The 111,405-nt window shown below is 42.6% G+C and overlaps 3 protein-coding genes across 3 annotated transcripts; 1 reads left to right on the plus strand and 2 right to left on the minus strand.

Moving 5' to 3' along the window:
- Window positions 1-317: 317 nt before the first annotated feature.
- On the minus strand, window positions 318-19,779 carry LOC133345761 (melanoregulin-like). Its single transcript, XM_061556727.1, has 5 exons — window positions 19,584-19,779; window positions 11,362-11,542; window positions 8,781-8,871; window positions 5,647-5,810; window positions 318-1,270 (listed from the first exon to the last, which is right to left on the minus strand). Exons 1-5 carry the CDS (start codon window positions 19,670-19,672, stop codon window positions 1,130-1,132), a joined length of 666 nt encoding a protein of 221 aa, XP_061412711.1. The 5' UTR covers window positions 19,673-19,779; the 3' UTR covers window positions 318-1,129.
- A 1,432-nt stretch (window positions 19,780-21,211) lies between these two features.
- Window positions 21,212-39,985, minus strand: SUOX (sulfite oxidase). Its single transcript, XM_061556971.1, is given in 9 exon segments — window positions 21,212-24,905; window positions 24,907-25,080; window positions 26,561-26,887; window positions 27,971-28,765; window positions 30,530-30,710; window positions 33,257-33,307; window positions 34,364-34,432; window positions 35,265-35,318; window positions 39,902-39,985. Coding segments are annotated over 7 exon segments (1,824 nt in total). The 5' UTR covers window positions 34,426-34,432; window positions 35,265-35,318; window positions 39,902-39,985; the 3' UTR covers window positions 21,212-24,671.
- A 4,444-nt stretch (window positions 39,986-44,429) lies between these two features.
- Window positions 44,430-69,024, plus strand: LOC133345890 (receptor activity-modifying protein 1-like). The gene is made up of 3 exons (XM_061556972.1): window positions 44,430-45,206; window positions 48,220-48,358; window positions 63,330-69,024. Exons 1-3 carry the CDS (start codon window positions 45,155-45,157, stop codon window positions 63,583-63,585), a joined length of 447 nt encoding a protein of 148 aa, XP_061412956.1. The 5' UTR covers window positions 44,430-45,154; the 3' UTR covers window positions 63,586-69,024.
- Window positions 69,025-111,405: the final 42,381 nt, after the last annotated feature.

The following is a 111,405-nucleotide window of genomic DNA, read 5'->3' on the forward strand; positions in this document are numbered from 1 at the left end:
TTTTTGATCGTTATATAAATGTTCTAGATTTGTTCTAGACTTGTTTTAGATTTTAAGCTTGGCTTTGAATTGTTCGTTTGTGATATATGCAATTAGAGGCGTTTTAGCACTGTGCATTGTAAAGGGATGACGCACTGTAATTAGTTATTGTCATTGTAATTCTCTAACTCTAATACTGTTTAGTCTATAGCCATGCCCATGTACCCAGAGTATGACTACTTGCAATGCTATTGAGCATAGAACACATGTAAAGTAGTAAGCTGTACAATGGTGATATACAGTATGTATACTGTACACATACAGTACATATAATGGGTGTAAGATACCGATAGAAGTGGATGGTATAGATAGACATACAGCTTAGGATTAAAGTAATATTCGAATAGTGATGTGCAAATGTGATTGTCAAAGACAAAGATGGTTTATCAGCAGTAGAATTGGGTTTAAGAGAAAGGGTTAATGAATAACCGCACGTGTAAACCAGCCACATGGTTAATGGCGTCTCGGAAGATTTGCTGCGTGTAACACGCGCTGTTGCATTTTACAGAGTGACGGTGCTGTTCTTCCCAAGATTCATATGAACCACAATAAATAAATGTGCTTGCCCTCGATTTGGAGCACCTGCCCACGTCCTTCATCTCGAGTGTGCAACAGAATACCAATAATACATTTACTGTATTACTAAATTCTGTTGGGAGGTGGTCATTTAAGACTTTGTGGTATCATTCAGAAACGCTGCTTAATGATAACCAACGATGCCACATTTGTAAAATTACCCAGTGGAATAAAAAAAAAACCCTACATGCTCCCACTCGCGGTCCCCACCTTGCTGGGGCAGTGACCCCGAATTTCTCCTTCCCTCTAAACCCAGGGCCATAGAGTTTGGAGTTTCTGTGCCTCTTCCCCACGTCACGGTTGTTCTCTGTGCCAGGTTCATGTTTAAATACGATCAAAACAAATACAAAAATACCAACTGCTTGGAATGGACATTGCTCATAATGTGTAAAAAGTTGTACAAATGTTGCAGAAATGCATTCAGTTTCTATGAAGACACGCTACAGCGAAAATGATGTACGGTTTTGTCCAGAGCTTTGACGGACAAGTGGGCTTCAGTTTTCAAAGTGGTGAACTAAGATGGCCGTGCTCCTACCGTCGACCGAGGAGAGCACGACAGGCTCATGTTATGGAGATCCCCCCACTCTTCCACAGGATACAGACGCTCTGCCTCGGCCACAAACTCTTCCGCGACATCCAACAACAGCAGGCGATCCTACGGGCAGGTGTCCCAGACGGGTGACAGATGTAAACCCAGAGCAAGTGTCAGACTTTATGAATGTTGTATTCAGTGCCATTTTAAAGAATGTATTCTATGGTTTGTTCAAGCTTCCCCAATGCCCTGCTTCCTTTATACATTCCGATTTCAGCAAGAATAGGCCAAAGACACTTTGCAAATTGTCTTCCCTATTGCTTAAATGTTCTCCTATGAAGTGATACAAAGTCTTTAGAAAATATTATGCCAAATTCCCAGGATATACTGTCTAACTTAACTCTATCCAAATATAAAACGTCAGGATCTAGCCACAATTTACATTTCTCCCATAAACTAAAAACTAAATATCTTAATGTCTCATTAATATTTATATCAGGCACATGTCATCGAAGTGAATGACAACTACTGCTCAACGGGCAAACAATTGTAGGTCTTGGACACGTGCATAAGTCAATTAAAATTAATAAATGAAGTAAAAACTCCACACGTGATACATTTCATTGTGATAGTTCCAAGAAGAGGCATTCAGCTTCTGTTTGAGGCCAAGGTTATTGCGATATGCATTCTGGTTGCTACAGCCTATTGAGATACAGAAATATATCTGCTTATGAATATAGAAATGTTTCCCTGTGGGAGACATATCCACTCTCACATACAAACACATAACACACTTATCAAAAACCCAAAAATCCCGTGTAGCCTAAACATACTTTTGGGGCATACGCTGTTACCGGCATGGCACACGAGGGGCTGAGTGGCCATCACCACGCCCGGCCACCTTTGTCTCCCTAGTGGCTATGTTTACACATTATATCATGTACTCATTTGGGCTGAGTCGACCTAGGGGAGGCCCAGGACCGGTTCAGTTAATCGTCACTGGTGGTGGTCCATGAGCGGGAATCGAACTCGGGTGGCCGGGTTCGTAGCACAACGGGCTAGCCGCTATATTACCGCTCCCCACACATATACATACAAACAAACCGCACATAACACGTATCTATCCTAATATACTGTAAACACACATCCACTCTCAAGCAAATGCACACATGTATCATGCATGTAGAGGGTGAACTCTCCACCCAGCACCCTCTGCTGGCACTACGTATTTTAAATGCTGGCACGAGATTGAATCCGTTTAAGAATGACTACTATAATGAGCCAATAATGTCTGTTTGTGTATAACGCGGGTGACGTCACTCCACGTCGACCGGCCCCCTCATTAATAATCATGAACAGGTGACGACCTCCTCCACAAGAGGTTTTTGGGTTAGATCGCTTAAATTTGTAATGTGTTGTTAAAACCCGCCACCACCCGACACAGCCAACTAGTAAGGGTTGTCACGTAAACAGAACATGCCAATTCGTCACTAGTACAGCACACCGATGTGTTGGAGAGCCAAGCCACAACATTTACAATCTGAGTACAACGTTTCGCCAGTAATTACAACTAGCTTAATCAGGCGACAGCCAGATTTGTGGAGAAGTCTTACTGTTTCGTTCCTAATATATGAGGCAACGTACATTATGCATGTGCATTATGTGAGCCCTTTGAACTTGTCCTTCCTGTCTATTGTGTTTATTAAAAAAGCCCTACCAACGGTAATCCCTTGTCTAAAGAACACTTACTTCTTGTGCCAAGGTGACTTCTATGAACACAAGGAAGGAGCAGCAATGGGCTCTCCTTTGTCTCCTGTGATAGCGAATTTGTACATGGAAGATTTTGAAACAAAAGCAATAGCTTCAAGCACACAAACCATCTGCTTGGTTTAGATATGTCGATGACACATTGGTGGTCTGGCCACACGGCAAAGATACACTGAACGCATTTCTAAATAATTTCAATTCGCAAAACCCATCCATCCAGTTCACCATGGAAGTGGAAGCTCACAGATGTCTACCATTTATGGATATTCTGCTCGGATAGGGTGGAAATGTAAAAAAAAATTAACCCGTAAAAACAAAGTTTTTCACTATAAATCTTTTATATGCGTGGCATCGGTTTTATTTCATTATTCATTTCTGTTTTTCTTGAGTAAGAGTTTCATTTTTATCACATTGGTATTTTAAATAAATATGAAAAAAAAATTTCCTAAAAAGTGGAAAATTTTGGAAAAAGAATTTTCACGAAAATAAATTGTCACGCACAACGAGTCTGTGTGCAAAATGTCAGCTCGATTGGATCACGGGAAGTTGATTAAAACACGACCGAAAGATTTGCACGGTCGTAAGCGCGCAAGCAAGCAAGTGAACTTAATATAAAGGATTTAATAACACGCAGTCTTTACCAAAAGAAAACGCATACTGACGCCTATCTGAATGCAGTCACACTGTCACCCCACACAGAAATTTGCTCTTATCAAGACGCTCATTCATCGAGCAAAGAAAGTGTCAGATGGTGTGAGTCTGAGAAGTGAAATTCAACATGTTAAAGAAGCGCTACAAATGAACGTTTACAACAATGCACAAATCAACAGAGCATTGAATATCAAAACCAAATCAAATAACAAGAGCATTGAAACTGCCCAAGTAATTAAAACGATCAAAATACCGTACATTGCGGGAGTAACTGATAAACTAGCCAGATGTTTGGAAAAACAAAACATCCGAGTCAGATTTGGCACAGGTACATAAAATACAGAAATTAATGTCTGGTACAAAAGATGTATTACCGAAGCTATCAACCGAAGGTGTGTACAGGATTAACTGCACGTGTGGTAAATGTTATGTTGGGCAAACAGGACGAATGATCAGCACGAGACTAAAAGAACATCAGATAAACATTAAATTATCCCAAATACAACTGTCAGCAGTAGCAGAACACGCGTGCCAACAAGGGCACTCATTTGATTTTGATGTTGAATTGTTGTGCAAAACTATCTACTAACTAGATTTGAAGCTTTCGTGACTGCAAGAATCCATACTCCTGTTTGGTTCTTTCGGTAAAGTCACGTAAGTATAAAATAAAATAAATCACGACGTTTCGGGCGCAACACAAGCGTCCGTCATCAGGTGGGAAAGCATGATCTGCTGCTGAGGCAGACTATTAAAAGGTTTAAAATGGGGGTAGCCCAAGAGTCATAAATAAGTGGGCGGGGCTAGTGATGTTAATGTGAGAAATTAGCATGTAAGATCAGAGAACGGCCTCCTCGACGAGGGCATGGAAGTGGCTATGTTAATGTGAGAGATTACCATGTTCATGTGAAATCGAAGAGTGGTGCAACCCAAAGGGTGCAATCCAAAGGGCATGTGAGCATGAGAGTGCAATCCAAAGGACATGTGAGCATGAGAGTGCAATCCAAAGGCATGCGAGCGCAATGCAAAGGACATGTGAGCATGAGAGATCTAAGAGAGAGGCATAGAGAGACAGAGAGTCGGAAATAACAGCTGACATAGGTAGGTAGGACGGAAACATCACTTAACTGACTGTGCATAATGTACATTGCCTCAGTAATGCCCCCCCCCCCACCCCAAATTGTGCAAGAGCGCAGAAAGGTGGTCAACACATATACGCCTCTATATAAGGAACGAAACAGTAAGACTTCTCTACAAATCTGGCTGTCGCCTGATGAAGCTAGTTGTAATTACTGGCGAAACGTGGTCCTCAGATTGTAAATGTTGTGGATTGGCTCTCCAACACACCGTTGTGCTGTACTAGTGATGAATTGGCATGTTCTGTTTACGTGACAACCCTTACTAGTTGGCTGTGTAGGGTGGTGGCAGGTTTTAACGACACATTTATATATTTACGCGATCTAACCCAAAAACCTCTATTATGGATATTGGTCGCGAAAGCCTACGTGTTAAGGTGACGTCCTCCACATGCCCCCCCCCCCCATTAATAATCATGAGCAGGTGACGTCCTCCAAATGGACCCCCCCTCATTAATAATCATGAGCGGGTGACGTCACTCCACATGGGGGGGGCGAGGCGCCTCCTCCCCCGTCCTCGGCGTCAACTTACAACCCTCACTACAAAGGCAGAACCCTCACGTTACGCGATCTCCATAACGCTATTGAGACATCAAAGTAAAAAGGACGTCATGATGAACAAGGGAATATAACCTTAAAATGAAATAGTCTGTGTCACCGTGACCTTACAAATTTCAAACAAATGGATGCAATGAATATGACGTTGCGCTCTGCTTTTCGCTTGAATGTTTCAGATTTACGCTTGGACGGGCTATAGGCTAGTAATTATATATTCATGCATTCACTTTCCCTCTAACTTGATGACTTGGCAGCCCTGTTAAAAAAAACTGTAGCATTAAAAAAAACAGTTCTGCTAGAGTACAAACCAGACAGCACTATCAACATTTTGGTGGTGAGTGTAAGTGTTTTGCTTTTGTTATTAAAATATAGATTGGATTCAATACACACCAGCACTACAAGGTAGCGCTCTGGGGGCACATCGAGCGGGTGGAAAATAGCCGTGCGCACAGACAGATGGGTCAACATGTCCAGGGCCCTCTCTGCATTTGGTCCATCGCTCATGCTTCCTCGCGGCGTCACCGTGAGCAGCACGGTCGTCTCGCCCTCAAACCCTGCAGCACGGAGCACAATCCCACACCGGACCGGGAAGAAAACTCACGGCAATCCAGTGACGTCGCTCGTTGCAGAGGTTCACGGTTAGTTTTTAAGCGGCTGCCCAAATAAATGCTGCGGGTGTATTTACCGTAAAAAAAAACTTACTACGCGCCATAATAAAGGTTGTTTTTGGTTAGATCTGGTAAATATAAATGTGTTGTTATCCCACAACCATACGACAGAGCCAACCAGCAAGGTTCATCACGTAAACAAAACGCGCCAATTAGTTGCTAATTCAACACACCAGTGTGTTTGAAAGTAAATCACAACATTTACAATTTGAGTATGACGTTCCACTGGTGATTATAACCAGCTTGATCAGGCGATTTGCCAGAATTGTGGAGAAGTCCTCCTGCTTCGCGGTGGACTTGAACAGATCCTGTGACGTCGTTTGGGGTATGGTCAAAATTTTACAAATTTGATATATGACCTGCAAAATACTCAATTGGAATCTACACAGCATTTGGAATCATTACCCCATACCGCAACAACCTCCTGAAAAAAATATTGAGACTGAGTGAGGCTTTTCTGGGTAAAGAAGCGTGATAATAAGTATGAACATTTAACAAAAAATAGCATGGCCAAGGCTTAGCTTCTGAAAGTGGAAGTTCGTGAGCCTTCTTGGCACCGTCTTCTCGACTGAGCCGTTTCACATTACTGTTATAAGCATTGCAAGCCACTAGCGTAACCCGCGTTGGGCAGGGGGTGCCTTGCCCCGCGCCCCCCTGCTGACCAAAGCTACGAGTTGGGGCCCCCTTGACAACCACCATGAGATATACTTTCAACGGTGTAAAAGGACAAAAACTGATTTAAAACGCGGTTTAAATGTAATTTTACGCAAATTATTTCATTTACGTTCCACGACGTTTTGTGTTAATTTAATTAGAGCAGTAACTTCATACCGCAAAGAGGTACTATACGGAGATGCTGCGGTAGCTGCATTGTCCAGGCACGACAGCTCGAGGCCATGCGCGTAATGATGGGATTAGGCCAAGAGGAGCTGCGATCTATACCCGAGATGCGACCGCGCGAGACAAATCAAATACCGGTGGTGACCCACCTCACCGATTGCCGCACCCCCTGAGCTGATTATAATAAGTAGCAAACACCGTAGCCATTTGAATATACAGCTATCCTGGTGCTTTTCTGGCAATGTAATGAGAAATGCATGCAAAACACATGCGGTATCGCATGTCCGCAACGCTGCGCCTTCGGAGGCAGGGTTGGTGCTTGGTGGATCGCGCAGTTTTCCTCGCGAGCTGAGAATCCACCCTAAGTTGGCCACGCGGTGGCCATGAGATGGCAGTGCAGCAAATGTAATGAACACACCTATGTGTGTTAACTTGTTATTCAGTGGTATACCCTCCACACATGTGCGATTTCTCTTTGTTACTGTACTGCAGTTTCTTGCTCCACGCAGACCACTCCTTAATAAGGGGATGGCCAAACATCGAAAAGTAGGACGCTTCTGAAATTGGCTTCAGGTATTCCTGGATAAAGATGAGATTGCATTGTCACTACTGCGGTAATGTGATTATTATTTTACTATTCCGTACTTTCCGTTCGTTCATATGCGATTAAATTAAGGCACTAAGAGAAGTTATCATACATCAGTGAACCCACATTGATGGAAAATAATCACATTGTGCTGGGGAAATGACCGTGTAAGAAAACCAAAGAACTACTCACCAAAGTATATGGCATAACTTCTGCTGTGCAGGTGAGTACTTGCCAATCTACCATTGCTTTAAGAAGCCCTCAACACCTTGGCAAGATCAAGTTGGCCAAATCCATTCTTCTTATTTTGTGTGTAATTAACTGAAAGTTATTGGCGCTACCTTATATACTGCAGCCACGATACAATTCTGTAATCAGTAGTAACGTATGTTATCACTGGATATTCGATGTTTTGTTTGATCAAGCATACCATTTGTGGAAGTACGTGCTTTTAAAACCACGACTTCAGGTGCTAAAATGATGGATTTGAACATCTGATTAAACCATTGTATTACGATAGTAATGTCTCTCTACAGAGTGGTCCAGATGGCTTGTGACCCACAATGAATTGTCCCCGAACATTTTTTTTTCCATTTGCTTATTCATTTGAATACATTTGCTCAAGTGGACCCGGCAACGTTGTCAAATTTATCATAGGACATGGCATCGAATCATCCTGTGCAAATAAAATGCCGGCTCTCATACAAACTTACTGGACCCTTAATAAGGACATTGCTAACATTTAGAAATGTAGGGGGGCACGGGGCGGGCTAAGCCCCCCCCCAAAAAAAACAACTGGGCACCTTTATTAATTTATTTTCAGTAGTTTACAAATAAAGATAATAAATAAATAAATACATTAATTGCGTGCACCCACGATTCCTACCTAATGTGAGGGTCAACCGAACCCCTGCCGCCCCCCACCCCCAAATATAGAAGTCAAACTGCGCCTATGTATTAACAACAATTATGATATTTAATACGGTTATTACACGTTTAAAAAAATATTACACTGCATAACAGAACCGTTGGTATACAAACATATAAAGATTTTAAAAAATGTAATGGGGGTCACAAGACATCTGGCACTGGTCTTTTTATAGGACAGCCACATAGTGGCGCTGATTTACAATAAACAAGGTGGTCCAGATGTCTTGGGACTCCTATTTAATTCTATAAAACGTAATATTAAAAACGGTTTATTTTAAACATAAATTATTACGCAAACGAAAAACATTTTAGGGGTCAATCAATTTGGGGTCACAAGACATCTGGCCCACCCTATACATTGCATCAACGGTATTTTGCCAATGATATTGCAAAGCTTCAGCCTGCCAAACTAGTACCACCGGTACAACACGAATGCAATAATGAATCTATTATAAAGAAGCAATATCATTCTGAGGTTGTGACAATTAAAGGGCAATAACCTAATTTGGACAGAATCATCTTCCATCGCCACTGAACTTCTTTGTGAGTCTCGTCGTCTGGCTCTTTTCCATATTGAAGCATCTGCCACGCCTGCAATACACAAAGCAAAGCGCGTGACGAGTCCGCAAAGCTGCAGTGAAAGACGACGCATCAATTTACTTATGTTTTATGATTGACTGGTATATTTCATTGTCCCTGTGCCTTTAATCTTTATGCATTTTTTTAATGAATCAGTTAGACTAGCATTGAACATTCAAATTAAATCCTGAAAAAAAGAAAATGCTGAATCATACATCACCCCTGCAAGGTGATACAAAAGGTGAAAAATCACAATTTGATTTTCCTAAAGGACGGACTAAGCTGCCATAAAAATGTGGAGTGTCCACAAATGGCTGCGTCAGTTTAACACGTCGGCTTTCGCGACTGTGTGAATGATGGATATGAGCACTGCCCCAATGCCGATGGATTAAATTTGCATGATCGAATGTTGGGTCATGTCTGCATAGACCAAATTATTTTGACACAATCTTTAAGCAGCAGGTGTGTAATAAAAGGACTCAGACACTTCTCTCTGACTCCGTGTCCTTTATTTGGGGTTCGCGTTCTCCTTCCCACACGGCACTCCTCCTGAGACTCTCCCCCTGGCAGCCCCACATCTGCCTTCGCTCCCGTAGCCTTCCACGCTCCTGCAGCTCCGCTGCAGGCTCTTGGTGCAGCCCTCCGGCTGCCCCCACAGCAGCTCCATCGCTGCTCCCTGTTCCTCCGTGCGTGGCGATCTCGCCACCTCCCAACGTCAGCCCTTCGTGGCCTCTATGGCTATCTCGCCATTTCCTACCTCAGCCCTTCGTGGCCTCTGTGGCTATCTCGCCACTTCCTACCTCAGCCCTTCGTGGCCTCTGTGGCTATCCCGCCACTTCCTACCTCAGCCCTTCGTGGCCTCTGTGGCTATCTCGCCATCTCCAACCTCAATCCTCCACTCTCTCTTCCACCCCGCTGGCTGGCGCCGTCATGAGCCCCTCAGCCACCAGGCTGAGGCACAGCGACCACCCAACGTGTTCACCACCCTTCACTCCCCCGACTGACCCAGATAGCTTCCTGTCTCCCCGCTATAACTTCTCCCCCACGTCACCCTGACTCCTCCCTCTCGGATCGTCATATCCGCCCCGCCCATTTACGCCCGCATTACAGGTGTATGAAAGTGTGTTGTTCGGAAAAATGGAAGGAACCGGAAATACACGAAGACCCAATCGAGAAAAGCTTGACGACATAAGAGATTGATGCTTAAAAGACGTGGCACTACTTGGGGGCCGTCCATAAATGACGTCACACGATTTTGGACAATTTTTAACTCCCCCTCCTCCCCTCGTCACACGGCGTCACAAAAAGTCAGACCCCCCCTCAAATATGAGGTCACAAAGCTCTGCCCCCCCCCCCCCAAATAAAACATGCTTCAAATCGCTTTAAACTATTGTCATTGTAGTGCGTATGTAATGTGCTGCTGCACTCTGATGTTGTAGGAAAAAACATTTATCAAAAAGTCTATTTAATTACATAGAACGTGTTGTCTATATTTAAAGTTGCGCATTTTGATGTGACGTCATATTTCTCAAACCCCCCCTCCGCCCCTCGTCACACATCGTCACAAATGTCTAACCCCCCCCCCCCCCAGGTGCGTGACGTCATTTATGGACGGCCCCTTGAGAATATTGGCACAAGACAGAGGAAAGTGGAAACAAATTACGAGATGTACAGTGGACACCTTGGGGGTTACCTGCCCATAGATCGTGATGATCACGGTCCTCTGGTGGTACACGGTGGTGATGTTCCAGGGGGTTACGTGAAGTGATTTATAAACTTGTGAATTCATGTGATACGTGAGAAGCATTGGTGAATAATCATACATGAATCTGCCGATGCAAATGATGTCATGCATGCTCATGCATGCACAGAGCGTTCGTTGAAAAATGTTATACGCTTGCAGTTACTAGCGAGTTAGGATACCTTACACAATGGACAATTGGTTAAAATATTGCTATTAATTTATTCATACATTTAATTCTCAGAACCATGTTGGGTCAGGTAAGGCGGATAACTCTGTTGAAACAAATTTTTTACGAGAGGGGTAGCAGTAGCCAAAACAGGTTGAGAACCACTGGTGATGATGATGAATGAAATAAAATTGATCATCGATTATCCGGGGTCCAACATTATCCGGCGATCGTCAAACACGTGGTTGTGATTAAACAAGTGCGTCGTACTACGTACATCAACCCATGCTGCGTCTTCGAGATTAGTGGTAAGAACGGTATAGTAAATTCTGTAACTTTTTACAGTATGATATGTTTGCCTTTGTACGTTTATTCATGGAAATTTCATATTGCAAGCACGTTTAAAAGAGAGAAAAAAAACAACACCTAAACCATAATGTTAAGCAATAATGTGCAAAAAATCTATTTCAAATTATGTGATTGATAATTATCCGGCGTTTTTTAAAATCGGGCGCCTCTTCCCCTCCCGAAGCCCGAAGCCGCCGGATTAATCGATGATCGACTGTGACCACGAGGAGGCGCGTGTACATACAAGCTCGAGGTTCGTGTTCTCGAGGAGCGCTCCGTCCGAATCCGCCGTCTCGTCGTCCCCTCTGTCGCCGAGCAGAGGCAGCGTCTCCGAGCCAGACGCGGCGCTCGAGCAACTGCTCAGATTCTCCGTCTGCTCAAATGATGTGTCCATCGCACGGTCGTAGTATACGCCCGCCTGGGACCTGCATGCATGGGGAAGGGGCAGCAACAAGGAGGACCATTTTTTTTCGAGAGCCGCAATGCGATGTGAATACGAGACGGTGGTCAAATAACATCACGAAACAGCCCGAAATGAGCCGCATGCACATGGTGAACTGGACTTCCATGGTGAACTGGACTTCCATAGTAAATTGGACTTCCATGGTGAACTGCACTTCCATAGTAAACTGGACTTTCATGGTGAACTGGACTTCCATAGTAAACTGGACTTCCATGGTGAACTGGACTTCCATGGTGAACTGGACTTCCTTGGTAAACTGGACTTCCATGGTGAACTGGACTTCCATGGTGAACTGGACTTCCACAGTAAACTGGACTTCCATGGTGAACTGGACTTCCATAGCAAACTGGACTTCCATGGTGAACTGCACTTCCATAGTAAACTGGACTTTCATGGTGAACTGCACTTCCATAGTAAACTGGACTTCCATGGTGAACTGGACTTCCATGGTGAACTGGACTTCCACAGTAAACTGGACTTCCATGGTGAACTGGACTTCCATGATGAACTGGACTTCCATGGTAAACTGGACTTCCATGGTAAACTGGACTTCCATGGTCAGGGGTTGGCAACCAAAATAACAAGAAGAGCCATTTTCGAATTTCCAAGAGGCGCATGCGGCTCCGGAGCTGCAGGTTGACGACCCCTGGGCAAGGGCAAGATGAGTAAATTCAAAGTTAAACCGTTTCGTTTGAGTCCCATGCTGCTACAAGAGAACAAGTATTCAGTTAAAGCATTGGACTATAAAATAGCGTATTAACTAGAGCTGGTTGTGTATGTAGAACTTCTTTCGCACCATACATAGCCAAATTCCCTATTGGAGGTGCGGGGAAAGGACAACGAACTAAACACAAAAATTAGTTCGAAAGCAATGACTGTTCAATCGAGATTTACAAGAGCATAGCTCCAGTAGCTTCCTAATAAGTATCGGAATGCAGACCGTTCCAGATGGCCACACGATCGCATCCGAAAGCGCGCGATGCGGTATTAATTGTAACTCGAGCTGGTTGTGTGTAGTATTTATGTTTGTCAGGACTACGAGGCGGGTGTCCTTTACCCCACCACATGCTGCTAATCGACTGTGCGTGTACCGTGCTCTAGAGACAGGAGTATTTAAAAAAAATTCCCCATTTTTTTCCAATTAACCTCCCCAGGAGATGGAGTGGAACCGGTGACCTCTGGCTTAAAAGTGCTGCGTGAGAACCATTACACTACGGCAGTTGAATATTTGTGCCTCATGGAATAAAATTCTCATTGTTGTCATTTATTTCTTTTCAAGTTGTCTTTCATTGTCAATGTAAAGTTAACATTTGCTAAGTGTGTACAGTCGATTCTGAGCAGGGTGATAGCTCTAGACGTTTAACGGAAGGCAGATAAAGAAACCCCGATACTGTACATAATGGCACTACTGCAGTCAACCTGCGAACACCACTCTCATAAAACGGTTAAATCCATGCAATAAACACAATTGTTAAGTGAACCTGTGTCACCTCAACTATGAGGTCTTCAGCCTGGATGTTGAAAATACCTTTCGTGTTTGCCATGATGTTAAATGTATTCGCTCGTCAAAGTGTTCCATTACATGGAGTATCCACGTTCTTAATGGTCAATGGTTTTCTTAGTCAAAATGTGCACGGCACTTTGGTGAAGTTCAATCTGGATTCGATATGACATGGCACAACAAAAATTGCCTCTGGGGTGTTACAGTTTTTGTTTGCGTCTCACGCGGCTACAGACAAGAAAGCACTATTCGGTCAGAGCATTGGGCTCTAAACGTATTCAGGAACAAACTCGGCATTCAATAAATCCATCCGAGGACATTTCATTAGGTCTAGATTTAATACACAAGCAGAAAGTTATCCTCGGGCTCAAGTTTCTTGACAAACCAGTGATGTTGGTAAATACAAAATTAAGCTTGCGGCATAATAACACCGTACAAGTAGTAGAATTATGCTAACACACATGGACCAAGTGTTAATGTGTGTTGCGCTATAATATATACCCAGTTTCAGCAGAATTGTAGTTACAAAATACGTGGTATTGTGTGAACAATAGACATGTAACAATTCACCAAAGCAATTATTAAATTGTCGTGAATTGCCATGACTCGTCACAACTCGACTAACTAATATATTACTTTAGCCTAATGTTTCGAGTCGTACTCACTTTCATGTTTTAAACTGTTTAATACATGATGTTTTATACAGTTTGGCTTTCACACCATTCGCCTTCATGTAACATCATGCCGCTTGCGTCTATAATCAATCGTCACACACACAAAATTATATTTGACTATTTCTATCGTGAGCTCGGGTAAATGTCAAACACGAGTGGGTCATGCTTTACAATCCACGGGACCCTGCCTCGCTCTGCACGGGGGTTGCGTTCTGAGCGAATCCGTGCAGAGTAAATCGAGGTGTACAGAGTACAAGGGGCACTGTGTTCCAGACCCCTTCGGCTGCCCCAGACACAGTATTCTCACTCCTACCTTCTCACTAACGCACATACAAAACTCAAAAACAAGGAATGAAATACAGTACTGTATAACGATGCAATATAAAACTGTGCATGAGTACTCTCACCAATACAGGCTGCTAGTTCGTCAGAAACACCAAAGTGACGGTGTCGGGTAAGTGCGGTTTACGGCATCCGCACACTTAATCCTAGGATGTTACTGAATTGCACTGCGATACCCACAGTACGGAGTGCAAGTTCAGCAGAGGAGCAGACGGGGAAATAATGCCACGTGCTCCCTAAATCAATGATGGACCACGAAGGGCTGCCTCGCTTCTCTTTCGTGTATCCCTAAAAGTTTTTAGTTTACCTTTTGCTTGCGTCGATCTCACTTAAATATAAAAAATAGACAATGTACGTCGAACTTCTTTCGCACCGTACGTAGCCAATCGTGCTAATCGGAGGTACTCGGGAAAGGACAACAAACTAAACACAAAAAGCGGTTCTAAAGAAATTCGTTTTCAATGGCTAGGGCAGACAATGGAGACTTCAAATCTTGTTCGGGCATCGTTTTTTCGTAAACCGAAACGTTACTGAGATGAACGAGGGAGAAGCGAGGCAGCCAGCTCTTCCGCGGCCCTTTGTTGCGTACGTGGGGGAGGGAGCAAGGTGGCATTGTTTCCCGAACTCGACGGCTCCTCGACCACAGCCGTTCAACCCGCGGTTGTGCAGAATCCCACGTGCAGCGAGATGGAGCCGTGGGGGGGGGGGGGGGGGATCCAGACGCGCGGAGTCTGGGAACAGCCCCGGTGCGTGCGCGCCCTGCCCACCACCACGCCACCTTCCTCGCAACCTCCACTCCGAGATCCGTGCAGATTTCTAAGCGCACCCCGTGGTGCTTTCTGAATGTTTTTGAAGTGGAAAATAAAACACCGCGCAATCTGCGAATGCGTGCAGTAAGAACCCATTCGGAGTTAGGCAGGGCGGTTTCTTCATTAGGGCGAATGGGCGACGCACCCCCAATCTCATTCAACCACAGAGTTACGCGAGCCGTTACTGTGCCTCTGGATATAGTCCAATCAGCGTCATGTCACGTTCTGTGGAGTACCGCCTCTTTTTGGGCGATTTCACTCCGGCTGAGAATCGCCCCGAGTGGTCCCATAGACTTACACTCAAAGATGATTTTTTTCGAACGGCGGGCGCTGAAATGCATTCTCTATGGCTTCCGGGAGGGCTCGCACTAACGTGCTTACGTCATCATACGTAAGCACGTTTCAGTCAACAATATTATTTGTCGCCACCTAGTGGAATCTTTAATAAAAGAAACTGAGTGGGTTGTAATAATAGTGAGTATAGAAACAAACAAGATGTATTGTAAGAGTCACTTTATTTTTCATTAATATTAAAGAAGTGAAGTTGCCTTTACATGCTTAAGCTGTTAATTTATCCATTGCATGGGTGGACCTTATCCTTATCAATCATCCAGACATTTGCCCCCCCTGAGAGATTTTGCAGTAGCCGCCACTGGAGTTAAGGTCCAGGTCTATTAAAAAGCAAAATGTGGTCTCAGATGTGCAGCGACACGGAGAAAAGGGGAACAGTTGTCCTCGCAACTATTGCACGTGTAAAGGGCGAGCAATAATATGTGCACCCCCCCCCCCCAAATAAAACATTATTGACAGCCCCCTTAGCTATGTATGTTGAACTTTCTTCGCACCGTACGTAGCCAACCCCGCTAATCGGAGGTGCAGGAGGACAACAATCTAAACACGGCCACTTGACATGGACCCCTATGGAGATTTCCCTAATTATTCCCAAGCACCTAATAAACACCGATGTGTGTTTGTGGAGACCTGGATTATACATTTGCGGGTACCAAACCTGGGAATATATATTTTATTTTATTCTTTCCCTTCTATGTGACTTTACTGAAAGAACCAAGAATATGAATCCCTGCAGTCACGAAAGCTTTAAATCAAAATGTAAACCTGGGAATGTGAAAAAGATTGCGATATGTTACGTACGCAAACTGCCTAACTGTCGTAACTCTTGCAATTTCAAAGCAAAACATAACAAATACACTTGTGAAAGGAATCTTAAAGGCATCGTTGTTTTCGTGTTGATATTTTAAGAATGCATATGCCCGAGGGTTGGATGAGCTATATGTGAACTCTCTGGAGGCATGGCATGCACTTTAACGTGCCACACAATTGGGGAGATTATAATTATACGAGCTTGTTTGCCCGTCCAAGGACGGGTGTATATTGCAGTAAATCTGAAATATTCAAGAGAAAAATTGTTCAGCTCATTATTATTAATGAGGGTGGGCCCCATGTGGAGTGACGGCACCCGCTAATGGTTATTGGGGAGGGGTGCGGCATATAAAGTGACGTCACCCCCTCGTGGTTATTGTGGAGGGGTGCAGCATGTGAAGTGCGCGACCTTGTGCTTTAGTGTAAATTTCCACGCGGGCATGAATATTAATGAGAGGAGGGTGGGCCTCATGTGGAGTGACGTCACGCGATCGGTGGGCCTCATGTGGAGTGACGTCACGCGCGGGACGGACAGACATTTCTGATGATTATAGTAGGTAATGTCACAAGTGCACTGCATGTGACTTTTAAATCCGCTTGCTGAATACTGTATGCTGATAATGAACAACTGATAAGCATGTGCTTGCACTGTTACTACTATTATACTGTTGCTTAGGTGACCAAGAGCACTGAGTTTCATGCCCTTTTATCAGATAACTGTCAAAAATGTGTTCTATATGCGAGGTTGATGTAGATTATTAAAAAATGTTTTTTTTTTATAATCGGTGACAAGGTTTATAAAAGATCATTGTAATTGCACCTCTTTGGAATCTGATCTATGCTGGGATTTATAGATCCTCGTGTCTCAGTGGCACTGACTGAGCACAGCGCTGAGCTGCATGAGCCACCGAGAGTGGAAGAACCACTCGGCCTCTTGCATGGCTTCTGGTTGCTTTGCTCACATGCTTATTTCAAACTAAGCAGATCTAATGAACGCTACAACCAGGCAGAGAAAGCCAGTTTTACAGATTCCAAAGAACACAGGATGAGATGTTACTATCCTTTGTGCAAGCACTTCCAAGAGTTCATGAACAGTGAGCCTGGTGAAATTTGGGGAGCGCATCGTCAGTAGTGACCCTTTGGTTCCTAGGGTGTTTCGGCCTTTCATACTATACACCCTCCCCAAAGGCGGCCAGCGACAGGGTGATCAATCCTACGCTTGCGTCCCATTCCCAATTAGTCATAGGAGTTGCCTTGTTGTTGGTAGCCAACATCCCATGGGACTATGCATGGCAGGGGCGTCCTCCTCCCTGAGTCAAGCATTGTTGACTGCATACCTCCTGGCCCTCTCACTTTGGGGCCCAGCTGGGGTCTTTCCTCTTCATCCAGAGCCACTGACTGCTGCCTTCTGCCGCCTCCGATACAGCTTTAATTGCCGAACGCTGGCTCTGGCCCTTAATTCCCAGGTCTCTAAGCAGTCTGGTTGTAGATGTTGCCACAAAACCTCTGCAGCCCACCTCCACTGGTCGGACTTCTGTGTTCCAGCCATGATGCCGTGCTTCGGCAGCTAGATCGGCATAGCGCAGATGTTTTCGCTCATAAGCCTCATCTACTGAGTCCTCCCAGGGTACTGTGAGCTCAATGATGAAGACCTTCTTGAGCGAACGGGACCAGAGCACCACGTCAGGTCTTAGGGTGGTGGTTGCGATCTCCGGAGGAAACACAAGTTGCCGGCCAATGTCAGCTAACATTTTCCAGTCGCGGGCCAAGCGCAGCTGGTCTCGCTCTATTGGTGTAGAGCCGCTCTTCGGTGGTTTAGCCCCTTCGCGGACAAAGGTCGTCCGTAAGGGGTGTGATGCTGCTGGGGGTGGAAGAACCACTCGGCCTCTTGCATGGCTTCTGGTTGCTTTGCTCACATGCTTATTTCAAACTAAGCGGATCTAATGAACGCTACAACCAGGCAGAGAAAGCCAGTTTTACAGAAGCTCAGTGCTACTGTACAATGGCAAGTGCAATCTATCAGAGCCATGCCTCTCCTCCACCATTTCTCATTAAAAGCCATATAATTACGGTCACATACGTTGCATTTTTAGATTAAAAAAGCTTCTCGCAAAGCACAAAGCTCTCCCTTGTTTTTTACAAGAGCCTCCGCGAGCACTAGCGCAGAAACTGGTTGGCGGAATGCAGACTGTGTCAAAAGTAGAGCATCAAAAATGTGAGTCAGGCTGCGCAGAAAATGCGTGACTGGGTCACATGAAAACACTTAAAAGCCTTCATATGCCTCACCACTCTCATGAGCTGCCATCTATAAACCACAACCCAACAAAACGAAGTATCATAATTCACGGCAATAATTAAGTAACCCACAATAGCAGCGACAAGCTGGCTACATAAACGTAATTCGTAGAGGTATGCAATGCAAATTCAAAGCTGAAAATGTGTTCCGAATTAATATAAGTAGAAACCAACTAAATAAAATTAAGTGAACAAATGTGTAGAATTACAGTTTTCCCCATACATTTGTTGTCTGATGGAAATATTTGGAGCAGTGTTTCCCAATCAAAAAGCCATCGACAACGATTACCCTACTTTTTCTATGGCTGTGCTTCTTATACAGCAAAGAGTTGTCCAATGACCAGTGAAAAATTAGTATTTGCAACAGTTCCTAAGATCACTTCCCACAGTATTGGACAGAACCACATGTAGGGAACCACAGGTAGATAGCCGATTGAAGGGTCGCGCTCATTGCAACAGGTATTCATCTGACATCTCGATTCGGAGAGGTTTTCATATTTGTCATACACTAAATGCATCTGCATGTAATTCGTTATAACCGCGAACAGTTACAGTATATTTATCATCCGTCAAAAAACACTCGTCAAAACTTTTCATAACTGTTACATTCTATGTACTCGATTACTTTTATGAAATGACAGTAAAATTATACTTTTTATTTTACTGCCGAATCAGGAAAGACATGTGATAGGCGTCGTTTACAACTTTCACGATTGAGAAGTGAATTGTAATTGTTCCACAAGCTAAAATAAAGCTGACAATAGCTATGCAAGCACACGGAGTATAATGTATGTCTACAATGTGCAGAGTAAAATCTATAGTATGTGTGCACACGTGTACACACGGGTTCTCTCCGCACGTTGCACAACACGGCTGTTAACATTCAACACGATATCCAAGCAATGCCGTACATTCATTAGAACATGCCCTCTCATTTAAGCACAACCACGGGTTAACAATACAAATCCGGCAAAAAGCAGAAATTGTTCACCGAATGAGCGACTTCTTCTCGCTGGTCTCCAGGTCTCCTAAACGTGCAGAGCTCGGAAAGCAGCAGGGACAGCAAATGGAGCCCACCCAGGCCATCATCGTTCATTCTGTCCTCTCCCTTGCCTCACAACACTCCAAACCAGCCGCTTAATCTGTCTGTAATCTCTATGCAAACCTCATTAACCCCCCCCCCCCCCCCCTGAGCTGATGGTTATTTCTGAAGTCTCTTACCACATGATGGGTTCCCTTTCATCTCGGTCGTTGTGCATTTTGGGACAGAAGCAGAAGGCACGCCAGATCGAGTGCGGCTGCTCCTGCATGGTTCTCGAGGCCCAAAATAGGGGCCAGCACTGAGCAGCGATTTGTTAGAAACTAAAAAACAACCCATTGTATGTAATTATGCACGGTGTTATCCAATGAAGTTACACTATATGGCTTGCATGCATCCACACAGCATCTACAATCGCAAGCCCCAACCATCCAAGGGCTTTAATTGTTGCAAATACGTCACTATATATCATATTCACAACCCATACAACTAACAAAAATACATGCAAGTACAAGCTAAAACAACCGAATATAACAAGCCAATACTAAAAAATACAGGGAGCTTGTAGCGCTAGTGTTCTTTTTAAATTAACATGTCAATTATAAGGTCAATGACGTCGCAATTTTATAACTTAAAATATCCGAAGACCCTATCGAGTAGCATGCAGCAGATTCAGTAATTGCTTTCATAGCTTTTAAGACATCCATCTTCATAGAGTATGCTTCCGCGCGATTATATTAGTGTTTATGTAGTGGTGATACGTGCTGGCAGGGAGGATCATGAGACAGCGCGGGGTGGGTGGCTACATCACGGTCCGCAGGCGGGTGCCCACATCGCGGTCCGCATAGGCCCCGCCCCCTGGAGCGGAGGGCTATGTAAGGCGATGCGCGGAGGCACTCGGGGAGTTGGTAACCGGCAAAGACAGAAGATGGAGGAAGAGATAGGCCCTGGGACCCCTAGCCCCGCTGCCCTTGTAAGGGCTGGGGCTCTGTGAGGCTCAGAGGCGAGGCCTTGGGATTCACGGCCCGACGCCCTTGTAAGGGCCGGGCTGTGTAACTCAGTGGCCGAGACCCGTGGCCTGGCAAGGCGGGTCTGATAGCTTCCCGTGGGGAGAGCGTAGCCGAGAGCCTGCGTGCAAGGCAGAGTTAGGCACGCGTACCCTACGGGCGAGAGTAAGTGCGTGGCCGAGTTAGGCGCGCGTAGGGGTCTGATAGCTTCCCGTGGGGAGAGCGTAGCCGGAGAGCCTGAGTGCAAGACAGAGTTAGGCACGCGTACCCTACGGGAGAGACTGTGTGCGTGGCCGAGCCAGGCACGCGTAGCATTGGCGTTATCTCGGTTGTGCCTGTCATTGTGCAACCATTGTGAATAAATAAGTGCTGCCCCGTCAACTCGTCTCCCGCCATTATTGAAGATATTACATTTACATCAAATTATAATTGAACCATTCACTCCCGAATGAGTTATAGTATAAGATGCCCAACTAAGCATTTTACAGAGCAGTGCATAATACTACGATCAATACAATAGTGTGCTCTGCATCGTTTTAAAGTAAAATGTAGGCTCTGGAAATTCAAATCATTTTATATATCATATATTTGATATAAAATTGGATTCCAACACACTGAACTCATTGTTATATGTGTATATCGATTTAAAGTGACAGAAATAAACCGTAGAACAAAAAAATATAGTTTTGATTGTACAAAATGCGTGCAGATTTCTGTTTGCACGGGGGGGGGGGGGGGGTATCTGAATGCATTCAACATCCACACTCAACACAAAGATAACAAGTCATTATTAAAACAAGCCCTAGATTTCTTTCCATTTTATTTCCAAAATAAGCGTGTGAAAGGCATATCATGGAGCTTAATCAATAATTCATTTTTTCAACAAAATTTTAATTTATAATCTGTACGCTGTGCTTTATACGCAAAACATGTTACGTTGCTTCATTGTGCAGGTTTGCTGTGAAGTAAATGTTTTGTTTGCAGAGTTAAATTAAATATAATATACCTCAATAGTCTACGATGTGGCAAGCTGGACAGTAATTACCGAGCCACAGCAATTCAATAGCTTTTCTTCTACAACACTGGCCTGGTGTTCATATTATTGGTGGCACTAAATTATAACAAAAATGTATACACACACTGATGACAATGAAATGTCAATAAACCGATGTACCGCTTCTAATATAGTTGCAAAATATAATTCCGTAAAATCAACAGGTATTAGAATCGGTTAGCGTTCGCCAAGAGTTGTAATAAGTATATTAGTTTGTGCACATTAAACATTTGAAAACAAAGATCCCCCATACAGCCTTAACGTCTATAGCTTACACATTAACATACCCTTTAGGTTACACTGAAATTCCTTATGCATAAAGAACGAGTGTGCTGCTTACAGAAAAAACACCTTGTGGACAAGATGATTTCTCATCCTGTTATCTGAGAAAATAAATCATTTTATCCACAAAAAGTAAATAGCAAATATAAGTATTTAGCATGTGTGATCGGGCCGAGTCAGACAGCAGCAGCAGCATTAATCATCTGCAATATGACATTTCACCCTCAGACCGTCGCAGAACAGATGAACCTGCCACAGGAGGCCTCTTTATTGATAATTTTCCGAGAATAGGAAGAGTTTCTCACTTGCTGGCAGGTAATTCCAGGTACTTCCTCTTAGCACAATAAAACAATAGGAAGATGCGGAAGAGGTGTGGTGTATGTGTTATGTGCTGCACCTTGCTGCTGTGACGGCATCGGCGGAAATGTGCCAAAAGTAGTAGCTAAACATCATACTTATCACCTCCATGTTATCATTATCATATGCTATTCGTTGTGCACGATTGCACTTTATTTTGCGCGCGGTTGCAATTAACTTTGCTCAGTCAATGTTAGCCGCTGCGGTCACGACGGGTTTCTTTTTTTTCATTCCTGCTGCTCTATGCCCCCGTACCGTTCCCGTTCCGCTGTAATGTGCACTGATGCCAACTTTACTGAAGGGCGATATTGGCACATAAAATTAAGATTGATTGATATGCATTATTATTCATCTCTTCATAATCATGATTGAAAAAATGAATAGGCTTCAGCCTTTCCAGTAAATGTTTCGTCATCTTCATCATCATTAGCCACTCTCTATCCATTGCTATATAAAGACCCCCACATGCAATCCCCATCTCTCGTGATCCGGGGATAATCAATTTGAGTATTTAACATTAGTTGATCTAAACTGATTAAATGTTCAATATACTATATCACACGTATTCGAAAGTCTGGCAAAGGACTAAAGAAATGTGTCCATATCGGCATTATCCGTAAAAATATTAAGTGTATTAAACACGCCCTTAAATGCACATTCACTATGTCAGACTACACAGCAGACAACACAAACTACATACCAGAAAAAAAACACTGCGAATAATTACTTCCGCGAGTCACATTTCATCATTCGCTGCAGATTTAGCTACAACGCTTTGCTATATTAGCACACGTACTGTATTAAGACAGGTTGATGACGTATCTGTTGTCCCTTTATTTTGCATGGATCTTCTCACACTCTGGTTTCCTCCAACGCAAATACAACACTCAATACACCTGCTCTGCCACGATTCCCGAGGAAGGAACATTCCTAAGATCCCCGGAATAAAATAGTATCAAAGAGTTAAGAGATGTACACGGAGAAATGGGGGAGAGGTGTCGAGGATTAGGAGGGGGTTTATATGAAAGATCGCGTTTGAGTCAAATTATCAAGGCATTCAAGGTTGGAATTTGACATTCATCAACACTGACAGAGGTTGGCAAACCTCAATTGGCATTCTTTGCCATGCCCTCCTCCAACATGGACAATGACACTTGACTACCTACAACACGCACCGAACGTACAACCTAAAAACACTTTCGTGGGTAGAATGTCTCATTGTTATCACTGATGCAACATTAATTGCATGGCTGTGAAAATTCAATGCTCATTACATTCTTGTGATAAGGCTGCTCATGAAGTTCCTGCCGTCATGTTTGTAGACGTTCAATATCTTTGCACGTGTGGGTCAATGTATGCCAGGTCAATTGAACCAAATTTGATCATCTTAAAATGTAGGCAGTATCTATTTATAAGAACGCTCAAATCAATATTTAAGCTGTGGTACATTAATGGACTACGTCTTGACTGCTTACACTGCGCCAAAGTGTTTACCAAGCTGCAATACACAGTCAGGCACGTAACTGCAATGCTATTAGCAGGTCTGCTTCTTTGAATGAATATATTTTATTTATAGACAGTAGATAGGCCACAAGAGGTGAAAAGATAACCACACTTTACTCTATAACAATTAACGAGTTTTTAAGAAAATGGAAATTGGGTTAAATGGAAATAACAAGAGGCCAATGTGTATTTGATCAGAAGTATACACCTTAAGATTGCCAATGGAATGCCAGAATTGTAGGTTGTGAAAAAAGAATACATGTATAATACATCAATATTTTTAACACGTTGGCTTTCGCGACCAATATCCTTAAGAGATTTTTTTTGGGTTAGATCGCGTAAATATATGTTACATTTACATTACATTATTTTTGTGATAATTATTTTCTATTGCACCTTATGAATCAAATGTATTTAAATGCTTACAGCATCCTGAAATGTGTGTCGCGATGTGGCTGAATTTGGATGCTATATAAATCCTAGTTGTAATTTAAGAGCGATCCTAGCACATCCATTGAGGTGTTCTTTGCTATTTACTTAAATCAGTAGATAATTGACTAAACATGATTAGCTTGTTTGGTGTAAACACTTAAATACCAATCATTCACACTATATATAATCGTTCACACTAAAGTGTAACAAAAAACAATTATGCGTGGTTTATCATTTGCACAAATTTAAAGAACCAGGCTCTGCACTGTGCGTTGCAACTGATTTTAGGAATTTCAAGCATAGCTTAATGAGCTTATTCATCTGCACCTTATTAAAGGGGAACAAAAGCCAATATCCCTAACAAAGCTATAGCTCTATGAGTAACTCATTCATACTTTCCTTTTGTCACACACACCTTGTTTGCAGCTTGCAATGAGCATCACTATATGGAAATCAACAGTGACTATCCTATGGAGGAAATGACCCCTACCATAAGAATATGGAATTTCCACCACTGCCTCACAAGGACTGCCAGTGGAGACAAGCCCGTCCCCCTACTCGCATGAGCAAGGAAGAAAACGTTGACTTTTTATTGAATGAAAGCCAAGCGCAGATACCCTTGTCTGGGGGGTACCTCATTTCTTCTCGTTACTCGGCACCTTGACATTAACCCTGTGCCAAGCGGTGGCCAGCACGCCACGCAGGTTCCAGATGGGTGCAAATGAGTCGGGCTGCACATTGTAAGTGCTGTCCACCGCCTTGCAGACGATCTCCAGGTTGCGCTGCCCGTTCGGGATGGGTGCCGTCAGGCTCCACAGCTTCCAGGCCCACGCGCGACCCTCGTCCTGCGGTCCCGAGTCGTTGGAGGGCGGCAGCAGCCTCCGCCGTCTGCCACGTGCGTCCGCCGTCCAGCGACACGTCCACACGCACCACGCTGCGCCCGCCGCCGCTCCATGCATATCCGCGCACCGTCACCTCATCCGCATTCTCCGTCAGCTCCGTGCCATCCACAGGCTCCGTGATGGCCGACTGCACCGGGAGCTCCTGGACCGGCGAGGATCGGCGGTGGGGTTGTGTGGGGGGTATTAAAGGATCGAGTGAGCAGGCAAACGGGTGCAGAGGCAAATTCCTCATCTGTCCCTTTCAGCAAGTGAGAAACAGTCATGATTTGAATCTTTTGTGACTGCAGGAAATCCATACTCTTTGGTTCTTTCAGTAAAGTCACGTAGGTATAAAATAAAATAAATCACGACGTTTCGGGCGCAACACAAGCATCCGTTATCGAATTATGGAATGTGCTCATGTGATGACGGACACTTCTGTTGCGCCCGAAACGTCGTAAATTATTTTATATTATACCTACGTGATTTTACCGAAAGAACCAAAGAGTAAGTGAAAAACAGCATTCATAGATATGTATTTATTCAGTTAAGGTCCACTGAACTAAAAAGCTCTTTTTCAGAAGCGACATTGCCCATACATGATAGCACATGCACACTCCAAATATATAGGCGTCATGGTCGGGATCGAACCCGCGACCTCCTGCATACCAGGTAATGTCGTTAACATCTCACCACCCTGGTGCCCCATAGGGAGGAAGTGCGTCAAGAGCGGTTGTCCGCCGCAGAGATCGAATTATGGAATCTGCTCACGTGTAAGTGCGAGGTGGATTGTTGCATGTGGAATTGTGAGAGATGGCGACAGCTTTGGCAGGCCTTCATCCAACGCTAGATTTATGATGGTTGATGATGACGATGAAATGTTATGCAAGGGAGATATGGGCGTGAGGTTTAGAGAACATCTCAAAATGAGCCAACGCCAAAATAAATCAAACCATCTTTGTCAATCACAATGCCTCATAACTAATAAATGTCCTGATAGTACATCAGATTTAGGCAATAGTCCTTCTAAGATACAGAAAGAAGACTGTCCAAACTGATTGAAAGAGACCAGATTTTACAGTGTGGTACCTTGACAATGCTGGGAGATCTGAAGCTAGTTGACATATAATAATTGTATTATCAGATGTTGGGTAGAAAGCAAATGCCTTTTGAAAGTGATTGCTTAAATGTCACCATCTCCAAGACTCTCCTTGCTACTCAATCAAAGTTTCCTGGATTAACAAATTACATCATGACATCAATTGGCCACCCGCTCCTATTCTACTCATACATATTTCTGGCTTAATATTAAAAACAATTCCAATATATATTTTTAAAAATACTATTTCACTCTAACGTAGGCAGCAGAGGGCAGTGCGAAAAAATAAATTGTCATTCTGTACTTTTATACTCCAATGTCTGTGCCCCTTGCCTTCAGTAAACCCGCATTTATCAGCATGAAGTGTGGTCAAATAACCCCCCCCGTAACCCACACAGTGTGAGGATACCCTTATCCAGCAGTGGACAGACGCGACGACCGATGATTTAAAGGTCAGTGGAACATCAAGCAACTCAGCTGGCTGCAGATGAAAGTTGTGAAGCTGTGATGCACGACAGGCTGGATTCGGGTATAATGATGGCACCTGTATGGCTGGGGCAGTTTTGTAGTCAACGGTGTCCCAGTCGACGGAAGGTGAGAAGCCCTTGTAGTCGTTCTGCTGCCAGTGGCTGAGGCTCTCATCATGACTGAGCAGCACGCGGCCCAGCCATTTGACGTTGCGGGCGCCCACGATGCCGGGCACGATGGCGCGCAGCGGGAAGCCGTGATCGCGGGGAAGCTCCTCGCCGTTCATCTCGTAGGCAAGCAGAACGTCGGCACGGCGGTCCAGGGCCTTGTGCAGCGGCACAGACGCCCCGTACGCACTGCCAGTCACGTCCTTGTCCAGGCCCTCAAATTGCACATGCCCGTTCTGACACACGCACAAAGCAATGCAGTCAAGAATGGTTGGCTACAATGTATATACGTATATACGTACAAATGTCTCCCAGCTCAAGCGAGTATTTGTGGGAGAGAAAGTGTCTGTGTTAGTGGGGGGGGGGGGGGTAATTCCACATTTTTCTGGAAAGGGTCAGTCTAAAAATCTAACTCCTACTTATTTAATAAAGCCTAGAGAGATGATGGGTTGAGTAACCTGCTGATGGAGATTCGAACTCGCAACATTGCAAATGAGAGTCAAATTCTCATACTTGGCTAAATTACAACTGCAGTGAAAACGTAAATACAAAGTTCTGTCAGTTGGACATGTTTTGAGAAGGAGAAAGTATGGCAGATGGTTTAAAATGCATTAAGATAATCTTTACCATTTTGTGATTCATATGTTTATTACTTAGTTACATTTAAATTATAGAAGACTACTACCAAACCACTAATTGGAACACATTAAGGATACATGTCAATATTTTTACGTAATGTAATTCAATAAAATTTATTTACAAAATGAATTAATTAAAGTTGGCCAATGCTTACAAAAATTACATATATTTATTGCCATAACATTTTGTGCGGTGCTTGGTCATCTGCCTAATGGCACATTAACTTTGCTACATTTGCCAACCCACTTTCATCACAGGTAGATTTGCATAATAAAACCCCAGCACTCCCAACAAGAACGTTAACCCTTTGCCGTTCCGAGATGTCTACAAGTACCGTTCACCTCAATCTCAGAACGCGCAAGCGGCGCAAAGTTAAATTTATTTAAAGAGGCATAGCGCCGCTGTTATTTAGACATTGTACTCACCGCATATAACTGTAGCATAAGAACGCACCCAATGATAGCTGCGCCAAACTGTGCCACACACCCTCCCGCATGGCTTTGTGGGAGCCTCGGTACCGACAAAGTTATTTTATTTTTTCTTTCGCTTTCATTTTGATGATATACAGGTACGTCATCAGAATGGAATCAGAATACAAACTGATGACGTACACGAACGTCATCGGAACGGGAAAAAGTTAAGATGCCTTCACAACCAACTTAGCACCGCCGCATTGTCACCTGTGGAAGCTGATCTTCTTTCACACCGGCATAGAGCAGCACATCGCGCAGAAGCACCCCACCCCAGCGAGCCGTCCCGATGGCCGCTATGCCCCACTCCAGGCCCTTCACTTGCCGCACGCGGTTCATCTCCGTACGGCGGTTTCCCGCGCACTGAAGCGTGGCGACCACCTCGTGCTTCTTGAATTTGCTCTTCAGGTCGTGCAGCGAGAGGCTGATGGGCTTCTTCATGCCAAGCCCTTGAATCTCGAGGCGATACGTCTCTGGGTCGATTACGGGCACCGGCAGGTGGTTGCGCTTGAAGAAGATCGCGTTCGGGGTGAGGTACGTGTCCGCCAGCAGCTGCGACGGCGGCTCGGCGTTGAAGGGCTTGAGGCTGTTGATTCGGAGAATCGGTAGTCGCGCAGGATCAGTTGAGTACGGGTCAGAGAGGTCCAAAGACGCCACCGTAACGGAGCTCTGGTCCAAGCGGCCGATGCGGTACTCCTCCAGGATCTCCAGCACGTGTTCGTTGTTGTGAACGGCGTACATGGCCCAGAACGGCTCCAAGGCCCCGCCGGCCGCCAGCAGAATCTTGTCCCCGCCCGGGTGCAGCTCCACGAAGGCGGTGATGTCATACACACCACCCTTGTACGACACCCAGATCTTGTCCGCGGGAGTGCGGTGCTTGGCCACCTCCGCCTCTGTGTAGATCGGCAGCTCTGTCACTGCGACCGATTCGATGGCTTTCACAGGCATCTCTGCATCTGAGCGGCTGGGCATCAGGGCTGCCTTTTCCTTGGCTTGAGACACCTGCTTGTATGACAATCAAACAACCGACACGATGACGGTCGCTGAATGTTCATTTTCACTGAAGTATTTGTTCCCTACATCTGTAAAAACACCTCTCTAGTACCACTAAAAGTACTGCCCCATCTCTTATTAAAGCAGAAAAACATTCCTACTAGGCTCCAGCTTGGTATCATAAGACCTACTCACGTAATTAAGATCATATTGAGAATGTGAACCCTAATTGAGCTGATCCGATCCAAGATTCTATAAATCATAGCTGGATCGATAGGTGTTGGATGTGAATTCTTGTCCAATAATTTATTTCATAATATTAGCAGGAAATACTAAGAAAAGAAACGTGGTTTAAAGCTTTCGTGACTGCAGGGAATCATATTATTGGTTCATTCAGTAAAGTCACGTAGAAGGGAAATAATAAAATAATAAAACATAATTCAAATTCTCACGACTTTCGGCCACAACACAAGCAGCCGTCCTCAGGTGAAGAAACAGAGCTGTCGGAAAGACAGCGTCCTAATTAGGACTTTACTGAAAGAACCAAGAATATAAAAAGAAACGTACATTAGCTATATTATTGTATATATTTACATTATAAAATGACGTATTTATCAAGAATATTCTGCTTCGGGATGTTTAGCGAATTTCATTCATGAATGTTTTTCAGGTGCGAGGAAAGTAGATCACCAGACTAAAACTGAAACATGATGTAGTTTAACGCTCAAAGGTCCATGCAGACAGGTTTATGAATCCCTGTGCCCTAGTGATATCCGCTTCCCACTTCGCAGCCCAGCAAGTTTCGGAATCGCAGACAGAAATCTACCTGATCCATCAACCCATGCCTCCAAAGTGTTGGATTATAAGCATTGACCACCATTTCACAATGAAGGGGAAACAATTCCTAAAATGTATCGCAGCCTCTGTGCCATCATAGATCCCACGTGATCCACAAAAAGAAGCACATACATTGAATACACCTTTGCTGCAATGGCTAAAAATGAAGCTTAATTATTTTAACCCTACCTACTTAACGTTGAGTTCTGCTGCACGCACTATTGTAACATTGATAAATAGGACCACAAACATCTAACAGATGATGCTTTATAAACATTTGTTTTTGGCTTAGATCATTGCTGCTGGTCAGTAGGAACACTGTGTCAACTCATCTCAAAACCCCTGTGTTCATGTTCAAGCATCAGATGCCAATCATAGGCTCTGAGAAACCTCAGTTAAAATAAATGAAGCTTACTGTTGCCTGTGTTACACAACCAGCTTTCACACTTTGGTTATTGAGTTTCAAGAGCAGTGTTTACAGAACGTCTGCCCTAGATCAAATTTTCAGTTTGATCTCAGATATAACAAATGCTCCTACTGGTCATCACATCTTTCCTGGGCTCAGCTATTGCACCATCACCTACAAGTCCAGTGTATGTTTAGTGTGGTGGCTAACCTGACCTGTCAGTCCTCTTAGAGAAATAGATGTGTATTATTACATTAATATATCCCATTCGCTGTGGTTATTACAAACTGTGAGTTGTCAGTATGAAGCCAATGTGCAGTTTGGAATTAAGATTTTCAGGTATTTAAAATACGTAACACTGTAAGGTCAAAGTTTACCTGTCGACAAGCGGTGTTTAGAGATGAATACATACTTGCCTTTGTCAAAATATCACCAGTTTTTAAGTTTTGCATTGGAAATGCATTTGTATATTGATGTGATGCTACGCATATATTATTGACAAGTAAAACATTGAGACGTATTAATGCACTCACATGTAAGTTCTGATACAGTCCCAGGGCCATAACTGTACCCACACCAAGGGCAGTCCCCAGCAGGATGACGTGACGCCGAAGGCCTGTCCCATGCTCCGACTCGGCGCTGCCTGTGCTGTAGTGAGCTGCCGAAGCCTGCATGCCAGCAGTCACCCGTGCAGAGGCGGCCGAAGCCAGGCACCTGCAATCACAGTCGTGCTGCAGTGAAGAACGATTCTTTGTCGGTATAAAATAATTGGTACAGTACACACAATTCAAAAACTAGTATCTTGTACTAATGACGAATTACCTAAATTATCAACAGAAGGTGTATATCGGATCAATTGTTTATGTGGCAGATGCTATATTGGACAGACGGGACGTAACATCAGCGTAAGACTAAAAGAACACCAAAGAAATATTAAATTATCTCAAACACAACTGTCGACAGTAGCAGAACATGCTTGCCAACAAGGCCACTCAATTGATTTTGATAACGTTCAAGTGTTGTGTAAAACGAATTATTATTGGCTAGAACTAATTAGAGAATCCATTGAAATTTAGAGAAATACAAATAACTCTAATCGCTCTGACAGCTCCAGGCTTAGTGCGGCCTGGAAGCGTATTATTAAATAATACATATTACAATTCCTTATAGGGGAAACACATACTAATTGACTGATTACTAACGTAGTATATAATAATTACAATAACCCCCCCCCTCCGCCACCTCTGATTTCTACACCTGATTGGGTATAGTGATTGGGTTCAGTTATTAAATAATACACATTACAACTAATTACTAATTACGAATCATAACAATTAACTGATTACTAATCTATATCATTACAATACCCCCCTCCACCTCTGATCTCTGCACCTGATTGGGTTAAATGATGATGTCACCCTGCTGCTCTATTTAAGACCGGGAGCAAGTGGAGGGCTTCACCATTCTGGCAAATTGCCCGATGATGCTGAATGTAATTACCAGCGAAACGTCGTACTCAATAACTGAAAATGTTATGGATTCACTCTTCAACACACCGGTGGGCTAAAGTAGTGAACTATTTGTCTTTTTTCAATGTGACACATTTTTTACTGATTGACCGTGTCGGGTGGTGGAGGTTTGCGACACATTTATAAATAACGCGATCTAACCCAAAAACCTTATTATGAATAAAATAATAACTTACACGAGAGTACAGCGTACACACAATCTGTGCGTGCAGTAGGGCGCTGACATTGGCCTACCAACGCGAACAGCCTAGGGTCAAACTTGTGCGTACAGTTTGACAGGTTTCAATATTTAAGGTCAGGGTACATTTCTTGAGTAAAACACTTTGTCATCATGTATTTAGAATGTGCCTGGGGTTTTATGATGTATTATTTTTAACTACTGTGAGTTGAGACTAGTCGAGTACACATTGTGCTAGGCCACCCTTTACTGAAATTTTAAGATGATGGCTGCCAACTGTTCTTCTATTACAATGTAGGGCCCTAACTGCAAATCCACTCACAACAATGTAAAACTATGTAGAGAACAAGCAGAGTTCTCAATATTTAAAGAACGGTGTGATATGTACGATTGGCCATTCGTTCCTTGAGAGTTAATTGAACAATTGGCAACAAAGGGGAGTGAAAAAATGACAATTTAACCAGCCACCAGCTGGCTGGGGTGGAGTGGGTACTGTTAACAAGTTCGCTGACCACTATAGAGTTGTTTTAAAATGTTTTATACTCAGGGACCCCCCCACCTGTTAACTTGGTAAATCTATTCATATACATGCATAGGCAATTACATGTTTGGTCTTCCTCAGTGCACTGCTGCCTCTAATATTTGACATGATTAATAATCATCCTCGTTCAGATGAGTTAATTTCATCCCATCATAGCCAGTCACGCTTTGGTCTTTGGTGGGTAGTTGTGGTCATCGTCATGCTTGATGATTTTTGTACACTCAGTCACCGGAAACTAAAATAAATAAATAACTGCATGCTAAGTTTACAGGAATTTTTATGACTAATTTCATTTACAAAATGAACACTGCCGAATACAGATTGCCAAGCTTCTGAAACGCATGAGACACTATGCGGGCACATGAAAAAAGCTGAATGTGCAAGTCTCACACCAAACACATGGCATGTATCATGTTATTTTGAAAAGGAGATAAGTGTTGTGCAGTACTCGTAATATTAGTATTCTTTATGTGGTTTTAATACCTCCACTTTTGTGCAGAGATCAACACCACAACCAGTCATGAAACATCGTATAATCTTGAGAGCATTATGTCACATTGTGTCAATCAGAAAACATATCACAGAATTGGTATGGAGAGTAGAATTAATACGTGCATGTAAATTATATTTAGTTAATACAATCACTGAAAAGTTATTTAATATTTGAAGCCACAATGGTAAAATTAGCTGGCCCTCATATTTTTAAGTTAACTTCACGCAAACTTTAGTTGATCACTCACTGCTGCAAAAAGATGTTTAAGAGTAAACCTCAACTTTTACAATTTAAAATATGACTATTATCTTTAAATCTTTTTATTTGCAAATTACGTCAAAGCAGTGTTAAGTGACAAAATATGCAATACGTCACTATTGGATGAAACAAAACTATATGTCCAAAATATCTGATGCGGTTTGAAATATTGACCATTGGTATAATCTGTTAATGGGCAAAAACAAATAACAGAACATTTTCAATATTCCTGACAACTTACAGTATATACACTTACTGTACCTTCTAAGCATGAACATGGTTCCTGATTTATCCTCCACTGTCATGTGAAACCTGTAAAACAAATATTCAGGTTTAGTCGCTGTGGTCTTAGAAATCAGAGAGAACTGAGTAAGGCCCCCATGACTGGTGCACTGTTACAATAACCCATTTCAAATATGTTCAGAAGAAGTCATATTACTAGTTCTCATCCTAAAGTAAAACTCAACAACATTTGCCAATAACATTGCCTCGAACAGAAAAACGTGTAATAGGCGACATTTTGGGCAAAAGCTCTATTTCCTAGCACGTGAATGATTAATGTGTTGAGTTTGTGTTATCTTTGCTTGTGCACCACTGCCAATGCAGTATAAACAAATAATGTGTTCACCTAAAAAAAATGTCCCTGGTCAGGTCCATGAGCCACATCAAAATTGATATTCACTGAAAAACCCTTCAGCCATAAAACTTTCATGATGGGTAAAATCAAGCCTGCTTTATCTAAATGTCACTTAAAACATGTAGATGGTTCAAATATAGGAAAAGTGGCCAGACACTACTACGTCTCAATAATATATCAAAAGAACAAGCAAAAAAATGCTCTGACCAGCTCAGTCAATTCCACTTGTACCAATAAAGGATAAAACAATACTTTGCTACCTCCCATTTTTTGTTCTGTTTATTATGCTTCAAAGCTTTTATTCCATAGCCTTCCACAGTTGAATATAATTAAACTTACACTCTCCAAATGGACGAACAATATGTTGAGCATTGCCGCATTGGTAAGTAAAATGCTCTGGAATATAACCTGGTCACCTGGCCACCCATAGCAGTGGTGTGTGATATTTGAACTGATCTTGGGCGTTCCCCTTTATCAACCTACATTGACCAGTGTGGTGAAATATGGTCAAAACAAAACCCACGGCCGACATGGTATGGGGAGGTCTTAATCATACGGTGGATTAAAGGGATGTCAATTATTATTCGTTTTGTATAAATGACAGACTGTAAAGTGCAGCCCTCCCCCTTTCCTCCATCTTTCACAATGCCTCCACCCACTCTTTACCAAGACACATGTAAGAATTAAATGTAATGCAATACGATAATGAGGATAACTTCGGAGTTCCATACCTAATTGATGGTGCACAGACTTGTCCACTTACAAGGCGTGCATGCTTCAATATTTGCAGCATGGCTGTGCTAAAATATGTAAAAGATACAAAAGGTTATTTTCGAAATTTACTTTAAATGCAATCTTCTACTGAACTGCCTGAAATTTGTAATTGAAATAGGAGATGCAACCATGGCTAGATACCAGAGCAATTCCAACACTGTCTGAAGATAAAGCCCTCAATGCTTTCGTGAATGTTATTCCAACACTCTTTCAGTTTGGCAATATTTCAGATAAGCCTCCATGCGTATTATGCAGAATACAATATAGTGACCGCGCAGGACTATTTCTCTTTAACACCACAGTATAAATACATGAAGGTGCAATCTAAAATGAAGTATTTTATTATTGTCAACGTGTCTCCCCATACAAATGAGCAGTGAGGGATGCTCTGATTCATTGGTGGCTCTGAACAGACACTGCAATTTCATATTTCCCCCAGTCAACCACTTCCCAAAAGGGGGTACTCATTTGTCGACCCCATAAAACCAATGGGTTGAGTTGTACCCTGGTCAGGATTTTAATTTTACTGCTTCTGATAGGTAGTTAAGCAATGCACAAAGAGAAAAATGTGGCTAAGTTTGAAAATACTTATAGGATACATTCAACCTTTATCTGTTGTACATGTGAAACTCTATATGTAACGCTCTATATGTCATGTGCACTTATTTTAGAAGGCATGCTAGCTACACCAGTTTAGCGCTTGTCAGAACAGGCCAAAACTGGACAGCGTCAACCAACATTGTTCACAACAGGTATACACTGCACACAACCATTGAAAAATAGAAACAAAAGCAAGATTCCAAAATTACTGCAAGAGCAAGGGCAAATATGCCATATTTACACAAAAGAATACCTTACCTGTTTAAGATTTGTACGAGCAGGTTACGGAGGTCTCTGTGGTGGCCGCACTGACTGGAACAGGAAAAACACACAGGAATGCACTGCCAGTGTGAGCCATGCAGGAATTGTCTTTCACAGCCGAACTTTGCGCAGCAAAATAAAAAAAAGCTTCCGTGTTATCCCACCAAGACCTGTGGAAACAACGTGGACTATTGCACAACGTTATGTAATTAAATGCATGTATTTGCAGTGCGCAAACTCTTAAAGATTTACACACCTTTTTGTGAGGAGCTGTCTGGAGTATAATAATATAATGAAAGAGAAGATGTAAACGATGGGATTGGGAGCATTGGGCAATTAATTAAATTGAAGTGTCAGAGGATGTAATGCAGAGTGATCTGAGCATGGAGAGAAGACATTTTTGATGACAACTTCCATACCTCTGTCCACCTATGTAGTACCTATGTCGTACAAATGGGTACACCAGTCAATTCATTGGTAGGTTGCAAGTGTTGGGGTTAAGTGTTAATACTCCCACCTATTCGAAGATGTCTGACCAGCGTGCAAGAGTAGGAGCTCTCTATATGAACGTATTGGTGGTACATCAGTGTGCAGGATAAAAAAGCAAATTTTCCGCAATAATTATTTATTTTCCCGTGATTTGCAAACCCGATCAGAAAATCTTGCGGGGTGTGTCAAAATCAGTTCTCGTGATGTTAAAGCAATCGGAAGACGCGTGGTATGAGCAGCTGAACACGAAGCTTTACATTCTGTTGCCGTATAGCTATTGCCAAGTCTGATGACGATTGGCCCCATATTCAACAGGCAAATATGACTCGTGCCTTAGGCTTGATCGGACGGTTCCTCATTCAACGGACCCAAATCAACGGTCAATATTGACCTTTTTTTTATCAAGTCTCGGTAGACTGAATAAACTTACGAATCCCGTCAAACTTTGCGACAGGGTCAATTAAAGACTGATAAGGAGATTTGCTATTCAAATTTAGATTTTTAGACTGTTTTAGGAAGACAGGTGTTTTATGCTGCGCCAGTGTACCGCCAATATGTCCATGTCCCTCTATTGGAGGCCCTTCTGCTAGTAGTGGCATGAGCAAGACATTTCAAGGGTGCCCCTTTATCTTTTATAATATAATCAGTATGATCACACAAGTTGTAAATAAGATTGATACGACTCGATTTGTATTTTATCCAACTAAAGTAAAATCTAAGGTTTGTTAATGTCATGTATTTAACCTGGGTTCACAAACCTGAATGAGAATTCATTTAAAAACATTACTAAAACAAGCAAATCGGGGGTTTTCTAACACTAATCGCAGTCAAATGCGTGATCCCAAATGTCAACATAAAGGTGTCTATGTTGTTTCACTGTTATACAGTTCTAGAGATACAAGGATGGCACTTGTGAGCTTAACATCACTCACAATGCATCCTCAGAATGGCCCTGAAGTCTGAACTTAAACACTTCGGGCTCATGGATAAGGGCGGGTACTCAATTGGGGACTTAAACCAACTTCGAGGCTCTTCACCTCTCTCCAAAGTACACAACATGCAGCCAGTGGTTCCGCTTGAGCAACGCGCAGAAAGGAAGCACCTACATTCCCAAGCCATTTCATCGTGTCGTATACTCACTTCATTACAACGCCTCCCATGTTTAAACAGTCTCAAGTTAATTTTGTAGTCCATGCATTTTGACCAAATGCTCGTGCGCATGCACACATTGTACAAAGCGGCAAACAATAACTCTGTGGTATTAATGCGGAGAAAATACTTCAGTGGTGTACAGGCTTTATGCTGAGTAGGGCAGTATCCTGTTATTGTCAATAAACATTAATCTGCCAGGTTACAGAGTCCAGTTTCACTCAAAATTACGTGGTTATCTAGGGGGTACAGTACGATACTGGGTTCTGTCAGTGTAGACTGGAAAGGTACAAGGCTGTATTATATAGTCACAATGTTTGTGTGTAAAAATAAGCAATGCTTTATACTGGTAGGAACCTCCTGGTTACACCAGCCCACAGGGGATTATTGTGTCCGTCCGTCGTGCAGGGAGGGGCTGGGTGGAGAGGGAGGGGTGGGGCTGGGTGGGGAGGGCTGGTCACCCCGTGGTGCCCTTATAAAACTCAACGTTTAACCAACTCACGCCGGCTTGTGCCCGCCCTCATAGTCGGGCATATTTGCGGAATACACCACGCCGCCGTTGACCCTGGCCATTGACCGACCAACCCAACGTTCCTACCAGCTCCCTCCGCAGCAGGAATGTGTTCTGGCACATGTACAGCCTCTGCGCACCGTGGGAGTTATATGATCATACTTCACCACGCTGGTCAGTACGAACTGATGAAGGTGGGGAGCATAAGAGAGGTAGGGGCATATAAGTATAGTACAGTACAACAGTGGATTTTGCTGAAATGCCCTCTGCTGCACAGAATAATGTGTGGCGTACAGACTGTGAAGGAACCAGGACACGTGGCATCCGTGAGTGGAATGCAGAAATGTGTAACATTGGAATTCATGACTAGAGAATGAAACCCGTCCCATGTCTACTAAGTCTACGTGGCAGACTGCACAGTAAAGTAGTATACAAAGTGGTACTTTATAACCTACACCCAGACATAACACGTAACGTCACTTCACAAGTTGCAGTCACATCAAGAAGCATATGACGTAAGGTTTGCAGTTAAAGCAAACATATTGTACACAACTTGGGTGACATATGAAGTAGTGGTATCTGAAGTAGAGTGATATCTGGATCAGTGGTATCTGGATCAGTGGTATCTGAATTACTGTGATATCTAAATCAGTGGTATCTGAAGCTGGGTGGTAACTGATCCAGAGTGATACCCGAAGCAGAGTTGGTATCTGTACCACAGTAATAGCTGAAGCGTGCACACTTCCACCTATCCACGCACTTCAGTCTGAACAGCAGCAGCGTGCAACATCGCACCGCAATGTGCCGGCTGTGTGCTCCATCGCTACGTGCACAGCACACACACAGTACACGTACGCGCACGTGGGCACACAGTGCACACAGTACGCGCACGTGGGCACACAGTGCACACAGTACGCGCACGTGGGCACACAGTGCACACAGTACGCGCACGTGGGCACACAGTGCACACAGTACGCGCACGTGGGCACACAGTGCACACAGTACGCGCACGTGGGCACACAGTGCACACAGTACGCGCACGTGGGCACACAGTGCACACAGTACGCGCACGTGGGCACACAGTACGCGCACGTGGGCACACAGTGCACACCGTACGCGCACGTGGGCACACAGTGCACACAGTACGCGCACGTGGGCACACAGTGCACACAGTACGCGCACGTGGGCACACAGTGCACACCGTACGCGCACGTGGGCACACAGTGCACACCGTACGCGCACGTGGGCACACAGTGCACACCGTACGCGCACGTGGGCACACAGTACGCGCACGTGGGCACACAGTGCACACAGTACGCGCACGTGGGCACACAGTGCACACAGTACGCGCACGTGGGCACACAGTGCACACAGTACGCGCACGTGGGCACACAGTGCACACCGTACGCGCACGTGGGCACACAGTGCACACCGTACGCGCACGTGGGCACACAGTGCACACAGTACGCGCACGTGGGCACACAGTGCACACAGTACGCGCACGTGGGCACACAGTGCACACCGTACGCGCACGTGGGCACACAGTACGCGCACGTGGGCACACAGTGCACACAGTACGCGCACGTGGGCACACAGTGCACACAGTACGCGCACGTGGGCAAACAGTACGCGCACGTGGACACACAGTGCACACAGTACGCGCACGTGGGCACACCGTACGCGCACGTGGGCACACAGTACACGCACGTGGGCGCTTGCTTCAACAATGCTATTACAGGTACTATATATATACCTCCGCAGGTGTAACCCTGGCAGCGTTGAAGGATACATTGCCAACACACACAACAACAACGGCCGCCATTGGCGAATGATGTCACCACTTCGCTTGTGCCAGGCTAGGTGCACCTTGAGGCTCGCTGCTGGCAGGTCACGGAACAGACCCAAGTGTTGTGGGTTTGAATGACTGAGATGACTGTCAGACATTCAACCCATAACACCAACTTGCTGCGCTTTAGCCGCCCGCCGCTCCACCCGTTGCCGTGAGCGTCGGACCTCGGCCCTCCGTTGTTGTTGGAGGGCGACTGCCTACAACTCCCCAGTGCCTCAATGTGCACCTAGCCTGGCACTGCCCCCCTCAGCGTCCTTCACGAGCCTTCTCCACAGAGGCCGATCTTGTCACCGCTGATCCCGGTCATAGTCAAGTCCACTCAGCTCCACATCCTTCTTGTACCACATGAGCCCTCGTGTCTCCTCTAGCCCGTGCAATGCGCGTATGGCCCCCTCTACCCGGCCAACCAAGAAGTTGACACAACGACAGACTGTTGAGGCAAGTACTGTGAGCGGCACACAGACACAAGACCCGCTGAAAGTATTCTTGCGCTTCCTCCTGTATTCTACGAACGCAGCCCAACAGCAGCAGCAACAACAACAACAACCAAACCCAACAACAACAACAGCCGACACGTACCGGCAGTCTCGTGCGCAATGCAAATCACGTAATAAGTGCGACAAAGAGGGTACTCACAAGGGCCCTGGGTCACCCTATCACACTACTGGTACTGTGTGGTCAGTCCCTGGCAGTATACAACAGCCCCCACCCGAATCGTGGTTGCGCTCACTGCCACCTAGCGGTGGCTGCCGCGTGTTGTGATTGGTCAATTCAGGCTGCGGCCCCCCTCTCAGCCAGATTGGGAAATACCATTGGCTGGGGTAGACGGGGGGGGGGGGGGCTGCCTTTGGCTCATGACCTTTAGTTGAAAGGCCCAAACGCAGATGCCTGGGTTTGATCTTCCACGAAGTTCATGGGTCAAGCCTAAATCGCATCCACTGCACAAACATGAAGCTAGTTTAGTTTTACCAGGTAAGACCCACTGAGCTATATAGCTTCTTTTTTCAGAATCGACCTGACCACAAATAATAGCTCAACGAAGTGGCTTATCATCATGTGGAAATGTACAGCAGCCAAATAGTCTAAACGCATTTTTCTAAATGAGGAGGGAAAAACCGGAGGACCCGGAGAAAAATCCACATGACCACAGGGAGAACATGCAAACTCCAAATATGTGGGCGTTGCGGTCAGGATCAAACCCACTGTTTCCTGTATACCAGGCGAGGGAGTTAACATCTCGCCCTGATGCACAAATGGGAACAAAAAATATTTCCAGGTAGTGTGCTACTGCGGTTATCCAGAACAGACAGTACAACATATAACGACGCAATGCCCGATCCACAAATATGAAGGAGACATCAAAGCAATACAGCTCAGCTGCTCCTGACGCGATTAGCTGGCGTTACCACCTTAAATGTGAAATTTAAGTTGTTCCTCTGCATCTACATCAGCCATACGAAAGACGAAGATGACCTTATTCTGTTTAGGAGATGATTGTTCGTTTTCCGTGGTTAATCTTTGATCTCGAGAGCTCGCAGTTATTGTTTTATAAAGTGTTAGTGTGGGTGGAAGTGGCACTGCATTTAGACAGGGCATTTGTCGTTATTGAATTAACTTTTTCACTGTGCTCGTACACTATTGTGCAACATTTTTTCATTGCCCGCCACTGTTGTTTGCCCTTTTAAGAAATTCAATTCCACTTTTTTTACCAGGTATTTTGTACTGCAGCGCAGTCATATACTGCAGTACGTTTTGCAGGCTTTGCAGCGCTAATTTATAGTACAGTAAAGCCTGTACCTCCGATTGACACGGTAGGCTACGTACGGTGCGAAAGAAGTTCAGCATACATACGTATACGATCCTGCAATAATAGGATGTGAGAGAGACCCATTGTACCCGGAGAAATCCCATGCATACGAGGATATAACTCTCAAAGCTCGCACAGACGTGATCACTAAGGGAATTGTTGTACTACACCACAGCGCGTGGATTTGTAGCGTTTATTTTCATTTGTTTGCTGGTGACTGTGTATTTCATATCGAAATCGCCTCCAGTGCTTTTGCTGCTGGCAGCAATAAAAATTGTTTAAAAGTCAAAAGTCTATGCACTTTGGCCCCCATGAGACCGTGATCTCTTTTAGCTGCCTTTACTCATTACTTTCTCAGTTTAGTAGATTATTGATGCGTTCTGATGGTCATTTACAGTTTGGTCTGTTAAAAAAAGTACGAGTGGCAGCATACTGCATATAGAACTCTGAATTTAAACAACAATAAACAGTCCAAGCATTGCCATAGACTACATTTTTTCACGCAACAATGTGTCAACATTCATCCACCAATCCTTGCCTTCTCCACGTCAAACAACTACGGTCAGCTGAAGCAATGTTAGTAAAATAAGTGAATTCATATATCGCTTTCATTGAATATGCAATACAATGTCTACAGGATGCCGATTGTACATTCGAACAATGTTGTTGCCACAACCTAAGTCAAACAGTTGCCTCAATTGAATTGTACTTTGAGCTTTGGGCACACTGCCAACGCACATTATAATGCGTTGGCAGTGTGTGCATTATCACCAAACAATATAATTAAATGTGGAAGAGATGCCATTAGTGCTGCTAACCACAAGGTGGCACTTAGTGAGCCAGGCAAATAGTACAATTGTCACTGGCAGATAAGAGTAGCAACACCCCATGATCTGCTTATGACTATAGACGCATCGATCGCCCTTTAAAAATAAGCTCTGGGAATGTATAGTGATAGTGCCTTAGCGCATTCAGCAATAAAAATTGTAATACCCAATGCAAAAAAACCCATCTTTCCATTATTCCAAAGTACAAATTATCACGCTCTTCGAAATGTGTCCATACAATGCGCGTTTAAAGGCCGAAACACGTGAGCGATTCCGGGAAACATAAAAAAGCCTGTACAGTTTCGAATACAAATGTCAGAGGAGATAGGAATAGACACGCGCATAGAGATTCCTCGGGACTCCTCGGTGCCTTGAGTCTGCCCGGAGAGGGCGACTCGGCTCATCGGCTGCGCTATTCCCGGAGAAACCTTACCCTTTGCGCTCCACGCGTCACCTCGTGCTGAAAGGAGCATTGGGGGCTCTCCTGATTTGGAATGTGTGGCCCATTACTCTTGCGTTTCGCGTGAGAATAAACTCCAAACGCGCCGAGGAAGAAACCGACGCATTCTCTGGCGTAAAATCCAACGTCGTATGAGCCATGATCTATCCACTGCTGGATGAAGGCCTCCCCAACTCGTCTCCGTCTCTGACGGTCTCGCGATTCAGCGAAGTATCCAGCAAGTGCACACGAGCGAATCTAGTCGCTCCATCTCCGCGTTGCACGCGCCCTGGTGCGTGTTTCCACATCGTCGTTTGTCTAGGCTATCAACAGTCATCGCTTCTGTAGACGTATCCTGCCCAAGCCCACTTACTTGTATTGCCAAGCGGTATCTCTCCCCCTTGTGTATGTTCGCCCATCCGTGTGTTGCCCTTTCGGTTTCATGTGTAATCCCAAACATGCACATTCCCACGATTTTTTACGCACTTTTCAGCCTTTGTCCCAATTTCCATGTCAATAATGTCCATGTCTCCAAACCACGTCTCATAGCAGTGCTGCTGTATTTTTGAACTAACAGCTTTAGCCAGGTACATTGGCACTTTACGTCGTACGTAAAGTGTGGCTGTTCAAATTGGAGATTTTAAGTGATGTAATCCATTATCATCAATTTACCCCGTGTACAAAAAGACTCCACAAAACCCATTGCAGGGATAATAAACCACTCTCTGTTCTCCGCGTGACTGGGACCAGACTTCTAGCTCGCACCCATATAACACCACCACATCACTGCGATCTTTATATTCCTCTGCTGGCTCCCAATGCAATCCCGAATCTACGACAAGATTCCGTCCACATAGACTCGCCCAGCGTCTACCTCTCTTCCACCATCCCCTCTCATCTCGCTCTTCCTTTCACTCCACGCACTCTCTGCTCCAACAAACGGAAACCTTCCGCAGAAACCCTCAGTGAACCTCCACCTGGAACTTCCTCCCACTGGTCGTCTGCTCGACCATCTACCTGGCCTCGTTCAAATCCAGACTCTATGACTTTCCTTCTCGTCTCTGTCTGTGATTGACTGCCCTGCTTGTAGGAAATGTCTCTTATAGTATCTGCCTTCAACGCAGTTGTTCCGTTCTCTGCCACGTAGGCTCCGACCCCTTCACGCCTCCTTTCTTGAGTAACCCCTTTCTTAAATGCTCCAATTTTCCAAGTCATGTGCACGCCCACTTTTCTTTTAGAGGTTGCTGAGATTCTTTCGCACGTAAGGCGCTGTATAAATCCAAAGATGTATCGCATTGTGTAAATCAGCTCGTGTGCAGGTGCTGGATGGATTACAGCGACGACTTGGGGAGGTCATCATCCAGCAGTGGATTGACCATGGCTGACGGAGATTGCATTGTATGCACAGATTAAGAAGCTGGTCTCCGAGTTAACAAGCTGCCTGCCGTTGGTGATATGGAATGGTTGTGAGCACCGTTGGGAAACATTGTTTATCAAGCTTAAAATCTGACCTCCACGCAGCGTGACCGTATGTGTGCTGCTCATAGCAGGTGTTACATGCTACGGAGATTTTAATCTAACGCGGTAGATACATGGACACCTGACGTTCCCCTTGACATTTCTATTTACCTCGCTGAATAATATATACGGGGTTGAGTACACAAAGTCCAAAGTGAGTTACACAGCTCTGTCGATCACAAACTATTTATGTACTGAATTCGGATATCCTGATTAACGGAACCCGCGGACAATATATGCCCTCTACTATATACGCACACATACGAAGCAATATATTGACGAGATTCACGAGTCCACTTGATTGTACATACAGTACTCTACAAAACGCATGACATGCACGCACGAACCTTAAAATAGGGATCTGTAAAGAGAGCGCAGCGCAATTAAAAATTTAAGTCCATCGATTCAAAACCCCGGATCAAGTGGATAGGGGGCCTGCCTTGGCTGCCCTTGCTTCTCTTGGCCACACAGAAGAAGCGCCCCGGTGGCTCGCCCTTTGGAGAAGAGTGTGGGTGGTGGTGGGGGGGTGTTCTGCACAGGCAAACGAATGCATTAATGCGAGGAGGCACCGCTCATATATTTGCATGGCTGTCAGCTCTTCGCACTCTGGGCGTCCGTCACCGCGCCTCTGCTCGCGTAAATTGACTCGGGAACCCGTCTCTGGTTTTGCTTTTACAGGCGCCGAGTTTGTGCAAGAGGTGCGCACACATCCTCGCGCACTCTCATGCACTCTCACCCCCCCTCCCCGGTCCTGTGTGAGATGCACACAGGACCCCTCCTACCGGGAGAACGCCGCCCTTATTAGAGTGAGCAACGCCACGTGTCTGCCAACGAGGAGCCTGAACTGCGCCAAACGAGGACCCCCGTGTGTGTCACCACCCCCCCCCCCCCAGTCCGTCCGTGGGAGAGCTAGCGGCTGCCTCGGTTCAGCGACGCCCGCCTCTGCTCCTGGGAATCTCACAGTCCGTTTGCCCTGCAACACGCAACGATGTGCGCGTGTGGATCGACCACAGGCGCGTTTTAACTTCGGGACGACTTCCTCTTCCTCGTCGCCTGAACGTGCACCCAAGCAAGTTTATTCTCGCAACAAAAAACCTCACGCAAGAGGCGTTACGAAACACCGGCGCTTAAATATTACACAGTGTTCCTGCATAGTGGCAGATAGCAGACCTTTTCTTAATTCCTGGTTCGTGCGCTTAGCCTGTGGATTTTTGTTCTTTAATTTGTGAGATGGGCTTGGAGATTTTGGCCGATTCATCCGGACCGTTTTCACCTGGCGGATAGAGATCGCAGCTCTCATGGCTCAAGGCTCACCTGCGCTCAGGACTCTGGCGGCTCTAGCCTTGCTGGGTAAGTGTGTTCTGCCGTGTACTGCAATTGTACCACGAGGACGTGCTCATATATGGTTCTGTGACTGTCGTAGACTGCCAGTTGGCCACTCTTTGCAACTCTCTGTGCTTATATTCACGTCTCTCTCGTACAGGGGCGTTCAAATAAACTTATTTTAGTATTTGATAGAATGTTTGGGGAAAGTGCTGAGTAAACATAGTAAAGAGTATCCCCGTTGATTAGGCGCACTTCCCTATGAATATGTCCACTTGAGTTCTATTCCTGGCCACGGCTAACATCTGTAGCAACTGCTATGCGGACCGATCCATAACAGTGCTCTTTATAACAGCCGTGGTACAGTTCGGTCAAACAGCCACGAAGGCCGACACGGCGTGGGGAAGTCTCCATCCAGCAGTGGATTGGCAAAGGTCTACACTCTACAGAGTATCACAATAGAGTATATGTTGTGAGGCCGCGTGGCTTATAGCGGTATGAACGAGATAGACGGATGGATACCCGTGGTACGGTAGGCAATTTATTTTGGGAATGACCACAATGTTTAATATATTCCAAGGTAGACGTTATACGTATTTATGAACGGTTGAAGGTAACATAATGTGCATTTTAATTATATTTTGCAAAACTATCAATTGTAATGTTTATTTGAGGGTCCCTTGAGAACAGCCAATTAGGTAAAACTATACAAATGTATTACACATGTAAGTAGATTACTGTGTACATATAAGATATATGTGTGTGCATGCACGTGAAGACCATGCTTAAAACAACGAACTTGAATCATTGGCATTGCTAATGTAGCTTGTTGCCTAGCAGATGTGTACCCACAGCTAAACTGGATAATAATGACACAATCCGTTGGATGCACAATGAAATAACAAAAAACGAGTCCTGGATATTTACGTTATTCTGTTTCTCCATTGTGCATGGTAAATATTAGCCTTTTAGCGTAAAGTAGTAGGATTAAATATATGAAATACATCTGAAGTTAACCTTCGATTGATCATTTTTTAGCTCTGTATAGTCTGGCCAGCTGCTTATTCACAAGTCTTTAAAAAAGTAGGTTACCACTCAATTATATTTGGGTTAGTGGTGGCCTAGTTCTGGAGCATTTTCCATAACCTTAACACATTTGGGAACGAGTCTGGATAAATGAAGACATTTAGAAAAAAAGAGCGACCTCCAACCTGCTTTGTTCTTGACCCTCTATGTTTCATTTTCTTTCCCACTAATTAAAAGATGCGGCTGATAAATATGATGGGAATTCACACATAATTGGATACCTAGACTTTAAAGTAAAGGTACTGATGTGGAGGGGGTTAAGCGACAGTGGCGTAGAGAGCATTAGGTCATAGTTTGTTTGAGGCTCTTGTAATTGTTATACTAACCAAGTAGAAATGAACGTCAAGCATAACATTGGAAAGGAGGTCATCACCAGATATAAGCTGACTTCTGATCCATTAATAGAAACCTAATAAACGGTTAAATAATGCTTTCGTAATTCTCATAAACATCATGAGCCATCATCTATCCTCTGATGGATGAAGCCCTCCCCAAGTCACTTCAATCTCTCACTGCCTTACAATGAGATAATTCATGTAGCTCCTCTCAAGTGTGTTTCCCTCCTGTAGCTATTGTCCTTACATTTTTTTTATTCTAAGACAAAGAGTACAGGTACGGTGTTATCATGCATTACTGGTGTAAAAAAAAAGACACACACTTATAGATAACCATCTTTGACCGTGACGTAGGTACGAATGCAGTGTAAAACGCGTTTACATTTCTGGGGCCCTTTTAAAATTGCACCCCCAAGCGGCTGTGATGGCAATCTGCAAATGCTCTGGCAGTTGCGATGTCCATTGAGAATTTCCGTCCTGGATCTGTGTGCATCTCTTTAGCGACTGTATTGCCTTAAAGGCATTGTCGATATGTAACCCTTTTGTCGGGTCTGCATGGCACGTTCACTCTAATCCTGACAACGTCGACAGCTCTACCAACTGCCATCTATGCTCATGCAAATGTACTTCTTTTTTTGTTTATCATACGTCTTACTCAAGCTAATGTTGAAAGGGTTGTCAAAGGGGTCGTCCATAAATGACGTCACGCGATTTTTGACCCCTCGTCACACGGCGTCACAAAAAGTCAGACACCCCTCAAATATGACGTCACAAAGCTCTGCCCCCCCCCCCCCCCAAATAAAACATGCTTCAAATCGATTTAAATTATTGTCATTGCAGTGCGTATTTCATGTGGCGCTGCACTCTGATGTTGTAGGAGAAAGTTTTATTAAAAAGTATATTTAATTAAGTAGAACGTGTATGTCTATATTTATTTAAAGTTGCGCATTTTGATGTGACGTCACATTTCTCAAACTCCCCCCCCCTCGTCACACATCGTCACAAATGTCTGACCCCCTCCCCCCTAGGTGCGTGACGTCATTTATGGACGGACCCAAATTTAAATGCATACGTGCATGCATGTACCGTATGCACGTATGTTTTGACATGCTACTGGATTTTTGTATAGTAAATAGATTAATCAAATGCACTGCGTTCAATGCAAGCCTTTGTTTATTTTGTAACCTGGCACAATGGTCAGCATACTGCACTATGAACCCGGTGACCTGAGTTTGTTTCCGAGCCATTGCTGAAATCAGTGGTTAGATAAGTCTAAAATGGTCCTGGTTGGCCCCCACACCCCTATTCCTTTAACATCCACCACTGATCAGCATGGTGAACTATGGTCAAACAACCTCTATATCCTGCACGGTGTCCAGAGGCCTTAATCCTGCAGTGGATTGACAAACGTCTATACATGATGAATGCCGTGTCAAGAGGAATAACTTTGCATATACCAATGCAGTATCACAGTACATTATTACGGAACACATTATTTTTAAGGTCGGTACATATTTTAAATGAGGCCAGTTTGAAAATGACACAATACATTCGTTTTTAACAAGGACACCGATAACAGGGAAAGTGCAATGCTAAATGCCATTCCTTCATTTGTGCAGGGTGGCCTTTCGCCCCGGTCCATATGTGCAATGAGCTGGAGCTGAAGAACAACCTCGACACGCAGTGCCTGATCATGTTCAAGAGCCACATGGAGGAGCTGGGATCAGACTACTGGTGCGACTGGCTCATTATCAGCAGGTGCTCACTACACCCTCTCTTTTTCATTCAGCCAGTTGCGGTAGCCCATCTCTTTCGGAGGTAGCACTCAGTACTTATTCATCATTTGCGATGCACACTCGCGCGAGGGGTGCGCAATTTTTTAATAAAACACTGCACATGCCAGCAGGAGTAACATGACGTCCATAATGTTGTCTGTGTGTGCACACCAAACACACATTTGAAAAGTTTTGACGCAGCCATGGAGGTGATTATCCGCAGTTTTCATTAGCCAAAAATAAGTTACGTTTGAAAGTACACAGATTTTTACAAAAGAAATAAGTTTTCACTCCTCAGTGAAGAAAATACAATTTCTATAGAGAACTCTTCAGCAATATATTAACCCATTGAATGTTTGCAAAATAAATCCATTGCTAAAATCACTGCTTATGAAGTAAATAATTGTCAAATGCAGTGAGCAAATATGCCGTTGCATATAATTTGGAAAAATAATTCTTCAACCACCCATAATTCTCAAAAGATATTACATTCTAATAATCAAGCACTGTTCATAGGTCATGCAGCAAGGAGATTTGTTTCTGTACATTCAACATTTTATTAGATTTAAAAAAAATGTTTCAAATTGTGCGACTGGGGGTTGTTAAAATGTGAACACTCTTTTTGAGGCCCAATATCCACATACAAATTGATATAAGAAAACAAGTAGTATAAGCAGCACAGTTTATCATTCTTTGAGTGTCAATTATATCGCCAACAGTTACAGAGGTAGGTTTAATAATGGGAACACTGGAATCTGATCTCCCTTCGTTGACAGCAGTGTGACGTATCCTGACAGAGAACAGTCCTTGAACAAGACACAGCAGCTTGGCTTCCAGTGTTTCAATCATTCTATTTCCTGCTCTCTTGACAGCAATATTATATCGAGTGTGAAATGGGACTCCAATGTCTTTGACTTCCTCAAAGCTGAATACATGTAGATCAAATATCAATTTAGGATGGATACTTTGTCAAACCATCAGTGGTCGAACTGACTTTAATAAAGTGATGCACATACGTTACAATTGTTTATGAAAAGTATTCCTTACTCTGATTGAACTGCCCATAAAGCAAGTGTTGATACAATTCTTTTTTAAGTGGCATTTATTGCAATATAATTGTTTTACACAACATTGCAATTTGAGAAATTGATTTAATGTCATAAAACACCAAACATCTCTGAATAAATGAATTGAGTGGCTAAAATTATTAATTAAATCTTTTTTTATTGGTGCTGAAAATTGGAATACATTGAAATTGCTTTCATAAATATCCATGTCAGGTGTATATATTAATAACGACAAAACAAGGCAAATAAACTTCTCTCCAATGTACTGCTTGATTAATGAACCGTGTATGTTAGGAACTTACAAGATAAATAGAAAAAGGATGAGCTCCATTAACTTTCTCAGGCTCTGTGCTGCAAGGCTCTTTAACTAGTACAGCTGCTATTGCATCATAATACATGCTTTTAATTTACAAGATTAAAGTTTTATTGGATATTTTCAGGATTAGTCTCCACAAGATCAACATTGTACAGTTAATAAAACTGCTGCTCGTAAAAGTCAGTAATTTTCACATGGAAATAACATCCCTACTTTGAGTCCATATGTATCAGTACATTGTCTATCATGGACACATAGAGACAGTAGAGATGACACTTGAAAACTGATGTCTACGAGAACCAACACACAGTGTTGCCTGAAAGTCAGTTTACCGAGAATATAATATAATGTATGTCTATCTCCATTAATGTATTTTGTGATACTCTGGGGAAGAGCAGGGGCTATACTATGAACCCCTGTTTCCTAAGTTTAATCCCTGGCCATAGCTAACATAAGATATAATTGAAAACCTGAACTGATCAATTGGCATGGTGAAGCAAGGTCAAGCAATCTCCATGACTGACAAGGTGGTGGGGAGGCCTTCATTCAGCAGGGCATTGGCAAAGGGCTGTACATGATCCTAATGACTGCATTTGGCTTTCAGTGCACGAGTAGTATTGACAAATCACGTTGTTAGCATTGAGACAAATAGCTTTATATTAGATACACACCATTACTATATGATAATTGCATTGCATGTTATGGTGTGAATACGTTAATGGAGCTAAGAACTTAAAAAAGCAGTGCCTTTAGCGATTTAAAATGCTTGGATATACTGAATAACTACAATTCCTTATTCTTACAGTATATCTAAAAAGTCACTGGTGCCAAAATCTTGTGTTTAATGATTGTGTTTTAACATGTACCTTTTTCATGATATGAGTTGAGTATTTACACGTACCAATGACATGCGTATTATGTATGGTAATCTTGCCTCGCAGTACATTGAGCAACATTGCGATAACGTGAATATTATGCATCAATGCAATTGTGGATAGACAAATTTTATTTTCGATATTGCCGTAGACAAATATTATTTTGGAAATTGCAGCAACCATAAGCAGGGAAATTTGCTAAACGTGCAGATGTACGTACACATAAACACATATACCCAGTAATATTTTCTGAAAAGTTATTCAGCATATAATTTATGTATTAACTTTTCATAACTTTCACATTGTATATCCTGATTAACGTACAGTATAATGTTCTCCCATCCATGTATGGGGAAAGTGCAATATAATGGAGAACATTCGGATGCATTTTTGTCATCTTGTGTTATTTTAATAAAATCTAACACATTTGGCACATGGATGATAGATGATGAAGGTTTACATCAAATTTGCTTTTCTCAGACCCTTTTCACCTCTGAAAACCCATCGCTGCACAGGGTAAAGTGAAATGGTCTATCACACGCAGCTAACATGCTGGCTTGGCAAAGAACGCCCACTGGGGCACAGATTGTAAGCTTAAGTACCTTCTCAGTCTTAGTCACTGCCAGAAACCCTACTACCATAAAATAGAATAGTAAACAAAATCATAGATGCATAATCAGTATTTGTGAGGCGAGAGAACAGCACGTGTTGGTATTGAGTAATTGTTCAGTAAGCATCCTTTGAAATTCAACAATGCCATTGCGTGGAGCACAGGCTATGCCATTGCTGCTTTACTAATTAAAGTTGATATGTGAACATTGTGTGCCACGGGAGGAATGGAAGCAATACTAAGTTTTAAATTGAGATGTTCACATAGCCAAGTGTTGGTTACTGTGAGTCACACAAATGGTGCAATTTACATATATTACACAAAATCAGTATTAGCAGCGTTGTGAAGAATATAATTAACTAAATAAACAAGCAGACACTTTGTCTCCTTCCAATGTCTCATTTTGTGTGCTTATGTATTTAGTCAAATGTAGCCTTTTTTCCACATAAATCCACACTGGTGAGAGGCTTGCCCTTTTCTGTCAATTGCGTGGCAGCAAATATGGACAGCTATATTGACATTTATTGAGCATACACAGATAAGATTCCAATAGGCACTTGGTGAGGTGAAGAGATTAACGTTCTCCAGAAAATGTGTACTTTACTCCAAGCAGAAATAACTTATATATATGTAAAAAGAGTCAAACAGCAAAAGTAATCTTGCAATGACTTTATAATAATGTATACTCTATTGTGTACATTGAATCGCTGCAAAGGCTCTAGAGGAGCAGCAGATTCGTGCTTGCAAGTCTCAGAATTGAAAGCCCAGACAGGATTGATTTGGCTCGGCAAACCTCAAGAGTTGGTATAATGAACAACAGTGGGTGACCATAAAATCACTGTCCTATACAGTGTATATATGGGCTGCTTATATTATGTGCCTTCGATCTCATCCAATAAATGCGTCCGATCTCGTCTGATCTCGGAAGCTAAGCAAAGTTGAGCATTTGGATTGGTGAGTGCCGGACACAAACAGGTGCTATGGGCTGCTGTGTTACTTTGTCGTGGGCAACAGAGGACAAGGACTATGTATCAAAAGGTATTGTTGCACTCAACTTCAGTGCTTCCACAGCTTGGCTCCCTGTCTTCAACTTGCACGACCCAACGTGGTGAACTATAGTCAAATAGCCCTGACGACACTCACAGGCATTGGAGAGGCCCTCATCCAAGAGTGGAGTGACCACAGGTGTGTTCATGTAAATATATATGTAACAGGAATGCGAATTTTCACCGCAAGAGAAATGTCCATGCAGTTTTTTTTTATTGTTGACAATGTATTTACTGAACATTTGCATACCTTTGCATTATTAATATAAAGATTAGAAAGAGGTTGGCTAGTGGACAGCATACCTATTTACGAAACACACACACAATAACAATTGGCCTTTTACTATGCATTAGTTGTTGAAGGAGATATTTTATCGCACACAGTTGCTCTGTTGGTGATATATTTTTCAGGGCCTCAGTGTGTGCAATGTCCCGCTGTATTTGGTTCAGTGAACAAGTCTCGGCAAATTCATCATTCCTTTTGTTATTTCAACAAACCACATGTGTGCCTTTTAGGATGCACCAACAAAGGAACTATTCATTATGAAATGCACATACACCAATTTCGTTGACAAATAAATGGCTATTTTTAGCACAATGTTTTCAATAGTCATAGCTCACGCCCTCCAGTCAATGTGCATTGCCATAGTTATGTATTCGATGTGTATCATTTGAAAATAATGAATGTGATTTAGAAACATACGCAGTTGCTACACTTCGAGTAATATGTGCAACCTATGACTTTTAAGCAAAATTCGGGTAGTTAAAGTTTTATTGGCATTAAAATGGTTAAGAAATGCCGACCAGTTTTCCACATATCTATAAAAATCTAGCAGTGAACATTACATTTTTCAGTTTAAAAGGTAATGTTTATAGAGCTGCTTCCGATCAGCACGGCTTTCTACGGAAGTCAAAATTGTAATGAATTAATTTATTTTTGGCGACTCCGTCCCACCGCACACATAAACGCCGTGACCCACCTGGTGCGGATCATTCTGTTGTCATGTCGGCATCCAAGCGCAGCAGCGAGGACGAATGCGCACAAGAGCTGAACAAGCGAATGCTGCACTCCATGCTCGGGTATGGGCAGGAACATGAGTCTTATCCAAAGCTGCTCAAACCGCCGACACGACTTGAAGTCCTTTTTTTGTCATAACGGTATGCATAATACAGTGAAACTACTCCTGTTAGATAATACTTCTCTTGTCCGTATGTATCTGTGCAGATAGGTTTTCTTTTGTGGTTAATGACGGCGGCGCTGCGATCTTACATTGACATGCTAATCTCTGATTTTACATTTACATGCAAATTTCTCACTTTAACATCACTAGCTCCGCCCACTTGGTTTATGACCCTTGGGCTACACCCATTTCAAACCTTTAAAACAGCCTGCTTCCGCAGCTTTCCCCCTCTTTTTTCTCCTGATGACGATTGCTTGTGTTGCGATCGAAACGTCGTGATATTTTTTATTCTTTTTTATTCACTTAATTTTATTTATTATATATTTTTCTATCTACGTGACTTTACCGAAAGACCCAAAGAATATAAATTCCTGCAGTCACGAAAGCTTTGAGTCAAGGATAGATCATTGTTTTTTCGATCGGCAGGTCATGTGTGGTGGGGATACGTGTGTGGAGTACTCCTGGCCACTGTGCAAGAGGATAGCGAATTCCCTCTGAAGCTCCTTCCACACGGAGACCACCGCGGGCAGTGGCGTGAGCAAGCAACTGCAGGGCTGCACCTCTACCTTTTATTTAGCCATATATTATTTATTGATTTGTTTACCCATATATTATCTACCGACAGGTCTGCCGCCCGTGCAGTTGGTACGTTCCCACAAGTGCGATTCGGTGCTTTCGGGACTAAAATAGCATTGGAATCCATTGCCAGTTCTTGACTTTCGGTAATCAATTCTGAAAATGGTTATCGTTTTGCAACCCTCCTATTTGATGAACATTAACACGAGGAATGAGTGTTTATTCTCTGGTAGAAATACTTCCCCGCATTACTTTTAGCATTTCAATTTTGAATTCACGAAATGCTAATTTGTTTTTTGTGGCAAACTAAGTAATTAATAAATATGAATACTGAACACCTTAGGCAGCTTTTGACTGACATAACTTGATCATATAGTGTACAGCATAAAGAGCATTGTAATTAATGCAAGTTCATGTAAATTGGAAGTGTGAATGTTACCAGCATGAACTATTTATTCCGTGCCTTGTATCTGCGTTTTCCTCGCTGTCCCTTTGATCATTCTTTATTGTCTAATGGGTCAGAGCACACAATAAATTTGTTTTAAACATGTTTGAGGCGATATATATAAACAATGAATATGCATTCATATGAGGTGTAATGGGGGTGGTGGATAGGGAACGATATTGCTGACAGGGGTGGGGTTTCTTTGGATGTGGAGCGGTAGTTAAAGCTTGTTGCACGCTGCGCTACAAACCTGAGCACCCGAGTTTCAATCCCGCTTACGGCCAACACCAGTGACGAATTCTTTGAACCGCTCCTGCGCTTCCCCTAGGGAGACAAAGGCGGTCGGGCGTGGTGCTGGCCACCCACCCCCTCGTCGTGTGCCATGCTGGCCTTCGTAGGTGCTCGCGAACAGCACTTGCCCCAGAAGCGTGCTACTGGGGGGAGCTTTTTCCTTTGGATGGAGCTATTTGTGTATCTTGGGCGGTGGACTGGGTTGTGTTTGCTTCTCTTTGTGCTTCGGGATGCCATGGAAGACACTGCGCTTCCTTCAGGGGCTTATCTTAACAATGCAGATGTATATTTAGAGCAAATGAAATGCAGTATTTATTCCAGGTTTATTAGAACTGACTGGAATTGAAAATGAGCCCGAAGCTTCGATAAAGTGTGAAGAAGAATGCGTGAAGATATGCCACGTAAAATAAGACAGATGATCATTGCCGTCAAGGATGCGTACAAAATTACCAGAACCCATCAAAATATCAACAAACTACTAAATGAGAAGGGTTTTTGAATTCTATAATATGTGTAGTGACGTCAGCCGCTAATTATTATGAATGGAGTGGGGGGGTGTGGGGGTCTATTTGAGTACGTCACCTGCTCACGATTATGAATGAGGGGGGCTGTTCGATGTGGAGTGACGTCACTTGCGCATGATTATTAATGAGGATGGGTGGGGGGGGTGTCCATTTGGAGGACGTCACCTGCTCATGAATATTAATTAGGGCGGCTGGTCGATGTGGAGTGACGTCACGAGCGTTAAGGACAGACATTCCTGGGTGATTATAGTCGGTATAAGGCAAACATTCAAGTGGGTGTGCTCAGGAGAGCATTACATGAGGTGCAAAGCAACATTAATGTCAGTGTATGCTAAGATATGCTGAGCACACAAATTGGAATTTGGAATGCAAACTGAAATGCCTTTCGATGGAGATGCGTCTGAATTAGTATATGGATATAAGGACACGCTGAAACATGCACTAATTTGGTTTTACATGTAATTGGCAATTTTTCATACTGTCATGACTGGAAACACTGCATATGCATGAATAATATCATGTATTCTGATTTGTGCACACCCATACTTGTGGAATAATCGCCACAATTTACAGATCTTCGTCAATCCACTGAAATGACGGCCTCCCCATAGAGAGAGGGGGGGGGGGGGCATGGGGGTTATTTTACGATGGTTAACCATGATAGTGAGGGTTAATAGAAGTACAGATGCGGGAACGTAGAAGTACAGTACAAATACATTTACGTTGCTCCTAGTCGTGCTGTTTTACTGTCACGTAGCCGCAACGAATTAGGGAACGGAATTCGATTTCAAAATACATTGATTCGCTACAACGTTGTAAAACAAACATTTAAGAGAACGCAATTGTTTGGGCAGCGTGTGTGACGACTGCACTACGTCACAGGGCCCCCTAACGGGCGATCAAGTCTCAGAGTTTACAACATTTCCATGCTCGATACATTATGGATCCTCTATTATTTTTACGCAGTACGAAATACGACGAGGTCATGTTTTTTTATTCCTTATAACCAGCTACAGAAATACTTTGCAGTAATGTGCATCTCCTCGAATCATACATGGCTTCTGAAAGTCGACAAATGGTAATGGTTTTAGATTTGAAGCTTTCGTGATTGCAAGAAATACTCTTTGGTTTTTTTCGGTAAAGTGGCTTTGACCAGTGTTTGTAAATTGCAAGGCCCACGGGCCACCAGCGGCCCCTGGTGGCGTTTCGTGGGGCACCTGACGTGCTGACCCCCGACAATACACAACATGTGAAAACAACCCCAACGTGCTGTCAAAAACAATCGTTTCAAATGTGTGGCGGCCCTCACATCGATGTTTTACCAGCGAAAGTGGCCTCCCTCTGAAAATGAGTGAACACCACTGGTTTACAATACTGCCATACTGCACACAGTACGCCCTTCTTTAAATGCCATCGTCTCTGTATTTACTTATATTATATTATACATTTTAAATTGTTGTGTAATATGTTGGTTTTCTTTTGTGGTACTTGTCATATTTTTCTGCAAAATTTGACCGATTTTTGTTCGAATATATAGTTGAAACAATGGTAAAATAGGTTTCAATTTACATATCATCGGTAACATGTACATACACAAGTCACGTGAAAGATATTACATAACAACAAATGGCAGGGTCAATTTCTTGGTTAATATTTTGAAGGGGCACTAAATTCTTTGATTGCCCAAGGAGAAATGTACGTGAAGGCTGAGCTTGAGGCCACAGGACAATTTGACGTTCTACCTTGCCACAGAGGCCCCTTTAGTCCATGAGCCCAGATCCTATTTCTCACTTGTTGGGACCAGCTAAGGTGGCATAACTCCAATTGCTCCCAATTTCTCCATGGGGCCAATAATAGTGAATTGTGTGAGAACCGTTTGAAATTAGTGGGCCATCAAGTGATCAAATCATTTTGCCAAAAAAATAGCTACGACTAAATTTTTGCTATTATAGGTGGTGCGTATGTCTTCTTTGGCCTATGAACTGCTTGTAGATGTTGGTTTGGCAGGACAGTGCGATTGCTGCCGATCCTGTTGCAGTGGTGGTGGAGTGGATAGCGCACTCGTGCTGTGAACTTGGCAAGTCCGAGGTTGATTTCCAGCCACGGCTAACATCAGTGGCGAGTGATATCTAAACCTGTCCAGGGTCCGGGTCTCCACCCACACTCTCCCCCTTCACTAACCCGCACTGACCAGTATAGTAAAGTATGGGCAAACAACTAAAACGAAAAAAATTTATTTCATGAGGTCAGGCCCACTGAGTTATAAAGCTCTTATTCAGAAGCGACCTGGCCACAAATGATAGCTCAACAAAGTGTCTTTTAACGTGGAAATGCAAAGCAGCCAAATACTCTAAACGCATGTCTAAATGTGGAGGGGAAAACCAGAGGGCCCAGAGAAAAATCCATGCGACCACGGGAAGAACATGCGAATTCCAAATATACAGACGTTAGGGTTGCGGTTGAACCCATGACCTCCTGTATACCAGGTGAGGTAGTTAACATCTCGTCACAACCGACATGGTATGGTGAGGATTTAATTCAACAGTGGATTGAAACGAAGCCTCTGATGTATTCGATAAGGAATCATGCCAAGAATACACAAGCCACGTTGATCAAACCCCCAGCAAAAATGTTGACAAGACTCCTTTACAGCACAATAACAATCACTTGGTTAAACAAATTACACCCAGTTTTAACTGTTACAGGGGGAAACGACTATTGACGAATACTTATGCATGCAGCTGCTGGCTGAAAAGTACTGTGGGTTTTTGCCAAATTTTGCTCTCTGTATTGACACAAGGAAGGTTTTCAATTATCTCGACCAATGCAGCCTCTAGCTGTTCCTACAAACCATCAGCAAACCTCTCAAGGCCATCGATCTTAACTGCGTGCTGCACCCCCTACATGAATTCAAGTGTTGTTCGTGTTTAGCCATTACATGTCTTTTTGGGAGCTTTTCTACTTATTCTACGCTGTGTCGTTGTTCTACATTATTCTATGTTACTCTATGCAACATGTTCCAACAGTACACACACATTCCTGGCAATACGTTGTCTTAAAGTATCTTCAAAGAGTGGTCAGCCTGTCTCTACGCTCAACCAGGCTTGGTGCACAACTCATCTTCTCTGGTGGCCTAAGGCCAGTGGTGGAAATTCCATATTCCTATCGAGGGAACAGTGTCGTTTTAGGGCAATCACTGTTGTTTTGACACATTTTATCAGCCTTGGGTTATGAGCCAACCTTGTGACCGGGATTTTTAAAAGTCACATCCTTTCGATTGGCAAAGGAGTGCTCGAACACAAGCTGAATCTAACCAAATGCTGCACTGTAATGGATAGTGACTGCAATGTACTGCAATAAAGTGCAGTGGTTTCTTTACTGTCACTGAGAGGAAAAGAAGACACTGGTGGTTTGATTGACCGGCCTTTTTGAGTGATTTGAAAAAAAATGGCTGAAAAGCCATCATTAGTGTATGCTTACACGAGTGCAGTACATTATTGGGTTTACTTGTGTTTTTGAAACACAATCCAGTGCTGTTTTCCACAATAAGCTTTATACATTATAGAGGGATCCTAATTATATTTTGAAATAGAGGAATGCTAACGTTTGCACACACGTGCCTATTATGTGGATTTAGTAATGTATTCAATTGCAAAGTGGATCAATTTAAGCTGTAATGTGGAAATAAAACCAAGCAGAATGAAATCTAATAATTGACTAAACAGATGAGTTAATACCACTCAAATATGCTGCGTATACAATACTAAAAACAACTGCGGAGGGTTGTCCATTGCAGTCGTTAAACATTTAAAATGTAATTGTTCTAGTAAGGCTGAGCAGGTTTTAGAAAATTCAGCTCCTATTAAATGTAACCAATGCCAATGGACTTTCTAAATCTCCGATCGCCCACCTTCAGATAATGTGCAATGCAGGCTACTTGTGTTAACTGTTTAAGAGGATCACATTGTAAAATAGCCAGGAAACTGACTAAATGGGATAATTCGTACAACAAATACATCCAATCTAAGAGATGCCAACTTTCACCTCGTAACAAGACCTACCACAAATGTCGTAGTTTTGTAACACATGAGTGTGAGTGTCTCTTCTGCTGCTCCTATAGTCTGATATGGTCTTCTTTCTTTCTGTATTTTCACTTCGGTGCATTCATCTGAATCAATAGCGGTTGTTCTTGGATAGGGAATTTCCACAACCGGCTCAGGGTCGCAAATGGGAGAAGAGTGCCGCTTCACAATTATTTGATTTGGAAACCAATTTGATTCTGTTACTCGAGCAGCCTGTAAATGTATTTCATTGATACGTATGAACAAAGACACACCATTGCTCCATTGCATGCATCCCTTATCTCACTCTCTCGATGTCTATGCCTGCCTTATCTGTAAAGCCTCTTAGACACCACTTTGCATTCAGATGCTTTATATACATATATATTTAAAAAAATCTAATTCCATTATAGCATTGTTTGCACGTTGCACAAATGCAAATATATTATTTGCTCGTGACCACAAAACGGCAGCGCCAGACAGATCTAAGACAAGCTGCTCCCAGGCTCCGGCAATTCTGAGTACACGCTGGTAATTTTGCCAGCAGCCAGCTGAGCTGCCCCTATTAGCTCGGTGTTATATTACGTGTCCCTGCAACCTACGCTGCCACTCCCCCAGCATGCACTTTTGAGTGGAATTTTGGGCACGTCTTCAGTGTGTCCTGCATTGGACAGCCGAATGATAACTGCCGCTCTATAATTCAGTGAATGTTCCAGAAAGAAACAGCTGCATTGCACTAACAAATCTTTCTGAGAGATTCTGTTTTTTTTTTTATGAACGCAGCAATATGTCTATTTAATTTAAAACATACTTTTGATGTCTGTTTAGCAGGGCCTGTACCGATTTACAGCCGTGTACTGGTTAGCGGCACAGCTGTTCTCGGCTGCCCACACGGATGAGTTTTTTTTAAGCCCACGGTTCAGGGTAACCCATTGGCGTATACAGGGTGCTTAAACATGTTTTAACACTTCTGGGAATGTGCAACAACACCACAAGAAATGCGCATCTGGACTCTGGGGACCACCTGGAGAAGATTCCAGGCATGTGTTGACAATGATGGCGAGCAAGTGGAGACTCTGACTTTTTGAAGCTATTAACATTACATTTGTTATCATCTTTGGTTCTTTTGGAAAAGTCACGTAGAAAGAAAATAAAGTAAATAATAGAATACGACATTTCGATTGCAACACAAGCAACTGTCATCAGGTGTGAATGAATGCAAGCTCAGAGAGAGACGCATACACAGAGAGAGACACACAGAGAGAGAAACACAGAGATAGAGAGAGACACACAGAGAGACACACATGGGGGAGAGACACATAGAGAGACACACGCAGAGAGAGACACACACAGAGACACACAGATAACTTATCTGCGTGTGTGTCTCTCTATGTGTCTCTCCCCCATGTGTGTTTCTCTCTCTGTGTTTTTCTCTCTGTGTGTTTGTCTCTCTCTGTGTCTCTCTCGGTGTATGCGTCTCTCTCCGTGTCTGTGTTGTCTCTCTCTCTCTGTATATGTGTCTCTCTCCGAGCTTGCATTCATTCACACCTGATGATGGTTGCTTGTATTGCAATTCGAAACGTCGTATAGTTTAACACGTAGGCTTTCGCGACCAATGTTATTCATAATCAACGTTTTTGGGTTTAGATCACGTTTGTTTATAAATGTGTCGTAACCCTCCACCACCCGACACGGCCAATCAGTAAAAATGTGTCATGTTGACAAAGACAAATAGTTCACTGCTTTAGCCCACCGGTGTGTTGTAATAATAAATTGTAAATGTTGTGGCTTCAACACACCGGTGGGCTAAAGCAGTGAACTATTTGTCTTTGTCAACGTGACACATTTTTACTGATTGGCCGTGTCGGGTGGTGGAGGGTTACGACACATTTATAAATAAACGCGATCTAAACCCAAAAACGTTGATTATGAGAAACGTCGTATGCTATTATTTATTTTATTTTATTTCTACGTGACTTTACCAAAATAATCAAAGAGTAATTCCTGCAGTCACGAAAGCTTAAAATCAAATTTGTATCATGTTACAATGTACTATCCGTTCTTTTTCCATGAAAAACGATAGTTCCATGTAAGTGTTAACATTCTTTTTAAGCACCCTGTTATTTATTTAAGTTCCTAAATGTCAGCTTGTCAATACAGGTACACAACATGTTGAATACACTTTCACAGATATAATTGTCCTCATTATTTTACAATAACAATGAAAATAATTGCTTCTAATAAAATTGTAATAATCATGCAACACATTTCATTGTGATAGATTGCCTAGTATTGTAATGCCATATTAACAAGTTTTCATCTTCTTTGGGTCTTTCGGTAAAGCCACGTATATAGAAAAAAATAAAAAAAATATCACGACGTTCCGATCACAACGCAAGCAATCGTCAATCCTGCAGTCACGAAAGCTTTAAGTCAAGTTTTCATCGTCATGAATTGTGTTTTATTTTATTCACAGTGGAACTAAAGCATCCTATCATTTAACTTGACAATTTCACCTCCACCCGGTTAAAGGTTGTACTCCAACAGATGCAGATGCGAGTTTGGCTTCTCTGTGACATAGAGACCGTTTTATTCACTGATAAATGCATGAATGTATCTATGCATGTATGAATGAACTGTTTTAAATGCCAGCTCCGTCATCAAAAGTTACTGTATTGTCTTTTGGAACATCATAATTTGCTGTAAACATAACCTGTAACTGCACGATTTCACTTAGCATATGCCATTTACTCTATTTAAATGCTTACCTATAACGGAATGTGACCTTGTGCCATGACTGTAAATGAGAATGATAATTTTCCAGAAAAATAGGTTTGTAGTATAACAATTCTAGACTTGAAGCTTTCGTGACTGCAAGGAATCATATTCTTAGGTGTTTTCGGTAAAGTCACGTAGGTAAAACATCAAAATTAATAAAAATAATAAAATAAAAATAAAGATCACGACGTTTCGGAGGCAACACAAGTCTCCGTCATCAGGTGGGACAGTCACAGCCAGATCAGCTGCATCAATATAACAATCAGTAATGACTCATAACACTGAGGTGCATTTGGATCATGAATGATGGTTCCTTGGCAAAAATGACAATTTCCTAAAAGCATACTTTCAATATCCCAAGGTTTGGAACAAAAGCTCCGTCCTCTGGTCATACTTCTGTGATCTTATTTTGTACATCTTATAACATATTACTTTATTGGCTGGAGATGTATATCAGCCATGGCATACTGCAGCAATGTGTTTTGAGCTGTGGTGAAAAATTGTGCAGGAAACAATAGGAAACATCTTTCCAGTATAATGTTCTGAAGCCTTAATAATTTAAGAGTCAAAGGGCCCTTGTGCTCAAATGACCTTTGGATGACCTTCACCCCTTTTGGCGACCGCAAGGGAGTGATGAATAGAAATTTGACATTGAAACGGAGTGGCCCTGTCACTTACTGGATAACTACTGCTCACTTCCCACAATAAAAAAACATTAATTTGTTTTTAATCAAACCTCAAAGTGATACTCAGGTGATTCTTGTAAATAAGGATCTCCTGGTCTCTTGACTTCTCCCCTGGTTAAACAAGTAAATTTGAACTTGTCTCAGTTGTCCTGCGACCCACAATTCATCATTTTCAACAGTCAGTCAAGCGCTTTATCACAGTGCCACATAGCTAGTTGCTATGCATTATGTAATGTATGTATTTATGTTGGTGCTTCTTTTGCACTGCATATAGCCAACCGTGCTAATCGACGGAAACATTTAAATATTACATACAGCGAATGGAGAATACCGTGCTAAAACTCTACACGTTTCCAGGCTCAGCACAACCGTTGGCAGGATATACAATGCATGCACGAATGGACCTTGAGCAATGTTCCATCTATCCCTGGCACTGTCCATAACCAGTGTCATGTGTCTTCACCACCCCCCCGAACCCAAACGACAACCCACGGGCAGCCTCTACAACGCGCTGACCAACTGCACGCAGGAGAAGGCAGGGCAGAGCGACTGCTTCTGGCCCAACTCGGTGGTGGACGCGTTCTTCCTGGACGTCCACCGCCGCTTTTTCTCCAACTGCTCCCGGGACGAGCCGGTGCTGGCCGACCCTCCGGACACCGTGCTGGGGCTGCTGGTGGCTGGCCCCGCCATGCTCGCCGCTGCTCTCACAGCGCTCATCGTCTGGCTCAGCAAGCGGCGGGAGGGAGTGGCCTGAGCGGTGGCGTGACTGTCGAGTGTGCAGGCAGTGCAACTGCACTGGTGGACGGACTGCGAAGAGAAGGGCCGGGGGCAGGCAGACAGGGGACCCTGATTAAATTCCTCGCGGTGTAGCACATTTCAACCATGCTGCACCTCTGGGCCTGACCTCCACCTACATTCTGCTCGTGGTTGGAGCAAGCGTCCTTCCAATATGAACGTACTTTCTCAGCATTTTTCCTGCACATGAGAAAGCTAAACAAAGCAATGCCAGATTTAGGATTTTGTGGGTGTATCTGCACGGCAAAAAAGCCTAATCTGTTTTTGGGGGGAGATGATGATCTCTCTGCGTACGTGGACTGGGTAATTTACATTTAAATATTGAGGCGATGACCTGGGAGTTTTATGTTTGGAAAATGAGCAGAGAAAATAGAGAAAGGTGGAAAGAGCAATGGTAAGTCTGCAGTGGAGCTGAGCTATAGCAATCAGTCACACTCTGTGTCCTATGGCAGCCTCCACTGGCCTTGCTGCTGCTGTTTTGTTAGATTTTACATGGTCTGTCAATATGCAGCAATGAAGAGTATATATATGGCAAAAAAGTACCAATTTGTTCACTGTAATGTGTTGCTGGGATTGTTCATGTATTTCTGGCTTGTATTTAAACCACATTAAGTCGATTCATATTGTTGACCATTAGAATGTGGACGAAAAGTAAAAAGCCACACTGTTGTATACCGCAAGTCATCCATCATCAACAACAACAAATGATACAGAATCTGCTGCAGCGCTTCTCTAACTTTTGGAAGCCAAGTTAGCGAACAACATGCCCTAGTGGCTGAAATTCCAAATGCCATCGATATTTTACACTTTGTGATGCCATTACCAGGCATTTTAAATTGTGCAGCCATGAAGCTGGGTAATCGATATCACATATATTCCCCAAAACAACTGAAACTACTGTCAATGTTTCATTGTTATCATAGTGATCACAATTCATGGGTCCAGAATTGATACCTGTCAAGGCAATTGAAAAATCTCAGCATACTCTATTCAAGTGTTCAAATACCAAGCAGTCAAATTGGTAATAATTTACAAGCATTAATTTTGCAGTCCTTTTCAATGCATTGATAGTTGAAGACCTCTGCATATCATGGCAGTCATGAGGAGTGTTTTACCATACCTCACCACACTGATCAATGTGGGTTATTGATATCAGATGTCACTCGCCACTAATGTTTCCCTTGACCAGAAATTGAATGGAGACCACTGGGCTCATAAAACACTGTGCAAACCCCTATGCAATTGCTCTCACCCCAGAAAGTAAATGGGTTTACTGCATTAAACATATCGTCAGATTCCTTGTGGTGGTCAGAATTGTGCTATCTTCCGATTGGCTGCACCACACGAAAGAAGCGGCTCAACTTATTTGAAGGCAGGACCTTTGACTCAAAATGCATGAGCACTCTATGCACGGTTGAACATTCTCATTCATATTTATGCACAACGTAATTAAATGTGCTGAGGATAATAAAATTGTCTGCCAATCTCTGCATATTACAAATCCATTACTGCATTGCATCAAGTCACGTTGCAACAGGCGTTGGGCATCTGTTAACGTTCCAGAGTCGGTGGTGGGAATTTCTCAGTCCTTTGGTGGGGGTTGTCTCACCAGATGACAACCACTGTTGACGTCCCACCAAGAGAGATGCTCATTGGATGTTTGTGAAATATATGGAATCAGGAGGAACGCTGGGCTGAGCAGACCCCGGTGTGATTTGCACCTCGTCTCATGAGTAAGAACCCGCTGCTGTGCCCACTAAGCCTCGACCCAGCTGAGCCCAGTTTCTGAATAATGAATTACTAATAAGGCAATTAATTATAAAACATAGAGTTTGAATCGCTGTACTGCATATGAAGATTGTCTGAGCATTTTAAATGGCCCGGTAAACAGAAAAAAACGCACAGTGTGTGGTGTATAATGTTTTTTGAGAGGCAGACATCAAAAACTATGACACGGCTTCTGTCAATGTGAATGCCCAGGGGTTTTGAGAAACTGCACATGACTTTTTCAATCACAGTTTTGGGCTGCAATTCAATCGCAGAATGTATTTATTGGTTTGTCTCGACGTTCTAGTGCATGTAGAATCTCTAGTCCTTTGTAGGGTTTACGTGAGGAAACTGCAGTATATTACATGTGCATTTAGTAGCGTGCGCATAAACAGTGGGCGTATTAATTTCAGAGCGAGAGGAAAGTTAGTCACAAGGCAACGCAAGGATAAATCTGAACAGAGGCAGGGTTATGAGCATGGGCAAAGAGACATCTGTGAAAAAGAGCTTCATAGCTCATCGGATTCCTCCAGTCAAAATAAAAAATAAAAATTCTGATTTCTGGACAATGGAGGCGGCAGACGAGAATGATTGACGTCCCACTAAGTGAAGGTTGCCTGAAGGCTTACGACAGGAAGCCTGGAGCGAGAGTGTGTGAAGGGGAGTAGAATTAGACGAGAAGAGATATATAGACAGAGGCGAGGCCATTGCAGGATTTTTAGGAGGGCGAGCGTGATGCTGAAATTCACCTGAGATTTCAGAGGGAAACAATGCAGTGATTCGAGCATTGGGGTGATGTGGTCTCATGTCCACGTGCAGATAAGAAAACTGGAGCTTTGGATCGTAAGCATAACAGCTCACGAGATATTTTAATGATCAATCATTGCATCATTAATTGGCATAATTGATGAATGAATGCATTGTTACATCACATGGCTGATTGCGTAGTGCACTTAGGGAAATGTAAGCGGAAGCGACGATGACAATTAAGTATTAAATAAAGACTTGCAAATACAATTTGTATGATACTTTAGCTAATAAACACATACGTGTTAACTGGAATTCTGGCTTATATGATCGTTTCCATTGGTATGATTTTGAAACAGAGTTAGGGAGTGACGTGGGATGTGTGTTGTGTTCATGACGGGAAAAAAACTTGGCCATGCTAAATATTGTCACCTGATCCCTTGAGATCATGGGGTGATGTGGTATTTGTTATTTGTCCTTAAAATTATCTCTAGTAGGATGAAATATCTCAACATAGTAGGTCAATTATAAATACACACTGGCATTCTTTTTTGCGTGTGGTTTTTGATTGGAAGAGATTTTGGCCCAAAAATGTACATTTTAAAAAAAAGTAAAGCCAAATCCATTGCAGCCCAAACAAGATTACCCTCCAATGCCTGCTGTTGTAATGGATTGACTGTGTTATGTGATAAAACATCACAAGAGGGATATGCGGGGGCCACATGAAAATCCATAAAGTTTTTGAGGCTTCAGATTGAGTGGGGTTGGTGATCTGGCACTGATTTTGCAGTTTTTGTACCATCTGTAATTGTTAATAAACATGACTATATATGCATCCCTATATGCAATGTTGTACAAGTAAATAAAATCTAAAAATAGCAGTACTATAGTAAAATGTCAAAATGTAAAGATTTACACGATATATTCTGTATATGATTCTTACAAAATCTCCGAGACAATTATTTCTGGGACACTATTTTTTTCAGGGGGGTTACTTAACTCCACGACTGGGGTACCAATCAATCCGAAATCAGTGCTACGCAGCGAGGACGATTACGCTGAAACCCTGAACGCTCGCGTATGCACCACAGCTCGTCGAGATGAGTCGATTGCCGCATCGCCGACCATCAACAGACTAAAAATGACTGCATCACGGACATTATGCGAGAGCCGGGGTACTATGGTACCCTGGGGTACCGCCATAAGGTTCATATAAACCTATTATCAAGGTGACTTGCAATCTCTTTGTGAAGTGGACGACATTCTGCAACATTATGTAATTTAATAAGTGGCTTTCATTTATCACCGTTTATTAACGCAGACATGGGCAATATTTCCGAATGCGTTGAGTTTTCGTGGGGAATTGGCAAGGTTGGTGAGTTGTGGCACACAGTGCATTTTCCATAGTTGGAAAGCTGACTTATATATAAATGTTGAGTTTCTTCAGCTTTTCATTTAGTTAAATAAAAAGTATTAGACTATAGTATGCTCAATAGTGAACAGAAATGTTACTTAGAGCCTGAATGCATTTTCAGGGTGTAAACAGTTGCTCCAGCCAATATGTGGCATGTAACGTGTAAATATAAAGTGTGACAAATTAGAAGTTAGTTTCTCGGTGAGATGTATAATATCGTTAGTTATTTTATGAAGTTTAATGTAAAGTGCAATAACCCTTCTCATGCGTGATGTCAGGCCTGTATCTAGCATAATATGCACACAGTATAACCATACTCTAGCGGCCTTTATTTCAGGCACAAAAAAACTAAAACCTAGAGCTGGATTGAATTTCTCTTTAATCCTGGTCCACACAGGCCCTTACCCAGCTGCCCACTCCGTGTAACTGGGCCAGAGTGAATGGGGCTCACTAGAGCCAGATGGGTTTATCTTGGCCTCGCACTAGTTTGCACAGTGTGGGATGTTTGAGGCTTGGCCACTATTATGGCCCTTGAAGAGCCCAGCTCAATGTCAACATGCAATTAACGCTTTTGATAATCCGGAACTGACTACCATGCAGTTTGTTGTCATAGGCTCTGCAAGATCTGCCCTCATATTTTAATTAGCTGGTTGACTTGCTGCCAGCTTTCCAAAATAAATATGCCGCTGTGGTGAAAAGAGAATGAGTTTAAGTGGCCATACTTGTTGGAGATAACTTCAAATGCCAGTGGGGGATCAGCGGTTGTTTTCCAAGTTAGAGTACAGTCTCAGTTGGAGACCATCACGAATGTATGAAACAAAATTATTGTCGTGCTGTTATGCTGGTAAAGTTTTGTTATCTTGTCAGATGGAAACACTTTCATCGGAAAAGTTGAGTTTTTTTTAGTTAATAATATAATTCATTTTTTTGCAGCCTGAACGTAACCTTTTAAAAAAATATTGTAGTCTGAAAGTAACTTATTTCAAATGTTAAATTTCAGAACGTTGCTTATATTGTTCTTATTTTTATTACTATGTTTAGCTTTACACTTGTACAAATGAATGACTGCGTCTAATATTAAAACTCATTGTAATTATTGAATTACTTTATGAACAAACAGCTGAGTTTCATATATTTTGACAATACTTCATTATGTCAATTGAATTGTCTAATATTCCTTCACACACTATTACAATTAATGCCAAGGTTGTCTTTTGTTGTTTATTAAAGTGTGATCACATACACAATTACGGTCACAAATGTGGGCTTACAATAATTGATTTAAATATGACATGGCAGAATAATTTATCTGCAGGCGATTGCATCAGATGTGTGACGAAAATTTACTTTGATGTTTAAACAAAAAAACCCTTCATAGTCAGATGTTATTTTCAAACGTATTTTTGCATGACTACTGCACTTCTTACTAAATTATTTATGGTCAATAAAACAAAAACAATGAAAATCAAAGGCGCACGTGACGATTGTATGACCGCACTGAGAAAAAGAACTGGTGAACGCTCACGCGACATTGTCAGATACAAATGCGCGTTCATTAACAGTGGACAGCACTGTTATAGTGTGATGGGTATGGATGGCAACAGCTGGACATTGCACAGGCACAGAAATACGCATGGGCTGCATGAGTTGAAGTGTCAGCAAGCAAAGCCTGGAACGCCACTCGATTATGGAGAGTTAGTGTCGACCTATGCAGTCGTGCACTATATATCTCAGCCTGAACAACCACATCCATCATCCCTGCTTGGATAGCCCTTCTATAGCTGCTATTTTTTTATGACAGCATGCTTGATTTACTCGGGCATCTCATGTTTACAAGAACAAATAATTGCCCCAACCCAGCCACAGTTATTTTGTGTGTGTAAGCACTCAGCACGTGGTCAAATACGTTATGTTTTCATTAATCCGTTGTATATGATGCACTCGAACAAAACGATGTGAGCTAAAGTCAAACACAGGAATGAAATGGTATGTGTACATTGTATGAGATATATAGGGTATCCATAAGGGTATCATACATTATTTTCATAATTACTATTAGACATGAGTTTGAACTGCATGGTTGAAATGTATATGATGCACTCGAACAAAACGATATGAGCTAAAGTTAAACACAGGAATGAAATGGTATGTGTACTTTGTACGATATATATAGAATATCCATAAGGGTATCATACATTATTTTAAGAATTACAATTAGACATGAGTTTGAACTGCATGGTTGAAATGTTGGGAATATATACTCTTGCATTTTTAAACCAAAAGGCTTGCAAAATCTTGAATAGAACATAACACAAGCAAGTCCAGGCTTGACACCTTTCTGCTTGTTTCCCTCTGCCTATGTCTTTCTACACTGTTTACGTACAGTGTGTGTTTGATGCAGTTACATTTAGATGCCATATAAATGTAAATTCTATCGTATTTGATAGCATCGTACCGTCGATGATGGTGAATACTTGAGAGTCTTTCATTTCTTGATACGATGTGTGTCGCCAAGGGCATGGCGGACATCTGGAGGTCGAGAGGAATGCCAATCACGCGATACAATCTTCAAACTCCCGCACGCATAGTTGTATTGATCTAGCTTAGACCGCCCTCTAATTACTCTACAGTTATTTAATAAGGCACGCTTTCTTTATGGATACCATGTATTTGTGCTTTTACGTGGAAAATTCTGAAACTAAAATGAGACAAACACTTGAAAATAATTCCACATGAATTACCATCATATGCAGCATAATATAACACATTTAGAGTTTCCTGTCATTCTAAACATAGCATGTGATCATAAATTCAACAAAACAAGACCATATCCTGGCAATTCCCTTGATAACTAATAGCTTATAATAGCAGAATCATACTGAAACATAATGGATTTTTTTCTCTTCAAAAGTTGTTCTAGCTAGAGTCAATATTTGCATTCAGGGCGGAATTTATTGCTGATGTTTTTATTCCATTTTTTTCTACTCTTCACCGTTTTAAAAACAACGAGCCTTTCGGAGGCTGCATAGACAATGATGCATTCGTTGTGATAGAACAGAATGGTAATCACCAAAGTTTTGAGCCCATGGCAAACAACTATTATGGGGGGCTTCTTTACTGGCCTATAGCCAATAAAATTGATTACACCATACTGAGAAGTAAATTCCATTGTTATGAATCCAAAATTGTCTACTTTGTTTAGCTTTTTACCGTATCCAATTACGCGATATTTTTTAAATATATTATTTTAATTTCTCCAGAAATTTACAGCAGCACGTGGTGATCAGGCCAAGGCTGGACTAATGCCCCAGCGAGACAGGTTGAAGAGCCCGATTGCCTCAATAACTATTGTAGGCTGACGCCTATGGGGCAATACTTGTGGACGATAGACCCCGAGACAAGGAAGGGTACCTAAAGTTAGGGCCCCAGTTTTCGCTTAGGGCCCCAGGAGGATAATATTCATTCCACGTCTGAAGTTCCTACCCTTCTGCTACATTAACATCATTGGTTGATCACATAAATCAGTTGAAGTGAAAAGTATCCCTTTGTATACGCTCGTGTAGAATGCAAATGAATAAAAAAAATAGCACTTAATTTGTTTAATGAAACCGACAAGGGATCTACGATCACATTCATTCTAAAATAAACCATCCCAATTACCAGAATTGTTTTTATGTCTTGTCAGATAATTGTGCGGTAACAGTCTAACGGAGGGAAAGCAATTTAATGCATACCCATAAAATTGACCACCTGCTTTACTCACGCAAAACTGTATTCTTGTTGCTGATCACAACTCAGTAGGATTTACATTAACCCAGGACTGTTAAAGCAGTTATATTTCGAGGGCATAGCAATATTACTCCTTATATTGAATTGTATAAATTATAACCTACTTATGTCCCATCCATAGTAACTGGCAAGGCTTTGGGGGTACGTCTATTTTAATTTTAAAACATGCTGGTCAGCCTTTTAAAATATCTCACCAAACATCTCAGTCCACTTAAAATTATGGTAATAAAGATATGAACAAGATATTTCCAAGGTTTCCAGCTGTACCCTTTTCCATCTTCTAGACATTTATAATGAAGTTACTATTAATGGTATATAACGTCTAAATGTCATCGACATTGCCATACACACGCACTGTATTTACACCAATCGATCTATGTAATGTTTTGAAGAAGTGTTTAGCCGTTACTGCTTTGATGTCAAGGTTGCCTTGTCGTTTCTGTAGCAGAATTTTAATGCATTAACTAAGTGGTTTTAGTTGAACTCTGTGTAACATTTTTTCCAATTATTTTGAGCGTGTAGTTGCAGAGTAGAGGAAATGTAACAACAGCCATTGCTTCTCTCTCGTATAGGATTAGTGTCATTCAAACCATTGATCGTTTTTGCTTCTAATGATTCACTGCACCGTTTGAATGTATTTATTTTACAAACACCGATATATAAAGACACTCAAAACATGACATTTTAAACAATGGCCTAGCTTGAGAAACAATGAAGATTGCAAATGATTGCAATTTACTTAAATCATACAAAAAAAGATAGTGACCATGAGATCTGGAAAGCATGGGTTAGCATGCACATTGTAATGTAGGAACCGGTCTATGTACAGTAAGCTCAGAAAAGTATTTATAATGTGATAAGTAAATAAATTATACATTACTTCGATGCATATCATGTATTGAATATTTTTTTCTTTTTCAAATATTAACTTCATTCAATTTAACTTGATATATTTTTATTTTGAACATGTTACTCCATGAATATATCTGGATATATCTTGATTCTAACATTCATTTCACCATGTAAATTCAAAGCCTCTTCATAAAACTGAAATTGGAGTTTCCTATACAGAATAAAAATATACTTTGTTTACAACCCACAAATGCCTCATTTTCTCAACCCTTTACCAATTAACGGCTTGGGATTGTTATTTTCACATTGTCTCTGATGACAACTTAAAACAGCTTGGATCCAGTTCACCACTGCTTTATGTTTAAGCCTTGATCAACATCACGCTGCAATCAAGGTGGCGTTTATATTCATTTAGTTTTTTTCCCCATTCGTCGTGTTACAAGAATTGAAATGAAAGACGTCCATTGGGCCGAGATGAGGGTATTAGTTGTGTTTAAGGTAACACGAAACAAACCTAACAGGTGGGTTTGCGAGAGGGCTACTATCTTCCACGCAGACCTCAACATCGGCATTGAACTCCTGAACTAAGATCGGTGCTGTATGATATCTGAAAACAGTGGTGTCATTAGTACAAAGACCTCGTGCTGCGCTGATAGAGGCATGGGGAGGCACTCGTCCAGCAGTGGACTGATCATGAATGATGGTTTTCATGATTTCGATTTAAAGCCTTCGTGACTGCAGGGATTCATATTTTTGGTTCTTTCGGTAAAGTCACGTAGAAGGGAAATAATAAAATAATACAAATACAACATAATAAAAATAACATTGAGGAAGACTATGTATATACTGTATTACAAAGGGGGATACTCTTACAATGAATGGACAAAGTAACAAAAATATAATGTAACATTTTATTATTTTATTATTTACCTTCTACGTGACTTTACCGAAAGAACCAAGAATATGGTGTTAATTACGTAAATGATTTTACTAAGGAACACATTGTGTAAAACATTGCAATTACCCACGGTTATAATACACGCAGTGCAAATGCATTTTAAAAGTAGGTTAGTATAGCATTTTGGAGTGGGAAAACTGCACATGTGCACAGCAATTTAAACTAAAAAAATTCCCATGTGTTGAATAATGAACATGGTGCCTTTTAATTGGCACTATCAATATGATATACACATTTATTAATAATCTTTAGAATATTGTCCCACCAGTTTGTATTTATATATAAATATCTCATATACAGCATTAAAGTTAAATATTTGTTTTTACACTCATGATTGTAATCATTTTATAATGATGTTATGCTATATCATAATTGTAATTATTTTTTCAGATTTCATAAATATACATATTTTGATGCCACCCACTCAGTGTTCTAGCATATAACTAAAATAAAGCAACATTAATTTATATTTTTATTGTGCCTGCAGTGCATACATGCCGAATGTCTCCATTGCATGCAGTGTTCCATACATTCTGATGCATGTGCTATGTTATTAGTTAAGGTCTTAAAATAAAGTTTAATTTGTTCTATATTTTTATTTCCACTTACAGACTCATTAGCATGTTCTGAACGATGTTCATGAGCTTATTTTCATTCATTTCCTCATCACTATGTTGCTGGAACAGCCAATTTATACCAGCTCTCGTATACATTTGTAGACCAGTTATATTTGGTGTGCATTCATCCTGAACAGCAATCAGAGCATTGAGGAATCATAAACATGATAAATAAACCTTTACGGGTTGGAATTGAATCTAAAGTAATCATAATTTATAGCCCAACATTAATAATCAAAATCTAATGTTGGATGACGAACTCTCCACTTTATGTCAGTCACATTGTTGGTAAACTAGTACCAGTTGGTGAAGAACCCAGGACCGGTTCACATATCACTAGTCACTGTTAGCTGTTCGGTACTGCTTTCAGATGGTGATTTAAAGGGAGTTTTTTGTGTTCATGGGTAATTAATACAAAAACAATTCGTAAAAGGCAATCATGTTTTCAGTTTAGAGTTCCTCCAACGCTGTTTCTCATGCCTCGCCATGATTTTCCCTTGAGCAGTTTTCCCTTTTCATATTAAAATCAGTCATTGCCCACCACTCACATATGGTTACTTCTAAAAACATAAACCTGTAGTGTCGTGGGGCACCAGGAATGGTATGTGAGAAAGCCTGTCAAATTGTGTATATATTGGTCCACACATTGACATGGCTCCGTGCTACCTCGAAGGGTTACCCATTCTGTCTTTAACAGTCCACCAGACAAGGTGGTCCATGTAGTTAACATCATAATCATTGTTGAACAAATACCTATGAAATTACCATGCAGATTATTATAGTAAGGAATACATATACGGTACACATTGTAAATTACACTATCTTTATTTACACATCCATAGCTTTTCACATCCTTTAAGCATAATAATAAAAATGCCATTTATTTACCCAGAAGAGCCTCACTGAGTCTCAGGGCTACTTTTAAGAGGCTACAGCAATGCAATGTTGGGCTGATTCCATGGTTTCGCAAGTGGGAGAAGGCTTAAGAGTCTCTTGAAACCCCATATTTGACTGGGGAACTCTCAAAGCCCCCTGCAAAATGTTTCTAAAATCCATTGGTTTGCTGTCATCTCATGGCCATCTCACAGCTCAAGTGTCCAACACCTCCCCAATCCAAGTAGTAATAAGGCTCATCATCCTGTCAGAGATAAGGAGATTGGATCTGCATTAATCGTAATTTTAGTCATTGGATATGATCAATAGATATGAAGCTAAATCAAGCTAATAAACATATATTTGAAAATTCACTGATAATTAATAACAGCTGAATTGTATTAAAGAGTTTTAGGAGTGAAACAGGTGGTGTTTCACTCCTAAAACTCTTTACGGGGGAGGGTGGTGTAATGCGGGCGTAAACGACCTTCCGGATGTGACGTCATGGGGGGAGGAGTTACGTCACGTGGGGGAGAGGGTTGAAGTCTAAAAGGGGAGAAACCGGAAGAGGAGGGGGAGTTGTCGGAGACTAGGATAGAGAAAGGCCATGCAGGGCGGAGGGTGAGAGAGTGGCGAGATCGCCACATACACAGAGTAAGGTTCGGCACCGTCGGCCAGCGGTGACCGACCCCGAAGAAGCAGGAGCAGCGAGGAGGCTGCAGAGAGCAGCCGGGGGTCTGCACGGGGAGATCGGCAGCGGGGGTCTGCATGAAGAGTTCAGCAGCAGGACTGCTACAAGATATAAAGAGGCTACGAGAGCGACAGCAGCCTGGGGCTGCCAAGCGGAGAGTCTCTAGGGGAGAGCCGTGTGGGAAAAGTATACAAACCCAAATAAAGGACACGGAGACAGATACAAGCGGTCAAGTCCTTTATTACACTGGTGTCTGAAGTGAAACGGCATGTCAAAACAACTAAGAAAAAATAATATTCCGACGCCAGCATCTGCTTCATCATCCGACGACGACGACCTTCCTCCAGCGGTGGACCTGACTACGATGGAGGAGGAGATCCGTGCTGGAATGAGTGCGGGTCCGGGAGTCCAAGATGTCGCCGCGTCGGCGGACCCGTCTGCACCAAATGACGCGGATTTACGATGGGGACAGATGGCGGAGCAGCTGGAGACACTGAAAAACGTACTGGCGCAGTTATGTGAGCTCGTCACGCCGAGGACGGTGTCGGGGAGAGCCGATGGTGGTCCGCAGGTCGCCGCCTTGCCTTCGCTGTCGACGCCTTCGGCCACGCGGCACGAAGACGCCATCTTGGGCGTGGCAGGCGAAGAAAGGCGGGAAGCCACCATTTTGCGCTCTCCGCGGCGAGAGGCCGCCATCTTGACCACGCCACGATGCGACGCCATGTTGAACATGCCACCAGATGAGTCATCGGCTGAAGACGTCGCGCCAAGGAGTCGCAGTCGTCATCTTACAACTGTTAAAGAATTCTCCATCGGGGGCGATTGGAGTGCTTTCGCCTGCAGATTTTTGCCTGCGGTACGCTCTGCAAGGTGGACTGACGCTGAGGCATTGGAAGTTCTGCCGACTCTTCTCGATGACGAGTCGGTCAGATTCTTTCGTTCTATAAAGGCCGCGAAGAAGAAAACATTAAGAGGAGTTTTCGACGAGATGGCAGATGCTTACGAGCCACCGGATGATGCTCATCGTCGGTTTGTTCAACGACAGCAAGCACCCGAGGAGTCGCCGGTGGCATATAGGGGTGCGGTACTGGAGTTGGCTATGGCCGCATACCCGGAGACGGAGCCTGACCTGCTGGAACCTCTCATCTTGGGTAAGATGCTCGAGCTGTCCCGGGATCTGGGCATTCCTATGCCGGTGTGTGGCCATGAAAAGCTGACATCCCGGGCTGCGGCTAAATGTCTGGATGCCCAGTTTAACCTGCGCCGGTGGAAACAAGTCACGACGTGGACGGGGGGGCCCATCGTCGAAGGAGGAGCCGTGGGTTGGGATCCCAAAAAGGCGGTGTACGTGCCTGACGGGAGGGGCCCGCAGGAGCTGTCAGCCGCCTCTGCTCCGTGGCCGGACCGCAGTGGGCCGCGGCCGCGGGCTGCGCCGCCGACACGGCCGCGTCGGGACGGGGGGCCCGCGGCGTGGCGCAACGACGTCGACTGCTTCCGCTGCGGGCGTAAGGGCCATTACGCCAGAGACTGCTGGGCCCGCGTCCCAGGTCCGCCCCAGCAGGAGGCCTCGACGGCGGACACGCCATGGAAGGATCCTCCAGCACAGACAAGCCGGCCGTGACGCCGCAGGAGAAAGGAGGCTCTGCTCGGGGTGTGCCTACCACGGCTGCGAGAACTCGGAGACCCGCAGCCCTTCCGACCCCGCCGCAGACGCGATTGCGGGACACCTCTGACGCTGGGCCTTCAGGAATACGGGACCGGGACGTTGGCGGGCCTCCAATAGCGACAGATGAACCTTGTCCTGTCGCTCCTAAAACCCTGTCACGTTCCCGCTCAGCGGGAGGGCCGCCAACCGTCCGGGACGGACCGGCGACCCGCACTCGCTCAAAATCCCTCACATTTCGTTGACTGTTGTATTGTGTTCTTGTTCTTACTGTTATATTATTGTATGCTTCGTGTCCTTTAACGTGTTTCGGTCGTGTTCGCTCGCATTACTTGTTGGAGTTGTTGTTCAGCCGAGGTAGGCTGGATTTTCTCTACGGGGGAGGGTGGTGTAATGCGGGGGTAAACGACCTTCCGGATGTGACGTCATGGGGGGAGGAGTTACGTCACGTGGGGGAGAGGGTTGAAGTCTAAAAGAGGAGAAACCGGAAGAGGAGGGGGAGTTGTCGGAGACTGGGATAGAAAAAGGCCACGCAGGGCGGAGGGTGAGAGAGTGGCGAGATCGCCACATACACAGAGTAAGGTTCGGCACCGTCGGCCAGCGGTGACCGACCCCGGAGAAGCAGGAGCAGCGAGGAGGCTGCAGAGAGCAGCCGGGGGTCTGCACGGGGAGATCGGCAGCGGGGGTCTGCATGAAGAGTTCAGCAGCGGGACTGCTACAAGATAGAAAGAGGCTACGAGAGCGACAGCAGCCTGGGGCTGCCAAGCGGAGAGTCTCTAGGGGAGAGCCGTGTCAGAAAAGTATACGAACCCAAATAAAGGACACGGAGACAGATACAAGCGGTCGAGTCCTTTATTACACAATGAATGGACAAAGTAAAACATAATTCCATGTGAATTCCAGGACCCAGCTACAAGCCAATATTCTATTTTCTTTCCATAGTTTATACCAGCTTATCTTAGCAATAATTTAATTGAAATATAAAGTCCTGTGCCAAATCAACAATCACGTACCAGTTCTTTTTTTCAGGGGGGAATAACGAGGCAGGCTTCCATAATTTCCAACAAGTGGATTCCATTTGGTTTTGCATAATTCCATCCTCATCCCTCCCCATAGGCAATTTTTTCCATTTTCTCCCATACACAGGTGTATACAGTGAGTGATTACTTGATTTACGTTATATATAGGAGCACATGGAAAGAACCATGAGGGAGGGAGGCATGTAGAAGTGTTGGGATAACCACTGCACTGTGCAAATCAATTGAGTGGAACACTATTATGCAAATGACCTGTAATAGACTTTTACCACATGCACATACTTATTAATTTGCAATGAATGTGTTTTTTGTTAAATAAAAACACAAAAGGAAATATTTTAACATTGAACTATCCATCAGGAGACATGGGTCCCATTTACTAGAGTGTGCCAATGGGGAATGGCAATTTCAGCAGCGATGTGCTTCAAAATGCTTATTCACGATTGTGATACACATGCAAAGGCAGGATGAATAAATAAATATCCTCGTTTTAGCCTGCACAGATTGTTGGGCGCCACTGTGGCAAGATGTTATAGACCTCACCTGGTAGATAGGAAGGTTGTGGGTTCAATCCCGACCCTGCCACCTGTATAATTGGAGTTTGCACGTTCTCCCCGTAGCCGCGTGAGTTTTTCTCAGGGTCCTCCGGATCTTCCCTCCACATTTAGAAACATGCGTTTAGAGTATTTGGCTGCGATACATTTCCACATGATAAGCTACTTTGTTGAGCTATCATTTGTGGCCAGGTCGCTTTTGAAAATGAGCTATAACGCTCAGTGGGCTTTTCCTGGTAAAATAAAAACAATTTGTTTATATAGTTTATAGATTCACTGCTTTTAGTGAGCAGCTAGTGATGATTTCTTGGCACATAAGAGATGCTAATTTTAGGATCACCACCATTGTCTCCCAAATGTTAGTGTTGAAACCACACACCAGGTCCTCATGTTACACCAAGTAAACATTAGGGGTGCAGTTCTACAACTGCGGGTATACATTTAAAATGCTTTGAAGTACTAGATGATCATTAGTATAACTGTAAAGCTAATTATTATTTTACAAAAGTATGTCAACCAAATAGGACTATAATTCAGATCCAAATATTGTCCACTTAATATATATATACAGGAGACTGCTCCTTAAATACCACGGCGTCTGGATAGACGAAGTGACCTTTTCATCCTCGCTTGGCACGGTGATGGCGCACGTCTGTGTGAAACAATTGGCTTGCTCCACGAGTTAAACATTTTATGAAACTCTACATGCTTACCCTTTAGATTCTTCCCCGTGTGTTTGTGATGAGGACGATTTTGAATCGTTAATAGCGAGGTGCCTAATTTGTGGGAATCTCCATGGAGACCCAAGCCAGGTCACATCACGTACCACTCGTGGTGGGCACAATCGGGCACTGAGTTGCTGTAATCATGACACAGAGTACAAACGTGCATTATAAATGAACTGCGCCATGATAACGTGCACACATGGATACGATTTTACCAGCAAACACTTTTACAAGACACAGAACAGGGGAGAGGGTAATAAGTGAGCACTTCACTAACATTATTTAGAGCACCTTATAAGTGCGGCTTATCGCATTTTTAACTCGGAAATGTCGGATATTTACATCTTTATTTCACTGAACATTTCATTGTCTACTGATGTCAGCCGTTGGTGGGAATCAAAATCAGTTCGTTGTGCTCATAGCGCAGTGCACATATGCGCCACTGCTCCATCCCATAATTAATGTTTTTTTTCTTTTTAAAAGGTTCTGACAATCTATATTTTATGTTAATCATTGCACAACTGCACATTTACTATTACCTACTGAGTTAATTGATGCAACGTATCTCTCCCCCACTTCAGCAAAACATTTCTTGCTGTGGTTTTCTCACCTAATGACGATTGCTTGTGTTGCGATCGAGACGTCGTGATTTAATTTCTTTAATTTTATACCTACGTGACTTTACTGAAAGAACCAAAGAGTATGATGCAACGTATTATGTTATTTTTTTTCTGAAATCTGCGCCACAGCAGTTACACGAGGAAAGAAATCTGCTCAAACTTTCAATGCAAACTGCAACAAAACTGCAGCAATGCGTGCTTATTTTCTCAACTCTTTCCCCGACTAAAGAGATCAAGGCGACCCCAATGGGTGTTTCAACAAAACTCCTGGGCGGTCACAAAGTGCTGTTCCAGCAGTTGTGCAGTCTCTCGTTACTGTATATAGTCACACCCTGGGATGTGCACTGTTGGATGAAGGTCTCTCCAAAGCCTTGTCATCATGGGAGTTGTTTGACCATACTTCCCTACGTTTGCCAGTGTGGGTTAGTGAAGAGGGGGCTGTTGTCCGGTTGGCTTCCTGCTGCTGTTAGCTGGGGCCCAGTTTCGAACTTAGCTTGCTGGGTGTGTAGTGCACTGCGCTAACCATCGCACCACGGTCCCACCCCGCGATTTTATTTATCATTCCGCAATTATTATAGCATGTGCAATGTCTACATAACCATTTTTTGCGATCCTCTTCAAAGCCATTTGTTTGATTCTATTTTCAACAGAGTTGCCGAGCACAGGTCCAAAGGGCCAACACGTCACACGGCCAACACGAAACAAATGCTGATACACTCTCGAAATGCCGTACAAAAGCGGTAACTAAAACAATGAAATCTCACACTTGAAGCAATCGTCACGGATTAATTTATAATGTAGCAGCACTAACAAGCATCTAAGAATGTGGAGGCTAGTTACACGTCACAATTTTGTCGTATCACAGTCGCAGCTGTGGAAACACCTCTGGGGTGGATTTTGTTGTTGTCTATGACGATGTGCAGATTTGCAGGTGGAAAGAAATGGGCAGTTAATATTTTTGTATAGCTATTTGTTGTCCTATATAATGTGTGAATATGGAAATACCACACAAATTGCCACTAATCTTCTGAGAATATGTACGACTTTCTCCCTGTAAACCTCAATATTTCCTGACAAAGGCCGGTGGGCCGATCTAATGAGATGTTGTTTCCCTCTCAGTGACAGTAAAACAGAAAAGCTGTTATTATTTTAATTGGCCTATTAATTTATTAATGTCACATTAAACCTACTTTTTGCTGATAAATAATTTTAATTGCTACCTCCTTTGCAGGGCATGCAGCCTGAGACTACAAACATGTATGTTTTAATTATTTATTAATGAATAATTGAGGCAATTTTCAAATGAAAAAATGATGTAATTTCTGCAATGACACACTGTGGCCTCACATTTCAGGTATGGTGAGAAACAATCGTAAGGGTTCACTGTATAGAGATTGGAGCATTCTGGACGTTATCATGCCGCTTTGCGAAATTTAATTGTTGATTCAATGCTTATAGGACTTTGAGGCAGGTGCACTGTCAAAACACAACCCATCCATCGTTATTCATTGCAGATACAGTTATAAAAGTTACTTTAGGCAGAAGCATTTGGGCTTACGGGACATGCTGAGGTTAATAAAATGATAAATACACAGACAAGGTACTGTTTAAACACCAAAGTAAAATAAATAATTATTAGGTCTTTCAGCCCTATGGGCTTTATTGATCATTATTTTCCATGAGCAGACAATATACATTGTGAACAGATGTGAGCATGTCAAGTCAGCTCGATGGAATCTTATGGAGTTTTCTTTTTCCTTTTTTTGCCCAGGTTTAAAATTCATTAAAATATCTGCAATCGAAGGAAGCAGCCTTGGGTTCAAGATAACTGGCACGATGTGTTTGGTATACATGTTAGAGACTTTCACATGCCCCTTTACAAGACATTTAATATCTAATTACATCAATAAATCAATACTGTACATCATGTTTTATGTGTAACAATATTGCACGTAGAGGGCTTCCACACCTGACCATTGGAAGAGTGCAGAGTATTTCAGGGCTGCATTTCATGGGTAAAAAGCTTCACATTTTTTTAGTTACTTTTAAATAGTTTAACATTCATGAGAGAGCCATACAATTGCTGTGTATTGTGACAAACCATCCTTCCATACCCTGTTGTGCACAATGTCGTGCTAGTTGCTCAATGCCGCACAAATGCCAAATTACAGTATCGCGATATATTACCGTATAATATACTCTTATATTCAATAGGTTCATGATCCGTGGACTCTGAAAGCCTACACCACAGTCACACTCTAGTACATACAGTCCAAACCATTGCATAAATGTCATACATCAGTGCATCTCATGTCGTGTGGCAAGCCTCCACAAGGGTATAGACCTGTAGTCAGAAGGGAGGCCAGATGGCCTTGTATTTTTAGGTTTGAAATACATAAAAAGTGTTGGGGGTTTTTTTTTTAGATTACAGAAGCGAAATTGAAGAGCTCCCTGCTGAATGACTGTCATGGTGTTGACATTAGGCAGGATATCCAAACCTAAAGTCGTGGTCAAGTTTTGAAGCTGGTAAAAGTGCTGGGAAGGAGACTCTAAAAAATAAATAAAATTAGCTCCTCCATATGTATATATATATAATTCCTCATTTGAAACAACAGTGTAATTAAATTCCATATATTAAATGTGTGGATAACATAAACAAATCGCTATTTATACTTGTTTTTTACATTTAAAAATCATAATTCAACCATTAAAATAATTGAAATGCCATTAAATGTAAAACAAATGCAATTACCCTGGACTGCATATAAAAGCAAAGACGAGTATGGCAGAACAGAGACGCATACAGTTAGCTGCTATCTCCGTGTGAATAATGTTCTCATTTAAATCACACTCGTATTTTGAATAAAGCTCATGTCTGAGTGTAATTCTTCAACAATTTGTGTTATAGCTGGGAGCGTAGAATTTGACAAAAAAAGGCATTTTCATACATGGCAAGGTAGCCTGACAGCATACAGAAACCGGCAGTGCGAGATTAATTGGTTGCTAAAAATGTAGTTATGGTTGTTTTCTATAATCTTGCTGCTTGTCAGCTAATGCAGATTCCTTTGTCCATAATGCCTAACGTGTGGGAAATAATTGGAAGAGCAGGTCTGAGTGTGCGCATGTTCTACAAAGCACTTAACACTCGTTATATAAGCAGATGGTAAAAGTGTGCATTGATGGACCAAACACGTGATTACAATAACAGAGAGATAGTGTATGTTCAATGAGCATCTTGTGGGTTTCGCATATGAGCAGGAGTGGGCTCTAGTTTTAAACACAGGTACAGTATGTTAAGAAAAAATGTGTTCGTGTACAAAGGCAAACTGTGGCTTTTTATAATGTATCCACTTACAATGTAACTTTCATTCGCTGTGTGTAACATTTAAGTATGTTGATGTAATCAACATATTTCAATACAATTACTATTTTATTAAAATTAAAAAAAATTACAATTATCCGCTTCATCCACCTATTCGTCTTTTTAGTAAACTCCGAATTTATAGGTTCCCGATCCATTTGTTGTGTAATGTGCCACAGGATAGACAATTTACCACTCGGTTTGAGTTTCAAGTAGCCGGTACTTTGAAAAAAGATTAAATGTATTGTTCCTCGCACGGTTTGCATGTACTCCCACATAGCACCGAGACACCCACAGACGGTGTTAATTTGTAATCATGTAAATAATTTGGAACATCTTTGCGGCAAAAGCTCTTGCACAAAACACATTCCTGCGGAGGGAGCTGGTAGGAACGTTGGGTTGCTCGGTCAATGGCCAGGGTCAACGGCGGCGTGGTGTATTCCGCAAATATGCCCGACTGTGAGGGCGGGCACAAGCCAGCGTGAGGTGGTTAAACGTTGAGTTTTATAAGGGCACCACGGGGTGACCAGCCCCTCCCCACCCAGCCCCACCCCTCCCACCCTCCCCACCCAGCCCCACCCCCCACCCAGCCCCTCCCTGCACGACGGACGGACGGACACAATAATCCCCTGTGGGCTGGTGTAACCAGGAGGTTCCTACCAGTATAACGTGGTGTATACCAAACACAAAGGCACACCCGCCATGAACGGGCGAGACACATACATAGAATAAACTTTCAATAATCACGATAATGGTAATTACCAGCTTCAACATTCCTCGATGTGCTGCCCGTGATGGTGATGCTCCTTCACAGCCAGGCGAATCTGTCCGTGCCTTCTACACTTCGTCAATAACGAAGACAAATATACCCCCCGTATAGACTTTACCAGACTGTTGGGGCCAGTGCTGTTAGCGAGTAGCACCTATGATGGCCGGAACGACACACGAGGGGGTGGGTGGCCAGCACCACGCCCGGCCGCCTTTGTCTCCCCAGTAACGATGAGTTTTTTACACACTACACCAGGTACTCTTGTAATCGCCACTGGTGTTGGAATCTACACTACCGCTCCCCACATTAGTCAATGACACACACACACGCGCTCCCATTAAGTGCACGCTTGACTTTACAAGTATCGATTGTGTTACGCTCCGAAGCAACGCTGGCGCAAAGTTGTCAAGGTTAAATTGTGCCAAATGAACTGCTAATACTGGTATTGACTCATTTTGAAACATGCCGCATTGCATACGTTGAATACAAATAATACGGACAAGCAAAAAAACACACACTTGAGCACGCGACACGATATTCAATCTACCACAAAAGGTTGGCAGCCGCGATGCAGCGAGTCGATGTGCGGTGATTTCGCAATACCGCTTGTCATTTCTGCAATTTCGTGATGCTAGAGACGACCTGGCATGAGCTTTAAAACTTCTGAAATGTGCGGGAACCTTCAACTCGGGATTATCGTAGCATTATATGAGCTATGATTATTAAGCACATTTTTGTTGTTGTTTAATATATAATCGCACGAAGAAGGAATAAACACGACAAGTATTGTCAAAGTAGAATCAACGACAAACGCACCAAGCGTGCAAGGACGAGCACAGTCAAAGTGTTGTTCAACAACGAGATCCTATCAGCCTTTACGATCGTCAAGTTCTACATAGATCTAAAATGCTTTTCGCACACTTAACTTCATAATGCCAAGTACCTCTGATATCTCTGTATATTCTGTTGAATTGATGTTGAGGTCTGCCTTTGTACTGCAAACTATTGCATGAGGGTTGAATCCGTATTTCCCCATCAGTAAAGGTACATGCCTATGCATGTGTAGTGGCATAGTGCTGGCTGCTGGCGAAAAAGGGGAACGGCAGTATTGAAGTCAGCAGGCCAAGATAGGGGCCGTCCATAAATGACGTCACGCACCTGGGGGGGGGGGGGGTCAGACATTTGTGACGATGTGTGAAGATGGGGGGGGGGGGGTTGAGAAATGTGACGTCACTTTAAAATGTGCAACTTTAAATAAATATAGACAACACGTTCTACTTATTTAAATAGACGTTTTAATAAATGTTTTCTCTTTTTGATTTAAAGCTTTCGTGACTACAGGGATTCATCTTATTGGTTCTTTCGGTAAAGTCACGTAGAAGGGAAGTAATAAAATAATAAAAATAAAACATAATAAAATTATTCTCACGACGTTTCGGCCACAACGCAAGCAGCCGTCCTCAGGTGAAAACCAGGTCCGTCGAGGCGACAGAGTCTGAATGAAACAGCACACGAGCTTGGAGCATATATATAAGCTGGGCGCCTTGACAAAGAAAATGTTTTCTCCTACAACATCAGAGTGCAGCGCCACATTAAATGCGCACTACAATGACAATAGTTTAAAGCGATTTGAAGCATGTTTTATATATTTTTTGGGGGGGCGGCAGAGCTTTGTGACGTCATATTTGAGGGGGGGTCTGACTTTTTGTGACGCCAGTTGACGAAGGGGGGGGGGGTCAAAAATCGTCCAAAATCGCGTGATGTAATTTATGGACGGCCCCATAGACACGAGAGGGGGAAAGGTCACAGAGGGGGGCCCCATCGGGAAGCCTCGGGAACCCGCTAGATGGTTCCAGAGAGGGGGCGTGGCCGGGGGCGGAGCGAGGCCACGCTGAGAGTAAAAGAGGGGCCTCTGTGGGGGACCTCGGGGCTGTTGCTGGAAGTGGGATTCCCGTCGTGCTGTTCAAGATCGTCGCTGTCGTCTCGTCGCCACCGTCGCTGTCGTCTTCACTCGATAATGCGCTGCTAAATAGTTGTTGGCTGTCTCGGTTCAGCGCCATCAGTGTTAGACGCTTAGTGTTGTGTATAGGCTAGCAACCCACGTAGAGTTGTGTATAGGCGAGTGACTTAGAGTGTGTACCCACGCAGGGTGTGTATAATCCGATGGTGCTCGTTAAACAAAAGAAGTGCCTCCAAGTCTTAACGTCTCCGAGTTAGTCACTACACATGTGTGTTGGACGTCTTTTGCACCCTACGTAGCTAACCGTGCTAATCGAAGGTGCGGGGTATGGGCAACAAACTAACACAACAAGCAATAGGACAATGCCATCCTAAGTGGCTGCGTTGTAACGTGGATAGTGGGCTAAAGTAACAGTTATTACGATTCAATTCCACAGCCCCCCATATATGGATTGCTATTTGCAAAAAAACCAAAGAGCATGAAGGGAACGCTTACATTAGGCTGCTCGAGGGTCACATGTTACATGTTTCTGTGCATATTACGAGAAACATGCGTGCGACCAGGGGCTTTGCTTTTAAAATCGCTCAACAGGCAATGTAATGATTAGTTCATGTGAAGGTAAATCTATTATTCATGCCACTGGCCATTTGCAAGCTCCATCCGTGGCCAACGGATAAAAGCATTAATTTACGCTGCAGTTCAGTCGATTCACCTTGACATCAAATAATTACGTGCATACGTGTCCGCGAATATTTTCATTTGTCGTTGAATAAAAGCTGCATTCTCTGAAAATTGGTGAGGAAGTGACCACCGGATTCCACATCTTGGGGAAGGCATTTTTTGTGTGCACTGTACCACTGCTTTAAGCAGTGGTTTATTGTGACAAACACAACAGATCCATTCACGTATGTTTTATTTTATTTTATTCTGCATACAAGTTTTGTTTGAGGCTCAAATAAAGTTGTAAAACTGCACTTCGCAAAACAAAACTGTTTAATGTCAGTGTTTTAGTGGAACATTAAGCGGTATGTACAGATAATATTTAGCAACATGCAACATAACCCCCTCTCGCCTAGCTACCTGGTGAATTGTTATCATTCTGAGTCACAACAATAATCCGTTTTTCATTTTCTCCTTTTAATTGTTTCTCATTGTCACTTCTTTACAGTTTATTCACTCCATTGGCATCAATATAACTTAAACAGACGATGTGCATATCATTTTCACAACATGTAAATAATGAGTTCTCAAATGCATGATTTGACGCATTGACCATAACCATGAAAATCGCTATTCATCAATAAACGAATTGACCGGTTGATTAATGTATCCATGCCTGATGTTGAATCATCTAAGACGGGCTAAAGGTGAGACCTATTTATGCTTTTGGTGTTAAAACAAAATAATCTTCATGTGAAACAGTCTTCAAATTGGCGGTATTTAAAAAATACAATCATACTGCAGTTAGGGTTAAAATAACAACCGTCATCACAATGGCAATAATAGTAATTGTGATGAAATTTCGGAGAATTTTTGACAGCCATTACAATGACACTGAAAATGGCCACAGCATGAATGTTCACCGTGTATAAATGCTTTAAACATAATCACTCTTATTTTCATTACGTGGCTTTTCCAGTGTGGCCCAAAGAGACCGATAGAAATTACCATTGTCAGCACACTAAAGAGACCGTTTTGCCCTTCGGTATGGAAACATGTTGTCCTGCGATGTGAAACCGTATCCGTCAGCAGCATTTTAATGCTGCCTTGTTTGCAAAAAAATGTCCAGACTCATCCATACATCATTTATGGAAATATACTTTTTGAACTGTGTAGTGATAAAACAGAACTGCCCTTATTATGGCTTGGTAATGACAGAATGACAGAATATAATGTGATGGAACACAAAGGAGCATATAAGCTAAAGCATTATCCGATTACTATGCAATGATCAGGCCAACCATGCGATGTATGAGCAACTGATGACAGTTACTCTCATAACTGCTCTTCGTGAAGAGGCATGTACATAGAAGTGGATGGGATTTCAAGACTTATGATCTCTTATCATGGGTGAAAAGCCATAACTCTGACATTCCAGACTGTCCGTTATAGGCCTTTGAGCTGTAAACAAATTATCCTTCATTATAGAGTCCACACGACAGTTGGAAAATATTTGAAATACGTGGCTCTGCAATTGTCACCATATATATTCAGCAAACCGATTACGTAAATTACAAATGTGTCCAATAACCATGGGCTTTCAAACATGACATATCAGGAAAAGCTTTCAAATATATAAGGAAAATAGACTAAACATTAAACATTTATTCAGTTTAAAATACTTCAGATGGAAACGGCATGATGAACTGATGGCTCTCGATGACAGGGCCGACCATTATTTTCCACTTTGTACGTATTTATTGACGTGCCAGTTGAAACAATGGTGCAAGTTTCGTAAATCTCTCAGTCTCAGTCCACCCAGCAGCATAAACAGGTACGCCACAGTTCATCAATGTGGAAGAGTCTATCAAATACCATCTAGAGGGTCTCTCTAGAAATACCTAATATGGAGGCCATTTCACCTGCAGTGGTATGAGCAAGCAATGGTCGTGCTACACCTTCACCTATTGACGTCAGCAAGAGAGAGGCATGAACATTTACGCAACTATTGTGTGATTTTGATTTTGCCCTCAGTATGTTGGATTTTAAATACGAAACAACGAATTACAAAATTATATACATAAGCATTATAATGTTTATAATTATGCGTTCATTAAATTAACGATTTAGGAGAAACGTTGGTAGTCGTGCAGTGTGAGCACACCGTGCTAAGAACCGAGCAACCTGAGTTTGATTCCTGACAAATGTCCTGACCCCACCTTCCTTCACCCACCGCCTTCACCAGCATGGCGAAGTATGCATAAAACCCCCCATGACTGATACAGCATGGGGTGACGTCCATCCAGCAGCGGATTTAAAAAGGTCTGCATGATAACTATTTTAATTTAGTACAAATGGCACAATTATCAGCGTTACAAGCATACTATAATTGAATTGCAAAGATCAATTTGCAGAATCGTTTTTGTTCATGTTACTTTGAGTGAGGCACTGATTATACGGAATACATGTAGGTTTATTTACAGTGCATGTAACTGGTATCGTGAAGTTAGTATAGTAGACAACACAGTTCATACATTGGCCGTGGGAAACTTCACGGGGGATACTGAGTAAATACATTTCCCAGTAGGCAATAGTTTGGCCTTTTGTGAATAATAAATCAAAAGATCTCCGGTATCCTAGGGCTCTATTTCTTGACACTTGATGGCTGAGAAATATCACATCTTTTTCCATGATGTATAGCACCATTACTTGTCGATCACTCTCACTGAAAACAAGACCCAAGGGCATTCTCAATTCCTGATTCGTGACAGCCGATTTAGCCCTTGGAAAAACAGAAATACATGTGCCTCTAAGACAAGATGATTACAATGGAATTACCAAAGTGGATGCGCTACAAATATTTGAGTCCAATTGTAATGCGTAAAAATACACTTTGTTTGTCGTTACACAAATGACCCTGGGATATTATGTATGTATGTTGAACTTCTTTCGCACTGTACGTAACCAACCACACTAATCGGAGGTGCGGGGGATGGACAACAAACTAAACACAAAGCAAGCAGTTCTAACGAAATTAGTTTTCAATCTAGATTTAAAAGTGCATAGCTCCAGTGGCTTCCTAATATCGGAAGGAAGAGCGTTCGAGATGGCCTCAGAAGCGCATCTGAAAGCGCCACACGATGCAGTGACCGTCTTTGTTTGATGGCCAGCCAAAAGCCGCGGCAAGGATGAGTGGATAGTGGTGAGGCATAAAGAAATATCCACGGAAGGAAAATTTCAAATGGCATTGTAAATCTCTGGTCATAGTGTGGGCATGGAACTCAATTGCACGCATCAAAAAACCCCATCAAAGGCTGCAAAACCCGTATGACAACAAAGCAGCCCCATTTCCTACACACGACATTTTTGTCTCTTTTCTACAATAGTCGAATTTTCAACAATGGTGGGAGATTGCACTGTAACGAAGGAAGACTTTTGGTGGTGATTTGATGATTTGTTTGTGTTCATTTACAATTCCGACAGCAACATGTTGTCCTTTAGGAAAGAACACAATTTCCAGTGAATGTTAACGAAATAATATCACTCCGTGCATTGCTGTTAGCCAACATTTGACATGCAATATTTACTCAATTTACGCTGCAATTACATTTCCATAAAGGTCACCTTAGACTCTCGATATAAAACAAAAACTGCAATGAACTTTGAGTGCTTCTGATTTAATTAAATAACGCCCTGAGAACGATTGTTTAAGGATGCTTTATAAATATAAGTTATTATTATTAAAAAGGTACTGAATGTGCATCACAAAGTAAATGTGTTATTATTATTAAAGTATACTTTTTCTCATTCACGACACACTGATATATCAACTCATGATGCAATATGCAGACTATTGTGATTAGAGATTAACGATACGAGTTAATGAGGCCGTGTGTTTGGTTTATTGCAAAAATTGAGTATCAACAAGAATGGAACACGTGGATGTGAATGTGAAGAACAGTATTTACAGTATATATTTAATATATATTTTTGTATCACTGGATTGCTGCACGAATGCATAATTGATGAAGATGCTAAATGGATCTATTAAACTTTGACTCGGGATTTATTGCGTGCAAAGTGAAATTGCCCATGCGTAATGCAATAATGCGTTATCATTTACAACCCTTTTTGTCAGTCCACTGCTGGATGAAGGCCACATCGTTCATGGGGATGGATCCCATGCCAACATGGGTCAGTATGGGTTTGTGAATTGTGGGCCGACTCATGCTGACCATGGTCTGGAATCGAACTCAGGTCACTGGGTTTATAGCACAGTGACAATTACCAGTAAGCCATACCACTGTTCTACCGCACGTGTAATGTACATTTTTTAGTTTTTACATTTCTATAGGAATGCATATGTATACATTTATATGAATCATCAGAAAACTACGCATTATCATTTAGCCACTGAGTGAATGGATGCTATTAAATTATTGTTGTTGTCTGAAATCCACGCTACAGCAGTCACACGAGGGAAGAAATCTGCTCAACCTTGCAATGCAAAAATGCAACAAAACTTAAAGAACGCGTGCTTATTTTCTCAAATCTTTTCTCTACTGAGAAATCAAGGTTACCCAATGGGGGTTTCAACAAAGCTCCTTGGCCAGTCATGGGAGGTCTCACGTCATGTTTTATTTTCCAGCAGTCGTGTGTAGTCTCTTGTTTTACGGTCCCACCCTGAGGAGGGGCTGCCTTGGCTCACAAGTCCTCCTGCAGGCTTCCTGAGGGCAGCGCTCACACGGAAACAGGAAAAGTCATCAGGAGGCTCAGCCAAGATCGGGTCATTCCCTTTCCTGTCCGCAGCTGGGAATCTCTATCTCTGCATGGTCGCTTTCATGTATATCTATATCTATAAACACACTCTATTCGTGCAGTGTATGGGAAAATACAGTATGAAAAATATGGTTGAGTGCTGTTGCTAGCAGAACCCACTGGCTTACAATTGCAGGCTCGTGAGCATACATCCCTGTCAGGGTAACACCTCAGCCCATCATTCCTCCAAGGTTGATACAATTGGTACCACTTTGTGGAAGTTCAACGGTAGTCAATTTGTGAACAATCTGGCTCATACATACAGATGTCTGTGTTATTGTGATGGTCATAGGGAGCGGTGGTGTAGCAGTTAGCGCGCTGCGCTATGAACCCGGCGACCCGAGTTTGATCCCCGCTCACGGCCAACACCAGTGGCGATTATCTGAACTGGTTATGGGCCTTCCCTAGGTCGATTCAGCCTCAAATGAGTACCTGTGTAAAAACATCGCCACAAGACAGAGGCCATCGGGCGTGGTGCTGGCCACCCACCTCCTCGTGTGCCGTGCCAGCCTTCATAGGTGCTCGTTAACAGCACTTGTCCCCACAGTCTGTTAAGGCTACACGGGGGATCTTTGTCTTTGTCACAGAGTTAACAAACAAGAGGCAACATTTATGGCCATTGAATGCACGTGTAGGCAGATAATGTTTGGAATTTTAGAAGGGGATTTGGTAAGTTAATACATAGTTTTTCTCAACCAATATTATCATCATCATTCACAATTCGATGTTGGGGTTAGATCGTATTAGTGAAATGAAAATCAGAGCAACACATAAGGATAGGGTAAGCAACTTCAGAGTTTGGAATGGATTCCCAGTTTTAAAAATATATACAACGTTGTGCTAATGTTAGCATGTTGTTGGGACCGTTGGCCCAACGTTGGCCTACTATTGTCTCAACACTCCGTGTTTACTAGATTGAGGTGATAGAAGAGCGAGATGTTTTGACTTGAGCAAGGTTGTGTAGATGCTTCCCCCGAGCTCTCATACTCTGATGGTGCATTGTCCTTGAGTTGTGCGCCTTTTGGCGTCATCTGGTCCAACCCATATGAGACTAGGCTCTAAGGAAAGCTGTCTCGGGTGTGGACCAATCAACTTCAAGGACAGTGCATACATTATCAGAGTTATGTTCTTTAGTTTGTATTATGACTGCAGGTATTGCGGTCTATGCAAACATGACTCCTTGTAAAAAGGTGTCAGTTTTGTTGCCAGATAGAAGGGTAAAGAACCAATTATCATATTTTTACTGGCAAATGAGGTTCCCATAGTTGAGCAAGGTTATCGTCAAATTCCTAACTTCTCACCTGTTAAATAGAAGGCTGGTCGTGTAATGTAACTTGTTTCCATGCATCGTTTTATTCTGAGCTGCACAAAATAGTTAGTGTAATAGTTAATATGTCTCACTATCGCATCCTATGCTAGGTCCCAAAATTGTTTAAAACTCCGAGAGCTCGCTCCATTGCCTGTCTCGGTAACCTATCCTCCACTGCACACACGCCCATTGCAACCTCCTCTTGCCGCAATCATATGTATTGCCGCAATCTAATGAAAACATCTTCTTGGTTCTTTCGGTAAAGTCACGTAGAAGGGAAAAAAAAGTTTTATTATGTTTTTCATTATTATTTATTATTATTAGTATTATTATTTTCCCTTCTACGTGACTTTACCGAAAGAACCAAGAAGATGAATCCCTGCAGTCACGAAAGCTTTAAATCGAAATCTAATGAAAACACTTTATTGTCCATGAGGTGAGGTTGAATAAATGGCATTGGTTGTGATGACCTCTTAAAGTTTACTTTGACCACAGAAATGTGAGATTAATACCACTGGCTGAGGACCTCCAACAGAGGTGAGTACTGCCCCAAAAGTAATTTGAGCAGACAATGCGGTAGTAGAATGTTGATATTCTGCAAATGATAGTGTACACAAACTGTTTCATGAAGGGCTAAAGTGATTCATGTTCGTAAAATTCCTCACTATACATTCATGATGTATATTCTTGATGAACAAAGTAAAATTAACCACCAGTTGTGTTACCCATTGTGTCACAGAGGGCCCCTGCAATATGCACACACAGCACTTGCCCAAGGACGTTGGCGTTTTAACAAGAAAACATGTCATATACCAACCATTCAATCTGTTTCCTATATTCAGCTGTTTAGAGAAACAATATATTGTAAGGCAGATGACAGTAACCATACAATGCAGATACATTTTTGCGCAGTTTAGTTATGTTTTCATCACCATCAGTCATTGCCTATACACGTGGACGAAGGTCTCCCCATTCTGTTGCAATCTGTTATGGTCCTGTGAAGCGACAATCTTTCTCACTCCTGCATATGACCTTATCTCATCGCTCCATCACATTGATGGGGCTTACTGTCTGGTATTTTCTCCCCTTTTGCTGCAATTCCATCACCAGTTTCTCCACTTACCATTATTCCTTCTAACCATGTGTTTAATATTTAAAATTTAAATATGGGCTATGAGATAGATATATACATATCTCATGAGACCCTATATATACTTTGTGTCTTTGAGAGAAATCTAATTTTGCGCTGCCTGTAATTGATGGGCTGACGAAGTGGGTTTACGTGACAAACTGGCCTCATGAAGTATACGGCTGTCAAGTACAATCTAGGTTACATTGTTGGACCACTGGTTTGTACAGGGAAACTCCACTGTGTCACTATCTGTCATCTGACAAATGACTCAAGACATGACTTATTAGATAAGCTGTATTCAGAGGTCAAAATTGTGAAGTTTAATTGCCCAGAGCTCTTCCAGTATCATCAAATATGCACACAATTCTGTCATTATTTATAGTTTAATCACTTCTTGTCCGCAGCTTCGTGTAATCAGCTATGAGAGAGTTAATTAAATCAGGATTGTTCCCTCCAATTTTGTTAAATGCCATTGCCTTCTGGCAACGCATAAAGCCATTTGTTGTGGCTTTGGTCTCTGAAGGAAATGTCAGTGGTTTCAATGGAGCCGCCTCATGTTTGCCACCAAAACGCCATCCCACGTGATAGCTTCTGGCATTCAAAGTCAATGTAAATTAATTCCTAACTCGGGTATCGCAAAAGTGAAGCTATCCACATTATTTACTAAAACAAGGAGAATATAATATAAGGGTCACATATAAAATGTTATCTTTAAAACATGTTGTTGGTTGAATACCAAATTATTTTAAAGGTATGGCACGTGAATGCAAATGTTTTTTTTATTATACATATCACTCAATATAACATGTGAAATATTCTAAAAAAACGCTGATAAGTTGGATTACAAATTTGGCCAATTTGATTGATAACTCATGCTGAAGCTACATTTTGTGCAAACACAATCTAAAAAAAAAAGCCACATTTGCAGAAACACAACCGTAAGTCACCTGGAGCAACACGGGGTCACCGTACTGTGCGCAGTGCGGGCCCGTTTTCATCACTGAAGCCTGAAAAGTGCTTCGATCTCACACTAATTTCCTGAAGTTGCTTTGCTGTTATTGCAGAAAGTCAATTTTATGTGACAAATTTTATGGAAACGCACAGGTGTAATGACGTTTTGAATGCGTTAATAATAATTGACACATTTGGTACAATTTTTTTTTGTACAAAATGTGTTCCCTCAGTGCTGCGTTACACCCCATTTCTGAAGAATCATTGACCCGACTCAAAAATATTCCTCCCTTCTTTGCTATAGAATCATACCGTTTGAAATAGCTGAAAACAAATTAAATAATGTATATATTCTGTCCATATATTGAAAGTAGTTTCAGTTTAAAATCTTGAATAAATTAGGCATTTTAAAGTAACAACCTGTATATTTTATACAAAGCTGTCAGTATATAACAACAAAAAACGCCAATCGCCACTAAGTGACGGTGACATCAACACGACGCTTGTGCCAGGCTATGTGCACCTTGAGGACACGTGATGTGTCGAACGCCCGCTGGCAGGAGGTCACGGGGCAGACCCAGATGCCACGGGTTGACTGACTGAGACGACTGGCTGATGCACCACTTGTGCCCCCTGTGCCAACTTGCTGTGCTTTAGCCACCCGGCGTTCCGCTCGTTGTTGTGAGCGTTGCTCCTGTGTGCCTCCAACTGCCCAGTAGCGTTCTTAACGAGCCTCCTCCACAGAGGCCGATCTTGACACCGCTGGTACCAGTCATCGGCAAGTCCACTCAGCTCCACGTCCTCCTGTACCACATCACACCATCTCTTCTCTAGCCCGTGCCACGCCCGTTTAGCCCCCTCAATCCGGCCGATCAAAAGCTGTTTAGGCATGCGGTGGCTGGGCATACGGGCTACATGACCCAGCCAACGCAGCCTTGCCTGCCGGAGGAGCTCACCGATGGGACTTTGTCCACATCTTTCAAGGATTTGTGAGCTCCTCACACAATCCAGCCTGGTTAAACCCAGGATAGATCGTAGGCAGGCCAGCCTAAATGTTTCTAACCAGCAAAGATGTTCCATTAGGGGGGTCCACGTTTCGCAAGCGTAGAGAAGGGAGGGAATGACCGTGGCCGAGAAGACCTGAAGCTTCGTGCGGAGTGATAGACCAGGTAGCTTCCACACAGCGTTACGCAACCGATGAAAAGATAATGCCGCTCGATTGATTCAGAGTGAGACCTCTGCTGTTAAACCGGAGCTAGTCATGAGCACACTGCCAAGGTATGGGAAACTCTCCACTCTCTCCACAACTGCCCTAACTCCCAATTGGGAGTTGTGGGGGTGGAGTGTCCGATGGTACAAAATACCCAGGCAGGTGCTTAGTTTTGGTGGGGCTAATGGTAAGGCCCCACCTCTTGATGGCAAGCTCCAGGTTCAGCAGCAGCGCCTCCAACTCCTCCTCTGAATGAACAGCAATTACCAGATCATTTTCTTGGTTCTTTCGGTAAAGTCACGTAGAAGGGAAGTAATAAAATAATAAAAATAAAACATAATAAAACAATTCTCACGACGTTTCGGCCACAACGCAAGCAGCCGTCCTCAGGTGAAAACCAGGTCCGTCGAGGCGACAGAGTCTGAATGAAACAGCACACGAGCTTGGAGCATATATATAAGCTGGGCGCATTGACAAAGGAATTTGCATATCAAAAGGAATTTAGCATATTTATGGGAAATGCAGGAATGTGATTAGTACTGCATATGCATGTGCATTATGCAGGATTAACAGCATCAAAGGGAGCTGCAGTTCCTGCTGCTGCTGCAGTTGCTGCTGCTGCAGTTTCTGCTGCTGCTGCAGTTGCTGCTGCTGCTGCAGTTGCTGCTGCTGCTGTTACTGCTGCTGCTGCACTTGCTGCTGCTGCTGCAGTTGCTGCCTTATCCATTTTAATATAACACTATGTATTATTCTACCCACCCTAATGTGTATCACACTGCTATATGTTTACTATACAATTACGACACCATACATTACTCTGCACACTGCACCATGCCAGTGAGTGGAACGCGGTCTGAAAGTCACCGTAAACGTGAACACAATCAGTTAAGATCCGAAATGGTTTATTACGTCCTTCCAATGATTGCTAAGCCAGAATCCATCTTCTCGGTTGAAATTGTCTCTGTGTTTGTATATGTGGATCGCCTCATGAACGAATCTCTCATGATAGCCAGATGGCTTGCAGAGAACCTCTGTCTTGGAGAAGTCAATGTCATGTGAGCCCACTGAATTGTAACAGTGATCTGCCACGGCTGAGGTGTTTGTCCTACCGTGTTTCAGGTCTGCCTTATGTTCACGGATGCGGTCCGAGACATGTCGTTTGGTTTCTCCAATGTAACTGCTACCACAGAGGCAACTTAGTTTGTAGACGCCAGGGTACTGTATGTCTGGAACCACATCTTTTACAGACGGGACCAGATCACGGATTTTATGTACTGTGTTGAATCGGACCTGGATCTTGTGTTGCCTCTGTGGTAGCAGTTACATTGGAGAAACCAAACGACATGTCTCGGACCGCATCCGTGAACATAAGGCAGACCTGAAACACGGTAGGACAAACACCTCAGCCGTGGCAGATCACTGTTACAACTCAGTGGGCTCACATGATATTGACTTCTCCAAGACAGAGGTTCTCTGCAAGCCATCTGGCTATCATGAGAGATTCGTTCATGAGGCGATCCACATATACAAACACAGAGACAATTTCAACCGAGAAGATGGATTCTGGCTTAGCAATCATTGGAAGGACGTAATAAACCATTTCGGATCTTAACTGATTGTGTTCACGTTTACGGTGACTTTCAGACCGCGTTCCACTCACTGGCATGGTGCAGTGTGCAGAGTAATGTATGGTGTCGTAATTGTATAGTAAACATATAGCAGTGTGATACACATTAGGGTGGGTAGAATAATACATAGTGTTATATTAAAATGGATAAGGCAGCAACTGCAGCAGCAGCAGCAAGTGCAGCAGCAGCAGTAACAGCAGCAGCAGCAACTGCAGCAGCAGCAGCAACTGCAGCAGAAGCAGAAACTGCAGCAGCAGCAACTGCAGCAGCAGCAGTAACTGCAGCTCCCTTTGATGCTGTTAATCCTGCATAATGCACATGCATATGCAGTACTAATCACATTCCTGCATTTCCCATAAATATGCTAAATTCCTTTTGATATGCAAATTCCTTTGTCAATGCGCCCAGCTTATATATATGCTCCAAGCTCGTGTGCTGTTTCATTCAGACTCTGTCGCCTCGACGGACCTGGTTTTCACCTGAGGACGGCTGCTTGCGTTGTGGCCGAAACGTCGTGAGAATTGTTTTATTATGTTTTATTTTTATTATTTTATTACTTCCCTTCTACGTGACTTTACCGAAAGAACCAAGAAGATGAATCCCTGCAGTCACGAAAGCTTTAAATCGAAATTTACCAGATCATTGTCATACATAACGTGGTTGAGCAATAGGGAGCCATCCCTTGACCGCACCTGGGCATCGATCAGCCTCCCATTGTATCTGTACCAAATGTATTATGTTTTGAATTAGATAATTGTTTTTCTTCATTAAAAGCTTTTATCATTTTACATCTGGAAGACTTCATTGAAAACGACATTTCGTGTGAATTTTCTCTCGTCGTTAAGTAGATGGTCTTGCTGAGGGTTCGGTTCGATGCGGACTTTCACCTGTTTGGGATTGCGGGATCGAGATAAGGCAACATAGAGCTGGCTGTGCGAAAGACCGCCATCTGAAGATCGATTCCAACGCGATCGAACGTCTGTCCCTGCGCCTCCGTCGTTCATGCAGGGGGTGCGTAGGTTTGCAGCGCTGCCTGCATGAAAACGATGGAAAGTGCAGCGTTCATCACAGATAAAGTTGTGCGCTTATATAAGAGTATCCTTGAAGGCTAGGCTCATGGCTAGTTGGCTAGAGTTGTTGGAAGCAATCAGTCAACGTGCTTATGAAGCAACATAATAGCCCAGAAGAGTGTACATGAAAGCATGTGGTGATGTTCCATTATACCGCTTATCTTCGACAGCTCTGCTTCATGTTGAAGACACATCTCTATCTTACTGTCGGCAACCAAAGGAACGACATTCATTGCCACAGACATTTCACATGGCTCGGGTGGGCGGTGTTGGAAAACAATAATCAGTTATGCAATCCCCGACAGAGGTTTGTTTTACTAATGCTCCCTTATTATAATATTTACAGAAGGCTTTTTTGCAATAATAAACAAAACGTATTAAATTCGGAGGACAAGTCCACACCATCGGGCAACAATGTCACGTAACCAATTCTATAAATACGGCAGTTGGAGTGGTAGCTTCCATTGTTAGTTGTTCAAATAAGCACCTGGCCCTATCACGTAACCCTTCAAAGGAGCCCACTGAGGAACCAGGGATTGTGACACACGGCAAAGGGTCATGACCTTTAGTGAATAGTATCGAGTAGATTAGAAAAGCGAGAATGTTACAACATATGCTTCGATTGTCACAACCCATTCGGCAAGATGTACTATTCTGAATGTAAAAAAAAAAATCGACTTGCTTTGCTACATTCATACAAATATTCAATTATATATTACACAACTCTGTTTATATTGAAATTCAATATTGCTTGTGTGTCAGACTGGTGGAAGCAAGTCGAGCAATATTATGCCAATAACATATAGACAAAAATCGTTATACTGTACAAAAAAAGTGCCAACACACTCAAGTGATTATTGGGTAGTACTCATCTCTCTCAGTGGCCAAGACTGCCGTGCGTATTGAGTCAGAGGGCCGCCGTCCACGCGGACGTCCGAAGAAGCGATGGATGGACCGAATAAAGGAAGACATGAAGACGGTCAACGTATCCCCTGAAGATGCCCTGGACCGAGCCAAATGGAGAAGACAATGCCGAAAAGCGGACCCTGCGCCACAGCGGGAACAACGCTAGGAAGAACTCATCTCTCTTTGTAGTCCGGAGCCTGGGGTGAAAATTAGACGTAAATTACGATACTGGCACTCAAGGTCCTTATGCTTTCAAAGGAGTCTAATATCTATTTTACAGCAGTATGCCCTGAAACAATAAACAAGCAGCTGCAGGATTCAAGATGTCAGCTCCGTTAAAAATCAGTTCAGTGGCGAGCGCCCAACGCGTGGTTTACGTCGGCGGTCGTTCAAACATCGCAAAAATATGGAACGCTATCTAAATTCAACTCTGACACCTCTGTGGCTTAAGGTTTTCAAGAAGCTTAATCTGCATTGATGTGGATGCAAAAAATGCTGATTGGCCACAGTTTATATTTCTATTTGCTGGCAATGTTGCAAACATTACAATGTGTGGCTTTAATTAGCATTTTGTGGGGCTTTAATTTGAATTTTTATGAATGTATAAAATGTGATTTTTACATATAGTAACGTTTATACTTCTTCAGTCTAATGGGCTAAGTAGCAGTTTTATTTAATGATGGGTAGAGCATTTTAAAATGCAACATTACATTATGTTTTTCCGCTATGAAATATCTAGAGGGCTTTGTCTAAATATCGCACCTTTCTAATGTGGCTTCTAAGAATAGTTAAATTAATTAAAACAACATGCATTTAAGTGTAGGGAACACAATATACCTATAGCACATGGGAAATATGTAGAATGCAGGATTATATAGAGATGTAAGGAATTCTTCCTTGTAAAATCGCTTTGCTTGCAACAAAATTAATTAGATTATCTATTCTAGATTTGAAGCTTTCGTGACTGCAAAGATTCATATTCTTAGGTTTTTTTTTTCGGTTAAGTCACGTAAGTAAAACATCAAACTAAAAATAAAATAAAAATAAAATAAAAAATCACGACGTTTCGCAGGCAACACAAGTCTCCGTCATCAGGTGGGACCGTCACAGCCGAATTAGCTGCATCAAGTGGGATGCAGCTAATTCGGCTGTGACGGTCCCACCTGATGACGGAGACTTGTGTTGCCTCCGAAACGTCGTGATTTTTTATTTTATTTTTATTTTATTTTTATTTTGATGTTTTACTTACGTGACTTAACCGAAAAAAAAAAAACCTAAGAATATAGATTATCTATGCCACTGCCGCCGCTGCTGCTGCTGATGATGATATATATCCATAAAAGCACTATCTGAGTCTTAATAGCATTTTGCATGTGGTAAGAAAACTCTATTAGCTCATTTATACCACAACTGCTCCCTTCCCAGAAATTCCAAATTCAGAGCCACCGTGTCCACTCTTCCGCCACTGCTTGGGCCACGGCGCTCCTTGTGCACTGGCTACGCGCGATCCGCCGTATTACTGGAGTGGAATGTTGGTAGACAGTCTGTGGCGGGGATGGTCACTGAATAGGAGCGAAAGGCAGGATTAGGCCGAAAATGGCCACAAATCCACCACTGAAGGTGCAGGTGCTGGTGTAAAGCACACACAAGAATCGTGGTCCAGAATTGGGTCACGATAGGATCCGATTGTGATTGGGTACACGTAACTTTATTTACGTGGCAGGTAGTGGCACCAGCAATAATTGGACGGGTATAATAATCTCCCTCTCTCCTTAGAGGGTGTGGCAAGACCACAACACGCACCCATGCATTGCGCATTCTGCACACCATGGAACCATTACTGAAGGTTTCTGCTGTAAATCAGCACGTGTGCGATGTGAGTTGTTGTATTCAACATTCACCATGTTTTGACTCTGGAGACATATGCTCATTCACAATACAAACATTTGTCGAAAGTTAAACATATGCTGCTGAAATCTACATGGCATTTTGTTCACATGAGGCTTTGACAAGGAGTGCATTCTCATGTTATGGTTACGACTGCGTCAAATTTCTGGAAACATTATTATGCAATTACGTACCATAATGGCTTTCCCAAAGAGATGCCAGATATTCCATTACTATGTGCATCAACCTTAATTGATTAACAATTATCTTTGTTCACCATTAGTCTCTTAGAGGTCGCCAGACGGCTCAGAGGTCAGAGTGCTGAGCTGGCAATGCTGAGTCCCTGACAGTTGCCTGTGAGTAAAGCAGGTTCTTAAGTAGTCTGTTGTGTGTTCATGGTCTCAGCCAGGCCACCAGTGACTGCATAAAAAAGACCCTATCACATTTATTTTCGTTCTAAAATAGATGAAAAAAATCAGTTTGACCGTTGGGTAGAAACGTGTCGTGTGGACCAGGGGTCACTTGAATGGATCTTAGATGCAGTTTTGTGATATCCGGTTTGCCAGTCAATGTCGACCATTAAGGGTCACGCTGCTCTGTGAGAGATCCAAATTGATTATTTGTCTCATGACATGACACCAATAGCACAATTGGGAATTTTGAAAAAAAGACAAAACGACTTTGAAAATACACTGGTCTCTCAAATGTCTGAGATTTAAGCTGGAAGATCCTAGCTCATGGGTCAGCAACCAAAAAAACAATAACAGACATTTTGTATATGTAATTCGATAAAAAAAATTTTACTAAATGTTTCAAGAGCCGCAATGCACGTGAAGACGAGACACTGGTCCTTAATAAATAACGTCACGAAACAGTCCTGAAAGAGCAGCATGCGGCTCTGGAGCTGCATGCTGCTGACCCTTGTCCGAGCTGCAAGCGATGACAACGGAGGTATAACCGAGCCACATGCCTCTTAAATTCCACACCAACTTTGGTTGATGTGGTGGCATATGCAGTAATGGGCAAGACACAATTTCTGAAAGTTCTTCGTGTCATTTGAGTTCACGTCATATCAGGGTGCCGTGGCTAAAGTGATGACAACAAAACCACCCAGCCAAGGGCAGTCCGAGGGGTCACCCACAGCCCCCACTCTTGGTGACCTTTAAGCCCTACCCCAGATGTGTGTAAAAAAAGATAAAGACCCCCCCCATAAAGCCAGCATATACAGTTGTGGGAAATGCTACGAAGGCCTGCACGATTTCCGGTGGTTGTAAAAACACGAAAGCATAAACTATGCACAGGGGCTCCTAGGCGAGCCGGCCTCTGAAATTAGTCCTCCATCCATTGGTGCTCCAGTCCACCAGCTGATGCAGGTGGATTCGGTTCCAAAGGAGATTCGGTCTCTCTTTAAGCCCACTCCCTTTAAGACTGAGTCCACCATTCTTTTTCTTGCCGTCGATCCCATGCTGCAGTTTGTCAGACTCTAGGCAGCTCAGTCAAAAACGTTTCCCAGTTATTTTCCTCCAGCTTCAACCCAGTCCCTTGTGGCAGTGCATTGGGCTCTGCATGGCTTAGGTCAGGGGTCGGCAACCAAAATAACAAGAAGAGCCATTTCTTTCCAATTCGGTACAAAATTCTGTATTTCAAGAGCCGCAATGCATCTGAGTACATACTGTACTCACGTACATATCGTCAAGAAGCAGCCCGTAAAGAGCCGCATGCGGCTCCGGAGCCGTAGGTTGCCGACCCCTGGCTTAGGTCCTGAAATTAAAACGCCCCGTTTCAGTTATGTTCACCAATCCTCAGTCACCGCCCTGGTCTGATCATGGCGATCCCAGATGTGCCATTGCGCATTTTGAAAATTGATATTCAAGTTGGCGGTGGTATCGAATCATTTCGTGTGGTTTTGCTTGAAACTTTTCATCATAAAATGGCAGTTTCATAAATTCATTACAACATGTGCACCTTGTATTTTGTGCTGTTTTTGCCCATGTGATTGAGGACTAATAGATGCCAATGAGAAAAAAATATGATCCTGGACAAGGAGCAACTGTATATGGTCAGTGCTGCCTCGCATGTTTGTACTTCTATAAATGTTTAAAAGTTGTTTAACGTGAACGCTAATTTAGCGAAGCACTGATGAGTAACTCTATAACACGTCCGAATGATACTGTAGAGAGCCCTACATATTTTACTTTAATACATTGCTGTCAATGATAAATGATTCATAAAACATATAAAGTGACAACTGGCGACAACCAATTATAGGATTGTCGTTGTCATTTTTCGATTTAAAGCTTTCGTGACTGCAGGGATTCATCTTCTTGGTTCTTTCGGTAAAGTCACGTAGAATTGAAATAATAAAATAAAAAAAATAAAACATAATAAAATAATTCTCACGACGTTTCGGCCACAACGCAAGTAGCCGTCCTCAGGTGACTGTCTCCTCGACAGACCTGTTCTCCACCTGAGGACGGCTACTTGCGTTGTTGCCGAAACGTCGTGAGAATTATTTTATTATGTTTTATTTTTATTATTTTATTATTTCAATTCTACGTGACTTCACCGAAAGAACCAAGAAGATGTCGTTGTCATTGTTAGAGTTGACACCAGCTGTGTGCAGTAGGACGTTTTGCATGATCCACTTTTCCCTCTACTAACTTTATTTTGTCCTCCTCAACCTGGCAGAAAGCCCCTTCAACTTGTGCACAAGAGTCAATGACACAATGGGGAGATAAAATAATTTGCCAAAAGGAACAACAACAGGTTGGACTTTTGTGATATTCCCAATTTTTTTAATGCCAACAATTTGTAGTATTCTAATTATTAGACAGGACTGAAGGATGATGATTTAGAGTGCTTCTTTTAAATCCTGAGTTTCCCATAACAGACACGTAATCTCCCCACACATTTCACAGCACTGTAATAGGATGCATCGTTTATACTTGGCTAGAACAATAGGCTTTCCTTACAATGGCTGACTATTGTTTAAATAAGTCAAAATGGGTTCATGTTACAATCTTGGCAAACCACGAATAATGCAGAGTCACGTGGAAGCTGTAGTAATTTTGACAGACACATCCATCAGTTCAATATGGGAAGGCAACACATCTGATTATACAACCCCGGTGATTGCTTTAGCAAACAATTAAATGAATGAATTATAGGTAGACGTGGTCTCTGGCAGTTTAGCATTCACACAGTTAGGACATTTGCCAAGCATAAACCATCACGCGAACTCCGGTCATCCTCACAGCTGTGGATTTTGGCTAAACACCGAACAAAGGCCGTGGTCACTGCATCGCGTGCTTTCAGATGCGCTCTTGCGGCCGTCTCGAACGCTCTTCCTTTCAATATTAGGAAGCCACTGGAGCTACGCACTTTTAAATTTCAATTAGAAACTAATTTCTTTAGAACTGCTTTTTGTGTTTAGTTTAATGTCCTTCCCCCGCACCTCCGATTAGCATGTTTAGCTCAATATGGTGCGAAAGAAGTTCAACATGAATACACACATACAGTAGGAGCAGGGAATAAATAGGTTAAGACAATGTTGCAGCATGCAACAATAATACAGCAACGTTGCTTGTAGTACCATCTCAGTGAATGAAAAAGAGACATTTCACCTGCATTATGCCATAAACTGATTGGAAGTGTTTATCTGCAACATATATTAACAATTTTACCTTCAACCATAACGTGAAATAATTCTATAGATATTGTGTCTCCATACCTACCAAATCAGAACATTTCAGAACAGTACTCTGCTCTATATTGCTTAACCCTTTGAAATGCAGTAGTTAAATTTTTCACATCGCACCAGAGATGCCATTTCCTTCCGAACATGGCAACACACTTCAAATAAATACATGAAGGAGAGTCTACACATGCACATTTCACCATCATGCGGGCTCATACATGATTCATTCCCAACTATAAAATATCAAAAATTATTTAATTTCTTTAACAATTATTTTTGTATTTAGTTTGTTGTCCTTCCCCCGCACCTCCAATTAGCACGGTTGACTTCATATGGTGCAAAAAAAGTTCAACATACATACATACCTTGGGCGAGAGTACCTCACCTAGACTGTGGAGCTCCTGTATTTTGCCACCAAAGAAACATAATGATTAATTGTATTTAGGGGTTGGAATGGTGACACATTGGTAAGTGCATCGCGCTGTGAACCCGTCTACCTCAGTTTGATTCCCGGCCACGGCAAAACAAAAACATCCGTCGAGAGTGATACGTGGACTGGTTGTATGTCCCCCACCTTCACGAAACCACCCTGGCCAGTGTGATGATTTAGGGTAAAACTTCGGAGCCGAATGCGGGTCTTTTAAGGATTGTTGCTTCGTAACGTTATTCATGAAGAACCACCATCTCGTATTCACACGCATTGCGGCTCTTTAAATATGCGTTAAAAAATTTTTTATACTGAATTCTAAGAAAATGGCTCTTCTTGTTATTTTGGTTGCCGACCCCTGCCCATGACCAACATGGCAAGGATAGGCCTTCATCCAAAAATGTATTTCCAAGGGGTTGAAAATCGATAAGCAATGAATGAGAAAACCATCTAATAATGCTTAATAATCATGTTAATACTGCTACACTAAAATCAGGGTATTTAATTTCTGGAAAAAAGTGTCTGCAACACTGATGCCCTGGGACTAAGTTTTAGTCGACAGATCCAGGAAGGACCTCCTTGTAGTCCCATAACTTTACGTGACTTAAACATCTCACAACAAAAAAACTATTAAACATTGCTACTAATTTTATATTTTTAGGATGACTTTCATACGTATATATTACAGCAGTGTTAGCCCCGTACAAATTTGTCTGCCGGTGATAAATATTTGCGGTCGTCAATCACCGTGGAAGTTAAGCAAACGTGCCGGCATGATGATATGCCCTTGGGCTTACCTTTCATATGAAATAAGCTGATGTAATGTATTCATTAATTAATTATGCTTGCTGAAGGTCAATAAATATCTGGCTGCAAATAGGTGAGAATAAATCAAAGTTCTCCCCTGGTCAAAGTGCGCTCTTGTGTTGTGGCTTGCATTGGGGTAGCAACTGCAGACCAAAATAGAATCGGCGTCTTCTAGGAGGCTGTTTCATCACACAGTAGTGTTTTGCTGTTGTGCGAAAATATGCTTTGAAGTGGTGCAACATATTAGATATGGTCAATAGGAAGATGCTTTTATGAACACAGAAGCGTGTCATTGTGCACAGCACAACTATCACATCTGCCAAAATCATGGGAGTGCATGATTTTCACCTACCAAGAAGAGCCTCCATATGGCGACTGGACCTAAGGAAGGGGCTAGGTGAGTGTCCAATAAGAATCTTTATATATCCTGGAGAAATCCGATGAGCTATGAAGCTCTTTTTCACAGATGTCCAGTAGGGGTAGGTCCAAGTCATAGTCAGGACCATGGCAGGGCCTGGAATTGTGTCCAAGGCACAGGTGGAGCCGTGATATGCCCTAGGATTGCAGCAGGGCATGTGAGAGCATCTACAGTGCAGATAAAGTTGTGGCCGGACCGAGGAGTCTCCACGTGGCTGGGGGGATACTTGAACATTCAACTTCGAGTCACCTGCCGGCTCGCTCTCCTACCACCCCAAATGCGAAATGCAGCTCGATACAGGTCAGTGCTGAGTAGGCACTGATGAGATTCTGGATGAAGAAAGGGGGGCACCTGGCCTAGGATTCCCACAGAGGACGTCCGACACAGATGACATCAGCTCACGTGCAGGTGTTAGATGAATTGTCACATTGCAGAACCATAAGAGATCATGCCAGTTTGGGAATACCCAGAGCACATTAAATGACACATTTTTGAAGTCTTAATACCACAATGATAACGTTTCTGACATAATTAGCATGTGATCGACGTAAATGTTCTATTGTTTATTATGATTATAATAATAAAACAATGAAAACTGTATATGTTCAAAAACTACTGTACAATCAATTTTAATTAAGATAATCACCATTCAGTTTCATACCACGGAGATGATCTGAGAGACCCCACTGCCACACCTATTCCATTTCACAAAAACACAGCATCAAAGTTAGGAGAACCCTTCCATCACCTTTCACTGTCTTTGATTTTCCCCTCCAGTGCCACTCTTGTTTGATCGATGCTCATTCCACATATTTCCACTCAGTCAACAAACTCAAGCAAGGCACATTTACCCACCTACGCACACGGTGACAGAACAGAGTGTGCATTACATCTTGATAAGGCTGCTTGAAATTATGTATAATTCGTTTTAACTTCACTTTTAATATCACACGATAAATATTTGATATTGGACACAGGCTTGTAGAATACGTTAAATATTTAAAGACTTCCCAAAGCTAACACATTTAGTAGCGTTAAAAACAGAACATTTCCTCTACTTCTCAAAGTGAACAATGCAACGATGCATGCATGTTCCATGATTGCATGCAATATAAGCAGGAGCGACTTAATTTGTACGTTATCAGTGGAATAGTCATCGCATTTTTTTAGTTGAAACTGGGAATATGCAAGTCTCTGGCTTACCATGCGAATACCGCATCAATGACAGATAAAAAAGAGATGGATAGTTGACTTTTACACCTGCTCTACGCGTTCAGTAACACATTCCTGCAGAGGGAGCTGGTAGGAACGTTGGGTTGCTCGGTCAATGGCCAGGGTCAACGGCGGCGTGGTGTATTCCGCAAATATGGTTGACTGTGAGGGCGGGCACAAGCCGGCGTGAGTAGGTTAAACGTTGAGTTTTATTAGGGCACCACGGGGTGACCAGCCCCTCTCCACCCAGCCCCAAATATATTAGTCCACTCATTGGATTGAGTCTGTGGATTGCATCTATCTGTGTGGAGCTTTGAGCGGTATCTGCCGAGTATTTTTTTGTCCCACGACATTCTTAATGGGACAGGTCAAACACTCCAATGTGGGAACTTCGTGAAAAAGAGTTGTAAATTGCCAAGTAAAAAAAAAACCCGGCAATATTGTAGTACAATATCTCTCATTTGTACAGTTTGCTCCATGAATCTAATGTGACATTAGCGTAGTATTTTCATAGTTTTCGTATATCATAAATAATACGTTCTTACATGCACAATGCTCTGCATGTATTGGGAGTGTCGGCATATGTTTTCATTGATTGACTTATCCATATATCCCTAGTCATCAAATCAACAAAGACATTTTTATCAGAACTGTTAATAGATTAGACACGTGCCATATGCCAGGGAATATTGGCGAGCTTATTACACATTATTTGTGTGCAAGACTAAATGGATGTCAGGGGGAGCTGGAATTGGCATCATGTCAATCTGTAATCTGTCTTCTCCCAGTGACTACAGTGTTTGACTTATACTCTATTATACTCTATTTGCAATAACTGAGGTTAAACACCAACAGCTTGATCAATGTGTACATACATTACATTAATTGTTCATCTAAAGTTCCTTTCCCATAATATTTCAAGGTATATTTTACATGAATATCAGAATCAGAATCTTTATTTAGACTGGAGGAATCCGATGAGCCATGAAGCTCTTTATCATAGATGTACAGTATGGGCGGACCAGCAAGTTACAACAGAAAACAATACAAACGATAGGAGTGCAAAATAGATACAATTATAAGCAAGTCACGAAATATAAAGAAATAATGCATACATTTATTATTATTATATCCCGATTTATCAAAATTCGGCAAGGCAGCAAAAACAACAAAACGGACCCAGGCCACACCAAGATAACACACAGCAGTAGTCCCTCAATCAAATGGCACATTAACATTGAACTATGGGCACACAGGTAATGATCAAAGTGACAATCACATTTGCAAATGTGACTGTATCCAGCGCTAATCTTCTGCTTCCGGATATATACATTTCACCAAGTAACTATTGTCACCCGTAACATACTGAAACTACAGCACGTATTTCTATATATAAATAGTAAGATCAGTCAAGGTTATTTGATTAGACAGGTGAGAACTAAAAAGAGAACAAGAAAATCTAATTTTAAAGTGACCTCGGGTCACCAAAATTAGTTTTTAAAAAGCTATGAGGCAAACATAATATATCTGTGTGTTAAGTAGACGATTGTATGTATGTTGAACTTCTTTCATAAGTGAAAATGATGTATGCAAGGTTACTTTTATGATATATTTTAAAAGAGCCGTACTGAAGTGGACAGCGGGGACACTAATGCTTGGGTTGAGTAGAAAGTGAATGGGGGCCCGTACGAGTCGTCTCTTGGGTTAGACACTTTATTCTAGCCGCACCACACACAAACCTTCACAACCAAAGACCTCCTGCACTCTCACGCTCACATTTAATCTCCCCCATGCCCCCCCTCCATTCATTTTGAAAACCTTCCAGAATATACTGATAGGGTTTTTCCCCTTTTTTCTGGCAACAAAACTGATACCTTTTGCAAGGAATCATGCTTACATTAACCACAATACTTGCAGTCAAATGCAAACAAAAAACAATACTCTGATAATTTATGCATTGTCTTTGAAACTGATTGGTCTACACCAGAGACAGCTTTCTTTAGAGCCTAGTCTCATATGGTGTTCGACCAGATGACGCCTTTTGGCGACCAGATAACGCCTTTTGGCGTCATCTGGTCGAACACCATATTAGACTAGGCTCTAAAGACAGCTGTCTCTGGTGTGGACCAATCAGTTTCAAAGACAATGCATAAATTATCAGAGTATTGTTTTTTTTGCATTTGACTGCAAATATTGTGGTTAATGTAAGCATGATTCCTTGCAAAAGGTATCAGTTTTGTTGCCAGAAAAAAGGGGAAAAGCCCTATTAGTATATTTTGGTACTGGCAAAGGAGGTCCCATGATGATAAACCTTCCAGAAGGTTCTCTATCTGCTCCTCTTCTCCATCAATCACCTTCTCTCTTCCTAAACGTCTTTCAATTCGTCATCCCGTTTTCCAGCCTTTTTCCCCATTTGAAACCTCTCCCCCAATCCCATGCTTCGCTTCCCAGCAACTATCCCAGTCTTAGAGGTTATTTATTTATTTAATATGTCTTTCTTTGACCATTACAGAAGTGTGGATAGATGCATGGGCAACTGCTTAGGATACTTCTCTGAATGTTGGTTCTTAATCCATAGACTCTTCAAATTATCATGCCATGTCAGTTGTCTGCCTTGTGTTTGACGTGGAGACTTTAATAATTTGCTTACGTAGGCCTGACAAACAAATAGTAGCGAATCTAGTGGCCAAATATCACAAGCAGCCACTTTGGCAAAGAATGTAAACAATTAAACTGTAAATATCTCAATCTTGATTTGAAGCTTTCGTGACGGCAGGAATCCATACTCTTTGGTTCTTTCGGTAAAGTTACCGAAAGAACCAAATAGTATAGTAAATATGTCTGTTATTGATATCTCTGAAACTCATGTAATTGAGCGTATATGAACAACAGGCTTTGTCTAAAGTATTTAACTTCATCAACTGCGCACAAGGTTTCCGACTCTTAAACTATTCTGAGAGATTTCTATTCTTAATTTATTTTCGTAAATGAATAAATAAATGTCATTCTAAAATCTCCTAGATTAGTCACCAGGAGATGACTCAGCCCATCATCCCTCCTAGGGCAATAAAATAAGTACCATACAGTATTATGGGGAAGTCAACGGTGTATTACCGAAGGATAGACTATGCCCCACCCTAGAAATGTAGAATTTCCACCACAGGTTCAGGACTATGAAAAGCAGATGAGCACTGTATCATTGCATCAGTGTTCATTCGAGAAGAATATCACTTTGACCTTTTTAACTTCA

This window comes from Lethenteron reissneri, chromosome 23 (assembly GCF_015708825.2).
Source record: "Lethenteron reissneri isolate LAM-NWPU_2019-01 chromosome 23, ASM1570882v1, whole genome shotgun sequence".
Lineage (NCBI taxonomy): Eukaryota > Metazoa > Chordata > Hyperoartia > Petromyzontiformes > Petromyzontidae > Lethenteron > Lethenteron reissneri.

Excerpts from the sequence above, each read along its gene's own strand:
- LOC133345761 (XM_061556727.1), bottom strand. The coding sequence starts at position 19,672 with ATGCAGGAGCAGCCGCACTCGATCTGGCGTGCCTTCTGCTTCTGTCCC. Across the intron at positions 11,543-19,583 it reads GAAAGGGAACCCATCATGTG|GTCCCAGGCGGGCGTATACT; the intron begins GTAAGAGACTTC and ends CCATGCATGCAG. Across the intron at positions 1,271-5,646 it reads AGCGCTACCTTGTAGTGCTG|GATCGCCTGCTGTTGTTGGA; the intron begins GTGTGTATTGAA and ends ACCTGCCCGTAG.
- LOC133345890 (XM_061556972.1), top strand. The coding sequence starts at position 45,155 with ATGGCTCAAGGCTCACCTGCGCTCAGGACTCTGGCGGCTCTAGCCTTG. Across the intron at positions 45,207-48,219 it reads GGCGGCTCTAGCCTTGCTGG|GGTGGCCTTTCGCCCCGGTC; the intron begins GTAAGTGTGTTC and ends TCATTTGTGCAG. Across the intron at positions 48,359-63,329 it reads GACTGGCTCATTATCAGCAG|CCTCTACAACGCGCTGACCA; the intron begins GTGCTCACTACA and ends ACCCACGGGCAG.